At 37.6% G+C, this 140976-nt stretch overlaps 15 protein-coding genes, 1 long non-coding RNA gene and 1 pseudogene across 32 annotated transcripts in view; 9 read left to right on the top strand and 8 right to left on the bottom strand.

Moving 5' to 3' along the window:
- Positions 1 to 4178, bottom strand: part of LOC116209254 (glycolipid transfer protein 1) — a 5355-nt gene extending 1177 nt beyond the window's left edge. The window contains exons 1-7 of one of the 3 annotated variants that reach the window (XM_031542848.1): positions 4083 to 4178; positions 3864 to 3899; positions 3197 to 3333; positions 2415 to 2470; positions 1996 to 2126; positions 876 to 1011; positions 1 to 42 (exon numbers count right to left, since the gene is read on the bottom strand). The exon at positions 1 to 42 is cut by the window's left edge and continues 90 nt beyond it. In XM_031542848.1, the coding sequence (XP_031398708.1) occupies positions 1 to 42; positions 876 to 1011; positions 1996 to 2126; positions 2415 to 2470; positions 3197 to 3314 (483 nt within the window). In that variant the 5' untranslated portion in view covers positions 3315 to 3333; positions 3864 to 3899; positions 4083 to 4178. Of the gene's footprint in view, positions 43 to 875; positions 1012 to 1995; positions 2127 to 2414; positions 2471 to 3196; positions 3334 to 3863 lie in introns of all 3 variants that reach the window. The other 2 variants (XM_031542847.1, XM_031542849.1) reach the window with 2 other exon arrangements.
- Positions 4179 to 8263: 4085 nt separating this feature from the next.
- On the bottom strand, positions 8264 to 13879 carry LOC116208045 (vacuolar fusion protein CCZ1 homolog B-like). 3 transcript variants are annotated; one of them, XM_031541245.1, is made up of 10 exons: positions 13376 to 13876; positions 13160 to 13253; positions 12684 to 12867; positions 12524 to 12562; positions 12311 to 12423; positions 12021 to 12116; positions 11239 to 11685; positions 10685 to 10840; positions 8962 to 9191; positions 8264 to 8556 (listed from the first exon to the last, which is right to left on the bottom strand). In XM_031541245.1, exons 1-10 carry the CDS (start codon positions 13558 to 13560, stop codon positions 8526 to 8528), a joined length of 1575 nt encoding a protein of 524 aa, XP_031397105.1. In that variant the 5' UTR covers positions 13561 to 13876; the 3' UTR covers positions 8264 to 8525. The 3 variants fall into 3 exon arrangements, with proteins under 3 accessions (XP_031397105.1, XP_031397108.1, XP_031397106.1); XM_031541248.1 differs by lacking the exon at positions 8962 to 9191 and having other exon boundaries at positions 13376 to 13879; XM_031541246.1 differs by lacking the exon at positions 12524 to 12562 and having other exon boundaries at positions 13376 to 13874.
- Positions 13880 to 15085: 1206 nt separating this feature from the next.
- Positions 15086 to 17129, top strand: LOC116209280 (THO complex subunit 7B-like). The gene is made up of 2 exons (XM_031542875.1): positions 15086 to 15368; positions 16144 to 17129. Exon 2 carries the CDS (start codon positions 16172 to 16174, stop codon positions 16925 to 16927), a length of 756 nt encoding a protein of 251 aa, XP_031398735.1. The 5' UTR covers positions 15086 to 15368; positions 16144 to 16171; the 3' UTR covers positions 16928 to 17129.
- Positions 17130 to 20039: 2910 nt separating this feature from the next.
- LOC116207278 (cyclin-SDS) lies at positions 20040 to 24480 on the top strand. Of its 2 annotated transcripts, none has more exons than XM_031540181.1 (7): positions 20040 to 21462; positions 21555 to 21707; positions 22676 to 22842; positions 23245 to 23373; positions 23489 to 23663; positions 23901 to 23945; positions 24134 to 24480. In XM_031540181.1, exons 1-7 carry the CDS (start codon positions 20491 to 20493, stop codon positions 24164 to 24166), a joined length of 1674 nt encoding a protein of 557 aa, XP_031396041.1. In that variant the 5' UTR covers positions 20040 to 20490; the 3' UTR covers positions 24167 to 24480. The 2 variants fall into 2 exon arrangements, with proteins under 2 accessions (XP_031396041.1, XP_031396043.1); XM_031540183.1 differs by having other exon boundaries at positions 23901 to 23974.
- Positions 24481 to 30757: 6277 nt separating this feature from the next.
- Positions 30758 to 31805, top strand: LOC116208801 (dirigent protein 18-like). The gene has a single exon (XM_031542363.1). It carries the CDS (start codon positions 30815 to 30817, stop codon positions 31571 to 31573), a length of 759 nt encoding a protein of 252 aa, XP_031398223.1. The 5' UTR covers positions 30758 to 30814; the 3' UTR covers positions 31574 to 31805.
- Positions 31806 to 33281: 1476 nt separating this feature from the next.
- Positions 33282 to 39416, top strand: LOC116209256 (exosome complex component RRP41 homolog). 3 transcript variants are annotated; one of them, XM_031542851.1, is made up of 13 exons: positions 33282 to 33536; positions 34104 to 34240; positions 34781 to 34884; positions 34982 to 35028; positions 35142 to 35202; positions 35704 to 35742; positions 35843 to 35910; positions 37005 to 37083; positions 37166 to 37202; positions 37798 to 37914; positions 38006 to 38091; positions 38804 to 38893; positions 39025 to 39416. In XM_031542851.1, exons 3-13 carry the CDS (start codon positions 34831 to 34833, stop codon positions 39070 to 39072), a joined length of 726 nt encoding a protein of 241 aa, XP_031398711.1. In that variant the 5' UTR covers positions 33282 to 33536; positions 34104 to 34240; positions 34781 to 34830; the 3' UTR covers positions 39073 to 39416. The 3 variants fall into 3 exon arrangements, with proteins under 3 accessions (XP_031398711.1, XP_031398713.1, XP_031398710.1); XM_031542853.1 differs by lacking the exon at positions 34104 to 34240 and having other exon boundaries at positions 33282 to 33514; XM_031542850.1 differs by lacking the exon at positions 34104 to 34240 and having other exon boundaries at positions 33283 to 33536.
- A 716-nt stretch (positions 39417 to 40132) lies between these two features.
- LOC116209036 (zinc finger A20 and AN1 domain-containing stress-associated protein 7-like) lies at positions 40133 to 40591 on the bottom strand. The gene has a single exon (XM_031542601.1). The coding sequence runs from the start codon at positions 40589 to 40591 to the stop codon at positions 40133 to 40135; it is 459 nt and encodes a 152-aa protein (XP_031398461.1).
- Positions 40592 to 43743: 3152 nt separating this feature from the next.
- On the top strand, positions 43744 to 46948 carry LOC116207304. Of its 6 annotated transcripts, none has more exons than XR_004156901.1 (6): positions 43744 to 44506; positions 44990 to 45366; positions 45459 to 45585; positions 45711 to 45977; positions 46095 to 46193; positions 46268 to 46948. XR_004156901.1 is itself a non-coding variant. In XM_031540212.1 (6 exons), exons 2-5 carry the CDS (start codon positions 44990 to 44992, stop codon positions 45813 to 45815), a joined length of 510 nt encoding a protein of 169 aa, XP_031396072.1. In that variant the 5' UTR covers positions 43744 to 44506; the 3' UTR covers positions 45816 to 46193; positions 46268 to 46948. The 6 variants fall into 6 exon arrangements, 5 of the variants coding, with proteins under 5 accessions (XP_031396072.1, XP_031396070.1, XP_031396071.1 ...); XM_031540212.1 differs by having other exon boundaries at positions 44990 to 45071; positions 45171 to 45366; positions 45711 to 46193; XM_031540210.1 differs by having other exon boundaries at positions 46095 to 46948.
- Positions 46949 to 49452: 2504 nt separating this feature from the next.
- LOC116209035 (zinc finger A20 and AN1 domain-containing stress-associated protein 9-like) lies at positions 49453 to 49851 on the bottom strand. Its single transcript, XM_031542600.1, has one exon. It carries the CDS (start codon positions 49849 to 49851, stop codon positions 49453 to 49455), a length of 399 nt encoding a protein of 132 aa, XP_031398460.1.
- Positions 49852 to 51126: 1275 nt separating this feature from the next.
- On the bottom strand, positions 51127 to 55036 carry LOC116206712 (probable inactive histone-lysine N-methyltransferase SUVR2). 2 transcript variants are annotated; one of them, XM_031539507.1, is made up of 5 exons: positions 54852 to 55036; positions 53806 to 54029; positions 53670 to 53702; positions 53144 to 53573; positions 51127 to 51956 (listed from the first exon to the last, which is right to left on the bottom strand). In XM_031539507.1, exons 2-5 carry the CDS (start codon positions 53989 to 53991, stop codon positions 51475 to 51477), a joined length of 1131 nt encoding a protein of 376 aa, XP_031395367.1. In that variant the 5' UTR covers positions 53992 to 54029; positions 54852 to 55036; the 3' UTR covers positions 51127 to 51474. The 2 variants fall into 2 exon arrangements, with proteins under 2 accessions (XP_031395367.1, XP_031395366.1); XM_031539506.1 differs by having other exon boundaries at positions 54848 to 55035.
- Positions 55037 to 59552: 4516 nt separating this feature from the next.
- Positions 59553 to 60537, top strand: LOC116208909 (zinc finger A20 and AN1 domain-containing stress-associated protein 1-like). Its single transcript, XM_031542482.1, has one exon. The coding sequence runs from the start codon at positions 59677 to 59679 to the stop codon at positions 60199 to 60201; it is 525 nt and encodes a 174-aa protein (XP_031398342.1). The 5' UTR covers positions 59553 to 59676; the 3' UTR covers positions 60202 to 60537.
- Positions 60538 to 61062: 525 nt separating this feature from the next.
- Positions 61063 to 65374, bottom strand: LOC116208355. 4 transcript variants are annotated; one of them, XR_004157037.1, is made up of 5 exons: positions 65222 to 65374; positions 64218 to 65048; positions 63982 to 64128; positions 62822 to 63848; positions 61063 to 62561 (listed from the first exon to the last, which is right to left on the bottom strand). It is a non-coding gene; the product is annotated as an uncharacterized LOC116208355 (long non-coding RNA). The 4 variants fall into 4 exon arrangements; XR_004157038.1 differs by having other exon boundaries at positions 64218 to 64756; positions 64862 to 65372; XR_004157039.1 differs by having other exon boundaries at positions 64218 to 64750; positions 64862 to 65372.
- A 2097-nt stretch (positions 65375 to 67471) lies between these two features.
- Positions 67472 to 69764, top strand: LOC116208737 (protein DJ-1 homolog D-like). The gene is made up of 4 exons (XM_031542287.1): positions 67472 to 67741; positions 67847 to 68290; positions 68894 to 69256; positions 69369 to 69764. The coding sequence occupies exons 1-4, from the start codon at positions 67550 to 67552 to the stop codon at positions 69555 to 69557; spliced, it is 1188 nt and encodes a 395-aa protein (XP_031398147.1). The 5' UTR covers positions 67472 to 67549; the 3' UTR covers positions 69558 to 69764.
- A 1437-nt stretch (positions 69765 to 71201) lies between these two features.
- Positions 71202 to 73552, top strand: LOC116209034 (annotated as a pseudogene).
- Positions 73553 to 79321: 5769 nt separating this feature from the next.
- On the top strand, positions 79322 to 92496 carry LOC116208229 (exosome complex exonuclease RRP44 homolog A). Its single transcript, XM_031541568.1, has 24 exons — positions 79322 to 79539; positions 79630 to 79767; positions 79861 to 80018; positions 81016 to 81071; positions 81219 to 81341; positions 81481 to 81611; positions 81716 to 81956; positions 82180 to 82333; positions 83347 to 83587; positions 84153 to 84309; positions 84463 to 84531; positions 85497 to 85622; positions 85741 to 85793; positions 86159 to 86265; positions 88672 to 88726; positions 88807 to 88906; positions 89208 to 89319; positions 89864 to 89984; positions 90650 to 90709; positions 90826 to 90931; positions 91023 to 91118; positions 91611 to 91692; positions 91770 to 91835; positions 91920 to 92496. Exons 1-24 carry the CDS (start codon positions 79486 to 79488, stop codon positions 92116 to 92118), a joined length of 2805 nt encoding a protein of 934 aa, XP_031397428.1. The 5' UTR covers positions 79322 to 79485; the 3' UTR covers positions 92119 to 92496.
- Positions 92497 to 109705: 17209 nt separating this feature from the next.
- LOC116207472 (COP1-interacting protein 7) lies at positions 109706 to 119746 on the bottom strand. The gene is made up of 13 exons (XM_031540428.1): positions 119491 to 119746; positions 117650 to 117829; positions 116775 to 116895; positions 116652 to 116691; positions 116282 to 116334; positions 116123 to 116178; positions 115546 to 115698; positions 115209 to 115438; positions 112704 to 114289; positions 111661 to 112593; positions 110924 to 111314; positions 110223 to 110288; positions 109706 to 110117 (listed from the first exon to the last, which is right to left on the bottom strand). Exons 1-13 carry the CDS (start codon positions 119547 to 119549, stop codon positions 110050 to 110052), a joined length of 3936 nt encoding a protein of 1311 aa, XP_031396288.1. The 5' UTR covers positions 119550 to 119746; the 3' UTR covers positions 109706 to 110049.
- Positions 119747 to 137228: 17482 nt separating this feature from the next.
- The window catches only part of LOC116208130 (casein kinase 1-like protein 10), a 5954-nt gene continuing 2206 nt past the window's right edge, over positions 137229 to 140976 (bottom strand). The window contains exons 6-14 of the mRNA XM_031541385.1: positions 140334 to 140404; positions 139760 to 139821; positions 139596 to 139659; positions 139408 to 139492; positions 139163 to 139289; positions 138912 to 138985; positions 138765 to 138825; positions 138065 to 138198; positions 137229 to 137884 (exon numbers count right to left, since the gene is read on the bottom strand). Of these exons, the coding sequence (XP_031397245.1) occupies positions 137591 to 137884; positions 138065 to 138198; positions 138765 to 138825; positions 138912 to 138985; positions 139163 to 139289; positions 139408 to 139492; positions 139596 to 139659; positions 139760 to 139821; positions 140334 to 140404 (972 nt within the window). The 3' untranslated portion in view covers positions 137229 to 137590. The remainder of the gene's footprint in view (positions 137885 to 138064; positions 138199 to 138764; positions 138826 to 138911; positions 138986 to 139162; positions 139290 to 139407; positions 139493 to 139595; positions 139660 to 139759; positions 139822 to 140333; positions 140405 to 140976) is intronic.

Genomic DNA, 140976 nt, shown 5'->3' with positions numbered 1-140976 from the left:
TTCCATGAACTTCTCCCTGTTGGGTGCAAGCTTCATAGCAACCTGTGACCAGCAAACAATAAGTTCATCTAAGTAAAAACAGACACAGCAAAGATGATTATATGAGAAATCACTTGCACAATGAGAGAATGCAGGGCCTCCATGGTCGAGAGTATTGAGAAGCACCTCATTTGTAGAGGTCCATGAGAATGAGTGCGCCTTAATAACTATTCAGATACTCTTAACAACCTATGGCTGCCCTATTTTGGGCAAGCTCTCAAAATCAGTTGCAAAATCAGTTTTTATAATTATTGGATAAGACTTGCATATATAATATTAAGCAAATTCATAACAAGGAAAACGCGTCTTGTGAGTAGAAATCATATAAGAAACATAGAAAATAACCACAAAACAAACAAATAGTTCATTATGGAGTTTATCCACCAAATATTCTAAGGGAAGTAAAACAATAAGAAAAAGTATGAAAAAGTAATGAATAGTTGTGAGAAAGTAATGATTGTGTTGTTGAATTATGAAAAAAGTAATGGATAGTTGAGAGAACTTAATATTAAAAATTGAATTGAAAATGTTAAAAAAATTGAAGAAAAAGGAAAAAGTAATAATTGTGTTGTTGAATTTTGTTGTGTACTGAGTAGAGTTAAGTTAGAGTTAAAGTTAGAGTTAAAGTTAGAGTTAAAATTTTAAAAACTTAATTGCAAAACCAAACGGAGCATAAAATATCGAGTACATAACTTTAGCACCTCATATTCCATGAGCCGGTCTTGTACTTGATTTCAAGGCAATGACAAACATATTTTTCATAATCAAGAGATTAGAAGTGGATATTTCTTTTCTCGCTTGGACGAATAAGAGAAGATTAGAACCAAAGCACTTACAGAGAAACTTGAACTGGCAAGCCAACCATGCCATTTCTTCAGGGTCTTCCCATACGAATCTGAACAAGCTTGGGACATTGTCCATTCTGGATGAGATAGTAAGTTGCGGAACAGTTCCACCAGAAAATCCATGGCTCTGAATAATAATAATAATAATGAAAAGACAATACTCAATTTGTCTATATGATCAAGCATTCATAGTAGATGTAAACATAAAACGGTACAATATTTAATTCTCTCAGGTTCGCCTATAAGACCCAAGGTTGTCAAAAGCGTCAGGCACACTCAAGGCGCAAAGGGTCCCTATCGCCTGAGGCGCAAGGCGCAAGAAAAAGCGCGCGCCTAACTAAACTAAGGCGCACCCTACTAAATACATTACCTGTGCATTTTAGCTGTCATTCTCAATCTAAAACAATAAAAATCATGAATAAGCAATATAGCATGTACCACAATAAGGAGATCAATACTATAGCAAATCAAAGTCTTGCATATCATGACAGGATACTGAAGAGGAGAGACGAGGACTGAGCTGAGGACGATGAGCCCTAAAATTTCCAAATTTTTGCTCTAACATTTTCTTTTTAAAAAAGTTCTTTTTAATTTTATAAACCAATAATATGTGGGCCGGCCCACTAATAAAGAAAGGAAGCCCAAAAAGGTGGTCTGGTACAAAAGTTTAATCAGGCGCAAAAAGCACAAGCCTGGGCCTCGACAAAAAAGCACACAGGCAGGTCCAAGGTGCACGCCTCACCAAAGGCAGTGCGCCCTGGACCAACCAAGGCGCTGGGACCTTGGTGTACCTTGCCTGATGAACCTAAGCGCCGAGGTGAGCACTTTTGATAACGCTAATAAGACCATACAACATAAAAGGATACAATATCTAATTCTCCTCATACTAGTAGATAAACATAAATGCTAATGAAGGCAATTAACCACTGCTCAGCACGTTTATTTATTTCACTTTCTTTGACAAGAAATGAGCAATCTCAACATTTAAAATGATCCGCGACAGCAACAACTAGAACAATATTTATAATTTCAAAACTTAGAGACGAATGTTTTGAGAAAGATTTTTGCAACAAATCCAGATACTGATTTTAGTCCATTTGGCGCATTCTACCTCGTTAGCCAAAGAAGTCCATTTGTACAACTGGAGGATCCTTTTGCAGTTTTAGCTTCAACCTCAACTCGCACCATGCTGTACAATAGATTGAAATCAGTTGGGTTTGAATTATACTTGGCCTCCAGTCTCTACAAAAGAAACATAACCTCAGAACTTAACAAAATAAGCGTCAGATCAGGTTTTATAGTCTACAAGTTTGTTACATTAGAAAGAACTGCAGAGTACAGAAACGGTGCACCAGAAATTTACTGCAAAACACAGGAAATTCTACTAGATATCGCTACTACACATTGATTTGTTTACAATGGGCACCCCCATTGGGGATTTCCAGCAAGAAAATGCACAAGGAAAATTGATATTATCGCACAATGACGTATACTATGAAATATAACGCTGCTATTTTAAAATGGTCTTACCGAAATATTTCCACCAACATCAGTCTTTACAAGGGCCATAGCTGTTCCAAATTTATCTGAGAGAAGACAAAATTGGAAAAACTTAGAGGCTCACAGCGGGGATGGGCATCTTCTATATTCAATACTTCTAGCAACAGTGAATCCTATTACGCTCTCAAACATTTAGCGTAGCAATTCAACCAAATCAACTAGATCAGCCAAACATTTGCTCTAGTTGCATAATCCAACATTACGTTTCCAGCAATTTCTACACATATTTTGTCTTTCCATCAGCAGAGAAAGAATCATATTTAGTCTGAACAAGCCATGTCCTGTTAGTCCTCATCAAAAGAACATGAGATATTTAAACCAACCTGGCAAAAATATCTTCTGCTCATCTTTACAATTTTTTATTTTTTATTTTATATAGAAGAGAGAGGTTATATACAATTAAATATTTTCTTTGTGCTCTTGGACAACATCTTTTGGTATGAAAAAGAGATAACTGAAAAGATAAAAGATACAGACAATTTTTTTTGTCCTCCCTTTAAATTCACTTCAGAGAAAAGTTATAAAAAGACCCACAGTCAAAGCGAAGCATTCTTGCAACAGGGTTCGAGTAACATCAACCATATGTGCTGCTTAAGAAAAGAAATGCCTTCTTGCATACAGGAGAAAATAACCAATGGTATTCACAAAACAAATAAACATGTTCCAGAAAATTTGTTAACGATTAAGGACAATTGATTTAACCCCCTCTAAATTTTTCCCGGGATAATGTTACCTCTAAGAAATGAGCATACCTAGAACAGGCAATATCAATTTGCACACATCCAGGAAAGGCTTGGTAAGCATTTCCCCTTCTTCTGACTTGACATGCTTCATGCCTTCCAAAGAAGGAGTGAATATAGTTCCCTCCATGATGGTTTTAGGTTTTTAGCTGCATAATCGGAAAAAGGAGGCATCCATAAGCAAAAGTCACAAAGCTTCTTAATCAATAAATTGTTAAGCTAGATCCACATGGTTTAAGCAAGTCAGTGTAATTTCTCTCATATGGGTCTGTTCATCATTATCAGCTCAACCACACTGCTGTGTTGAACAATCTTGAATTTGGTATGACTATTCGAGAATGAACCCATGTACCAACCGGAGAATCAAAATTCGTGCCGAAAACAGATCAAATGGATCTATCAGATGAGTCAGAATCTACCACACAGCTATAACCATCTCATGACAATGCTATGTTCCATCAGTAACTCCAAGAGCAGAACTGAAATTCGAGTACGGGAATTGGACAAAGCAGCTTGATGACTAAAATGCTACGAATTTCGCGCAGTATAAGATGTTCAAACGCACGAAACATAAGCAGCCACTTAAGGCAAACATCAAATGGAAACGCTAATCAGTAGCGATCACAGACACGAAGCGGAAAACAAAACAAGATCAGAGTTCGACGGAGGCGGATCGTACGTGTCGGCAGCTTCTACGGGTCCCCAACTGGGTGATCTGAGAGAGCGGATGGGAAGGGATCAGATCAGAGATTGGAGCGAGATCAGTATATATGACATATATATATATATATATATATACACACACACACACACACTGGCTGAGAGGACGATAATGGGAAGGCGGATGGGGGGAATCAATCAATGCAAGGTATCAACTGAGAGAGAGAGAGGAACTGACGACTGTGATGGAGAAGACGTGCCGGAGAATGAGAATCTGATTCCGGTTCTCTGTTTCAATCAAGACAAGATGGGAAAATTCAAACATGACTTCAAGCGACGCTCACAAAAGCAAAAGCCGACCGTTAGATCCCGCGTGAGGATATCCAACGGCCCAGATATGAGACCGGCTATGCAGTTCCCGGTCTGTGGTCACACTAACTACATATCGAACAAGGATAATCAGTCGACATAAGTCGGAACCAACTCACTCATCATCATCACCATCATCCTCATCCTCGTGCACCGTATCCTGGCTACGGTTAGTGCGATGCTGCTTCTCCCAAGCGAGGTTCGGCAGAATGGGTACTCCTATCAGCTTATGTAAGGCCTCTCTGATATATTGCATCCACGAATCGTGATTATCCAATAGGAAGTGCACAATGCCTAGCGACTCCCTGATGTCATCATTGCGTGGATCGACCATCCCCGCCGTGCCGGATGGTCCACATCCAAGAGAATTGGATGAAGAGCTACCGGTGCTCAAGAAATTCATCCCATGTACACGGCCCTTCTTACTTCTACCAATCGCATCAGTTGAAATCTTGGCTTGAATCTCAAGCAAAATGGTCGTCGGAGCCATGAGAATGGGAAGCCTGAGTGTACTTCTCATGTAAAAGAATGGAAACAAACAAAAAACACATAAAGAAGACGTACATAAGTCGATGACATTCGAAAATAAAAAATCTAGAGTAATCAAGCATTAATTAAAAACAAACAAGTCCTTTCAATTAATCTTAATTACAAATTACCATATTTCTTGTGTATACGGGCTAACCCAAGCATCATCCGCTTTTTTTTATTGGTTTCCTCGTACATTTTCACGTGATTGACGGGTCGGCATGTTATCTTCTCCTGCAAATTAAAGAAAAAACGACCAATTGGGTATTAACATAATAAACACATTAATATAAGACGCGTTGTGGCTTACTTGTCGATATGCTTTTGTAGCAAAAGACTACGATCCTCTGGAGGGGATGGATGCTCCAACATTGGAATTTCAATTCGCTTTAGCTGCCTTTGAAATTTCCTTATGAGATTTTTCTTGCCAATGCTGCTCCAGCGCCACCATATGAGCCTTCCCAATCCAATCAATCCACTGTGATCATGTTCGGTGCTTGTGGCACACATCCAATAATCGCTTACTCGCCTTTTTATTGAAGGGGGATCGATCCATATGTTTCTCGTAAATCAGATTCTAATAACACAACTTTTGCATTTTTAATGGTCGCAAATTAATGAAGATACTTCTCAATAAAATACATACGATATATATATTTAAAGTCATCACTATCACCTTCCACTCTTGAAACATCAGCTCCTTTGTTTGGTGAGGAGTAAGATGCCATCTATGAAGGACCACATTGGGATTAACCCAAGCATTGTTAAATTTTTTTTTTAATAACATTCACAATTGTGGTCGTTCCCTCGTGACTAGGGATAAAATTGCCACAAATGAAATCAAATATTAGTTAATCTCCCTTATAATAGCCAACGTATGTAATAAGCTCGTAAATTTAATAAACACATAAATATAATAACAAATGCGTAACACATTATCACCATGGGGTATGAGATAATATCTCCCATTATACAGCCTAGGCTCATCAAGTCACTGCTGGCCGCTCAAGCAGGCATTCTTTGACTCACGGTACCTCTACCTTCTTCCCCTCCGTATGCGTATGTCCCTGCTGTGAATATTGCTACATGGGTGCATCCGAGTGTTGAATAAATTGGCCTAATGAGGAAAACGTGTAACGATATAGCGGGTCATCATACGGCATCTGAGAATGGAAACCTCCCTAACGTGGGATGGAATCAGGGGGCACCGCGTAGCGGGTGTACAATCCCGTTAACCATGGGTCCGCCTCAGTGTGTTGAATCGGGCTGCCCGATGGTGTATCTACATGTTTGTAATGCTCCGGCTGTGACTGCAAGTCCCGCTGGATGCCAAACATGTCTGGCCCATAGAACAGATGATCTTGCTTCGGTACTTGCATCAGGATTTCCTTCTGATGGGACCCCAACGTAGCTCTAGTTGTGCCTTTCTTCTTCTCCCCTCCTGTCCGACATCTGCATTGTAACAAATTGACATAATATATTAATCACAAACAATGACAACCCACATACAATATTGTATTGCATAAATTAAAAAACGACAAACCAGCTTTTAAATTACCAAATAAATATGAGCAAAAAAACCAATAACGATATTTCTCTTTGTCCGAAAACGTGTTCATTGGTCATTAAGGCCACCACCACTAGCGTCATCATCGTGACCCTATCATCATCATCGTGCCCACGCATCCATCTTCATCTTCCTAATCGGTCGAAAGATACTCAACATGATTATTTCTATCTACCAATGCAAGTTCACGGTCATCTTCAGTTACTAGATGAATGTGGGAATGGTTTTCATTTTGTAAGTGACCTCCAACGCCTTGGATACTTCTACTTTGCCAGTTGGTTTCGTTTTAATACAACTAGCCATTGGGATCTATTTCTGTCTCGAGTCTGGTATGGCACATAATAAACTTGTCTTACTTACTTGGCAATAACGAATGGATCGTTTTCCCCCATCTTAGCACCACGCATTACCTCGACAATGCCAGTGTCATCATCTTGACGAGATGATGTCAGGTTCAACCATTGGTCTCGGAAAAGGACAACCATCTTGCTTGGTAGTCTAACATAGTCTAATTATACGATCTCCTTTAGGATGTCGTAATAATCAATCTTAACACCATCACCATAATCCCCTGTAACCCATATACCATTGTTACAGGTCGTGTTTCCCCGACAGTAATCATCTACTTGGATCTTGTATCCATTCACAAAATGGTATATTTTCTTACGCACACAGCATGGCCCCAAGTGAGATCCAATAACACTTGATCCTTAATCTCTTCATTGGGATTATGTACCTACGAGTATAGGCTTATCGTAAGTCGCGATGCCCATAACCATGCATATAACATTGGGATTATAGTAAGTTGTACTTACAAATATCTTGTACCACTCCGAAAAGACATTTTGATTCTGAGCAACATTCGTACTATTAACCAAGCAACTACATTTTCAATACCAACATGCAAGTGATTAGCCATGATCATCAAATATTAAACTCACTCTATGTGGTGCGAATAATTCTTTAGATGTTCTTACTTAATGAAGGGCTTGACTTCAGGGTAATTTATCTGCACGGTATATTGGCTTGACTTCGGAGGAGTCCTCGTTGAAACGTACAACCTCTTCAATCTCGGAATCAAAGGCATGTAGTGCATTTTTTCCTTGTCGCTAACTTCAGATTACCGTACCTGTCGTACCCTTTCTTGTATCTGAACTCGCTGCAAAATTTGCAACATGTTAAATCAAAATCATCATTGTAGTACAACATGCAACCCTTTGGACAACAAACAATTTTTACCAAGCTCAGACCAAGAGATGACAACAACTGTTTCACCTCATAAAAATTCTTCGAGACACTATTGATCTCCAGGGAGATCTCACTTGAAAGTATACCGAGAAGGCAATCAATGCTGGACTGCGAGATATTAGAGTCATATCTCACGCTTAGATATCTGGCGGCAATTGAAAGGGCGAAATACCATTCCTGACCAACCCACATAGGCTTGTTATAATTTCCAAAAGACTATAAAATTTCATCGCCTCTAGATTTGGCCCTTCAACACGCATATCATGCCCATAATCATGTCCAATCGCATCATTTACCATGTCCCAATACCTATTTAATGTATTGTTAAAGTCCTCCAATGTTGGAGAATCTGGTACAAATGCATCTAAAAGATGACTCCCCGGCAATAGGATCCTTCTCTCCATGATCAATACAATACCAATAATTAAGCTTGAAACCATCCGTATGCAGATGAATGTGAACTTCTTCTGCAGTTAAGAAACGCACTCTAAATTGGCACTTTATACATGGGCATGAGATTTGCCTTAGCCCGTTCTCCGCTGCAAACTGCTCGGCTTGCTTAATAAGTTCTTTACCACCAGCAACAGTCACTGGACTTGTGGCCTTGGAAACGAGTAATCCGCTAAGATTGCATCAAATTCGTTGGGTCATATACATGCAATATGCTCATGAATGTAGCCACGCCATAATGAGATAAAACCAAGCTCTTGGGAAAATAAGATCCCTTAAACTGCACAAGGATGTAGAAATTATCGGAGGCTGTATTTATCAGAAAGGGCAACTAACAAGAATATCGTTTCTGTGAGGCATTATACAACAATGGGTTGGCAATGTACGTTCAACTCAGAGGGGATCCACATTGCAGCAACGATGACACGGAAGTTGAACAGTTAAATCTGATTACATTGATCATCCTATGCTATAACTCGTAAGGTAGCTGCACAAACACGAAAAAAGTGTCCTGTAGTTTCAATCCAAAGAAAAGGCTCCATTACAGTACCTGTACGATCAATGAAACCATCAGTACAAACAACACTTCTCAATAATAAGGTCAGTTCACCATATTCCTTCTCTCGAAAAACACTAGAATCGGGCCATAAACATTTGTAAGACCAATCCCTACCCCTCCCCTCCCCCTCCTTTCCTTAACCGAAGTACCAGATTTAAAAAGGAATATTGGAAATGCCCTGTGGAACCAAATCTAGCTGCTTACATAAATCTAGATTTTTACTTAGAAAAGCTGTAATAGAGTAGAAATTTCGCTTATGAAGTTTGCCAGATCATGAACACAAACAGAAAATGGCAGTGCAAGAATATATCTTATTTCTTGGAAAATTAAATAAAGCTGTACATACTATTTTCATAATCAAGCAAATGCAGGAAAGAGGTACATGAGGAACAGGACCTGTTGCTGAATTTCTCGACAGCATCAGAAGCATATAGAAGGGTTTCGTTGGCATTTTCAAGAACCATGTAAAGCTCTTTTCCCCGAGTAGTTCGGGCAATGACCCAAGCATTGTTCTTGGCTCGAATGCATATTTCCAGGTCTTTGTCATGATTAGAGCTGTCCCATTTTGCCCTACTCTTTTCAATGTCAACCTCTTCTCTTAGTTTGTTCAAGGAAAGTAGAGAATCCTGCAGAAAATTTATTTGCTTAACACATCCCCCCTCCCAAAAAACACTGATAAAAGAACACATCCCCAAAACTAATATATTAAAATTAAACAAGCAGTTTGAACAATGTTTTTCATCTCCATTAGAAATTCCAAAATTTCTTCATCAGTTGAAACTTTATAGTTTTCAAAATATTAATTATGTCACTTCAATGACCAATAATAACATACCGTCTTAGGACATTCTTGAATTCTCATAAGGCACCAAATAAACCAGTAACTAATTTTTTTTTAAGGCTCTCATTAGTGTCCCAAACATCTCTCTGTAAGATTTCCATCTCTCCTCATGTCCGGAGAAGTTTTCTAGTCTTCATTCTGCTGCTTCAACTTGTGTAATATTTGATAACTTCAATATATAGGCCTTCAATTCATTTTTCTAATATGAAGAATGCATATGTTGTGGGCAGCATCTAATATTTTTCTAGAATGAGAAGCAATATTAGCTGCTCTATTGTAGCAAAAGTTAATGAGCATTAGAAAAAAAATGAAATCATGCCTTAATATTGTCTGCACCTGTTTCTGGATAATTCGTTTAGAACCTCATTACATTTATAAGAATATTCAAAAGCTTGATATTACTTAAAATTAAAGTGATTTTTCAAATGATGAAATAAGTAGAGATCTACTATAACCAGCAGTCACCTTTCATTATACTGAAAAGAAACACAGAAAAATCTTAAAATAGCATTTCTTTTTGCTCCCTGTAGAATTAATTTTCGAAACAAACTTCAGTAAATTGTCTTCAGATCAGAAGAGCAATCCTAAAACAGCCCCCTTAATAAGCATATACAGTTTTATGTTACCCAAGAAAAAAAAATTAATTAATAAAAAATAAATAAGTAATGGAAATCAATTTTAACCAAGGGTCATCAGAACCCTGAAAAAGTTATCAGCTTATCCATGAAAAGCTTAACTAAATGAAAACATGTATCAGTGCACAAAAATGCCATGAGCCGAAATCTAGTTAGCCTGACATTTGCCCAATCACCAAGGGAAAGAAGAAGCCAGATCTCTGAACCCTTATGTAAGAAACTTGCTATGACATACTTCATTACATTTTACATCAACAACCATTCTTCACATCAGAAGGTAATGCTAATAACTTTCTCAAAGGGCAAAAGTGTTCATTAACAGCACAGGTCCACCCACCAAAGAAAAAGCACTTGAACTCGAGTTTTACAGAAGAATCATCATAACATAATCCTTGCATTGCTTCTAAAGAAGAGGATCGCTTGTGCTATGAGGATCCATACTAAGGAAAATGGTAAAATTGAGCCTCAAAGAAGTCAATTCTCGATTACTCAAAGTATTAAAGGTTGAAATCTTTGCAATCAGTTTTCACTAACAATCCTAACCAAACGGAGTTCGCTCACAGTAAGACACATCCAGTTAACACTATTTTTCACATTATATCAATAAAATCTTCCAAAGAAACTGAGCACTGAAACACCTCACCTTCGTTAGAGTGGCAACTTTGGCAGGTGGAGAGGCCCTTGATATGTTGCGGTCCCCGTCAATGAGCAAATATCGATACCCACTGACATGATAGGCGTTCTCGCCTCCCCAGCCCTTAGAAAGTTTCTCTTCAACTTTCAACATCTTTAATGATGCCTGATATTCAGCACAAAAGGAAATAACATGATTCATGCTCTAAAGTTCATATGCCTCTTTTGCATATAATCAAGAATATCAACAAGAAACAGAAGACAAGTTAACATGATTTGTTTTCTGAAGCGCTAAAATCAACGTTCGAGGAGGACCAATTAAGTGCCCTCTCATTCGGTAGTATGTAATTGAGCAAACTTTTTGCAAAACTGAAATTCTCTGCGATTTCAACCAAACTTCTAGGCTATAAATCTTTCCTTGTACAACTTCTACGGCTTTTTTCACGCCAATGGTTTTCAGTGGGAAAAAACATTAAAATTAGAATAGTTGGATCGATTAGGATCGACTTTTCTCCTGATAAATGTGGACAGATAGAACCAGAAATATCAGACTAGAGAACCAACATTATCAAGAATTAGTTGCTTCACTGCTGAAATTCCTTGCTCCCCATTAATAATAGAAGATACGGGAATGACAAGTATCAGGGTAAGGCTTCGATGCTGATAAGCGCAGAGATACATTCTCTCTTCTGTTTGCTGAAGATATATTATTGGGGTTGTGGAAACCAAGCTTCCAGTATCAGCATGCCAAATATCAGTTATGAGGAAACCGTCATTTCCTTTCGACCATTTGTCATGTTGTAAGGGCCTTAGAGTGGATCTCTGGTCTCCACTCCAAGAGTTATCATGAAGTTGTTCAGAGAAAGATGCAGTTGCTCCCACAGAAGACCTGGTTACACTATTAGATCCTGAACTTCCCTTGCGAAGATAGGACCAAGAACTTTGCCCGGGAGATAGAGCATGAGGCGTCAACCGCAGGACAGCATAGGTGAATAAATTTATCGTGTCATCCTGACCAAGATATAATCATGATAGTCAGGTAACAATTGCAGTCCCTTATCTAGAAAAATCTTGAAATGATAAAGCCAGTCGAATATATTTTGTATTACTGATGAGGCTTTTCACATAAGGTTATTATACTATAATAGAATCATCTTCACCTTGACAATTTGTCCTTAATCCTCTAAACAAAATGTTGGGTTATAAATCCATTAAAATTTGAGATTTATCCACTACGACTACCTGATAGTGTCCAGTTCTAAATGACTGCAGCCTCAGAGAGATTAAATGAAGAGAATGTAGATAAGAGAGAGAGAGCCAATAAGAAACAATTAACCAAACCATACAGGAGAGAGTGTCGTAGAAACAAGTAAGTCCTGGAACAAGAGCACTGAGTAGCATTGCGCATTCCCAACACAGGATTCTAGCATCCTGACAAGTGACTGCAAAGATCACACTGAGAATTAGGTTACACCAAACATGACTTCAGCCACGCAAAATCAAGATAGAACTAAGCATGAACACCACTAAAAAACGCCCTGAGTAGATTGAGTAAAATCGAACATGGGAAAACTTGGAGTGCTATCTTGACTGACTATATTGAATGACTGCCATTGGGATATGATGAAAAACGAACCTGAACTTCTATGGCTGCTTCGCGCCCTACAGTGAGCATTTCCACTGTTCTACGTTCCTTTAGAGAGTCACGGAAAGATGGTAAGTGGAGCTTCTGCTTCCCAGCAAGAAAATCTGCCTCAAAGAGAAAATTCACGTGTGAGGTGCGCGAAATGCCGCAACTTCAGCACAGTTGAGCAGAAGGAATCCATTGATACAGCAACTTCGGCATTACCCCAGCAGCAATAATCCAATGGAGACCGCTTTTGAAATGCTGACAATTAGTGACTTACAATGAAATAGATTGAAGTGGCCAGGCACAATAGGAAATGATTCTACGAAACATACATGAAACTACTCAAACTCTGCAATGATCATGGTAGAGAAAGACTTACCACTTAGATAATCCATGATGAAGGTGTACAAATGGGGCCGAACTATCCCTCCAGTGGGATCTTTCAGGAGCAAAGTTCTTATAGAGCCATGGAACACCACGAAAAGTGAGTGAACTTCCTTCAGAACCTTCCGCAATGCATCAATTCTCCACATCGCTTCCGCTTCCTTGCTTTTCTCAACAACCTAAAGCAGGAGTTAGATAAAAACACATCAACCTATCCAATATATGCTATGCAATTGCGAAAGTTCATAAATGGAACTAGCACAACAGAAAAACGAGATGCTCTTGATATCACTTTCCATTTCTTCACATGAATTTCTTTCCCACACAAGAGAAATGAGTAACTATACGAATGCCCATAAGCAAACCGACAGCAACATTATCCAAAACACTGACACCCAATTCACAGGGTAGTCCTGCTGAGATTGAAAACGCTGAAATGAGTGCGAAAACGACATGAAAGCACATACACACCATGACCATCCAGACATCTGGTTCTGCTTGATAGAACACGTGGGAGTGCCTTTCTGCTTCTATGACCTCACAAGGAGCCTCCGGGGAGAAAATGCTTCCAACGAGTAAAGAAAGGCAAAGCAAAGCAAAGACCCAAAGTCAGAATATTACTCGTCAACAAGAAGAACCCAGTAAGGAAGCATTAGATGAAAGGAGGAGTAAGCACTGTTCAGATACCTTGTGAAGGTAATGAGGCCTTCACTGAGGCCTATAACAGAGAGCTGAGCGGGAAAGGGCAAATCGGCCGGATAGAAGAACAGAATCTTGTCCAGCTCCTGCCCCTCATGCTGCCCTCTTCTCAGATCGAATATGCAGAACCGCAAGCCCTCACTGTTGCTGCTAGCCACCGATGACAAGCCCATGACAGCATCCAGCAACTGCGGCGCAAACTCTCACAACCCCAAGAACCTGGGTTACCCGGACTCGTCGGGCTACCCTGCCACACCGAGTCGACCCGACACGAAACGAGCGACCCCGCGTGCGGTGCGGTTGCGCGTGTGAGATCTGCGTCGGAACCTCGAAGAAACCAACAGGATCCGGCAGCCCAGCACAGCTCTCGGAAGGAGAAATCTTGATGTCCAGCGAGCTTCAGCTGAGGAGAAGAGGCGAATTTCGATTACTTCCGGTTAGTTTAGACTCGATCACGGAATTGAAAGAACAAAATTAAATCCCCAGCTTTGCCCGTACTTTTCTGGGCCCTATTCCAATTGCAAATTTTGGAGAAGTGACGTGATTATTTGACTTGCTCAATGAAAAAATATGGGATAAATGTAAAAAAAAAACCGCAAACTTTACCGATACGTTTGATTTCGGAGTTAAAAGTAATTTTGATTTTGATTGTGAAAAATGATAAATAAGATGAGAGTATAAATTTGACTTGGGAAACGTATATTTTTGTTGTGCAGTGTGTTGAGTTAAAGTTAAAGTTAAAAATTTTGACTTAAAAAATGTGTGTTTTATTATGTAGTGTGTTGAGTTAAAGTTAAACTTACAATTCAAACAAGACCTACAATTTTTTACATTTTATCATAATATTTTTCCATAAAAAATACATGAACTTTATATTTTTTTGCTACTAAATGCACGAACGTTCAAATTTTTTGTCTCAATTAACATCCGTCTAAATTTTCAGTTTTGTTGATAGGACCGTTAATAGATGATATGTGATAAACGGTCACTAACTGTGATTAATGTGACGAGTCACATAACAAAAAATATTAACAAAATTTTCAAACTTGGGCAGTCGGAGATAGGGAGAAAGGTGGTGGCTCCTATAGCTGCCATCTATGAAACTTTATCGAAGAAACCATCAAACCATCTGTATATTTCGATCAAATCACAAAGGTCTTAATTGGGTGCTCTAGAATTGAATTGAAATATATTTCAAAAAATAGGACTGAAATTATGCACAAATGTCGGACGCTACCTTTCGTAGCCCAATTTGGGTGTGTTTGTTTTATAAACAATGTTCAACTCAACTCAACTCAACTCCACTTATCTTCAATTCAACATCACAATCATTACTTTTTTATTTTTAAAATATTTTTAACCATTCAATTTAATTTTTAATATTAAATTCTCTTAATTATTCATTACTTTTTCACAATTCAACAACACAATCATTACTTAATAATTATTTTCTCTCAATTATTTATTACATTTTTATATTTTTTCTCATAATTCAACAATACAATCATTACAAACCAATTAAAATCAAAACTCAACTCAAATCTCAATCTAAACGCACTCCTAGAGGTGGGCACTCCCTTCTTATTTAGGCCCATCTATGGCTTGAAATTTTAGTCCATTTTGGGCCCAAGTCTTCAATAAAAAAAATAAATAATAAATTCCTGAAAAGAAAAAGAAAATAAAATAAAAAGGGTAAAGGTCGGGGTTGAAAGTGGACACAGTGATTCGTAGTCCTGTCGAGGCCACAAATCGGAGCTTCCCGGCGGCGGTCAGTGAAGGAGGAGACTTGCAGGGCTGAGGGAGGGAGCAAGCGAAGCAGTTCACTCAGAGACTCGATTGAAGCTCGAAGAAATCTCATTGAAGCTCTGGCTCTGCACGATTTCGGCCATTTTCAGGTGTCATCCAGAAGATTAGAGAGCCGAGGAAGTCGAAGGAGTGAGCGATAGAGCTCCGGGAGGAGAGAAATCCACAGTCGGTTAAGGTATTGTCTCTGTTTCTCACTTGATTCCATTCCGTGGCTGGCGTTTCATACTACGAAGTTTAACTGTGGCCTCTGTTCGATGACGAGATGCGAATGACTTGAGAGTTGATGCGAGTGTGAAACGATTCTGTGTATGCTTGACCCTGCTGATCGAAACAACCGAGCTTGATGAGGATAGATGCGTTCGAGCTGATCAGACAGTGATTGTTTCTGCGAATGATTGTACTGGCCTAGCTGAAAGAACGCGTAGCTCTGTTTACTTGAAATTGAGATCAAAGGTGTTTGCATTTTGCTAATGATGTTTTCAAGTGTTAGTGGCTTGGCTTAGGACGACTTTGGTAATCTGTTTTTGCTGTTCGAACTCGGTGGATTCGTATGCTTGATATCAGTGTTTTAAGAAGTACTTCACGGTTTATCTTTCTCTTGCCTGCTTATATTTGCGTGACGGAGCCACGGACATAGACGCAGGCTCCAGATAAGTTCCTGGAAAAATGACAGATTTTGGTTCCCAACTCTTGTAATGGGTCCTCCACAAGGTAGGCGTTTTTAGGGTATTATGAATATACAAGGTACTTAAACCCGTGCACCGCCATAATGTGTCCTACATACTTGAATTTGTGGAGCATGAGGTAATGTATGTTACCCAACCTCGTTTGTCGCTTTAATGGTATTTCTTCTTTGGATGTTACAATTTTTCCATCAACTTTCTCTCTGTTACTTTCGAAGTTGTTCTCTTTGTATTGTATAATAAACTTTGGTAGCTTATTCATTGCAGCTGCGGGGATTAGTAGGTAATTGTTCAAATGTCAGTAAAGGGGAGGAGAGTTTCTGGTAGAGGAGGAGGAGAAGCGGTATCAGCAGCAAATTATGTGTTTGGGCCCCATGAAGATGACATAATTATAAAGCACAGGCTCTTGACTAGAACAACAACTACGAGAGGAGAACCTCCATTGAAGAAACTCCAAAAGAAGTTTACGGCATTTGTCCTCGAAGTTGAGAAGGACGTAGATGATAACCTGGCTGATTGTGAGAAGCTTTCCCGAACCTTCTTACAAGAGCTGTCCACTTTTGAGATCCCTCTCCTCAAAAGCAAGGCTGTTGTCGATGCCAACGTAAGAGAGAAAGAGAATTTCAACGAGTTGAAAGATGAGATCAACAAGGAAATCTTGCAGGCACAGTCCGATATAGAAGATTTGAAGAAACAGCTTGAGGACAGTAAAATCGAGAGGAAGCACAAAGAGGAGTGTGAGGCTATCAGAAAGCTGATTGCAATGCAACCGCCTAGATCGGAGACTCAGAAGCTCATCACGGAGCTTGAAAGAGAAATCGGATTACTTGAGGCCGAGGACTTAGCCACTTCTAGAATGCTTGAGCTTCGAAAGAAACAGTTTGCTCTCTTATTGCATGTGGTGGATGAGTTGCAGAATACAATCGAGGAAGATCAGAAGGCTCTGATGGAGGAGATGAGAATGGTGGCAGAGGAGCCCAAGAACGGGCTGCCGGAGGATTCTGCTGTGGCTAGTAGTAGTGGGGGCGCAGAAGCCATGATCATAGATTGACTGGCTGGCTACTTGGTGCTGCCAACACGGTCATCTTTATGCAGAATTGAATCACTTTTATCGGTTAAATGTTGTGAACGCTAACTGTTGCGATCAGCTTTTGTCATTGTATGCGACCGTGTAATCAGTATGATGTGTTATATTTGATTTGCTACATTGCTGCTTCGGGATTTTCCTGGAAAATATAGTTTACCAACTGAAACAACCAGATTGTTACAAGTTGTTTCGATAATATCCTACTAGCGGCTGTGATGGTGAATCTGCTAGAGTTCTGCAGCAGAAAGAGAATCTCAGTACTTGATCTTACAGTCACCTTCACGCTCCGAAGCTGAGTCCCTTCAGGTCGATAACCACGATGAGAGTGCAAAACCTGGAGATTTGATGGATCTGCAACTTTCCATCGAAGATTGCCAATGAATATGTAAGTCCAAACACGCTCGTCTTCTGAATAACATTTGATCCTCCGGCATTCCTCAAATAGGTTTGATTATGGGACAGATCTGAGACGGTTGGATCTTCCTCATGCCCAAATTACTTTAGAAAAAGTCAATTCACAAATCCTTACCAAATCCACTCAATTTGGGACTTTTACCCGTTAATGAATTCTTAACAATAAAAAATAAAAAAAGAAAATGGAAAAGCAGCAATAAGAAAATGGGTATTTCATCACTTAATTGAATTAATAATTCAATTTTTAAGTGTAAATCGGTTAAAAACTGATAATTATGCATATTGACACATGTGATGAGGAATGAGGCTAATTAACCAATTAGATACGATTGGGGTGTCTTAGACTCTTAGGAAGGTCTTTGTGACGGCGGGTCATTAGAACTCAGGGTTTCCTAAACCAAATTAATGTCAACCGTTTGATTTAATTGAATTAATAATTCAATTTTCAAGTGTAAATCGGTTAAAAATTGATAATGATGTATATTGACACATGTCATGGGGATTGAGGGTAATTAAGGTTGCGTTTGGTTTCATAGTAGAATTTTAAAATCAAATTTTGATTTTAATTTTGAGTGGTATAAATAGGGTCCACCTTTGACTTTGTATGTGTTATGTTATTTTGTTGTGGAAAAAAATGGTATAAATGGAGCCCACTCTTTGACTTTGTATGAGTTATTTTGTTTTGTAGTGGGTAGAGTTAAGTTAGAATTGTGATTTTAAAATACTATCTTGAAACCAAACAGGCCTTAACCCACTAATTGAGTCTTATGATCCAAATTAAAGGTCAAATTGACCTTGAGGTATTAGAATAATTTTTGTAGAATGTTGGGACCAATCAATTAATTCATGTAAATGTAGCATTGATAACAAATTGAAAAAAATTAGAAAACTGTGAATAAAAGAACATGTAGAAATAAAAATTAACTTAGAATTTTTCTAAATTAAGGCTATAAGCCCATTTTTCCTCTTCGAGCCTTAGGCCCATTTATAGACTCACTCGGCCCGTTGTGTGAATGATTGACCTGAATGTATGGCCCATGCATGTATGTTAGTTTGAATGTATAGCGCATTTATCTGTCTCGGCCTAGATGTGTTGCCCATTATTCAAGAGTCAGGCTATATAACTGTATAAACACGTGTATCGTGCGAAGTCTGTAAATCATTCTTTAATTTTCTTGCATATTCGCGAATATGGATTCGACCCTAGGATTAAATAACTCGACTTTAACAAATAAAAAGTGTTAGAACTATTAGGAGCACAAGGGGGTGCCGAAAGGACGAGTTATTAATTTAGGGCCTTTAGTCTTTTAACAAAGCTCCCAAACTCATTTCTCTAGTTAGAAAGACCTAATCAAACTTAAATCCTTAGGCGGTTAATATCCTAACCCCTAGGTGAGTTAGGTGGCTTACCAACCAAATAAAAATGGTATAATGACGACTACAATCCCGATTGGATGCCAGGTCATGCGACACACTCAGAGCCTTCCACCCGCCTCTCAGTCACGTCACTCACACTCATTGGTTTCTCTACGAGCCTTCCTCAACAACTCGACCTATGCCCGCACTAACGTCTAGGATTGTTAGAAAAAATTCTAAAAAAAAAATGTGACATAGAGTGAAAGGTGTGTTTAGTTTTAGAGTTGAGTTGAGTTTTGATTTTGATTGGGTTGTAATGATTATTTTGTTGAATTATGAGAAAAAATGTGAAAAATAATATATAGTTGAGAGAATTTATTATTAAAAATTGAATTGAGTATAATGGAGGTGTATATGGATTTATATATGGGCCCCACCTTTTTGACTTTGAAGAGTTGATTTTTGTTGTACAGTGAGTAGAGTTAAAATTAGAGTTAAAATTTTAAAATCTGATTGCGAAACCAAACAGAGTATAATAGTGTGTTTGGTTTTAGAGTTGAATTGAGTTGAGTTTTTATTTTAATTGGTTTGTAATGATTGTAATGTTGAATTATGAGAAAAAATGTGAAAAAGTAATAAATGGTTGAAAAAAATAATAATTATATCTTTGAATTGTGAAAAAAGTAATAAATAGTTGAGAGAATTTATTATTAAAAATTGAATTGAATGATTAAAAAATTGAAAAAAATTGAAAAAATAATAATTGTGTTGTTAACTTTTGTTGTGTAGTGAGTAGAGTTAAAGTTAGAGTTACAATTTTAAAATCAGATTGCGAAATCAAACGGCCGTAAGTATTTGAGATGTGAGTGAAAAAAAAAATTTAAGTTATTTTATTATTTTAACTTTAAAACAATAGTTCTTATTAATTTGAATAATCTAGCGTGGCTAAAATATAAAAGTAAAAGTTAGCCAAAACTTTCCTTATCATTTTGTAGTATTACAGATGCAGCAGTAGTGTTTGGGAAGCAAATGGAGTAAAATAAAGTTATGTTTTACTCCAAAACCAAATGAAGCGTAAGGTTGTGTTTGGTTTTAGAGTTAAGAAGAGTTGAGTTTTAATTTTAATTGAGTTGTAATAATTATATTGTTAAATTATGAGAAAAAATATGAAAAAGTAATGAATAATTGAGAGAAAATAATGATTAATTAAGAGAAAATAATGATTGTGTTGTTGAATTAAAGATAAGTGAAATAGAGATAAAATTAAAATTAAAACTAAAACAAGCTTGGGCCCAATCCCGAATAGTGTTCCCATCTTATCTGCCCAACCAAACTTAGCGCTAGTGTAGTAATTAAACACGTAAGAGCAGTCACACACTGAAACATTATTCAAAGTCATGAGAAAGTATTGTGTTTCCAAAGCTAATAGCTATGCTATTGCTACCAGTTCCAAACCGGAACGCCCCCACACCGTTGTGCTGCTAACGGCGTACACGCCAGGTGCATGCGCAACGTACTCCGTGTGGGCCATCCCACTCGTCATTGCCGTCGTCGTGGTTCATAAACCCATGCTAAAACCCCCCACGTCCACACACAACGAACGCCCTTCCACTTCCTCCATAACTGTTCACTCTCCCTCTCTCCCCCCACCCCCCCCCTCTCTCTCTCTCTAAAACACCGAGCTCTCGTTCATGCGGTGAAGGCGGAGCTCGAATACGAAACCAGCTCCGGCAAGCGAATTCCGGTGGCGGCAGACAATGAGCTCTCTGTCCGATCAAAGCCAGCAGCTCTTCGACTACAGGAGGAAGCTCCGTTCGAAGCTCCCCCAGCGGAAGCGATGCCGTTGGCAGCTCTCTCCTCCGCTTCCTTCCCTCTCGCTCGACTCCACTGTTTCTCGGGAGATGAATGATGATGTGAAGAAGCTCAGAAGAAGCACGCAATTGTGGAACCGACCGCACGATGAGGCTGGCGCCTCTGAGGTTACAGAGGTCTCCTCGTCGTCCTCGTCGTGGTGTGGATCCTCGTCTAGTGCCTTGAAGTGGCCGGAGAAGAGGATTTCCGAACATAAGCATCCGAAGGTGAGTGGAGAGACCGAGGCTTCGGAGTCAGTTGCACGATCGGAGGTCTCTTCCGTTCACCAGCAGCACTCGCCGACGAAGTCCGGTGAGTTCTCCAGCAAATTGTGTCAGAAAATTCCGGAGAATGTCGAGGAGAACAGGAGAATTTCCGTTGAATTCAAAGAGAACGACGTCGTTTCGATCACGTCCGCCGTTGGATTCTGCCACGAGACAGGTGCTGCTTCCTCATTTGCAGAGCTTCAGGAGGAAAGGACAAAACGGGAGGAGGACAGAGCATCGGAAACCGAATCGAGCTTCAGAGCTTCGACTGTCGATCAGAAGCCGAAGAGCGTCAGCTTAAAGTATGACTCTGACCTCACATGCACGGAGCAGTTGACGTACGATGACGTGCCGGACTACTCTTCCAGTTACGTCGAGTCATTCTCCGATCTCCAATCGGAGATATTCCTGGACACTAGTGACTACGAGTTTTCGGGCTCTCCGTCTCTCTCGTTCGACTCGGGATCTCAATTCTCTGAGAAGTCAACTGAAGATTCAACTCCATCTTATACCTTTGCTCTGCTGCTCCAATACAGAGAGCAATTCTCGAGGTCAAGCGCCGGAGCCCTTCCGGTCGGAAAAGCAACCTCCGCTATCATCAGCGAAGACAAGGTAGGTCTCATAGATTACCTTCTTCTTCTACTTTCCTACTGACAATTCGAGAAGCTTTGCTTATTAGTTACTGGTGAATTCGATGAATGTAGGTGATGAGTTTTGGATTTGATGATGAAGACGCAGTGAGCTATCTGATGTTAAGAAACAGAGAGAGGAGGCAGGTGATCCTGTGGAATTATGATGACGAGTACAGCGAGTGCGTCATCGACCAACGGTCACGAATGGTCCACTGGATGATTGAGGTCACTCATTTCTTATAATTTCAAATTGAATACTTATAATTTCTCTTTTGGATAATGTGGTCGATTTTCAGAGCTGTTCGATGATGAGTTCTTCAATGATGACCCACTAGCTAGTTGATTAGTTGAAGCTGCAACCGATATTATACTTCACTGCTCACTGAGATGCTTCGCTGATCGTTCTGTTTCAATTTTTACTGATCATGTCACGTGGGGGGATGAGAGTGAGGTGATAATAACTAATTCCTAATTTGGACATATTTCCTTCAGTTTAACTGAAGAATTGCACGGTAGAGAGCACTAATCCTCCCTGAGAAAAATCTATGCTGAGCATGAAATGTTCCTCCTCCCAAGTGCCACTTAGATTAAAAAAATATAGTAATTCCTGCTAAATGTTGACCGCAATTCAGGACAAGCAGTGCTATTAATGTTCAATCGTGACCCAATTTACCATAGATGAGATGGGTAGAGAGAATGATCCAGTAAAGGCTAATAATATCGACTGAGTTCTTGCGAATTGTGATGTGATTGGTCATTTTCTCTTTTTGCTGCTTGGTACTATTTACTACAAGTACAATTTGAGTAATCATTAATCCAACTGACCGGGTCACGTGATACTTTGAGTCAATATCCTTGCCAAACTGACAATAGGATCCTTGGGTATTTGCTTGACGACAAGGACTTTACTCTTTACAGTATATGTATGCTGTCAACTAACAGACTGGATGTGAGTGAGACTTCAGTCGTGTTTTCTGATAGTGAGCGGTTTCAGGAGGAGATAATTTTCAAATTTGGGTGACTCTACATGAATTAGCATGTGTCTGTGGACATGATTCATTTATTTTCCAATAGAAATGTAATCATTTGCTACTGTGCAAGTATAGGTATTTTTGCTCTTGTTGAATTATTTTATTCTCAGTATCTGATTATAGCATGTAATTGTTGACATTCATATTCTTCTATGGAAACAGAAATCCAGATTAGCAAAACTTCACAAAGAAACTCTGTTTCTAGCAGTTAGCATCTTTGACAGATTCCTCAGGGTGGGATGTTTCAAAAGTCAGAGAAACTTTCAAATTGCTGGAATAGCCTCTCTCACACTCGCCACAAGGATCGAAGAAAATCAACCTTACAACAGGTATTAGCTTCTCATATCATGTTTCTTTCCATTCCCAGATACAGAAACTAGATCAAGTAGACCGCTTGCTGTGAGCACCATTAACTGTTTTTTCTTGCGATCATGAAATTTTTATCTCACAGAGATGGAATAGCGACTGTTAATGCACATCCCTCAAATTAACTTGTCATGGATTACTGCTGAAACCATTAGTTAGAGAATTGCTGATGCTTCTAGTTCCTCGTACTAGTTCCAACAAATCCAACCTCAGGAGATTTATACTTTAAACAGTTATTACCTTCATAGAGCTATTTTAGATCACCATTTCAGTGACATGATCTCTACAATTAATGACATAATGAGTTGACTTGTTCCTTCGCACTGCACGTCAATCGGTAAAATGTGAAGCATATTTTATTTCAGTGTGCGACAAATGGTTTTCTCTGTGGGGAGCAATGTATACGGAAGATGTGAAGTTGTGGCCATGGAATGGCTGATTCAGGAGGCTCTGAGCTTCCAATGTTCTTCGCCCACTGTACACAATTTCTTGTGGTAATCCAAGTTTTGGTCACTCGATGATTCTGTCCCATTATTTTCTCTTTCCTGTGTCAAATACACACGTCTTTAAGCGAAATATCACTGATATCCTGAAGTAACAAACTCATAGGTTCTACCTAAAAGCTGAAAGAGCTGATCATCAGTTGAACAAGAGGGTCAAGGATCTAGGGGAAGTCGCTCTACTGGACCATGAGCTCCTCTGCTTCTGGCCTTCCACAATTGCAGCCTCTCTTGTGATCTTGGCATGCTGTGAAGATGCTGCTGCTGCTCAACGAGTCATTTCGGTAAATATCAACATAATATCTTCCAAATAGACTTGGTTTGTTGCCTTCATTTTATGAACTTTCAGCTCCTTAACTCCATAACAAAGACACCGAATTCCAAGGACATGGTTTTTTTTTTTTTGGTAGAAGTTCATTTTTTCTCTATCGACAAGTGAAGAATTTTGGAAAATCCGGAATCAGTTCTTCTGGCTGGGAAAGTTCCACATTTAAGTTTTCATTCCTATTTTTGTTTTGCAGACTCACGTTAGAACACAGGATGATGATTTAACAAAATGCATAGAGGTACAGTAGCTAGACTACAGCTTCATACGGTAACAATGCCCGATATTTGTTGTTCTGCAAAAGCCCTTATATCTTGTTCCTGCTTTGATTTTTCAGTCTTGAATTTTTATCCCTGCTGCATGCTATTTTCATATCGCAAATTCTCTGTTGATTTGAGCAACTGAATAGTGGCTTCTTAATCATGACAGAGTTTGCGGTGGCTGATAAAGTATATCTGCTAGCACTGGATTAGTAGCTGAATAATTTCGGACCACGGTAAAGTTACAGCTCAATGCTCTGATCGTCTTTTATTTCCATGCGATCAATTCTTTCATTCCCTTCATTCCCCTTAAGGATAGGGATCCTAAAGCCTTATAGGTTATAGATATATACACAGATACGATTCCTTTGTTTCGCCATAGATCTTGGCTCTCCGTGTAACACCATAAATCGGTTCCATTCTTTTGACCCTTTTACCAGCAAGAAGTTGCAAGGCTACTCTGCAAATTATTAAAAGGTTGAAAGACATCCTATAAGTACAATATGGAAGTTTTGTTCTTTACAAACAGTTATTTGCTGTCATCGCCATCAAATGAGATATGGAATACGGCCCAGCAGCCATAGAACGAATTTGGTCAAGATATAAAAAAGTCCAGGGTTCAAGCTCATGTGTTTAGTAAATTTGATCCATCAGCCAAGGGAGAGAGAGCGATTCTATGATATGGAAGAGCAATCAAATGCAAAACCAAATCGAGAGCTACAAAATCGAAGCATCGAGCTATAACTAGTAGCCTCACAAAGTGATGTCGGTCTAACCGTCTAAGTTTGCTGGTGAATCAAAAAGCTAGAGAACTGATGAATTCATTTTTGAGAAGAGTATAATCCTAAAATATAGTATTTGGATTTGGGGCTAAGAAAGTGCCAACACGCTGATCTATATAGTATGTAAGCTGGTTGCCAATGAAAACAATCATCTATAAATATTATATTCTCTCAAGTCTCAAATACCTGTTCCTCTTTCAGACTTCTTAAAAACATATCTATATATAATTATAAGAGCCGAATCAACTCACCGGACGATGCCACGTAGGATGTAGGTGATCCGAGGTTAAATGACTTTTAAAGTTCCCATTAATCATAACATGGCAAGTGGCTTGTTATTATTAGGCAACGTCACTCTGAATTCTAAATTCTGAATTACAAAGGTTTCTTCGGTTATAAAAGTTATATATATTGTTATAAAAAAAGAAAAATTAACCTGTTGTGGTATTATATGCCCTTAGAATGAATAAGAAAAAGGTTTATCCCATGAATTACTGGAAACTCACTTTTCTTTTTTTAAACATATCAATTTCATGAGAAAAATAAAAACTTGAATGAAGTAATATTGAAATTTAATCAAATTTGTGGTTGCAAATGACAAAAAAAAAATTAAAATCTAATCCTCGTGGACAAACTTTAGTCACGGCTAGAATTTTATGTTACTTATATGTCTGATCCAGTAGTGGTCGCGTCTAATTTATTAGGATGTTTATCGAATCTATGCCTTGCATCTAGTATTCTTTCACTTTAGACGGAAGAAGAGTAGTGAAGCATTGGAATCTTCGGACTAGAAGTCATAATCGGAACCTTTTGGTACAAAAGTATATATATTAATAATGTTCTTTGGTATGAAGTAGAATTCTTTATTTAGTTTCAATCAATATCAACAAAAATATTTAATTTCGAATTACCTTTCAAGAAAAGAAAACGAAAATATTTAATTTCACCAGGATGCTCCTTACCTGGAAAACTTTCCAGAGGTCAATGCAAGAGGCGCTGCATCACAATCACAGTGTGTAAAATGACTGTTGATAAGGCTTTGTTTAGTTTACAGATCATAATTTACTCTACTATACTCTATTCTTCCCTTAATTTAACAACACAATCATTATTTTTTCAACTTTTTCTTCAATTTAATAGTAAATTTTCTCATAAACTTTTTCTTAATCATTATTATAACTAATTTTAATATTAAATTCTCTCAATTATTCATTATTATTTTTTTTATCATTTTCTCCATTTTATACTAATTTCTCTCACGTACTTTTTTTAACAATTATTACAAGAAATTTTTTAATAATAAAAATTTTCAACTAATTTGTCTTCATCCCGTGGAATAGTGTAGAGTAATAATTCTACTCCGAAACCAAAAGCATACTAAGATTCCCGATTAAGTAATAAGAGTTTTGTTATCTATATAAAAAATAATGAAATTATTTCTTAATATAAACAAATACTATCTATATAATTTGAGTTAGAAAGAATTCTCGGTCTCACTTTACTTTTCCAAAAAGCCCTTAATATAATAGTTATAACTAATATTCTATCCCTTGGATTGCTGGAGACATTATTATATACATATTATCATTTTTTATGAGAATTATTTACATTTTTAAGAACAACTTTTTGTATCAGTAAATATAGACTGTTAATTTGAACTCGAGACAATAATCTTCAAAAACATTAGACTAAAATAATTCAATAATAATTTTGCAACTAATTGTCTTATTCAATATGAAAATTATATATTGATTTAATGATTAATATATTAATTTATTACGAATATTCATTTCATACTCTTACTAATTAATAAATTGATTTTGCTTTTAAAATATTGTTTATGAGATTCTAACTTGCAAATTTTGAATTTTCCTTATGAATCATAAGTTCAGAAAATTAGTGTTTTGTGATAAATTTTAAATTTTCGAATGACCCGAATCTCATTAAATTAGTGGCTTGCAATAATCATTTTTTTAATTAATTGTTCTATTGATAATTTGAAGAATTCTAATTTAAAATTGTCATATTTATGAAATTGTGCAATTATCATCATTTATATAAAGCAATTTCTAACACGATTATATATATACATATATGTAATAATCTACATATTATATTCTATCTAGAAACCAATTTCTACATTTATTATAACTTCTCATAAAATAATTTCTATAAATTGTACTAGTTCGGAGGAGCTTGCTTTTATGTATACTAAATAGTGTATTTTATGATACATATATATATAGAGAGAGAGAAGGATATATGGATATCATAACTAAAATATATATCTAAAATTATATAAATAATTTCTTATTATAGCACGTCTTGGACTTCTATTGGAAAGAATATTACATATAATAGCTAAAGTATTAGACATTAGATTTTTATAAGAAAATAAGAAATTTTTATGGAAATTAATTAATTGATAAAGCAAATTGACGATTCTAATCTTATTAAATATAACTCTATTAATTGCTTGCAGGAGTCAATTGTACTTATATATAGTGTTCTAACCCATGCATTATTCACAATTTTAAAATTTTTAATGGTAACTAAAAAATTCCAAATAAAAATCCTAATATATTCAAGATTTATTTTAAATAGTTTAGTGATGTTATACTACTACTTCTCTTATTTAAATTGCATTGAATATTTAATTTGTTTTATAGAAAATAATATTTTATCATACCATTACTTTATCTTTTTTACTTTTTATGTTATCCTAATTTCATAAAATCAATGTCTTATATTGTTTCTGTTGGAAATCCTGCATATATGTAACTAATTATTTTATTTAATAAAATTTTTAGATTTTGATCAAACTATCAAGATAATACAAATATATATTAAAATATTCCCTTTGAATGTACAGACTTCGTTTTGTACATTTTTTGAAATAATATTATTCAAAGTCATTATTTTTACACGTTAAATTTTACTTTTGATATGCTAGCAATATGATATAATTATCGTGGTATGGTAAAGTATAATATTATTCAAAATCATTGTTTTTACACGTTAAATTTTACTATGTTCTTGTAATGCTACATTTAATGTCCATATATATATATATATTAAGTAATTTTTAAATTTTAAAAATTTAAATTAATTTATTTTGGCTATTTCAAGTGAATAAAAGCAATTTATTCAATAAAGTAGAGTAATTTTCTGTGTAAAATTCAGAGTAATTTTCAATTATAGTTAGAATAACTTTACTATTCAATTATAATTCTGCAATTATTTTCCCATGCATTACGTAGACTTACTTTTAATTATATATATGTATTTATTATTGTATTTAAGCTTTTATAATGTTAAATGTAACAATTTATAAATATTATTAATTTTAATATTCTGATATGATCATTAATTTTGTATATAAATGCAAATCTTATTCTAATAAAATTGAAAATGCCCAATAAAATTTTATTCATAATTTTTTTAATATTGTATGATTTTTGCTAAAATTTTTAAATTTTCATTAACTTTAATGATTCATTTTTGCTTACTTTCGATAAAAAAATATATTGTATTTTATGTTATTATTTCAATGTTTTGAAATTATGTTATTTTAAAGTAGTATTTATCTTTTTTAAACTGTTTGAAATACATTAATTGAAGTGCATTTATTGCGTTTCAAGTTAATTTTACTAATATATAATATAGATAGATAGATAGATAATTATATGGATTGATAATAACCATTAGATCAAGGATATAAATATAATTAATGGAAAAATGAAAAAGACATTTTCTTTATAGTCTTGAAGAAGACACTTTTGGTACTTCAACTTTTAATATTTTTACCATTTTCATTATAATTTTTATTTATTTATCATTCTCGTCCTCAACCTTCCACTTTTCTGATTAGTCCATCCATCCATCTTTCTATCAATTACATTACATTGAGTATTTTAGACTTCTTTTAAAGCATGCCCCCCCAACTTCCTCAAAAAGAAAAAGAAAAAGAAAAAAGTAAAAAGGTCTATGACTACACATATAATCATTTACAAAAGCGCCCGTTCTTTCCATTTATTTCAATCTTATTTTCCAATTATTATTGTCTTCCATCTGTTTTCCTTTGAAGTTTACCCAAGTATCCAATTGATTACTATAAGATTTTAGGGTCATGTTGCTATACTTATCTACATTGTATGCGTATATTTATTTACCCTTACCCTTAGCGTAAAATATTCCTAGACCAATGGTTATATAATTTCATTATTAGCTCCCCGTCGTGATTAATTGAACAATATATTAGGAGACATTAAACTATATGCATTCATTTTAATTATAAGAAAATTAAAATTGTATATCCCAATGTAACAGAAAAGAAAATGCTATATCCACAGACACACTCATTATTTAAATGTGTGAAAAAATATGTTTGAGCTATACCAAAATGATAAGACATAAATATAACAAGCTAAAACCATTATTTAACTTGTACAAAAGCCCAATTAGATCACGGCTGAAAGTATCTATTATATATGTAAAAGCCGAAAAGTCCTTATGAGACATCATCTTTTTTAAACCTTCAGCTCGTGATTAATTGCCTCCCGACCTACTTGGAACATTAAATTTCTAATAAAATGAGACATGTGTTCATCTATTTCCGTAAGGACATAATAAATGCAGGAAAAGATTCACGTCTCTATTAATTTAAGTTAAATGAATTTTTGCAAGAAATTGTATATTTCAGTTCAACGAATTTTTGTATTAGCTTACATTATTTGTACATGGGGTATAATTGAATAAATTTTTTGAAAAACTAAAAATTCTCTTGATGATTGAAAAGTTTTTCTTGAAATATAAAAGGTATATATAAAGCCGATGCACTATAAGTTCTATAAATAGAGTAGGGAAAAATTCTTTTTATTCACTATCTTCTTTCTACTCTTATTAGTCTTTACACCTTACCTCGAGTTGTTTCTCATGATCAGAATGCCCTTGCATATTTTAGATTTAAGTTCAAATGATAACTATTTCTATTATATTTTTATATTCACATCATGTGTATAATATACTTTTTTCTATAATATAAGTTTCTCGTAATGTTTTATTAACAATAATAATATTAGACAAATCAAATTACTTCTTATCATTGCATTTTTATTTTCTTAATTTTAATAGATAAATTTTTCTTTCATAATAAAATAATATTATGCATATTTTACAATACTATTTTTTGTCTGATACGCTGGAGCTCCATTTTTATAATTCTCAATTATAGTTATATTACTTTAAAAAAAATTATATGACTTAACATTGTATTAAAAATCACTACTAAACGTTAAGATTTTAAAATGAAACGTGAAATCAATTCATGGGTGTATTAAAATATCTCTTTAAAATAAATAAAAAATACCGTAAATTAAATAATTTCTCAAATCCATGCAACACAAGGGCCTATACCTAGGATATTAATTGCTTGTGCTCAACAACACTCCGGTTCTTGAGTCCATCTAGCCAGCTCAATCAGCTGGGGATGATCATCATTTCTGATTGGACTTTTTATTTGATACGACCAACTATCAGCTCAATATGATGAACAATTGGATGGAATTAGTGTTTATGTTCATAGGCAAGTGATGTCCTCCACTATGTAATTATGTTTCTAAAATCACAGTCGAGTGGAGTGCCTAACAATTTTTGATCAACTTTGGATTGGTTGTACTTGCCGCAAATTGATATTGATATTTGGCCCGTAAGCCCAATGCCCTTCCTTTATATTAAACTATTCTAAAATATATATATATTATATTCTTCCTTTTGAAAAGTGACAACTTTTTGGTCAAAATTGTGATAATATCCTCCAATTAGTAGCAATGACGGAAGCCTAAAATGGAATGGGTAGACAATACAATCTTAAAATTTAAATAAGAAAGTCAACGAACATCAAGAACGACAACTACTCCAACACAGTATCTTCATGGATGTATCATATCATCTTACATATAAGTAGGATCAGATCATAGCACCAATCATCCATCCAACACAAAATCCTTTGAAGTTAAATCAACCAAACACATCACCTTAATCGTCACATCATATTCAAGCTTTTGAAGATGCACAAATTAGGAAAAGTACAGTCCGCTCTCATTGCAACCCTAGTTGTTTCTCTAGTGCATCTGCTGAAGCCCATACTCGCAGCTCAGACCACCGTTCCCGGAAGCGAGCTGGTTCTCGAGCTGTTTATGCATGACATTCTGGGGGGCAGCAGCCCGACGGCTAGGCCTGTCACTGGCCTGCTGGGGAACATATACAGTGGCCAGGTGCCTTTCGCAAAGCCTATTGGCTTCTTGCCACCTGAAAACGCCGTGGCCATTCCCAACGCGAACGGTGCGATTCCGACCGTCAATAGTAATGGCATTCCCTTGGGGACTGGCCTAGTCGGAACGCAGTTTGCGCCCGGCGCCCAGAACCCAAATGGGGTCCAGACCCAGCTGGGCCCCGATGGCCTAGGCTTAGGGTTCGGGACGATAACAGTGATCGATGACATCCTCACCTCCAGCCCCGAGCTGGGCTCACAGTCCATCGGTAAGGCCCAGGGCGTGTACGTTGCCAGCTCAGCCGACGGATCGACGCAGATGATGGCGTTCACGGCCATGATGGAAGGTGGAGAGTACGGGGACACCCTTAACTTCTTTGGGACGTACAAGATTGGGAGTACTATGTCGCGCCTGTCAGTAACCGGTGGCACTGGGAAATTCAAGAACGCGTGCGGGTTTGCTGAGGTGAGGTCACTCGTCCCACCAGGGCAAGTTTTCGCCGGGGGCGTCGAGACATTGCTGAGGATAATAGTGCATCTAAAGTATACCAAATAACTGAGAGCAAAGTCTTTCCTTCCTTGTCGTGAATTTGATGTTATTTCTGTCGACCATTTTCTTCGCTTGTATTGGAACCATTAAAACAAGTTGGTTTCTTCTTGCTTGAAACTGCAATGTCCTTATTAATTGGTATATTCCTTACCGTGGACATGCATTATGATATCATGCGAGATTTTATATTTTTGGGTTAATTACGTGAAAAGGCCACGCATAATTAAAGAGCTATCATAATTAACGTCTCAATCGTTGCATACAGAGGCCCCTGGTTTATAATCTTTGGAAAAATAAGCCTACGTTATTTTTCCGTCCATTCCATCCGCTTATGGTGAAGTAGCTAATGCCATGTTAGCTGAATACGTTTCGGATTAATTTTTTTCTGGTTTCCATATTTTCATTGATTTGTGATTAAGCAAAGATAGAATTGGTAGAGGAAAGTGGAACTTGAAACTTCTAAATTCACGTCTCCACAGCCTGGAATTGAAAGTGGCGACTGAGTATGGGTTTTGCTTGAAAGTGATTTTCATTTTCTCTGAAAAGATGAGTGGAGTAAATTTGTATAAGGATTAAAAAAAATATAAGGTGTAATTTAAAGATTTGAGAGATACATAACTTGTCACATCAGCATAAACGGTAAGGATTAAGGGAGAAATATCGGAGGCTCGTATTAGTAAAGATTTAACCACGAGCCTTTCTTTTGTTGGGATCGATTAAGTTTGAACTAAACCTCATGCCTTTTTACGCAATTAATCATTTATTTTTCTCAACTTTTTTTCAATATGCACCCTCTAATGTTCATAAGTCTAACTACTATAGACTAATTTAAGTTCAAGTTAAATCGGTCCGCCGAGAGCTGAAAATTTCTACCTGCCTTCCTAGATCCATGCTTGGTTCTATATATTGGGATTAAAAAAAATAGAAGAGTAGATGACATCATGACATAGAAAACTTCGACTGAAGGTCAAACCGAAAACCTCTACATATTCTAGATTAAAGACGTATACAATTCTATTATATAGATCGACCTCCATTGATGTCTGCCTTTATAATCGGTGACTGATCGAGTCACTTATAGTACTACATATGAGTATGAGTTCAAGCTCGGCAACGTCCGGAGCTAGTAATTAACATGATACATAGGACTCAAAAGAAGTCTAAAGGTGCGAGAACATATTCCGACAAGCGGTCATTCACCGCCACAGCAACAATTAGTTCTCGACGCAGCGAACATGGAGGCCCATTTCACGACCATCAAAGAGTGGTCGCCTACGGGATTGAGGATGGGGAGCTTGCCAGGCCATCTCAATGACCATATGGAATGGAGAAACACCCCCCCCCCCCCCCCCCCCCCCCCCCCCCCCCCCCCCCCCCCCCCCCCCCCCATGACCCCCCTGGACACAAGTGTTCGTTGTTCCAAGTAGCACCAGAACTTTGCAAAGGAAGCATCACCCGTAACTTTTATTTTTTTTCCATCGTTCTATTGTCTTTTGTTTACCTTACTTTGAAAACTCGTAGAGAAATTATTAGTTAGTTGTAAACCACGACGAGGCTACGTAAATCTTACCCATTATTAGTTGGGCTAAGAATTGGAGGCCCGTAGCCACGGTTTATCAAAATAGAGAAGCCCATGTAGAATTTTGTGATGGGCTGGGCTGGGCTGGGGCCTCAATTCTTCTCCTCACTCTCTCTCCCCTTTTACTCTCCGCCCGTCCGACTCCACTGGCTGCTTTCAACCTCCTCCATCCTTACCCTCCCACCAGACCTTCCGTCACCGGAGCGCCGACCGTTGCTGCTCTCTCTGGCTCCACCGGTGACGTTCTGTTTCTTTTCGTTCCACCGCGACCGCCGACCAGCTGCTGCTGCTCCACTGAGAATTGAGTAATTCCGCCCAGTTCCTGAATTTCGCCAGAAACTCTAGGCTGGAGTTTCCGCTCAATTTGGGTACTTCTCTCACTCCTATCAGGTATCTCCTTTGGCTTGGCCCTCTCGGGTTCTTGTGTCAATTTTGACTGATGTTTGGGGATTTTTTGGTTGTTTGGAGCTGTGTCAGTGAGTTCTTTGTGGAAGAGACGATTGTCTCTTCAGAATCAGAATGTATGAGCTGAAGGTCAAATATTTGATGTTTCATTGTCTATTTTTCTTGGCTAAGCAGAGAGAGAGATATTACCAGTAACAAAAAAGAAAACACTTTTTTTTTTTTTGTAGTGGAATGTTTGGTCATCAGTACTGCTGACCAGATTGGGTTTGGTTTTTCAGTTATCATCTGTGTTCATTTGTGGCTCACTCATCAGTTGCACTCAGTGATTGTTGTGTGAAATTGGAGTGGCTCTTCATGTTCTGATATTCGCTGGGAAACGGACCCATCTCCATCGACTTGTGCAATTCAGTTGCCTATAAATGTGATTCATTATTGTTAGTTTGAGGAAATTTGGGAAACTTTTACCGGAGAAGTGCAATTTATCCCCACTGCATGATCCAGAGGTTCCAAAGGGATACCCGGGTCCTGAAGTATAATCCAGCTTCTTGGTAGGATCTGGTTGTAGGTCTGAAGAGGTTAGGCACTGGCTCCAAAACATAGGAACAGGCCTAGGATCCAAGTACCATGAAAATTGCAGCGTGCCTGGAACCGCACACTCCTCTATAGCAACATAGTTTGAGTAACCTCAGGTGCTTCCATATTGTTTCACCAAGCTCGTTTTATTATGTATTTTGGACCCTCAGAGTAGGGGGTTCAGTTGAATTGGATTGAAAAGATGAGGCACAATTCATGCATACCTATTGCAATAATGATAAGACAATATTAACTATTTCTTCTGTTATATTTTCGTATTTTTTATTATTGACAGTGCCAACAAATAGTACAAAATAAAATTATGATTAAATGAAGTAATGGAGCACAGCGGCTGTCATCAGTGAATTTGAAGTGCTTCACCCTTTCTAAGAACTTTGCTAAAGTTCGTCTTGGGTGGCAGTTTTCTGTTTCGTGGGTAGAGTGGCTTCTTTTTCACTTTTAAATTTAAAGTTGCCCTTAATTGAGTTTCTTGATCAATGTGTTGTCACTAATCACTATTAGAATTAGTAACCAGCTTGGTCTAGCTATCTCAAGATTATGATATGTAAAATTGGGTCATCACGAGGATCTGTAGTAAATTGAGGTTTGGTGATGCTGAAATGGTGCACCTTCTGACTGCTTCCATTATGTTGCAGGTCTGCTTGACTCATTTTCTTAAGTGGTCACTCTCTCTCTGCTTTTGACGATGGAATATGTTAGCCCTGAAGGTCTCCGGATAGATGGCCGACGTCCCATGGAAGTAAGTTTTCTCCTTCGTGCAACTGATATTTTATATAATATATTAGTAAAAGATTGACATGATTTTCATACTCCTGCTTTGCTTGGCACATGCACAGATGAGGAAGTTGCATGCAGAGATGGGAGTTGTAGCAAAGGCGGACGGGTAACTGAAACACTTTTATATTATTATTATTATTATTTTACTTTAGCTTTGCATAATTAGATTTTAATAATACTCATTTGGCTTCGGTTTGTTTGGATTATTTTTAATTACAGCTCTGCTGTCTTTGTGATGGGTAACACGAAAGTAATTGCTGCAGTTTATGGCCCTAGAGAGGTAAAGTCGACCTGGCCTTACTTTTGAACTTGCTTGATGTACCTGCCACTGGTTGAGTGGACACTATGTCATGTGCTTTAGAGATTAGATTCAAGAAGTTTTGAGTTGGTCCTGCAATTGTATGAATACGTATTTGTGAACAATATTCATACACATGCTTACATGCATACGTTTCACATTTATATTGTTTCATCTTCTTGATATGAGGAATATTTTTACTGTATTGGCCAAAAAGAAAAAGAGCCTTTGAACTTTGTGTATGGGGTGAAGATGTTTCTGAATTTCTTCTGAACCTTTTTCCCCCCTTAGTTTTTCTTTGTTAAATCAGATAGGTTGGTATATTGATAGTGAATCTCATCATTGGCTGTGTCACTAGAAATTGGATTTGCAGACATGAAGATAGAGTCCAATGCCATTATTTAATTCTGTTAGTGCTTTTATATGCTACTGATGGTATCGATGATAGAAAGACTAAACTAAACATTTGCTCTTGATCTTCAGGTTCAAAACAGGAGCCAACAAATGAGCGATCAGGCTTTGGTAATATGTAATATTATGTCATTTGTGTTCAGATAATTGGGCTTACATTATTTTCATACCAAAAATGCCTTTTATTTTATTTTTTTTCTATGTCCATTAGGTACGTTGTGAATACAGCATGGCTAATTTTAGTACTGGCGATCGCATGAGAAAAGGAAAAGGAGATAGGTTTGTTTTCCTCACATGCTTTTTCCTTCTTTCCTTTGCTTTTATTTTGAATTATGCAGTAATGCGTTGTTAATTCTTTCAATTTCACACTTCAGACTCTTTTATCTATGTGAATCCTCCAATTATTTGACTTTTATCAATGTCATTAGGGAAGTCATATCTGCAATGCATATTAATCAGGAGTGCTGCGAAGAAAGTTGGCCACTAGAAATTGAACTAGATTACAATATTAGGATTCTGCAAGAACATAACAATTGCTTAGATTCTACTCAAATTTTTGGGATTGAGCTTTTGTCTGTTTGTTTTCCAAAACTGTGTTTTGTATTCTCTTAATGTCCCATTTTGTACGCCGGAATGTAATGGACAGGAACGGAATGGAAATCCATCCTTCTACTCCATTTCCTTATATGGATATACTTGTATGGGTTAGAAAGAGCATTCCATTTGGAGGGAAATTTCGTTACAATATGATGGAATGGTCATTCCTTAAAAAAAATTAAGAAATGCTCATTCCATCATTTCTACTAAGTTTTACATTTATCTTATATTATCTTTTAGTTTTATATATCTAAACATATGATATGTAGAATGATATCATGAAAATTAAGTTCATCTAATTAAATTTAATCTTTCATATCTCTGGTTCAATCTAAAAATTATTATTTTTCTCCCAATATAATTACATTCACTATACAAAAATCCATTCCATTCCATTCCAGCGTACCAAACCAGGCCTTATTCCTTGCTGCTGCAATCCTCTTTTACTTGAAAACATAACTTTTATGAAATTTTTTCAGTTTTCGTTCTGTTTCAATTCTTGAAAAAAGGAGAAGCCTTTGTTGTCTTGTAAAATTGCTTATAATTAGAACTCTTCGAAGATTTGTAAACAATGTAGCTGCTGAGCATATTCTTCGATGCGATTATTTGTCTTTGAAGAAAATATGCAGCCTCTCATTGTTTTCATGCATTTCTTTTTATCATTTAGTGACTACATCTTTATTGTTTGTCATGTTTCTGATGGCATATTCAATTGCATTGCTGTAGTTAGAGAAACTGCTATGTTCCCAGAATGATTTAGATTTTGGTGTATTCAGACGATCAACAGAGATATCTCTTGTAGTTCGCCAGACGATGGAAGCATGCATACTGACCCATCTAATGCCTCGTTCTCAGGTTCGGTGATTCTCTCTATGATCAGATAGTAATAATATGCACAGAGTAGTAAGAGTTAATCTTTCAAACCAATTTTTTGCAGATTGATATATATGTTCAAGTTCTTCAAGCAGATGGAGGTGAGTAAAGACTGTCTTCTATTCACTGATTTATAGAATTTGCGAATCCACTGTTTTGGGGACATTCAGGAGAGGTAAAAATTGCTCTCAAATGTGTCCCTCTGAATTCCAAACTTGTTCCACTGAAGGAGCTGTTATGGATATGTGCCAGCTGATCTTTAACCTTTTGGAGATCTTTAGAAGTAATTAGATCAGCCTCTTGTAGCCTGGTGTAGCCTGTTAAGGCAAGATAGCCTTGATTGGCGCTTCATGCAGCCTGTCAATGCTAAAGGCCAAGATGGCCTCGACATCAGGCTCGTCTTGGTCTCATCGAAGATCACAACATTGGCCTGTCAAAGCCTAGAAGTTTGCTTCAGCATCTTATGGTTATGCAACCCACTCCTTTAGTTTGGAATATTTTCTTTTCCAAGTGAAATCCCCTTTAGACAAAAGGGTGACTTACGATATTTAATTTTTTTCTTCTAGATGGAAGATACCACTGTAATAGCTGACCTTTATACATTAGTCTCTTATCTCCTCTTGGGGATCCATTTTATTAATGACTTGTTTTACAAGATACAGCTCTTCATTTCTCATTTTGTGAACCATTTTGCAGGAACTCGATGTGCTTGCATCAATGCTGCAACATTGGCCCTCGCAGATGCAGCAATACCGATGCGGGATCTGGTCACATCCTGTAGTGCAGGATACCTTAATAGCACTCCTTTGCTTGGTTAGATTCTGTTTGCTTAGCTCTAGTTGTTTTTAATTTGTCCTTATATGTTACTATATGAGCTCACGTGTGTTATTTTCTAATTAGACAGATCTTAATTATGTTGAAGATAGTGCTGGAGGTCCAGATGTCACGGTGGGGATTCTACCTAAGATGGACAAAGTGACTCTTCTTCAGGTTTTCTTCTTTACTCAAGTTCTAAACAATCACAAGCTTGTTCAAGAGTTTTTAATATCCTAGGAATTATCTGCGGAGTTTACTTGCCCTGGAAAGATGTTTCTATCACTTATTCTGGTTAAAAACCCTGTTTGTGGCAAATAGTTATCATAACCTGGGCAATTGCAGTCCCTCTTGAATGGTTCATCTGTCATTTCATCATGGTTCCCATTGGTTCAATTCTTGTGCATATGGGTCTAAAAATGAGTAGCAGACCAAAGACATGACCTTTCCGTCAAAAGGCCAATCCAGTGCAGAGTGCACTATCTACTGTCATGATTATTGCACAATGTAACTTTTGACTACTACACAACTGTATGCTGTTTATCTGTTCCCTTTTCCCCCCTTCCCCTCGTCACAATTTGACTGGAAAAAGGAAGAGCTGTATGTTTTTGTGCAACTTGGAGTAAATTTTCCGGACTCCAGAATGCTGGTAGAGTGGTACTGCACTGCTTGCAAATCGAATGAGAGTATGCAGATGACTTGTGTTACTTGGGAATAGTTTACCTTCATTTTGGGGAGAGAAATGAATAAAACAAACGAAATAAGTTTTTGCCAGTTTCTGGGACCAGATGGAGCCTGATCTTTGTTGTATGACAAGTTTTTATCCTGTTGTATGAGTAGTCAAGTTCTTGCTCTTTACCACTAAATTTCCTGATGTTTTCCGGCGCAGATGGATTCTAAGTTGCCAATAGATACCTTCGATAATGTTATGCAGCTTGCTATAGAAGGTTGTAAAGCAGTGGCAACTTACATTCGGGAGGTATGACCTTTTCCATTCCGAAGCTCTCATTTCCTTTGTATTGGCAGTTTTTTATTGTTGGAGTTTGAGCAGAGTTTTCTTTTCATCTAATGGACCAATTATTGGTGCTTATTATCGGGATTATCTGACAGGTCTTACTGGAGAATACTAAGCAATTAGAGTATCACCGAGGTGTATGACTAGAATGCAGATTATACTTGGGTTGGGTCTGTATCAGAGCAAATATCGTCCTGATAGTTGCTGGAAGAAGTAAATGATGATGGTCTAACTATAGCATGTAGGAATTGGATTCCTTTTAGAATTTGCTCGTGGTTCCCTCCTTAAGGCATAGGAAGAGGCCTACAATTTTGAAGCTCATACAAAGATTATTTCAGTTCTTTCGGCCATAAATGTAACAGAACTTATAGATTTGTGTTGTTGCTCGTGATATCTTTGTTCAGTTCTGGCAATGGTTTCGGTAATTTAAGATGCTGGGATTCTAACTATAATTTGTGAAAAGAACTGGTTCCTGGAATTTGTTCCAGTAGGGTGGTCTTGTGAGAAGTTCGACTGCTATCCGACTCGCAGTAGGTGAAAATTCAATCTGATTATGCTTGCAAAGAGAAACTGGACCATCAATCATTGTGGCCATTGCTATATGATCAACTCCTGCACTGCATTCGATTCACAGATAGTGATTTTGCTCGGCCAGGAAAGGGTTTTGTGAGCTTGAAATTAATTTTAACACCATCTTCCAAGTAACTGGGTTGTTCGCGACAGAGGCACTATGCTGGCATGACCATATGGGGTTAGGTGCTTTGCAAAAACAATAATATATGCTTCAGCGATTTCTAACAATACTTTGTGTTTTGGTGAAACGGGCCCCCCTCACTGTTGGATGCAATAATGCCTGCGGGGTTCATACGCACCCGACACGGGTCGGGAGCGCGTCCCGGTGACATGGAGCCACCAAAAGCCAGTATAATAAAAAAGGAATGTGTTCTAAATTGCAGTTTGAACATACACAGTGTTGTCTTGTTTCACCAAAAACCTCTGACAAAATGTCAACCCAAAAAAAATAAAAAATAAAAAGTAGAACGAATGAATCAATGACATAGATCAATTGATACCTAGCAAAAGAAAAGAAAAGAAAAAAAGAATCTATCAGGGAAAAAAAAAAAAGAATGTACTTTGATCAATAGGCCTAGAGAACTGCAGACATGAATTGGTTGATTAGTATTGTCCGTGGTATCAATTAGATCAAACCCTATACTGCATTCGATCAGCAGTGCAAGCGGGATTTTGCTCGGCCAGAGTTTTGCGACCGCTTGTCTTGAAATCCACCTTGCACAGATGTTCTTCCGGGTACCTGTGCATCCCGCAGAAGAGGTCTCCGCACCGGCACCGGAACCCCAAAATTCCAAGCCGCTTACCGCAAGTTCTGCACTTGTTCTTGATCGGTTTCTCAGGTTTGCATTCAGAAGCCATATTGTCGAGCAGGTCATGCGGAGTCTTAGTTACCCTTATTGTAGATAGCTTAGCCATGCAGTCCGTCAGGTCATCAACTGGGGCGACAGTGACAGATGAATCCGATGTTGGCACGGAGGACTTGGCGATCTTTTCCCTAAGGAAATCCTTGTAACAGCTGGAGCACATGCCCTGCTGTTCGGGCGATCCGTAAAAGCCGCAACCCTTAACGCAGAGTGCCGGCGCATCCATCCTCACGAAGTCTCTACGAACTGCAATCTTTCTGAACGAACGATTACTTTCTCCAACTCCTTATTGGTTGCTCCTCGTCTTGGTCTCTCCCTTCTCGCTCTTGCCAGGAAACTTTGCCGTCCGGAAGATATGCACGCTGTGAAAGGATGAGTTTCAAGCTGTTCGTTGTATGGATATATATAGGAGGACGAGGGGTAACTTCTAGATTACTTGTGCAGTAATCTTCTCGCTCTCGTACTGTAATTTTGAATTCATACTGAAATAGGATTTGCATTGAGTAAGCTAATCTGTATCTATAATTTTCAATATCTATTGTCTGATCTAACGCTGTGTCTATGTATGTATCAAATATATGTACCGTTGAAGAAAGATTTAAAGAGATGCAATTTCTGTTACTGGAGATATTTTTTCCCTTTTAAAAAGATTTTTCATTTTTTTTGCATAAATTTTGGAGAAAAAGAGATAGTGATTTGGAGGAAGGATATGGACTTATGGAGGACCAGTGCAATCAAATTATCATCTTTTAATTTACAGACATGCATTCAAATATTGTCAAATTGAATGACATAATCTAATTTAATTTTCTCCGGGCGATAGTCTAGCTCGCTTAATTAACTCCAAACAAATTAAAATAAAATAAAATAAAGAGAAAATTACACGAAAAAACTAATATTTTCATATTTGTCTTAGGCTTTAACCAAATTGGAATTTCGCCACACAAAAATACCATTGTTTTCTATTTTGTCTTGGATACTGTCAGCCGTCCAACTCCATTAACATCCTCTATCCATTTGCTGACAAGAACTTAACATATATTAAACTGGACTCATAGCTGCACATGTGGAACCATTCATCGCGCCCCACCTTACAAATTATTGGAAAATTAGAAAAAAAAAATCAAAGAAAATTTTTAAAAATATTCATACAAATTACAAAAAGTTATAAAAATTTTAAAATTTAAAAACATAAAAAAAAACTCAGAAAATTTGTAAAAATAAGAGAAATATAAAAATTTTGTGGAATTTAAAAAGCAAAGAAAATGAAAAATTCCAAAAAATTCATAAAAATTCAGAAACAAATAAAAATAAAAAATTTATGAAAATTTAGAAAAAAAAAAGTTAGAACTGAAGGAAATTCAGAAAAATTATAAAAGTCCAAAACAAATTCCATTCTATTATGAAAATTGAGAAAATAAAAACTAAAGAAAGTTCATAAATAATAGAAAATTCAGAAACAAATATAAAAATTAAATAATTTATAAAAATTCAAAAAAATTTAAAACCAAATACAATTAAGTAAAAATAAAGAAAATTAAAAAAGAATAAATTGAAATAAAAAACTAGATAAATTCTTAGCCGTCACAATTATAGCATTGGAGGAGAAATCTCGCATGCAATTGGAGGATTCATAAAGCTGATGAACCTCGAGCTCTCCGAAAATAACATAACTGATAAAATTTTACTCGAAATCGAAAACTTAATAATCCTATAGCAGCTTGAGTTCTATAATATATCATGACTTCTTCTAATTTCCCTACGAAATCCCACAAAGTTGGAGTTCTTTTTTACCACAATGAACTACTTGATTTGTCTGATTGAGACATTATGTTTTCAAAATTTTTGGAATTTTATTTATTTTTTTCTATAAATTTTCCTTGAACTTTAATTTTTTTTTAATTTCTAGTAATCTTTCTGAATTGTCTTTGATTTAAATTTTTTTTCTGAATTTTTCTATTTTTTCCGTTTATTTCCAAATGTTCTGATTTTTATGAGTTTTCTTTGATATATATATATATATATATATCTAATTTTCTATGATTTTTCAGAAGTTTCTTTTATTTTTATTTTTTGAATTTTCATAATTTTTAAACTTTTTCTATTTGTTTAAACTTTCATTATTTGTTTTCTATCCTTTGCCCTAAGGGCATAACTTAATCAATCATTGATTACCAAATTTGATCAATTGTTCATCCATTGACTTATATTTGAAGTTTTGAATGGGTAATTTAGTCCTTCCTTTAATCTTGGAATAATTAAACTCTAATCAATTATTACTATATACAATAGAAATTATTATGGACATCCATAATTGTGACAAATGATCCAATGCCGAAATTACTTTAATGTTACAAATCTTAAACAGGAAAAATTCGAAACATAATTGTAAAATCCTTATAGATCTGAAATCACGTAAAATAACCCAATTATTTTAGCGTCTTGAGTGTTTTTTTTTTTTAAGTTTAGCATTTTAGGTTTTAGGAATATAGGATTTTATTTTTTAGGGTTAGATTTTAAAATTAGCGTTTCAGCTTCATGGTTTGGTTTTCGGGATTTCATGGTTTGGTTTCGGGGTTTAGAGAGGATTTTTAGGGTTTACTTAACTCCAAAAGTATATCTATCAAATTTAATAATTAAAAAAAATTACTTTTTGGATAGAGGAGATGATTAATTAGAAGAGAGAATCAATTAGGGTGAATTATTTGCCAAAATTGCAATAAGGGTCACTTTGGGCATTGAAAAATTCGGATCTGTTAGTTTAATGATCAAGTTGATCCGATGTGGTAAGTAATTATTGGTTAACCTACGCCCTTAGGGCATAGAATAAAAAAAACCCTTCATCCTATTAAAGATGAATCCAATGTAGTCTACCCAAAAAACAAAAAAACAAAAAAGATCCAATGGAAACGAAGTTGAAAGTCTGAGCAGTAACTAGGAACTTTTAAGTTGCATTTGTATTCCCTGCTTGCTTATATTTTATTGACATGGAATACTTTTCATTCAGTAGGTTAGAGTGGTTTTCTGTTTTTGTCCGCTTTCTATTTTTCTTCTATTTTTATCACCCCCCACATAGCATCTCTCTATTTGGGGATAGAGAGATGCTAGATCTTGCAATTCCTTTTTATTTTCTTGCAGAAAACATATTTTTGTTTGAAAAAAAATCAAGTCAACACTGTTAAACGATAGGATTAAAGGGGATCAAACATTTGACTCTGAATCGGGAAAAACTAAATAGAGAGGACTAAAAGTTGGACCTTTTCTTAATAGGAAATTAACGAAAATGACGAAAACAGAAAACCAATTAGAGGTATAGGACGAAAACAAATAAAGAGAAAAAGAAAGGGTACTAAGGATAGAAGATCGTACTAAGGATAGAAGATCATGCGATGTCAATGGATCGCAGCAAATAAATCAAAAGCAGAGGGTAGTTTCGGCTGAGCTGTGAGCTGAATTGAGCTCAGCTGAGCGCCGCTTTATTATTTTTCCTCTTGCATTTGATGTAATGGCTGCTCTGTTGAATCCTCGGACGGTTGTTTGTGTCGGGGCTTTTCTTGTTAATTGTCAAATTTAATGATCACTTAGCTTTGGGATGGATGAGAAATTGCTCAAGCCGCGCGTGTTGTGTCTTCTGGTTAAACTCGCTTGGTGGATGAAGAAGAAGAAAATGTTCTTTATTCATTTGATGCGAATCCGTAAGGATTACTGATTTTGTTCTCTGAATGATTCGGAACCTCAATAAATGGTCTGGAAGGGCAGTGCTTGATTGTCATTTTCTTTGATCTTTGTTCTCTGGCTCGGTATGCACCACACTACCTATGTTAATTTTCTTGGTCGTACAGAATAATATTCAGTTGGAATATTTTCGCCTTCTCGAAACCTTGGCCTGTTTTCTTGCATGGTAATCTATTGAATTTTCGAACTTTCTATGTCATTTTCATCATGTACGAATATGTTATTTGCAATTATTTGTAACTAAGATATTTATGTATGGACCGTGGAGGTAACAAGCCAATTACGCTCCTCTCGACACCTAGCTGGATATGCTTCTGCAGCTGAGCAAAAAGAATTCGAACACTCTATCCCTCTCGTATCTCCTTCCTGCTATTGCTTCTGCTGAACTCTCCTCCATTTCTCCTCTGTAAGTTCTTCATGAATACTACATCAGAGCAATATTAGGTTACATTTGTTATTATTACGATTTAATACATATGAAAGTTAATTGTTTAATTTTCTGAATGAAATTTTGTACGTGTTATTTTATCCTGGTTCAGGTTCCTTCGTGTTGGATCGCGAGTTCTTTGTATTGTTGGTAGATAATTATAAATTAATCATGCAGTACGTCGTATGAACTTATAGTGTATTTGACACTAGGTTAGTCGCCCTGTTGTCATTATGCAGAAGGAGGATGGGACTCAATGGGAGTGTGGAGCCTCCCACCGATTAGTGTTGTATGATTGCGTGCTGTGGTTTAATAAAGGGAATCTTGTATATGAATCTGTTACTTTCGATTGAAGCAGCTAGTATGTTCGAATTAATCTCTGCCAAAATTTTCTCAATTATGCTCTGAGTATAATGTTCGAAAAAGTTCCAACCCTTATTGCAATTTTATGGTTACAAGCAGATGTCTGATTTAGCTCGCAAGGGTAACTTACATCCAGACTGGGAAAAATCGCCACCGACCTATCTCCCTATCTACTGCTCCAGTATGCCTTCGTCCTCCCATTCACAGCACGGTAGTAGCCCACGCCCTTCCCCTTCCATTGGGGAGACTAACCCCAATCGTCCTTTTATCGCTACTGCAGTGGGCGTTCCTGACATGGCCCCTTTCTCGGCATTTCAACCATATGTTGCAACAAGTCGTCCGCGAACAACATATCCTCCGCAAGCATCACCATTCCCTCCACAAACACCAACATCCTCAAGAGGGTCATGTATGCCACCTACACCTCCCAATGGTGGCATTGGCAAGGACTACTTGATGCGGGAAAGAAAGGATGGGTGAGTTGTGTAATTACTTATATTGTTGATTCATTAAAAATGCGTTGGAATTTTGTGATGATACATTTATGAATCTTGGATGCTGAGCGCAGATTATACCCGTCGAATTGCCGAATCAAGTACATTGTCAGAATCATGCACAAAAACTATACTGACCCTTGGCCTTTGTGGTCAGAAATTCCAAAACTGATCCGTGAGTTGTGGTTTAAAATGTGGAAGGTATAATAAGTGATCAACTTTTAAGTCTTTATTGGCTGTTTAATTGGTATATGCAAATGTAAATTTATTTCTTTGAAATATATTGATTTACTCGTATATTTTTGTTACAATTTTTGTTTTGACAGAATTATGTCTGCTGGGATCCATGGTACGAGGAGCAGATGTGGAGGGCTTTCAACGCCAGAGGAGGCAAGCGCTTGAGGCAAATTTTCTATGAGGCACTCTGGTGAAGTGGATCTCTGAACATGTATGGGACCAACTTCTGGTGAAGTGGAGTGATCCCACGTACAAGATGACTGGGGGAGCTAAATAAGAACAATCGGGCTTCCGGGAATGGAGGATCACTCTATATTGGAGGATCCATTTCTCCCGGTACAACTGCCATGAAGATGGTAAAATCGTACCAACTTAAGTAATTATACAGCTCATTTTATGTGGTAGTTGCATATATATAACAATTGAAAAAAAACTGGGCACTTGCTTTTTGGTTTTCCTCACTACATGTGAAGGAATTGGGACGGTGGCCAACAACGTCAGAGGTCTTTGCTTGGACCCACCGGAGGAACGTTGATTCTAGCTTGGCAGAGGAACCGTCACGGAAGACTCATGTAAGGTTAAATTTAGTTGGGGAGTTGTTGAATTTCATAGGTTGTCATCTAGATTGCATGCTCTCATTTTGTAGAAGGATTTTGAGCAAGAGTAAGCTAGCCAACAGGTAGTGGGGGAGGACGGCCTTTCGAATCCTGCTGCCCAGGAGTCCGAGACCGAGATGTGGTCGAGGGTAGTCGGGGACCAAAACAAGAGTTGTATCTACGTGTTGAGCCGCATGACTAGCTCAACCAGCTTCAATGTCCGTAATGATGTGCCCGATTCCTTGAGTGGCTTTCAGGAGCAGATAGGTCAGAAGAGGAAGCGCATGGAACAGTTGGATGCAGAAACGAGAGCGCAAGCTGAAAATGATAGGAATGTGCGGGTGCAACAGGAGGAAAGAATTAAGCAAAAGATTCCCGAACAGGTCGTGCAACAACACTTCATGATGGAGCCACGTCTATTGCAATGCGATCGGAGATGCAGCAGGACGAGCAACTATTACAACAGAACACGGGGTTACTGGCCAGCAACACAAAGTTAATGGCCAGAATCAATCGAAACCTTGAGATGCTGATGCAGCGACAGTTCTCAAAGTCTCATGGTCATGCACGTGCACAGCTTCCGGTTACTCCCAGCCGAATGGGGAAGAAGAAGACGAGGAAGAGGGATGACGCACGTGATGATGGATCGTAGAGTTGGGATTTAATTTGTGCGCTTGGATTACTCTGTATAAGATATTACAGACTGCATTGCGTAAAATTTGGGTTTATATTAGCACATCTTAGTTTTCTTAAATTATGATAACTCTGTTTAGTTGAATTTTAAAATCTTACTTTAACTTAATTCTACCAACAACAAAACAAAATAACTCATACAAAATCAAAGGGTGAGCCCCATTTTATATCACTTTTTTTCAAAATCAAAATCACATAACTCATGCAAAGTCAAAGAGTGGACCCCATACATAACCATTTATACCACTCTTTTTCAAAATCAAAATCTGATTTTAAAATGTTACTTACAAACCAAACGCAACATAACTATTTGGAACAAACCTCTTTTTGAGACCGTCCCTATTTTCCAGATAGGGATGGATTTTTAGCTTCCTAACGGGCAATTTTCTTGTAGACTTGTAGCCTCTTATCCAAAAAAGGGGAGGAAAAAAAAAATTCTTGTAGTCGAGTTAAGTCTTTCACCATTCCAAGACTCATTTTCGTACATGTTCGTGAAATCTCAGTTTTCTTTTTATTTCAATTCACAAGCCCTGCCCATAATTGCAATTCCTTGGAAGAGTTTCCAGAGAACAAAGTAGCTGTGGCTATTCAACATGTTCCTGGAAATTCTTTCTTTCGTTGGACCATTTGTAGATTATATGTCCCTGAATAATTACGTTTTTGGTGTATATATTCAAACAATCAACAGCCCGTAGTACGACGGACAATGGAAGCATGCATAGTAATGCATCTAATGCCGAGGTCTCAGGTTCGGCGATTCCCTATGATCACAGATTATTACTATGTAAAGAGTCGGAACAGTGACGAATTTTCAGTGTTCTTTGTCGATTCATATATATGTTCAAGTTCTTCAAATTCAAGCATATGGAGGAGAATAAAGACTGTATTACATGGAATTGGAGCTTAAGGAATAGTCACCGGCGGATGGTCTACATACCATTGGAGATGTGTGGAGCAATTCATTTCATCCTCCCTCAACAAGGTCTAGCCTGTCAAGGCTATGCTTGGCCTTGATAGGGACAAGGTGGCCTCGACATCAGATCAGACCTATCTCGGTCTCTCATTGATGATCACAGCATTGGCATGTTAAAGCCTAGAATCTTGCTTTGGCAGTCCATGGTCATGCAGCCCTATTATCTCCTATTGAGGATGCGTTCTGTAAGTGTACACCACAATCTTGCGCTGGAAAGATGTTTCTGTCACTTATTCTGGTCTTGGAACCCTGGTTGGGCAAATAGTTATCATAACGAGGGTGACTCCTCATTCCTGTCCTGTTCGATGGTTCAACTTTCATTTCATTATGGTTCGTATTGGTTCAATTTTTTGTGCATATGGGTTTTGAAAGTGAGTAGCAGACTATATACATGGCCTTTCCTGGTTAAAAGGCCAGTCGGTTGCAGTTTTCATAAATACACTTTCTACAGTCATGATTTTTGCACAATATGGCTCTCTACTACTAAAAAATCGGTATGCTAATTATTTGTTCTACTCTTTCTTTCGCCCCCTTGGTTAATTTGTATGAGTACTTGAATTCATGCTCTTTACCACTGATCTCTCAATGTTTGCCGGTGCCAGATAGATTCTGAGTCACTGACAGATAACTTCAAGAATATGTTATATGCAGCCGGTTATAGAAGGTTGTAAAGCAGTGGCAACTTAACATTCGTGAGCGACGTCCTTTTCCATTCCAGGGTCCTCATATACCATGGACTACCGATGATCTTTTGCAATTGGAGCTTGAAACAGTGTTTTCTTTCATCTAATAGACCAATAAAAAGGGTGCTTGTATTCAGGATTGTCTCGCAGGTCTTGGTGGAGAATACCGAACGATTAGAGTATCACCGAGGTCTGTGACTTGGATGGAAATTAATCAGTTCGAGCTGGGTCTGTGTCAGAGCAAATATCATCCTAATACTTGGTAAAAGAGGTAAATGATGATGATTTAAAATTCGGATTTGCTTTTAAAATTTGCGTGGGGTGCTTCCCTCGTAAAGGCTTAGGAAAGGGTCTAAGCTGTTGAAGTATATATAAAAATTATACCAGTTCTTTCAGACATGTATGTAACCCATTGATAACTTATCGATTTGCTTCTACAGTCACGTTCTGTACGCATCACCTTTCGGTGGTTGAGCAACTTAAGATACTGGTATTTGAGCAACGATTTGTGGCAAAGTATTGGTTTCTGGAATATGAGAGAAGTTCACCTGCTATCCGACTTGTACTGCAAAAAATTTCAATCCAATGATGCTTGCAAAGACAGAAATTATACCGTGTGGGCATTGCTCTGATCAAATTCTGTATTGCATTGATCGACAAAACGTAGTTGAAAGTAATATATTTTAGTGAAATACGTCCTTAAATTAAAAAAAGAAATACATCTTTAATTGCAGTTAGTACATAGAAAAGGTTGTCTTTTTTCACCTGCACAACGAGTTGTAATCAATGTAATTTTCGCCTCTTTCCTCTCAGACATAGATCACTATTGTTCACAAGGTTGCCCAAAAGAACTGGTTGATCACTGTTGTCCACAGTATTATTTTGATCAGACCCTATACTGCATTCGGTCAGCGATGCATGCGGGATTTTGCTTGGCTAGAGTTTTGCGGGCGCTGGTCTTAAAATCAACCTTGCACGCATGTTCTTCAGGATACCAGTGCATCCTGCAGAAGAGGTCCCCACACCGGCACTGGAACCCCAAAAGTCCGACTCGCTTACTGCAAGTTCTGCACTTGTTCTTGATCGGTTTTTGAGTGTTGCATTCAGAAGCCAAATCTTCATGCAGACTATGCGGGGTTGTAGTTCCTTCCATCATTGACAGTTTATTCGGGCATGCTTTCAGATCATCATCTGAAGCAGCAACAGCAGCGGATGAATCCGATATTTGCACGGAAGACTTGGCAATCTTTCCACGGAGGAAATCATTGTAACAACTGGAACACATATCATGCTGTTCAGGTGATCCGTAAAAGCCACAATCCCTAACACAACGTGCTGGTGCATCCACACTCGCAAAGTCTCTACGTACTGCTATCTTTCTCAATGAACGATTACTTTTCTCCAGCTCCTTAATGTCGCTCCTTGTCTCGGTCTCTCTCTGCTTCTAAGTACTTTTGCTCGGGAAAATTTGCGATCCCAAGGATTATATGATGCAACAGGATGAGTTTCAAGTTGGTCGTGGTATCGATATATATAAGTGGAGTAACATCTAGATGACTTACAAGGTTCAGTCTGAATACTATAATTTGAATTCTTACGGAAATAGGATGCAAATCGATTAAGATTAAGCTAATCTATATCTATCATCTAATTTAAGGCAGTCCATTTCTATGTACTTATGTATGTGTCTTTGAAGAAAGATTTAAAGAGATGCGATTTCTATATTTGAAGATCTATCACTCTTTAAAATAGATTCTGCAAATTTTTAATATATTTTAGGAATAATACCGATTCCTTTTTTGCCGTTTGATTTACAGATAGGATTTACCTTATCTATATATTACATAAACTTGACTATGCCATAGGCATAATAAAAGAGGATAGATTAATATATTATATACAAATTAAATAATAACACTTATTATTGTGATTAATAATAAAAAATATGAAAATAAAGAAACTATAGTTTCAATCACTTAATTACGAAAATTACAGATATTTATATAATTATATAAATAAAAATTTAATAATAACACATATCGCTATAATTAGTATCAATATGAAAATGAAGGAAATATATAAGAATTGAAATCGCATATTATCATCTTAATAGCAAATAAATATTCATAATTTTATAATTATATAAATTTAAGCTTATATTTTTAAAATTATAGCTATTATTGTTATTTTAATAGTAAATAAATATTCATAATTTTAGAAATATTAGTAATATTTATTATTATATACATTAAAACTTATTGAATAAATTTTTAAAATTGTAGCCAAACTTATAATAGTTCAATTCACTGCTAAACAGAAGTAATTGAGTCATTTAACTAAAATTATTCAAATTCACAAAACTTATATATGAGATTGGAGTAAGACTAGCACAATAAATAGTGAAGTTATCTGCATATGTATACCTATTTATATATTTGACTCGATCTTACTAATTAGTGGTAGAAATGTAAAATTAAATAAATAAAATATAATCTAATGTCTATATGCAATTGACAGATAATGGAGAGGATACATGTAATGGACAGAAATTGGAATGACATATGTAATGGACAGGACTTCGTTTACTGATAAAAGTAACAGCTCTACAGAAGCCGAAGTAAGTGATAATGTCATTACATAAAGTACTCTGCATAAGGCCAAATCTATCCTATCCACCAATAATCTGTACCATCAATCATGACTAAATACATGCAGAAATCCATCCTATATTCCAATCATCTGTACGTATCCATCCTCCACCAAAAGACTGATACGCACAAAAGATTACTACACCAATAAACTACACGAATCCATTCTATCCTATCGGTTATGCCCAAGTAACATCACAACCCAGGCAGTAATCACAGCACCAAAAACTAATCCCATTCAACAACTGTCCACATCCCCATCAATGCTGCTGCCATTCCTGTCTAAGTTCGGGGCGTCTAATCGGAGTTGTTCTGTCTCCTGAGTCATTGCCGTGCTTTCCTAATTCCACAAAGCACTGGCACATATCTCTCATCAGTTTCATGACAGAAAAATCAGGGTCAAGGATTTCATATGATTGGAGACATTTATCTTCCACCATCTTCAGGACTTTGTCTCGACTAGGCATACGAAACTCTGATCGTCCAAGGGTAGAGTTGCAGCTTAGATTTAACTTCACCTCTCCCAAGGATGACGAGGCAATCTCTAAGATGGTCGGAGATTTTATTGGAACATCCGCACCCTCGCAGCTGTTGTGTGCAGCCTTGCAGTTGTTTTTGTCAGTTTCTGATGCTTGAGGACCTCCAACGCCATTTTCTCCATCTACATTTAAGGAAGTCTGTGCATCGCCATTCGCTTCACCAATTTTTTGCTTACCAGTTGAAGTTTTATTCAGTGATGGCTCTGTAAGATTTTAAAATGTCAAATAACATTACTAGCGGATCTACAGAGAATTTATGTAGAAGCAAAGCATCGAAGACATTATTTTAATCAGATACATCATATTCAGGATATGTTAATAAATTTTTCTAGTGTACGAGGGGGGGAAAAAAGAAACAAATAACATATCAAGATATAACTAGTGACAAAGATGTCTCCTTAAATGCTAAGCAATTATAGAGTTCCATTCAATCATATACCATCCAGAAAATTTTCCTTGAATTGTTAATATTTCTTCCGTATCATGATGGCCCGAAAGAGATGGTAAAAGATATCCATGATACATATTCTGGTCAAAGTATCAAAGCGACAAAATGAACTGCAAAAATTAAGTGTCATATATTATGAGAAGTTACAAAAGATATTTATTTAGAGATTTTAAGTCAAAAGAAATCACAACCCAGTGAAAACGTTCATCTGGCTAGCGTTCTATGGCTAGGGACGCAAGAAAATAATACAATAGCACCAAGGTTCTCATGGTTCCTATTCGCCCACCAACCACATACTAAAATTGGCGTGACACTCATAGCAAAGGTATAAAAACTGGTTTGTAAGGGAAATGATAATAAAAGAAGACGAAATCGAAAAGAATAGGAAACGTCAGAGAATGTGCGCCGATGTAGACAAGAGCAACAACGAAATTTCTGGAAACAAAACGGCAAAAGAAAGAATATTAGTGTAAAGAGGCAGAGGATATCAGCAAGAATGTAAAATTAAGGGTTTATTTGTTTCATCTCATCTAAACTCTTTTCAGCTAGATAATTTTTTCTTATTAATCGAAAGAGATCTCAATTGAAATCGACTGCAGATGTCTTTACACACTTTTTAATAGTTTCATGTGCATAAAAGATGATCTTGGAAAGAAAATCAAGTCCATCTTTGGTTATAGACCAGTTATACGCTAAGAGTAATGGTGGATAATAATACACAATTACCAGGTAACAAAAGAAGCAACAGTGCCACTGACATGGCCATGCAAGACAGCTGTCATCCCCATCCAAAAGATTGTATAATTTTAATATTAACAGTTTGGTAAATGGTAATGAATAACATATTGGGATAACGCAGAGAATCCTATCATAACCCAATATGAGAGAAAGCCAATCAAGAATGCATATAATAATAATTTAACTGGGAGGATATAAAGTTACCAGGAAGGATCATGGCAAGAGGAGATTCATTTATGTGTCTGTCATCGGTGAATGGCTCATCCTTGGGTTTCATCAGCGCTAAATGATTGCTAACAGGAATTTTCTGTTTGGGCAGAACTGTGCCTGAATCAACATTAGCCTCCCTGATACGAATTTCATGAGATGGTCTCCCTGATGTAGCCATTGGCTGAGACTGTTTTCCTCTTTCATTCAGATCATTCGAGATAGGTCGTTTCCCTCTGCTTCGCTCATTTAGAGCAGCCTCAGGAGGGCAAAATTCCTCCTCCTGTTTAGGCTGTACTAGAGCAGCTCCACTTATTCGAAGATTTGAATTGCTGGGAGAATCAATGGACTGATTTTCTTGGTTCCTGTGCCTGAGCCTTTTCAAGGGGCGTCGAAGCTCCTCTGCTGGGGCTTCTTCCTCTTCCTCCTGAGAAATAAAAAAGAAGTCAAAAGCCAGAGGAAACTGAAACAGTGGATAATAAGGTCAAGGAGGGCTAGAGCAAAAGCAAGCTGAATCAAGTACCTCGGAATGGCTATTTCTCTTTTGATCTGCAACCTGATGGATGACACAGGATAGAAACTTTAGTAAAGAATTGTCAGCCAAGACAAAACTCTAGAAAAGCTCAAAAGATATCACCAATCAAAGCAGAATGCAGCACCTTATTGTCATCCTCTTCAAATATCGCATCGATGAGAGTCCTATAATTTTCCTCCTCAATCAGTTCCCAGTTCTTATCGTACAGCTTTAAGAGCTTCTTTAACACTGGTTTCACTTTATCTTCCTTGATCCCTAGAGTCCTCATTGCTGAAAAGGCTGCTTTCACTTTGGGATTTGGCGGCGCCATTTACGCACGTAGGAGTGAAAAGCCAATTCTCAATGTGCCTACAATGTCCAAAAATGATGAGTAAAGGTCGTGGGAGAGTCACCTAGAGAGAAAATATCATTTGAATGATAAACAGTCCATTCTCACTCACTGTTAAAAAGGAAAATGAAAGAGATACTAGGCCCGGCAAGATTGTTACACATTTGGAGCATTTTAAATAAATAATCGCAGCCATTGTGAATCTTACCAGACAAGTCCTTGGAATTGAATTTTGACCCAATAACAAACCCGAAAATTTTACCCAAAAAGATAAAACAAACACTACAACAGGTGCAGCCACTCAGCTCGGTCGCAAGATAGGGGAGAGAACAGTAACTTTTTGGTAGATTACATTACAGATGAGCAAGGTTAAGGCTGGGGGGCCACCGTCCAAGAATCTCTCAAGAACGAAATCAAGAAGCAGGACCAAATAAATGGTTTACAGCCTGTTGGGCAGCAATTGGCAAATGTGACTGCCGGGACAGTGTCTAAACGGGTCATAGAGACGAGTGGAACACCAATCTCCCCAAATGTTTCATCCATGAACAAGGCGCCCAGAGAGGAGCTCTAGTAAAACCCTACGTAATGGACAAGCCTGAGGACACGGCAGCAAACCCAGGTAACAGGATGGCTTCAGAGACAAATGCAGGCTCCAAACGGAGCAAAAATGGACACCCCACACACACACACCCACGCACGCACAGAGCAAACTAATGGCTAGACCTCGGAGAGGTTTCAGAAACCCAAAAATGAGAGCCATTGTGGGAACAACGAGAACGAAACTGAAAGGAAGGATGGAAGGAAAAGGGAGGGACGAAACGCTCCGAGAAGAACTCACCGACCGGAAGAAGAAGATCGGTGCGCGCCGCAATGGGTGAGCCGAGTAGGAGCTTAAGTTGTAGGAAGCAACAATTTTCAAATGTCCCCCCAGCCAACACTTTTCCCTGTGGAATTAAAGGTCGGGTCTCTCTCAGTTAAGGAGGAAAAAAAAAAAAAAGAAGTAGAGGATGAGGGGAGGAAGGATCGATGAGAATGAGGAGATATATTTGTAGAATTTGAGGCTTTATTTGGAAGGAGAGTTAAGTCTCCATTTCATCTATGTATATATATATATTTATTTATTTATTTGGTTGTATAATAATGTGAAAGGAAAAAATTTAAAAAATAATGATTGTGTGATTGAAATATGGAAGGAAGTAAAAAAAAAAGTAATAAATAGTTAAAAGGAAGTAATAATTATACTATTGAATTGTGAAAAAAAATAATTAAATTAAATTATAATTAAAATTTAAAAATTTAAAAGAAAAAAATAATATTTCATTAAATTAAAAATAAATAGAGTAAAATTTAAAAAAGTACTTCAAATAAAGCCTAAGAATATTAATAAATAAATAAAAAGATGAAAAAAGGAAAAAGCAATTTGCGTTTGACTTTGAGGGGTAAGCAATATTTGGTTCCTGTCCTATAAAGAGCGGTTTAATAAATCAAAATTTTTTAACTCTATTTTAATTATTTTCAATTCAATAATATAATTATTATTATTTTTTCTTTCAAATTTTTTAACATTCAATTCAATTTTTAATACTAAATTCTCTCAACTATTCATTATTTTTTTCGTAATATAATAATATAATAATTACTTTCTCTCAACTATTCATTACTTTTTCCACAATTCAATAATACAATCATTACGTTCTCTCAACTATTCATTACTTTACAATTTTTCTCATAATTCAATAATACAATCATTACAAATTAATTAGAATAAAAATTCAACTTTACTCAATTCTAAAATCAAATACAACCTAAAACGTTACACCTTACCCTCGATGTTCAAGGCAAACAGGCGCTTAGCACCATTCCATCAAGATTCTAGCCAAAATTGGTCATGTGACATGCACATGACACTTATTAGGGAGAAAAATGTTATTTGGAAAATTAAAATATTAAATAATAATAATAATAATTAACAAATTAAAAAAATAAAGAAGTTGAATGGAGAAGGGGTGGAGAACCTGTCGGCAAACTCGATCAGGGGTTGGGTTGTACCGGTAGGGGCTCCCCACCCTCGATTTCACATCTCGATTGAAAACTCTGAAATCGAGGGTGGGGGAGCCCTCGCCAACACACCCCACCCTACCCAACTGAGGTTGACGGTGGGTTTTGAGCCCGCCAGCTACATTGATCGAGGGTAGGGCGTCCGATGAGGGCTCCCCAACCCTTCTCCGTTCAACAGGCTTTCGATTTTTGGAGATCTCTAATGGGTTCTTTTGTTTTTCTTATTTTTATTATTATTATTCATTATAATAAAATGACCTTTTTGCCCTTTGGAAATGTCACATGCATGGGAATTTTGGCTGGACTAAAGAGAGATGACTCCTTTAATGTAACTTGCTTTTCATATTACCAATACTTGATTTACTCTTCTTTTTTAATATAAGTAAACTGAAATTCATTAGGAAAAGTTCATAGACCGTAAGGAGTTCGAAATACATGGGTAACCTTAACCATCGCACAAGCAATAAATTAAGCAAAATGCGACATAAAGCCGTAGTGATTTAAGTTGTTGGCAAGATGGTACTTCTCCTTAAGAATCTGACAACAACGCCAATCCGAAATACGAGTGAACTAATAGGAAATGTCCGAATAAATAGGAGATCTAAGTTGAGTTTTGGTTTTAATTAGTTTGTAATAATTGTATAGTTGAATTATGAGAAAAAGTGTTAAAAAATAATGAATAGTTGAGATAAAGTAATAATTAAGTAATAATTATGTTGTTGAATTATGAGAAAAAATGTGAAAAAGTAATGAATAATTAAGATAAAGTAATGATTAAGTAATAATTGTATTGTTGAATTGAAGATAAGTGAAGTTAAGTTAAGTTGAGTTGAGTTAAAAAAAATTTAAAATCCAAACACACCCTTAACTTTCACTTCCCATATTTGCCCATGTTATGATAATTCTATTAATTAAGAGTCATTTGATTATGACCTATATGGATTGGTTCAAGCGGTTCGGCGCTTATTCCCCTTAAATAAGGTATCGGGTTCAAGTACTATGAATATAGAAAATTCACGCTGTCAGAATTTTATCCCTTAGTGGGCCGACTCGGCTCAACTTGATGAGTCGATACCCAATTAGACTTCCGAATACCATGGTGCACACCGAAAAAAAAGGGTCATATGATTGTAGGTAATTTCAAATATTAACTACTCTCTTCCACTCTCTACTTTTTTTCTCCATCTCTCTCCCCACTCTCTCCTTTCTACCATCCACTATAAAAAATCATCCCCTATTTCGAGGAAGAAACTGCTAATTACAAAAACTAACCTCCGCTCCCACTTTGCATTTGCACTATTAAATAAAAAATAAAATAAAATAGAAAAGCACACATTTCATTAAAAGTTTTTTAAAAATACTTTTATTGGATTTCACAATTCTATGATCACTTCGCTTACTTTAAAGTATTTTACGTGAGAGCAATAAAATATGTGCTTAAACACTATCGGCATTTTTCAATTTTTCGATTCTCTTTTTCAATTAAAGAAAACTCATAAAAAATTAAATAAATTAAATAACATTCATAAAAATTTTCAAAAATTTTGAGCACACAATTCACCTCCTCAAAAAAATAATAATTTACATAGTTCATTGAGGCATTGAAGGACTCCAACTTCGGGAGATTCTGCAGCTCGATCGAAAGCTTCTCGGTCAAGCTATTATTATAGAGCTCGAGCTGCCATAGGTTTGTTAAGTTCCCGATTTCTTGTGGAATTTTATTGGGACCTTATTACCAGAGAGATCGAGGTTGATGAGTTTTGTGAGTCCTCCAATCACAAGCGAGATTTCTCCTCCAATGCTACAATTGTGAAGGCCGATAATTTTCTTTTATTTCTGTTTGCTTTTTCCTATTTTTCTATAATTTTTTTATTTTTATTTTTATTTTTTAATTTTTCTGTAATTTTTAATTGTCTTTGGTTGTTAGATTCTTTTGAACTGGCTTTAGTTTTAATTTTCCTGTTTGCAAGAACTTTCTATAAATTTTAAGATAAGTTTAGAATTTTCTGTATTTACATTTTTAAAATTTTTCATAATTTTTTATAAATTTTCTAAAATTTTTCATTTATAAATTTTTGATAATTTTCATAAAATTTTTTAATTGTTTCTATTGGTTTCTTAATTTTCATTTTTAAAATTTTTCAGTAATATTTGTGATTTTTCTTTGGTTTTTAATTTTTTTAAATTTCATGAACTTTTAAATTTTAAATTTTTCTGAATTTGTAATGGGACTTTTTAAATTACTTTGAATTTTGTCTATTTTAAATTTTTGTAAATTTTATTTTTGTAATTTATCTTGAATTTATTGAGATGGCGGGCAATAAGTGGTGCCACATATGGGTCCACTTTAACTTCAGTTAAGCATGTCAACAAATGGGCGGAAAACATTAATGTAATTGAAAGACCGGTAACCGAGATATTTCATATTCGATATTTGATAACACTGTCCGTGTTCATCTATTAGTTATTATGATTTCTATTTTTTTGGTATTAGATTCATGTGCCGTCCTTATAATAAAAAGATTGGACGGCTAGTCACTGGTATTTTTATGAGACAAAACTTAAATTTGACTAAATTTATGACAAACGTGAAAATTCTTAATATTTTTGCGTAATTTTCCCCTAATCTATTATAGGAACCTGTAAATTAAACTTTTGAAACCCAAATAGTTTACATACATTTGCGTGCGTAGTAGTCCAATATATCATTGGATTGGCTATGGTTATGATTTACCGGGGAAAGAATAAGAGGAAGTAGAAGTGATAGTCACAATGGATAATGTAGATGTAGATGATAGTTTCTTCTGATCGAGCATAAAAAAAAAAACTTTTGGGTTAAAATTGTAGATAGTATAATAATTCAAAAAGATGAGATCTCCGAAAATATAAATTAATGTCTTTAATTCTTTCTTCGACGACATATATAACGACGTGGATTTCATGGCACGTGGAAATCGAATTTTCACATGCTGACTTAAAATCGCCAAATATCCTTTTCCAATTCCAAAAAAATTAACTCTTTTTTTTTTTTGCCATGACCAAACCGCTGGTCATTACAAAATGTGATTTTTAAAAAAATTTGGGAGGACACGTGTTGTGACTTTAGGAGCCCCGTTGATTTTCACAGGCAGTAGATAGTATAAATATCCTAAAGACATGTAAGTACACATTGATATATAGATTCGATGCGGGATATAGATATTGGCATATCTTACTCAAAAAAGATAAAAATCTTATATCTTCCATATCCTTTTGAAATTTGAAAGCTAAATCCAAACGCGAATAAGGAAACTAGGATTGTGATATCATATATTTCCTTTTTCTCGGTAATCGTCATAATATTTTGTTTCCTCCAATAATGAATCTAGGATTGTGATATCATATATTTTGTTTCCTCCTATAGCAATAGTGTGTATATATATCTTAATGCCAGAGCCAACTTCTGCCACATGAAACTCATCAGTTGCATCACATAAAGGAGGATTGCAATTTTTTTCGGCCAAGACCCAGAACAGATATCGGAGTCGGACCAACAAGAGCGGCGACAATAAGCAGTTTGAGAAAGGTATATTCTTTCGTGAAGAAAGATCGCAAGAAATATTCGGGGAGATGGATGCACCAACCGTGCCCTGCGCTAGGGGTTGTGGCTTATATGGATTGCCCGACCAGCATGGTTTGTGCTGCAATTGCTACAATGATTTTCTCTGGGAAAAGATTGCCAAGTCCCTGGCGAGACTGCCGGATTCATCTCTGGTTGCCACTTCAGTTGATGATCTAACAGCACACATGGGTAAACTATTTGTGTCGGATTCATCCGTTATCGCCACTTCAGTTAACGATCTGACAGCATGCATGCGTAAACTATCAGTGTCAAGAATAGAGAGAAGTACAGCTACTGATAGTCACCCGTATGACAATAATGCGGCTTCTAAATGCAAACGTCAAAAAAGGACCAAGAACAAGTGCAGAACTTGCAGCAAGCGGCTTGGACTTTTGGGGTTTCAGTGTCGATGTGGAGACCTCTTCTGCGGGAGACATAGGTACCCGGAAGAACATGCCTGCAAGGTGGATTTGAAGACGAGCGCACGCAAACTTCTGGCCAAGCAAATATTCCAATCCGCGATTCGTGCCTGATCGGATGATGCAGCGGAACCATGGCAATTAGGATCTCAGGACGCAGACGACAGGACGTGCTGCAACCTAGGGAATGCAATGCTTACAGAGTTTGACCTTATTGATACTGCGCAACAGTGGCAATCAATAGTATGCAACTCTTTTCTACAGATGTGCTGATTGAATCACTTCGTTACTGGGTTTGGCGGTCCATATACTGGACAACATATTATAAATTGCTATACGATTCGTACAACTTAATTGTTATTCAAGCATGTGTTATCTTTGACTACTTATTATTCTTAATAGAAGTTTCCATTTTGCCACTATATCTGGTTCCCCTCTTGATGGCTTCTTGGTCTCCTCCATCACCGATAATTAGGAAGCCCATAATTAATCGCTTCTGCCGCCAGAATCTCTCCACTTCTTGCTTCCACCTATGAGAACCAAATCCCCGTCTAGCGCTTTGGGACATTTCAGAAGTTCATCTCAGCTCTCTGACTGCTGATATATGGTTTCTTGTTAGCTTGTGATCTTTCTCAATGGTCGGGCAAGGATTTGGTTAAAGGTGAAGCACATATTCATATTATGGTGTGTATATATGTTCACATATACTAATGGAAGTCTATACCTGTCGGAAATTCCCGATCGACTTGGGGTTAGATTAGTCCGAATTGCTTGGGACTGGGTTGGAATAGCCACTAACCGTTTTAGTAGGCTGGTTAAGCTACTTATTTAATCCACTATGAAGTCAAATACTAACCGCCTATGGATTTATTTGTTGGTCTTTGAACTAGTGATCCGAATTCGGGGGCTCTATTATGATTCTATCGCTCGCAAGCAATAGTCTCGCCTGAATCAGTACCCAATCCTCCATTTCCATTTTTTCGTAACAAAAGATGAAACTTCATTCAACCATTAAGAACATCAGTGTGAGATACTGTACAGGGCTCCAACACCCCCAAAACATCCTTAAGAAGGATCATACTTAAACTAGGAGGAACATAATGATAGATATCTAAATGCTAGAGCAGTTCAACACCCTTCTTGGCTAGAAGCTCTGCACATGCGTTAGCTTCACGGTAGATATGTGCAGGTCTAACCTCCTCGAACCTGGTACACAACGTCCTGCAGTCCTCAATTAATGATTTTAGTAATCTATTGGAAGCTTCCTCTCCCCATATCCATTGTAACGGCAGAATGGCATCGAACTCGAAACAGTCTAGCTATTCCCAACTCTAAGGCAATCAAAAGGCCCTGTCACAGTGCACTCAATTCAGCTGCCACACTTGTCGCCACTCCTAAGTTCACTGAGAAACCTTGAGCCCAACAACCATTGGCATCCCTAATTACGCCCCCCGCGCCTGCAGCTCCCGGATTTCCTTTACCATCTGTGTTAAGTTTATAGAAACCTTGAGGAGGTGGACACCAACCGATGACTATCTGCGTGGAAGCTCTAGTCAGAGATGTTTGTAAGGATGCTTGGACCTCAGCGGCAAGCTGCAGAACAAGCTCTGGGAGATTGACGGGAAGATTTCTCTTGGAAAAGACCAGACTATTCCGGTTTTTCCAATAGGACTGGTGGAGGAGCAGTTGCTTTGAATCCAAACAGCCAAGGGTGCCAAGGAGAATTCATTTTACTCATCTGGGGGAAGAAGTGATTCCCAAAAAGAAGGAGCAATACCATCCCTGAGAATACGAAGGACAGATTCGTTTTGGGACAAGCAGAATGGACATGAAGGATTGATTTGGATTCCTCTTTGAGCAAGAAGGGAGGTAGAAGCGAGTCTATCCCTTAAACACAACCAAGTGAAGAATCGATTGCGAGGCAGCATCTCAGTCTTCCATATCCAGTCACTTCTCACACTTGGGAGGGGGGCATATTGCTTCAAAAGTAATCGACAAGCTGATCTGGTACTGTAATGTCCATCATGAGTAACACCCTAGTAGCGTACCATGTATAACCCTAATAATATTCTCTAGCAAGGTAAATGGAATAGCTTCAAGATTCCAGGTCCTGGAAAGTAGTATAATCAAGGAGACCATATGATCAACTTCCCCTCGAGGTAGAGGTCCCTCAATGAGGCTTCTCATAGGTTTATCCCCTATCCAAGTATCCTCCCAGAATTTAACTCTATTTCCATTCCCTATGCGGCACTTAGCACCGAGGTCCCAGACCTCCACGCCCATTTTAAGAGCACTGTAGTTTAGTGAACCCTTCCAAATTGTGCTTGGGGCATACTTGTGTCTTTAACCATATCTTGACGATCCTTGTGTCTGGCACTGTGCATTGAGTCCAGATGCAGACATTTCCGGCTTTCAAAATCAATGACACCCGATGTCCAATGATTTGCATCCCAGTGGAATATAGGAAAGTAGATCTACACGAAACAAACACAACAATTACAAGTCATAGTACCAATACAGGAAATCAAATGTAAATGAAACTTTTGTTTACCTCGCGACATCTTGAAACATCCTTTGGTAAAAACGGCTCTATGCCCTTAGTGAAAATATTTTGATGTTGAGCAGGAGGTATTCCCGACATTATAAGATGTTTTAAGGAAAACATATCATACAATCAAATAACTTATAAAAATATGGAATCTCAAGTAACAAGATTGAATAGGCGACAACTTACAGCATGCCCAGAGCGTTGCACCCTTGTTGTAAAGAAAATATGGGCATCATCCTCCAAGTGCTTCTCTATCAGGTCAGCAATAACGCTATCGATAACGACATCTGATATTTCCTTTAGACAATAAAGCATGCTAGCATCCCTTCTATCCATAGAAATGCCCCAGTTTCGGTACAGTTCATGTGTCTGATTCTCCGGAGTTTGAGTAAAAGACACTACAATCTCTTATCCGACTCATCAAACTTCTCAAGGATGTGCGTGATTTTAGAGAGCGGTGTCTCGGGGAGTACTGCTGTTTTCACATTCTCCAGGCTTGGTTCCCTAGTCAAGTCAATGGGAGATTCCATGTCATCAAGCTGTTCATCATTCCATTAGTGCTCTGTCGGATGCTCATCTTCCTCTATTTCATCTCTAGGATGTTCATCTTCAGTCTTATCTTCTGCCATCATGAGCTCTGTCGCCTGCTCTTTTGCAGACTCACGCTCTGTCGCCATGTCTTCTTTCAACTCCCCCTCCATCAGCTGCTCTTCTTTCGAGTCATGCTCTGTCTTATGCTCTGATAATGGATGTTCCTCTTTCAATTTTTCATTTGAAGCCTGTTCATCTTCATTTTGCTCATCTATCGGTTCTAGCTCTGTTGCCTGCTCTTCTGTATAGGCACGCACTGTCGTTGTCCCTTCTTTCGACTCGCCCTCTGTCAGTTGCTCCACTATATGTTGCATAGTCGACCACACCGTGTCTTCTTTATCTTTTGGCCATTGCTCAGAAACTTCCATATCTAGCACCTTATTTGCTTCAGGTCCCATTTTTTACGTGTATTCTGACGAGAATACATGGCGAGGGACAATGTATGGAGCTCCTTTTTAATGCCTTCCAGAGCATAAATTATTATCTTGCTTTCTGCACGCAGGGCTTCAATAGCAGCTTCCTGTTGATTTATATGTTCCTCCATCTTCAACAGCCAATTATGTGCCGGTACGATTTCAATGACTGGCGCTTTCAACATCTCACTCTTTAGCTTTGCCATTACCTGACATCATAAACCAAATGAACATCAAGCCAATGCCATATATTCAAATAATCCCCACCAGATAGTATTCAGTATCTAGACAACCAAACGAACATGACATATGACAAGCTAATCACAACAAAGTGCCACTTACATTATCTATGTGGTAGCCACCAAGCTTATCCATTATTAACCTATGCAGCTTCAACATCCTTTGACCATCCCAATGGGAAATTAGGGGCAGGTCCTTGCTTCTGAACTCAACACCTTCAGTCCAAGTTGACTACTCGCAAAAAAGTAACTGCATGAACCAGTGTCACCATTATAGTAAGCAACAAATGGGTGAAAAACCTTCAGAAACATTTACACCACCAGTTTAAGAAAAATTACCGACAAGACAGCTGCAAGTCCCTTAAAGGCTTTAGACTTTCCTTCCTTCACCTCATGGCACTACATATGATCCTGTCAAATGCAAACTTGACGTAGTTCATCCGTGGGATGAGACTCATGTCCTGAATGACTCTAAGCCATGACCTCTCTGGTTTACTGTTGTCATTAGGGGCAAGCAAAACTGTAATCACAAACAGGACAAACAGCTCACTGAATCATGCATCATCATGCTTCAACGGCATCAGCCTTCTTTCTATCCGAATGTAAGTCATCTCACAGAGGAATTCAACCGCTCATCTACTGTAACATCTTCCTCTAGGTCTTCATTGTCCACTTCTCTGTCCCTAAAACCAATGAGGCTCTCCACCATTTTAGGATTAAACTTCACCTTCACACCATCTATAATAAATGCACGCTTATGGATACCAAACTCGTCGATCATCCAGGAGGCCATACCAATCGTGATCTTCTCTATTTATATTTGAGGAGGCAGCCAAATCCAAGTTCTTCCACCATTTTCTTCTTCTCTTTATCTAATCCTTTCATGAGGTGGAACACAATCTCCATATCACGCAGTACATATAATTCATCCTACTTAATGAAAATCAATACGAAGCAGAGATCCATGGATTGGTTATACTTACGAATTCTAAAACAACATTAGATAGCACCTCAGTAGTGGATTGCTCCTGTTTCTTCCTGGGACTGTGTCTGAACTATTTGGGGGATTTTTCTTCTTGTGAGCCATGTGAACCTAATGCCTCCGATGTCAGAAACATTACCAAAGGAACTCGTGAAACGTTTAACCGTTTCATCGAACACCTCAAGGGTCTACAAAAAATTGAATCAATCATGACTGTCGCTGACTCAATTTGGGAATAAACCAATTTAGGGTTACGATGGGAAAAACACTTATTGGAAGCCCTGGGAAATCGATTGCGGGAGACAAGATGAAGTCGGGTAGGGTGGTTGGGAGATCGTCGAAGGATTGAGTGGAATCTCACCGTGGGACAATAGCTTCGGTACCGACGACCAAGGAATTAAAACAATGGTAATTGGTAGTATATTTTTATGCGGGAGAACCAAATCTATAATATTTTTCAAAATCTAAAATCTAGACCCATTTAACTCTGTCCAACATGAATGTTGGGTCAAACAAATTAATAAAATGAGAGATTATCTCTATACATTATATTACTTTGAACCAATATATATTCTAAGTCGAATCAGAACATATAAATGTCTACCATGTTACATACCCATTTCAATCTTGTAATGGTTTAAATATTTAAAAGATGTTCATTTTAGATATTTAATATGTCCCATTGCAGTATCTATCAATCACCTTTAACTTTATAATTGCAATGTAAAATAATAATATAGCATTTCATGACCATAATGTCGATTTGCATGTGATAATTCACCCTTAAAACCATTTTTATTGGTCACAAGTTAATACTCTGTTTCGTGGTTGGTTCGATCTAACTCACTAATTGTGTCAAGCCAAAGTGTGAATCTAGAAAATAATCTGCACTTTATGGGTTGGTCTGAACTTGTTCATCGATGAGATTGAACCAACATCATCATCTTAAATATTATGGTTAATTTTTCATAAACGGAAATAATGATAATTGCTTGCATGTATCCCATAATTATAAGGAGATTGGTTTTTAGTTTAATTATGGGAAGTTAAAATCACTTACTTTACTAAAATTTATCGTGAAAAGTTATCATCCGACCCAAAAAAAAATCACAGTTTACTTATGGAAAGTTAAAATCCTTTAACTTACGGAAATTTATTACAGAAGTTAAGATCCGATAGGAAAAGAAAATCATAGGCACTAAGAGAGATGGAAGGATGATTCAGGTAGCGGGCGAACTCAGGTTGTTGTCACCTATGTCAGAGAACTTCAACAAAAGTCAGTGGCGGATGATGGCCTTGAGGGTGGTCTTACATTGAAAACGATTAAACCAATTATATGAACCCATCTATTAATGCGTAAATCAAAATGAAAACCGAATGTCGCAAAAGTTTGTCGAAAAATCTATGGCAAAAACAGATAGAGTGGTTGCACTGCCGTTGCTAATCTTGGCAACGGACTTACCTTAAAAACGTTTAAACTAGTCAAATGAACCAATCGATTCAATCGTAAATCGAGATGAATGATGCAAAATTAAACCGAACAATCTATGGACGAAAGCCAGTGGGCGTCGCTGCTGCTCGCCTTGCCGACGGTCCTTGAAAACGATTGAACCGGTTCTATGAACCTTTTCTATTAAATTATAAATTGGTTATATTAAACCGAATGTTGGAAAAGTAAATCGACCCGTATAGATCGATTTTTTCATCTAAACCGGTCGACAATAATTCAACCATATCACCGACACCGTCATCCACATGTCCACGTCATCGACATTTCTTTTAATCCCAAAGCGAACCTTCAATTTATTTTACTATATATGTGTTCCAATAAATTTGAAACGAAATTAAAATTTATATGGATGAAATTATTACTTTACAAAATAAATGAATTTAAAAAAATAGCATTTCATCATACAACACGAATCATCATTTCATCCTAGAATGTGTCAGAGAAATGTGCCTTTTTTTTTAATGGGGACTCGGTGTGCATTTTCGCTGCACTATCAATCATCTCGCGACGTGTTTTTTTGTTAGTTGTTGTTCGATGGCATGCCCGTCTTTCATCAAGAAACTAAATATACAAACTAATCACTGCGACACGTTCTCAATCCACAACTTGACACGATGGTGTATATTCACAACTGTTGGCCCACCGTAGCTGCCAGCTGGTCAACCTGTACTCCCATAATTTCTAGAGGACACTACTACCAATATGGACCCTGAGATTATGCATCGGTCACCACTTTGGTTCTTGATGGGCTTCCATTAGTCCACGTAAAATGCCATATAGATTAATGTCATTCTAATTTAACATCAGACTATTTTGATAGACGAAATGAAAGTTCAGTAATGATTTTGGGGACTAAAAAGTGGTGGCCGATCCAAACTTCAGGAATCATATTCATAGTTTTCTCCTATTTTCATCTATGTGCAACTCCTGTCCGACCAAATGAAAATAAAATAAACTCTGCCAGTTGTATGGCTGATTTTTTATAGTCACCCTTTTCCTTTATAGAGGAGTTATTTATTTATTTTTATTTTTTTCGGTGGAGTATTTTTGTTCCTTTCTTCTGGTGGCTTCGAGTGGATAATATACATCATATGCTTAGACAACATAGTATTTGGCCATTGTCCCCATAGATAGAACTTAACGCACAGTGAGTGTTGTGCAGAGGAGGAGGCGGCAGCGATGGCGGATTCCAAATCCCAGGGAAGGAGGGTGAGCGTTCTGCTGCTCTGCGGGGACTACATGGAAGACTACGAGGCGATGGTTCCATTTCAAGCGTTGCAGGCCTACGACGTATCAGTCGATGCTGTTTGCCCCGGCAGAAAGGCCGGCGATGTTTGTCGCACCGCGGTCCACGAGCCTTTCGGTCACCAGGTCCTTCGCGCCGCCCCCACTTGAGTTCCCTTTACTTGAGTGGTCCATCTATCTTTGCTTCCTTCTTGCAGACCCTACCCTTGAGCCTGTTTTCGTATGCTGCAGACCTATTCGGAGTCTCGGGGTCACAACTTCTCATTGAACGCAACGTTCAGTGAAGTCGACCTCGACAAATACGACGGCCTGGTGATCCCCGGGGGACGGGCTCCGGAGTACCTTGCTATGGATCCATCTGTTTTAGATTTGGTTCGCAAGTTTTCCACTGCTGGAAAGCCGATAGCCTCAGTATGCCACGGTCAACTAATTTTGGCGGCTGCGGGCATTGTCGGTGGCCGGAGCTTAACGGCATATCTTCCAGTGAGGCCTGTACTGATCGCTGCAGGTGCTCATTGGGTGGAACCCCAGGGCATGTCAGCCTGCATCACAGATGGTAATCTTATAACTGCAGCTACCTATGAGGGGCATCCCGAATTCATTCAATCTTTTGTCAAGGCTCTAGGAGGTACCATTACCGGTGGGTCAGGCAAGAGGATCCTATTTCTTTGTGGGGTAAGTAAATAGAAGTTCCAAGAAAGATATCAAGCCTAGCAATTCTTGTATGCTTGCATAGTTGATTCCCCTTCTCTTCTTGTTTATTCACTGGGAAGCTCTATGCTCCAATCCCCTTTTAGTACAGTCATTGTTTTTGTTCTTTTTCCTTTGATCATCGGATTGCAATCATTAATGGATAAATAAAGAACTAATTGGTCATCCAACGTTCTTAGAAGCTCGATGTTTGTGTTTTTACTTAATCCTGAGGTATTATTGAATAACTCAAATATGATTATGATATTGGACATTGAGAGAAACAAAATATGCTAATCGGCTAGCATCTATGCAATTCATAGACAAGTCTCTCACTCAAATTTGGGATTTTCTTGGCCTGCGGTACCAATAATCTGTTTTTCATGGTTATCAATTCGTGCAGTTACTACCATAGAAATTCCCATCGATGTTAATCTAGCATCCTCGATTTGTTTTTGGTAGACTGGTAATGTATGGAATGAACTACTGAAAACTGTGACTGCAAAGCTGTTTGTTGTTTAAAGGACATTGCCCGTCTCTAGTTCGAACTGGCAAGAGTAGCTGCTCATCTACTTGCAATTTGTACAGGATTACATGGAAGACTATGAAGTAAAAGTGCCGTTTCAGTCTCTTCAAGCCCTCGGATGCCATGTCGATGCAGTCTGCCCCAAGAAGAAGAGTGGTGAAACTTGCCCAACAGCCATTCATGATTTCGAAGGCGACCAGACTTACAGCGAGAAGCCTGGCCATCAGTTTACCCTGAATGCTAGCTTTGAAGATGTAAACTCCTCTGGTTATGATGCTCTTGTAATTCCAGGAGGCCGTGCACCTGAATATTTGGCATTGGATGAGGCGGTAATTGCTTTAGTCCGGGGATTCATGGACGCAGGGAAGCCGGTTGCGTCCATTTGCCACGGCCAGCAGATTCTGTCAGCTGCTGGTGTTCTCAAGGTTACCCCTTTGACACTGTTAATATATGATTGGTATATTGCGGTTGTTTGGCTTTCATTGCTGTTTGCTTCCTGCATTGGACTCATTCTGTCTCTATGCATATGTGCCTTAGGGAAAGAAATGCACTGCATACCCTGCTGTGAAGCTCAACGTGGTACTGGGTGGGGCAACATGGTTAGATCCTGTGCCTATAGGCCGCTGCTTCACCGATGGAAACTTGGTCACTGGAGCAGCTTGGCCCGGCCATCCAGAGTTTGTTTCTCAGCTTATGGCATTGCTTGGCCTCAGAGTGTGCTTCTAGATTTGCTGTTTGATACCATCCGGAGTTTGTTTCTCAGCTTATGGCTTTGCTTGGCATCAGAGTGTGCTTCTAGATCTGCTGTTTGATACCATCAGTGTATACATATTGACTTCCTTTCCGAGGGTGACTTGTAATTACCTCAATGTGAGACTGTGGGCGACAGTTACTATGATAATATCTTTTAAAGATGGAGTTGCGTTGCTCAAATAGGGAGCTATCCTTCCGCTGGTTTAAAATTCTGTTGAACTGTTATATGTGGATGATCTGTACAATTTGACGGCACGACGTTTTGATTTTGGCTATACCATATGATTTGCAATCTACCCGCCCCATCCACGCAGAGTAGTTGTCTTTCATTAAGAATACCCCGAGGCTAGATACTGAGATCGAAGAGTTAAAATCTCGTTTGGATTCAGAGTTCGTTGATTTTAATTTTAACTTTAACTTGATCTCAACACACTACACAATAAAAATACACATTTTCCAATTTAAAAATTTTAACTTTAATTCAACACACTACACAATAAAAATATACGTTTCCCAAGTCAAATTTATAATTACATCTCATTTATCCTTTTCCACAATCAAAATTAAAATCAAAATAACTTTAATTCTGAATCCAAACGGCCTGTGCATAGATGGCAGATGGACAAATTATATCTGTGCAAAAGCCCAGACCATGTAATATAAGGAGTCGCTGGGATTCACTGATGTGCCCGACGGATAAGATGGCGATTCCCACTGCTTCTTGAGCGTAATTTTAGAAGGACCGGAGTTAGATGAGTTGGTTTTTCCATTTGGTAGTTGTAACATACTACAGTTCGCATATGGATCAGCTTTGCTAGTGTTATTTTTTTCTTCAATCTGAACTGAAATTTTCATTGAATTAGTGGGAAATCCTTCGAATAAAAAATTTAGAGGCAACATAACTCAAGTATCTGGTCATGGTCGCGAGGCTGGGGATGATGGTGATGGTGGTCGGGAATATGCATGAGGTGGGGCAAAAGCCCTTAACAGGAACTTCTGGATTTTGCCGGTGGAAGTCTCGGGTTGCTAGGCCGTGAACTCCCCCTCCCTAGTGACCATGGAGTGGGGAAGATCCTTCTGGCAGGAGGAGTTGATCTCGGTTTCATTTACAGCCCAGCCACGGGCCGCCTGAGTATACTCGGTGTAGGTTTGAGAGCGAGGAAAGCGCAGGGTCTTTCCGCCCCAGTGCGATGAGGCATTGCCACCACAGCTGCTTCCAGGACTCTCGGGTGCTTGAACAGCACACCCTCCACTTCCACGCCCACGCCGCTGATGATCTCCCCACCTGATATGCTGACATCCTTGGACCTGTACTTGATCTACAGGTAGCTGTCCGGGTGTATGACCCTGATGTCCCCAGCGTGAAACCACCCAACCTCGCATGCTTTCAAGATTGCTTGCTCATCGTTATAGTTAGTAACCTTGATTCCACTTTCCACACATGGCAATCTCTCCCATGATCCGACCACGACCACTCTCCTCACGGTGGCCGTATCCTTCACGTCCATGGCTCCAAGCTGCTGCCTCAGTAGGCCTTGTGCCTGGCCGGTCACGGGCATTAACATTCCACCACCCGCACAAGTGGACCGGACTTGTGGTGTCAATGAGGCCATAGGCATGAGTAATATGGACCCAGTTTTGCTGCAAGCGTTGGAAATTAGACCAGGTCCTTCCATGAAGGTCGAAACTTGCCTTCTTTCTTTGTTCCTAGCAAAATTCAAAAGTTATTTCGAGTTTAAGCATGTTTTAAATTTATATTGTTTATAGCTTAAAAGTAACTTCCACTAAGACCAAGTCCAACTAGGGTGCGGTCGCTTGCCACGTGGCGGCAAGTGGCTCCTGCAGTGGCACTACCCCCGCTCGCCCCCAGGCCCACGCGGCCTTGCCCTCTAAACTTCAAAACCCCTTCCCCTCCTCCCCCCCCCCCCCCCCCCCCCCCCCCCCCCTTTAACGGTCAAAGAGCCCAACAGCTCTTTGGCCTTTTTTTTTTTTTAATATTTAAAAAAAAAGAAAAAAATAATTTAATGAAAAATTACTGATGTAATTAATTTAAAAAGAACATAAAAAATAATGTAATTGATTAAAAAAAAGAAAAACGAACTCTTTTTCTTTAAAAAACTTAATTAATTAAGTAATTATTATTATATTAAATTATTTATATTATATAAATACATATTTATTCACATATATATAATTTAAATAATGTGTGGTCCCATGGAGACCATTGGAGTGACATATTTGAGTAAATGCCTTTATGGAATAGATGCCTTACTTTTTGACGTGGCGCCGATGTGACATCGACTGGGCCCAAGAGGCACCCAAAAGAGGCATTCCTTTTGGCAATCCTCTAAGGTGGTTTTATTTTATTTGCCTTTTTAAATTTAGTTTCATAGCTAATTATCCAGGGACAATTTGCAGTTACTTGGGAGCTCAACGTGGATATGTGCCAAATTCCGTCAGTGATGCATGGTGCTTAATTCCTAGATGTAGACATAGTACTTGGTCGTGTAAAACGTCTTCTCAGTTTCCTCTCGGTTCTCATCGATTTCAAAAATCTAGTTCGGTTCTTGCGCAGCGCCAATATGCTTCTCAAGCATCCTCCCAAGAACAGAAATCTCGAAGGATGCTAATGTACCTACAGCTTTAGCTTTTGCCATGGTGGGGGGCAGTTATGCTGCTGTCCCATTGTATTGGAGATTCTGTCAAGCTACTGGCTATGGTGGTACCATTCAACGCCGAGAGGTAAGACCGAAGTTTTCCTCTGCAGTAGTTGGTGTTTCTAAAATTGTCACTTATATGTTCGTACTCTGGTTAATTATGATAAGACTTTATTGTCTTTAGAGCGTTGAAGAGAAAATTGCTCACCATGCTAAAGACGAGACAGTTACCAAAAGGTTTGTGCCTGTCTCTAGCTGATATTTTATCATGATGCACTTTTTCATCCACATATTTTCTCCTCGATGTTGGCGGGCAGAAAAATGTGTTACATCTGGTACATACTGGAGTCAAATGTTGATGTAGTTCTGTGATAGTATAATTCCACACATGTGGCATTCTAGTTGTTATTATATAGTACCAAACTGTTCTACAACAAATAGTTCGAACTGATCTTGTGGAGTTAAGGATTCTTTTCCTTTTTTTGAGTTTGTTTACCTTTAAAAGACAGACGAATGATTCTGAAGAATTACGGTATTTGCTGCAGGGAGATTGCAGTGCAGTTTAATGCTGACGTGGCTGATGGGATGCAATGGAAATTTACTCCGACCCAAAGAGAGGTCCTTTCCTTTGCAACTGTTCATACGAGCAAGATATTGTTTTCTAACCACTTCATAGATGCCAAGTACCCATTTCAATATTTATGTACCATTAGATAATGTGAATATGCTGGTAAGAGTTAAGCCTAGACTTGGATTTTCACTATATAAATATGAATCTGCAGGTTAGAGTTAATCCAGGGCAAAGTGCTTTTGCATTTTACACTGCTGAAAATCGAAGTTCAACACCAATAACTGGTGTTTCTACCTATAATGTAACTCCCATGAAGGTTGGTGCACTAACAAAATTTTCATTCAAAGAATGGTTGTCGATTGAATATTTGTTCGGCCAATAGTTAGTGCAATATCTTTGGCTTTGTCATTGGCTTTTTATAGAGGTTATTCTTTTATATTTTGGAGGACCCAATCCGATTATTGATCTATTTGCTGGCAGCAGTTTATTTCAATAAGATAGTGTTTCTGCTTCGAGGAGCAACGCCTTCTTCCCGGAGAACAAATTGACATGCCTGTCAATACCTATTGTAGTTGTTGCAAAAATCATTTCACCATTATTTGTAACCTTCTGCTATTGCTGTAACCTTTCCTTCATCAGCACTTTGCAGGTGTTCTTCTATATTGATCCCGGATCTGAGGATGGGTGCTATCAACAACATTGTATTATCCTACACATTTTTCAAGGTCTCCAAGGATTGACTTGAGGCGTTTCGCAGACATTATTACCTTCCGGGATCAAATCATTTGTACAAGGGAGAATGAGATAGTTTTGGGAGCCAAAGGCAGCTAGATAGTTTTGATGGCGGTGTTCATTTCCCTGCTAATTCTGCTGTTCATCGCCATCGGAACTACGTGTCCATCAATGTTGGTATCAGCATTCTCCAGTGCTGTGATGGATTCAAGTAATTACCGTGATGAACCAACGATGTAACCGTGTTGCATCATAAGGAATGGACATGTCGTTCCTATATGCGACTGCAGGTGCTCTGTCCCGATCGCAGCAATGTACTCAACCAGTTAATCTGTTCGGAACGAAGTGGCTCAACGCGCTGGGGAGTCGTATTTTCAATTAATGAAGGGCAACTCTTCAATCTCGTCATAAAAGGAGAATAAAACTACTCGAGAAAAGTCTTTTCTGTAATCTTCCCAGGCTGGAAATCTTTTCTCTAATCTTCCCGGGCTGGAAATTGAGGATGTGGGACGGGTAGCCTCGAGAGTCCGAGCATGCAAACACCATAAACTGGCAATATTTCGAAAGCCTCCCATAAATGAATGCTACTAATAGGCTTTCGCTCAGTCCGGTTAACTCATAATTTATTTAATTTTTTGATTTCTTTTTTTTTTCCCCTTTCAAATTTCTAAGGATAACTTGAAAAATAAAGGGAAAATAGATGGAAAATAAATAGAAAATGAAAAACTTAACAAAAAGAGAACCTAAAAATGGTTATAAACTAAATAAATTATAAAATACATTTCTAACATTGAACATCATTCGTTATTTAAAATATGGGATAGATTTGAGAAAAGCAAAATAAGGGCCTTTTGAGGAGAGGGGTGATGATATTCACCAGCTTGAGGACCCTATAAGGATCCCGGGATGATGGAGTCGAGCATATGAAGGTGAGCTTAGTGATATGCAGGTGCCAGCTAGAACAATTACAAGAGCACGAGCCAAATGAATCCAACAAGCCATGTAACAACTGATATTGCGCATTCTTGGAGAGAAAGGTAAGTCTTCATTTTGACCCTTTTTGATAGATTTGCCACATTTTCAAGGAGAAAATTTTATTGAGAAATATTTTCTTAGTAGGGAAAAATCTGAAAAAGTTACTAAATTTATAGTAATTGCATTCAGTATAAGTTCAAGACACGTAAGGGCCCTAACCAAGGTGATGCGATTCCCGCAAAAAATGATGAGATCCGACAACAAAAAGGATCCCAAGATTGTTCTATAATCAGAATTGATTGACAAACTTTTGACCCGTTGTTTATGATATAAACAAGAACTTTGGTATAATTGACCTAAACCCGTTGTTTATTGCTAAACAAGAACCTCGGTATAGGAAGACAACATATGAAGGTGAGCTTAGTGATATGCAGGTGCCAGCTGGAACAATTACAAGAGCACGAGCCAAATGAATCCAACAAGCCATGTAACAACTGATATTGCGCATTCTTGGAGAGAAAGGTAAGTCTTCATTTTGACCCTTTTTGATAGATTTGCCACATTTTCAAGGAGAAAATTTTATTGAGAAATATTTTCTTAGTAGGGAAAAATCCGAAAATGTTACTAAATTTATAGTAATTGCATTCGGTATAAGTTCAAGACACGTAAGGGCCCTAACCAAGGTGATGCGATTCCCGCCAAGAATGATGAGATCAAACAACATAAAGGACCCCAAGATCATTTTATAATCAGAATTGATTTACAAATTTTCGACCCGTTGTTTACGATATAAACAAGAACTTTGGTATAACTGACCTCAACTCGTTGTTTATTGCTAAACAAGAACCTCGGTATAGGAAGACAACACAAACGGTGGTGGAAAACCGTTTGATAAGTCCATGATGAAAGCCACAGAAATTTTCGATAAGTTCGAATTAGTTCTTCAAGAACCAAAGAGAATACTCTCACAATTTTCTAAATGTTCATTCTATTAAAAATTCACTAAGATGAGTATATATAGACATAAACTAATCATAATCTAACATATCTCCTCATAAAATAAGGAAAATAAAATCTAAAGTATCTATAGAGATGTGACTTAATCTATAACGATATGAAATCTAAATATTCATAGAATATCTCAATGAGATTTAAACATTAAACAAATCTGATGATATCTTCTCTTGATCCTCAACAAATATTTTAGAAGCTTTTAGAAAATGGCATTATCATGGGATTAATCCTTTGCATTATGGACTTAGCTGGAATCTTCTAGAACTTGAATAATATTGATGCATCTTTGTTAATCACGTGGTTTATATCCAACGAGCCTCCACGAATTTGCTTGAGCCCAAACCTTTTGAATCTGGTCGTTGAGTTCATCTTTAAACTTCTTTACTCGTGCTCGCGTAATCGGTCCAATTAAAACTTGAACTAAATCTTTTGAAGTCGTGCTACGATTTGCATCACAAGGCAACCATATGCTTGGACCAAAGTTAAATGCTGGCTATTCATTGAAGATAAAAAGTACATCAAACCCATATGAGGTTTTACCATGAATGACTCTTTACTGGTATGACTTAGATGTCTCATATTTTTTGAAAAAGTGATTGGATGGATGGGATTTGGTATGATACTAATGAGATTGATTGTCCTTTTTTTTTAATCCTATTCTCTTAAAAAAACCAACGAGTCACACACTAAGCATAGCAATTAGATAAACTGATCAATCAAATTTTTATTCATCAAATCCCCATTTGGAAATGAGAAAATATATTAAATATTTAAAAAGGGGTACCATACCCGGTTCCGTTGCTACTGCGGGCTTTACACAATCGATCGGATAATATAAATATCCCTTCAACACAATATAGGTCATCGAAAGGATCTCGTTCATTTTCGGCTCAAGATGATAGCGAATTACAAATTCTATTTTAGTAGGACATGTGTCTCTATCATTATGAAATTCATAAATGAAGTAGTTAATGGTGGGGTTATCATTATCCTTTTTGTAGTTACGAATATCGTATGTGTTCCTAAGAAAAGGAATTTGTCCATTTTTCAAGATCTCAAAGGTGTGCGGAAGCTCATAAGAATTCTTAAATGGAAATGAAAAAGAAATGTAACACCAGTTTTGGCCCATTAGAAGTAGAAGGCGCTCTGATGAGATTCTCGCAGGATGCTACAATTTAATTTGGCTTAGAAAAAGCAAAAAGTTATCTTGCCATTTCTTTTTTTTTTTGGTCCCTTCTTGAAGTAGAAAGCGTTCCTTCTGTTCTTGAACAACATCTTTCAAAAGGGCTTCTGCTTCCTCGGTAAATGTTTTAGCTTCCAGCTATTTTATCACGTATTTTGATTTCACGTTTTTGTAAGTACTTCAAGATCCATTACGTGTCCAAGGCCTGTTGTTCTTCTAGGCATCCTGGCCCTTTGTTAATTGGGGCTAAAACTTCGAAAATTAGAAATGCCAAAATAGGAATACCACTTTTTTTTTGGATGAATATAGGAATAACACTTGATATTGATGTTAATGGGTAAAAGAATGGGAGTTGGTTGCATGTATTTATTGAAATAACTTAATCCTTTTTTGCTAAGACTTAATACCCTATCCTATCCATTTTGAAATATTGGTTCAAACCCTTTGCTACTAGGTGAATGATGCCTCGTGTGCATCACAACTATTAATTATTACAATTCTATTTTTTTCATTGCTTGCAATGTACTATTTGGTCTTTCTTATTTTCCTTATTTTCCTAATCATTTCTCTGTTTTTTTTTCCTTGTGTGTAGCTCAGGTGCATTGCCTAGTCTTAGTATATGTGTGTATATAATATTATTAGATTAGATTAGTTTTTTTTGTTTGTGCGATGCACATGTTATTGGTCAGACTGGTTATTATTAGATGGATTTTTAAAAAATTTTACATCACAATTGAAATGTTCATTGACTTATAAATATTCTTAAATTGAAACCATTCAAATATTAGTTCATAATACAATAACAAATTAAGAATATTTACAAATGAATTTGTAACACTAAATATGGATGAAGAAAATGACATTGTTTAGAAAAAAATATTACATTTTCTTAAATATCAAATTTTAAAAATTGTAATAGATGACTTCCATGTATTTTGCAAAAAAGGAAAGGCAAATCATCAATTGTCATAAATTCTTCTTGCAAATTCTTACTTTAAAAATTTTTTAAATAGATTTATCTTTCACTTTTCAAAAGTGTTCAATATTTAAATTTGCTTATTCTTACTTGCAAAAAAGAAATGACAAATCATCAATGGACATAAATTCCTTCTTGCAAATTCTTACTTAAAATTTTTTTTAATAGATTTAGGGTTAATTACTTAAACAAGCACAAACTTCTTACATTTTATCAATTCTAACACGAGTTTTTTTTCTTAACCTAAAAATACATAAACTATCAATTTGATATTAGTATTAGCACGCACCAACTTTTCGTTAATTTAAACAGGAATTGTTGGCCACCATCCCTGATCAGGGTTGCCTGCGACCTTTGTAATCATCAACAACTCTACAGGGGTGTTGATGGCCCCTGGTGAAACCCTTACTGCTCGAATTAAAAAAAAAAGAAAGCAAATTCGAGAAAGAAAGGAAGAGGAGTTGGCGGCGGGAGCCTCATCAATGGACATCATACCACAATTGGGTTGGTGGGGACATGTCATCACAGGCTACCTCGATTGAGGGGCGGTGACCGTTGTTGAGGTCTCATCGATCAAAAAAGATGACGTCGTGCCAAATTAGTATCAATTTGATAGTTTGTATATTTTTAGGTAGAAAAAAATTGTGCTAGAATTGATAAAATTTGAAAAGTTTATACTTTTTTAGGTAATTAATTCATAGATTTATCTTTCACTTTTTCAAAAGTGTTCAATATTTAAATATGCTTATTACATGTAGTAGAATTTTCTTTATGTTACTAATTATGTTCGGAAGTTTTTTATAGATATGTTATTTTTGTATTTTTTATAAAGTTGTATCCCCATAATAAATAGGGTTAGAAAGGTAATTTTGTATTTAGTATAAGATCATAAAAGTAAATATCTTAATAAATAATTTTAAATATATATACAGTTATGATTAAACTAGTAAATGTATGTAAATCATTTTATACTTGATAATTTTATTATACAAGCACATTCTTGATTTCAAATATATAATCTCAAAATTTATTTATAAAAAAATGCAATTTCTTAAAATAAATATCTATTGAAAGCTTTTTGACATAATTAGTAACTAAAAGAATAATCTACTATATGCAATAAGTATGTTTTAATATTGAACACTTTTAAAATAATAATAGATAAATCTATTTAAAAATTATTAAAAGTAGATGATTTGCACCTCTTTATTTTTTACAAGATATATGGAAGTAATCTATTATAATTTTTTTAAAATTTGATAATTAAGAAAATGTAATATATTTTTTAAGTAATATCATTTCATTCATATTTCGTATTATAATTCATTTCTAATTATCCACAATTTGTTATTGTATTCATTAATATTGAATGGTTTCAATTTAAAAATATATACAACTTAATGAAAACTTTAATTGTGGTGTCAAAATTTTTAAAAATTCAAACCAATAATCCGCGCATCGCATGGGTAGAAAAACTAGTGAGCATATATATATATATATATATATATAAATGGTACACGCGAATGAGCCCGGTTAAATCAAACCGCTCCGGTTTTTGACCGGTTTACAGAACCACCCTCCTCCCCCCACCCAACCGCCGCTTTCCTCCCTCGTCAAGTTATTCCCCGTCTCCTCCTCCTCCTCCTCTTCTTCTTCTTCTTCTTCTGTTGGTGCTCTTTACTCTGCTCCAAAACCTCCTCCGCTTGTGCTCGACAAGCCTCACGCAGACCGCCATCATCATCGTCATCACCATCACCATCTTCTTCCGAGCTCCACTGCTCTGTAGCAGAGGCATGTTGCACAACAAGTCCTTCGTCAGGAAGACCAAGTCCGGCAAAATCACAAAGGTCCGTCCACATCCCCTCCACCTTCCTTCTCCCCCTTCCTCCGCATTTCCACTTCGGTCCTCCATCTAATTAGTGTGTCTCCCTTCTCAGAACGTGAGAGAACACTACCTTAGGGATGACATCTACTGCGGAGTTCCCGCTTGCAAGTCCTGCGACTCTTCCGCTGCTCGGCTGAGCGCCTGTCCCTCCACCATACTCATCTTGGACACCAATGTCGTCCTCAACCAGGTAAAACTGAGCTAACATCCGGGTGCTGCTGCAATTCTGTTTTGAGGGGACCGGAGTTCGACGCCCATAGGTTGTTTTGGTTGTGTTGTTTAGATTGATTTGATTGAGAATCCGGCGATAGATGATGTGGTCGTGCTGTCGATTGTGCTCCAAGAGGTTAGGAACAAAAACATGGCTGTTTACAATAGAGTCAGGGCACTCTGCAGCAACTCGGCGAGGAAGTTCTTTGTTTTCTCCAATGAACACCACAAGTAAGTGCTTACTCTATTGTGAAGTCTTTGTTTCTGGTCATTTTTGTATTTGGTCGCTGCATTTGTTTGAAAGAATTGTTGCCTCAGCTAAAGCTAGAAACTGAAGTCTCTTTTTACTTTATATAAGAATATGTCTCTTGTTTTTTGTGCTGTTAAGTGAACCTAGGAGGAAGTCACTATTATGCAGTTCCTCTATTGTATAACTGTCATGTTAATGGATTACATTGAGCTTTAATGAGGAGACCGCTGCTGTGCTGTCTTATATTGGAAGGATGAGCTGATGGGAAGAGCTTACACCGAGGTTGGGTGTTAAGGTTAGAGGAACGGTGCAAAAGGCCATTCCAAAGGGGTTTTCATTCCCACAGGATAAGCAGGAGAACTAATAACACAGAATCTGTAATTTTCAGTTCAGTTGATGAATTTGGCAAGTCCGCTGGGTCTTCTGAGATTGAGTTGCCTATGTAATAGTAGAGAGTTGGATAGAGACAAATGTTTAGTAAAGCAGAAGAGGAGCTATTGGCAAAGAAACCTTCAAGAGATAGAGTTTGGCTAGAATGGTCAAGGACCTTGTATGAGAATTGACGTACTAGACTCTATTGTGCTCCATTGTCTTCAAAATAATATGCAGTGTTTTACCTTTTCTTTTCTATTGCAATTGCATACTGCTTAACGTACAGAAATCTTACACTGCCCATTGCAGGAAATAAATAACTGACCCACTGTCCTCAACATGAGCCCTGTATCCGGGCAACAGTTCCTCCATTTTGTACTTAATTCCATATATCTGGGAAGACATAGTTCATCCATTTTGTACTTAATTTCTTTAATTGGTCAATCATGAACATCAATTTGGAAGTTGTGATTCGTGGTTTATTTCAGTGCTGCAACATGCTTAGGGCCATTGCTTTCTGGGTGGTGCTCAATTATAACAGTGGTTAAAGTGTGGTTTCTTAAATTTTTTCCATCAGCATATCTGATAATTTTGCATGCTTTGCAGGGATACATTTGTCCAGGATATGGCCGGTGAAAGTAAAAATGATAGAAATGACAGAGGTACGCTCTTCTTTTTTTGTTGAAAAATATAGTGGTGACCTGTATCACCTGTTTATCATGTCATAGCATATGATATGTATTTGTTAATGCTATTTAGGGACCCATATTTCTGCATTATTCCAATTTAACCTTGAACTGATTGTGCAGCGATACGAGTGGCAGCTCAATGGTATCAGAATCATCTCGGTGGTGTGGCAAAGGTTTTGCTTATAACCAATGATAGAGAGAATAAAAGGAAGGCAATGGAAATGGGCATTTCTGCAGAAACCAGTATGCATGGAATTCTTTCCTCCACCATTGCTTCTTTAATGTGCAAAAATTCAGTGTCTTCGTATATATGCTTGCTAGAGTAGATTCTTGGACAGTATTGTGGATTTGTTATAATCTATGGTTCATAATAATTTTGCAGTTGAGACATATGTAAAAACGTTGGGTCAACAGGATTTGCTTGACTTGCTTGTGCGCCCTCCATCAGAAGATGTAGTCATGGAAGAAGTTGAAGATTTAAGGCCATCGAAAAGGAAGGTCATTTATGCTGAGGTATGCTGCAGACTCACCTATCCTTTTTAGTTTCAATGTAGCCTTATTAGAGTTCTCCGTCAAAGAAAAATGACAATCTGGATTTCTTTTTGATCTTTATTCAGCACAAGCCCATGTCTGAAATTACTTCTGGATTGCATCGTGGGATATATCATCAAGGGAAACTTCGTGTTAACCGATACAATCCATTTGAAGCATATGTGGGAAGTGAAAGTATAGGTGATGAAATAATTATATATGACCGGACAAACATGAATAGAGCTTTTGATGGCGATATAGTGGCAGTGGAACTTCTGCCCCAAGAGCAGTGGCAAGAGGAGAACTCCTTATCTTTAGCTGATGAAGGTAATGCTGATCATTATATTCATTGCCAATATATATTCAGATTAGAGATGTGTTGTAGAAATAGCCACTGCTGTTACTCTGCCTACAGAGTAGTTCTAGGTCTAAAAATATTACATTTTGTGGTAGTAGTTGAATTTTTTTCTTCTATGAGCAAATGCATATGCTTTGGACCACTCTTTATGTTGCATGATCTGATTTTGTTCCATTTTGTTACTCTTTCCAGAGCATGAGGAAGAAGATGTTCATTTAGTTCCTGGCAGTGCGGATGATGCGCCTAGGACAGCAAATCCAGGACAAGGATCTGGTGCCAATGCTGATTTACCTTCCTCTCGTCCATCTGGCCGAGTAGTTGGTATCATAAAGAGAAATTGGCATTCGTAAGTTGACTCTCTTCAGGAAATACTGTTGTATCTGTTTTACTCAAAAGTCTAACCCTGGCTAAGTGATCTTGCTATAACCTGCATCCTTGTGGTACCTGGTTACAGTCAAAATATAACTCGCATTTAAATGTGTAACAGCATTGTATATGTGGAAATTTTTACTTTTCTGCTTCTCATTTTGGCTGTATGTTTTTCTACAATACCATGTCATTACCTGCTGACTTTTAAATTACATGCTATCAAGTATTTTAGACTCAAGAATGTTAGATTATGTGCTTCATATAAACGAATACCTTGCATTTAAAAGTATACCCCCTCTTTAGACATGCAAGGCTGTTGTTGAATTTATCTTCGAGAACAAAAATATAACCTGGTCTTATCGTGCTATTTGTTTTTGATAAAAGAGTGCCATAGCCAATACATTATTTGCTGTTTTATATTTTTATTGGTCTGCCTCACAATTTCCGGTCTTCATCCTTTAGTTAACTTAAATATGTCTTGATGAGAACCAGTATGATCAACTGATCAATAAATTTTGATCAAAACGGTGAATGTCGATCCTCAATTCTAAGTTGGCATTTGTAGTGTTCTGATGAAAGTGATCCTTAGCATGATGATTTATATCTTGTCTGCAGTATTAGGTACGGTTTGGTTTTGAAATTAAATCCCACTCCACTCCACTCCACTTCATTCCATTCTTCCCTCAATTCAACAACATACTAATTACTTTATTTTGTCTTTTTCTTCCATTTAATAATAAATTCTCACACATACTTTTTCCTAACCATTATGCAACCAACTTTTTAATAATAAATTCTCTATCTACTTTCACATCCATTTACATATATATACTCTTTTTTTCCTCCCATTTAATAATAATGCTCACATCTACTTTTTCATAACCGTTATTATAACCAGTTTTTTAATAATAAAATCCCCATATATTATATACATATGATATCTAGTTTTGTCTTCTTTGATGCCAATTACTTGGTGCTCTTTCTATGCAGTTATTGTGGATCTTTGGAGCCCATGCCAATGCCAGCAGGTGATGGGGGTGTTGCTCATGCGCTATTTGTCTCCAAAGACCGCAGAATTCCAAAAATTCGTATTCAAACACGGCAGCTCGGGAATCTTGTGAGTAAGAGAATCGTTGTGACTGTTGATTCTTGGGACCGTATGTCCCGGTATCCTTCTGGGCATTATGTACGGACGATAGGAGAAATAGGCGATAGAGATACTGAAAGTGAGGTAGGTCATTTTGATTCTTATAACTTATTTGATGGATTGGTTTCTTGCTGAGTCCCAATGTTGTGCTTGGATAACATGGTTTCTAGTACCCAGATGATTCTGAAGTATGAGTCTTTTGTTACTTATTTGATGGTTTTTTTTTTTTTTGCATATCTATACTGCCATTTGGAATCTTAGTACAGGAATTTGGATTAATATGGTGTCAATCCAGCACGTTCTGTCATCCAAATTTTCACTTCAGATTGCTCTTGCAGATACTCTGAAGTATAAGCATTCACTTCTTTTTTGGCACCAAACGAAATGATTGTGTCTAAAGTTTGTAGTTTGGCTTCGGAATTTCATGTGCTATGCGGTTAAATATCTATTGCCTATTCTAGCCTTATAGTTTGCTAGATCGTTTGCTGGATGGAAACTTCGTGCATCTTGGATAAAATATACTTCATGTGGAGTTTGGTCTTTGAAATCTCATTGATCGCTATGTATCATGTTGTTATCTTCGATATATTATGGGAATTATAATCACCAGACTGGGACCAGAGACTGATCTTGTGTTTGATCCGTGCAGGTGGTCTTAATAGAGAATGATATAGATGCAAGACCTTTTTCTTCTCAAGTTCTGGCTTGCTTACCTCCATTACCATGGTCAGTCTCCTCGGAAGACTTGGCTAATCCTATCAGACAGGATTTGCGGCACATACGTGCATTTAGCGTGGATCCTCCAGGTCTGTGCAACTACATGCTGTCATTGTTATTAATTTGTGCTGGTTTAGAATGTCAATTTCATGTATGTCATCTAAGTCTGAATTGCTAAAAGATAGACCATTGCTTTTCTACAATGTTAAAGGATGTGAAATGTTTAATTTTCGCTTTGACAGGATGCAAAGACATCGATGATGCATTACATTGTACTGCTCTTCCAAATGGAAATTTTGAAGTTGGAGTGCGTATCCTTTGTCTTCCCTGTTTTTGTAGTTCTGTAAACATTTGTATGTTCATGCTCAAATTTGAATCTGCATCCTGAGTACTACTCATATCTTAGGTTACAATGATATCTAAATATACTGGCAGCCTGGTTTACTTGGTCCCGCCAATCATTCCCTTGAAAGCTCATTCATTTTTCTTTGTTTTTCTCACCAACTTCTATTTTCTTAATTTATGTGTATACTGCCTTGCAAATTCAGATGGCAACATAAACTATTTTAGTACTCAGTAGACTTATCATTTTTCTCTAGCTTTATCTATCATTTGGGCAAAAATTGCATACAAAAGTTTGCCCTTTCTTCATTGCTTTATCTTTTGGTTTTTGATCAACCATTTGTTATATGTTTATTTTATTTCTTCTGCTAAGTATTGAAAGTTTACAGAAAATTGTGCACATATCATTTCTTATGTGGAGTGTTGAAATTAGGTTTAATTTCATATATCTACCTTCCGTTTTAGGTCTCTCTTTCTCATGTGGTCAACCTTTTAAGCTGTCTAACGGGGTATTTTATATCTTTCGGTTTGCTTCATAGTGGCGTTTCTGGTTTTTTCCTCGATGATAGCCCTTTCTAATTAGTTGACAGTAGCTTAAGTCTTTCAGCAATTTATCAAGTATTCCATGGCAAGGACTTTTGCACTAGCTTTGGGAGTTAACAGACTGGTGACAGCCCTAGCTTAAGACCAAAACAGTCTTGGATTCACTCTCTCCCCTTTGCCTTTTTATCAAATTGACCCAAAAAAGGGGGAAAAAAATTCTGTGCTTCATGCAATCCCATCTTGTCTGCTTCTGAATGGGAACATGAGGGATTCTGCAAAAATTAAAATTGAGCTTTTTGTATAAACTATAGGGGCAGCGTCAATTTAATGAGTGTTTGGCTGATTCGTCCTTGGTTGGGAACTGTGTTTCTCTATAACAAGAGTTACCTAGATATTGCTGATGTGACGAATTTTGTGCACCCGGGGACTCCCCTTGATGACGAGGCTTCACAGAGAGGCACATCAGTTTACCTTGTTGAGCGCCGGATAGACATGCTCCCAAAACCTTTGACAGAAGGTTATTTTGTTTTCTTTGGATACTCACTTTAATGTGATCATATGCAATGCCTCTTAATTGGGTTTCTTATTCAATATACTTGCCCTGAAATAATCTAATGTTGGAAGCTTTTCTGCAGACATATGTTCACTTAGAGCTGATGTGGAGAGGCTAGCTTTTTCGGTTATCTGGGTGCGCTTTCAATCTGTACTCATATTTGATGTGATAAGCTTGCCATTCTCCATTGTTGCCTTCTGGTGAGAGAGGAGAGTGAATTTCCGTTTGTCTCCAGAAGTTGCTAATCTGTAACTCATGTTACGATACGGTCCTTTTGTTGCCCGAAAAATAAAAATGATATGCTCCATGTAGCTACATATATGGATCTAGTTGCATATATTTGCATCCCATACTTTGGTGAGGCAATAAGCCTGAATGCCTAGGTCCCTTTTTAACCTCTTAAGAAATCCTCAGGTTCCAAATAGGAGTACATCTTGGTTGTTTCTATAATCATGAAGTAGGATTTAGTCTTTTCATTTCAGTTGATTACCTAATTCCAGGAGATGACACCTGAAGCTGAGATAATCTCTACAAGATACACAAAAAGCATCATCAAATCATGCGCAGCATTGTCTTACATTGAAGCTCAAGCTAGGATGGATGACAGGTATTCAGCTTTGTTTAAGTTGCATGTCTTAGGATTTCCTTTGCAATGGGCCTTGTATATTGTAGCTGGTACTTTGCGGTTCAGTTAATGCTCATGCTTTCTACCACTTATGATATTATTCTATCACTTGTATAATATACTATAAATTATCATGAATATTATTCCCTAGCTCTTTATGTTTCACAAGGGGCGGGATTGTTCTTTTACTCATAATGCAGGGTGTAAATTCAGGATACAACATCTTTCCTGTTTTAGTATTTGTTTGTTCACATCTCTTTGAAAAATTTATTCAGTTCCACTCTTTTTCCTGTTTATAATTTTCACCTAAAGTAGCCTAAATTTATTTTCCCTATTTCGACACTTTTTATGCTGCTTTTAATTTTTTAAAAATTGCACTTTTCAAAATGATTACAAAAAGCTTTGCTATGTTGAAAGAAAGCAAACAAATTTAGATAAGCCAGAAATAAAAAATATAATGGTGTGTTTGGTTTTAGAGTTAAGTAGAGTTGAGTTCTGATTTTAATTGGGTTATAATGATTGTGTTGTTGAATTATGAGAAAAAGTGTGAAAAAGTAATGAATAGTTCAGAGAAAGTAATGATTGTGTTGTTGAATTGTGGAAAAAGTAATGGATAGTTGAGAGAATTTAGTATTAAAAATTGAATTGAATGGTTAAAAAAATTGAAGAAAAAAGGAAAAGTAATAATTGCGTTGTTGATTTTTGTTGTGTAGTGAGTAGAGTTAGAGTTAAAATTTTAAAAACTTGATTGCAAAACCAAACGGGCCGGACTTTGGAATGTGTTGGCATTTGAAATTTTATGTACAGAAATCTGTATATACATGTTATGAAAGCGGAAGTCGAGGTGCCATATAAGCTATTGGAAAACCCTTAACTCGATAAATCAACTATTCATTTCTCGCTTGAAGCTTGCTTATACTTACAGAATTCTACATGATTTTGTCATTACGTCAAATGTACATGATGCAGCTGTCAATATTATTTGTATACTGAAATTTTTATATATATATATATATATATAAATATAAATGAGTTTTCTTCTTATGCATGATTCGCTCCCCAATATCTCTCCTTTTTCATTTCCTATTCGTCTATTCCAATCCTTGATCCCCTCTCTTTGCCTCCTCCCTCATTCCTCCTTCTTTCTACTATATACGTAGTATATAAAACTTCATTTGTTCACTAAGACAGTTATGTCTGATGGTTTTAAGGAGACTTATTCGAAAGTCGTTAGATACTTATCACACAATTTGGCAATGTTGCCGTGCAATGAGCAGGTATATAATTGGTTGTTCATTAATGGTATGCATGGGCCTCTTAAACTATGTAAAATAAGAATGCGTAAAAACATGTTTGGAGCTACAGCCTGTTCTTTCAGGAGCTTGTTGCCTTAGTTACTAGGTTATTCCCCTTGTATTTAGCTTTGAACTCTTCTTGGATGGTAGGTCTTATTATCAGGTCTAATGTGCTGAGCTACATGGTCGTAAAATGTTGGCCTGCCTTGCTGTTAGCTTTTTCTGCAGGGGTAGACGCTTGAGAGTCTCAGGTTGTGTTTGATAAATTAAGTGCTTAATAATTAAGCACTTAATTAGTTAAGAAAAGATATATATAGGAAGAGGGGAAGAATGATAAGGATGAGAAGATGTTTTGGAGGGATGAAGAGCACCAATAGGTGAAAAATGACTTATTTCATTAAGTCAAGTTTTTTTACTTACTCATTAAGTGGTTTTTGGCTTAATGATTAAGTAATTTAGACCCTCATCTGTCATATTTCTCTCTTTTCCCATTTGTTCTCCCTTGTAACTAACTTTTAAGTAATTATTTGATTAAGTTGAAACAAACACATGTTTAGAGAGTTGTTGAATTTTCATATCTTTTAAGGGAAGTTCGAAATCTACGCCATATATCTTCAAAATCTTGAGCATTAAGAGCAATGTCTTTGGACATTTTTGGTCCTTATTGTGATGAATCATCCTTTCTTGTTTTGCTCAAATGCTTTCAGGGTTAGAGTCCTGAAATCTGTATTTGTGAGCTCAAAATGTCCTTTCATTTACTTTTCTCTCTTTATTATTTTTTTTTATAGAATTCATTTATGAGTGAAAGAAAAAAGTATATGGGGAGGGTATACAGACCACACCACCATAAATGAGATGAAAGAAAGAAGAGAACAAAGAACTAAAAGGAAAAAGGAGCTGATTAAGGAAACAAATTGGATAAAGAAGGGAAAACTCCGTGAGTAGCAAAAGCCCACTGAGTCCCAGCCGAATACTAAAATGTCCTTCCATTTCAGAAATTGTTCATAATTATCTTTCCTTCTTAGTTTGTAGTTTAGTGTCATGATAGTTTTGAGCTTGATTGTCTCATTAACTCTCTTTCCTTCTTGAGCAGTCGATTAGTGGATCCTTTAACAACAGACCTGAGAAATATGAATGCATTGGCAAAGGTGAATCTCTTATTATCCTGATCATCTTTTAAAAATATCCAGTTTATCTTAATGGTTGTCTTTCAATCCATTTCCTGCAGATAATGAGACAGAGGCGTATTGAAAGAGGAGCCTTAACCCTTGCTTCTGCTGAAGTAAAATTTCAAATCGATACTGAGACTCATGATCCTCTAGATATAGGTATATATTTCAAGAATATAGTAATTTATTTCTCAAGAGGCTAAGTGGCACGTATGATTATCGACTAGAATTGGTCTTGTCCTGTTTCACTTTGCATACAATTTAAAGCCAAAGTGGCTGAAGGTTTCTATTGGGTAAATTTGAATGCAAAATATGTACATATAAATGAAACTCCTCTGACTCTTGATCAGTTCTAACATACCAGCAGTTCTTTTTGGTGAAGAATATCTGTATGTTAATAATTGGTATTTGTTTCCTGCTTCCTTTTTAGAGTTCTTATCTTTTATTGTAATATTTGCAGGAATGTACCAAATTCGCGAAGCAAACCAAATGGTGGAGGAGTTTATGCTTGCTGCTAATGTCTCTGTTGCAGAAAAGATCCTTAAACATTTTCCTGTGTGCTCTCTGTTAAGGTAAGCTGGTGATTTTCTCTTAGCGTATGATTGAAGTTCTTTGTATTTTTCTCATTGTACCTATTATCAGGTCGGAAAACACCCCGGCTTTTTGTACATGCAGTATTTGAGTGTCTATTTCAAAATTTATTTTACGAAATTTAGTTGATGTATCAACATACAACTGAATAAATGATATATCATGAAATTTCTACAACGTCACAAAAAACAACAAAGAGAATTCAGGAGATGATATTTTTATTCTCTTTTACAGTATATGTTCCGTTTAGATGAATTAAAGCACCGGTTACTCTCTGAGGCTGACCATAAATAGGGAAGGATTCTCAAAATGTAGAAGAGGAAATGAGAAAGAGAGAGAGGGAGGGAGTTGCCACATCAACAAATTAGGCCATGAAAAAGTTTGTGTTTTTTCCTAGGCTTCCAGTGAAATTAGTAGTGCTCATATAAAGATACCTTTTGGTTAATCTCGAGGGTGCGACAGAAGAATGTTGATCTACTTCCATATCATTGAAAATATGTGTGATGTTCTTAATTGCTTCTTCAGGCGCCATCCTACACCTACAAAAGAGATGCTTGAACCTTTACTGCGCACAGCAGCTGCTGTTGGTGTCAACTTGGACGTTTCAACATCTAGGGCACTGGCTGATTCTCTTGATCGTGCAGTGGTGAGAATTTTGAATCTATGTGTTGAGACCATGTTGTGCCTAGCTTCTTATTCTTTCTCTAGGGGTAAAGCCTCTCATGCCATTCTCTTTTCTGAGGAAACTGATGGGAAACTTTTTACTTTATATCTGAAAGAAAAGAAACATGTTCTGTAAATCAAAATAAAATAACTTCTCAGAGAATTGAAGTATCCACCTTTCTGAATTCTTTAGCAGGATTTTGGTAGCTAATTTTTATGGTTTCCTCCACTTTCCTTTTCTTTCAACTAGTAATTGGTAGGAAATCATTAAAAGAAATTAAATTAACTTGTAAAACATTCTAATTCAAGCTATAAAGTTATCCTAAGAATTCACAATGTACCCAAGCGTTCTTGATTTCCTTATAGCGAAATAAATTAGGGAGAGATGAAAAATAATAAAAGAAAAGTGACACTTCAACAAAGTGTTTGCTCCTTGAACTATCAGATTATCCAAATATCTATCTTTTTGGCCACTGAGTGTGAGTCTTTTATGCACAACAGTTTGGGTTGAGTTCTTGAATTAGTTTGTTCATTCCATCTAATATTGGTTTGTCTACTCCTTTTTTTTAAATTTTTCCCTGAGTTTGGTGCAGCTTTTAGCCAATAACCTCTTGCACTAATTACTCCTCTTGTTTCTGGAAATTCCAGGGAGATGATCCATATTTCAACAAACTGATACGGATATTGGCAACCAGATGCATGACACAAGTGAGTTTTCATTTTGCCATGACTTAGTAAATCGAGCTGTCTGCACCTTTGTTTGCTTTCCTAGAACACCTTGATTGAATGTAGTGCTTTCTCTTTGCTTGTTTTATAATTTTCAGGCAGTATACTTTTGTAGTGGTGACTTAAGCCCTCCAGAATATCATCATTATGGTCTTGCAGCCCCTCTATATACTCATTTCACCTCACCCATTAGAAGATATGCAGGTAAGAAAAGAAGCTGAGTCATTATTATTTGGTGTTTAAAATTTAAAAAACAACAGTTTCAATTAACGGAAATTGCCTTGTTCGTTTTCAGATGTTATTGTACATAGGTTGCTTGCTGCATCATTAGGAATATACAAGCTTCCCACAGTGTTCCAAGACGCAGCTCAGCTCACTAGCATCGCTGACAGTAAGAAAAACAGCACTATGCAAAATTTTTGCCATCAACTCTTCTGGATAAGCACAGTTTAGTAACCGGACTAGCTTGGGTGGCTGGGTTTGGAAATGGATCTCTGATCTGTCTAATAATCAATAAGATTGGATATACAAGTGAATTGGCGAAACCCGATAGTTCTTGCTTGGAGCCGACTTTTTCTTTCTGAAAATTTGTTAAATTCATATTTCTGATTCCAAGCATTTTACATATTAATCCCAAGAGCCCCGTTGAACTCTCAGATAAGCGTGCAAGCCCTTTACACAACTCAGTCGCGTGGAAAGCTTGATTCAGTTCTAAAAAGTTGTGGTTATAGACTTGTTTCATTCTTCTAAGCAACACTAAGGATTTATAGTTAAGTTTGAAATATAATGTCTCTTGATGATGGATATTCTTCCAAATTAGTATGACAATATGACCCGGCTGATAACTGAGCAATTATTTTCACTTTCTGTGTATATTCTTCAGACTTGAATTATCGACATAGGAATGCCCAGATGGCTAGTAGGTCCTCAGTGGAGCTCCATACTCTCGTCTACTTCAGAAAACGGTAACTTTTTTCATCATATTCCCTTTCTCTATGCTCGTTTCATCGTTGTCTCTGATGCCATTTGTCTTCTGTTACAGGCCTACGGATACAGAAGCAAGAATAGTGAAGATAAGATCCAATGGTTTCATCGTCTTTGTTCCCAAGTAAGTACTCTCTCTTTCTGCCTTGCTCATGCTAGGTTGCTATTGATGTGCATATGAATATGGCAATGTTTTGTTTTTGGGCAGGTACGGCATAGAAGGGCCGGTTTACTTGACGGAACGAAGCGAGAAAGGAGAAGGAGAGTGGTTCATGGATGAGCAGCAGCAGCAGATTCGGAAGATGGATGGCAGTGTTACGTATGGTGTCCTGCAGAAGGTTCAGATTCATTTGGAGGTTGTGGAGCCCCAGCCTAATCGCCCGAAACTCCAACTCACCCTTATTTAATCCGTTTTCTTATTCGGAAAAACGAAAAAGGAAAAGGGCCAAGAAGAGTAGATTCAAATGATTGCACCCTCAAGTTATTTAAAGTTGTAGTTTGTACAGCCACACTAATTACTTGTGACCCGAGGTTTTTTCTTTTTAATATTTTAAATGTAGTTTCTTGCTGACCATTTCGGCGAGTTTGCATGAGATTTCGGCGGGAAATGTAGTTGCACTGTAACGGAGATATACAAAATGCATGCACCAGATGTGGAGAAGTTTTGTTTCTTTTAATTTCAATTGTGTTGTTACGCTTAAACATTAAGGCTACCTTGATTGACATTGGCATTACATGATGTAACAGTTTCCTGCATTTTTCCTTATTTGATTATTACATATATACTTTGGGAAGGTGACTTTCAGCATGGAATTGGAGCCATGCTTGATCTCTAAAGTCAGGATTCTGTCCTGGAATCTACATTTTTTGTTTGTTTGTTTTGGCTCCGATGTTCTTGAGTTGTTCGATTTCTTTAGAATCGGGAAATCCGCGGAGAACTTCTTTGGTCATTGCCCTCTTATCATTTCACTTCCAAATCATTTTCATTTTGTTTCTTCTGTTGCATCGGAAGCTTCACTGTGCCGAGCAGAGCACATGTATAGGAGCGAAGGCGCTATGCATATGTCGTCTCGTCTGTAACTGTAATGTCATGTGACAGCAGCACGTGATGCCACCGATCAATGGATCATTCTTCATTGATAATTCAAGATTTTAAGATGAGAATATATTTTGATGCATATATAATAATAGGGACACCTTTCTTCTTTAGCAGACTCTTGCCTAGGAAACTCATTCACTAAGGTGCGCCATTTTTTTTTTAAGTTAACTACCAATTTAGTTCTCAAATGATTCTTCCACACCACTGTATGAATTTATGAGTTTCCTTTTTCCATATTATAGCACAGCACAACGTCATGTTTTCAAAAAAAGAAAAGAAAAAAGCAACCAAAAAGCTGAGACCACACTATTCTTTGGGAGAAAATTTTAGATGATTCTATATCAAATGACTTGATGAGGAAGAATCAATAAGAATTCTTTAATGAAGAATAATTATGGCAATTATTCGAGTAATTAGCACAAAATCTGCAGTTTAACGCAATTCGATTGGTGCTTCTCACGCCACGTGTCGAGATAGGATCAAGCAATAACTATCCTTGCAAATTTGTAAGGGAAAGTTCATGCTAGATTTGGCACATAAAAAAGTTTGTATTAAGTGATATTTTTTCGATTATAAAATTATGAGAGACATTACTCTTATAATTTTGAAGGATCATATATGTACTAAATGAGATTAATTTTTTAAAAATTGTGCTAGAATATGCTAAAAGTCTTGCTTGGTGTAATTTTTTATATTTATGTGGTATTGTTGGTCGCCACCTACATAAATGAGGTACGGTACCATATCAATTTTTCATTGCTTTTTTTTTTTATGAAAAGATGATGCTATGCTAGATCTTGGACTTTGCTAGTTGATGATGTCAAACCAAATTATTCTGCATCATGCAAATAAGGTGAAATTGCGCTATATTATGATGTAATATTATTTTTTCCTTTTTTGAGTTGAATCATATCATCAGCTTTTATAATTTGATATGGTAATTTCTTAATGAAAAATGCTGACATATAACTTTTTAAAAATAAAGAAATAACTTTAATAAAATAGAAAAATAAAGTTTTTGTATGAAAAAAAAATAAAATCTAAAGGATTGGAAATGGAAGCAGAGTGGTAGGGGTAGGCACGGTCGATGCCTCGTTGGAAGCTACCACCACCGCTTCAACGTCGTCAAAGATCACAGAGCTTATTCTTGACCTCAGAGGTAGAGAGTTGGCTGATAGTGGATCCCCTCTCCAATTTCTCTAGGGATCTCAGTTCGACCGATGTCCCCTTACGAGGTTGTTGGCAGCTTAAGAGGCTGTCGCCGCCGCCTCGCAAAGGCGGTGCCTATGATGAGGCCCCTAGCACCCCCGCCCCCTCTCCTTCTCACTTTCGATTGTTCAATTGTTTGTTTCTTTTACAATTCTTAGAATTTTCTTTTATTTTGTAAAAATTACTTTTGATTCAAATAAAATGCTACATCATTATTTCTTATTTAAAAAAAAAGAGTTTTCACGCCATATATCTCATGGTTTTACCATTTTCTCAAATCTATCACATGCTTTAAAAATTACTTGAAAATATCTACTGTTTACATGTTGTTTCAAATCTATCATGTCGTCAATTTGTTCGTCAATGAAACTTAATTGTGCCCCAAACCTATCCTATGATTTTAATTTTTTTTCAAATCTATCATATAGTTTTATTTTTTTCCTCAAATTTATCCCTGATAAATGGCCACATTGGCAAAGATGGGCCCGTTTATGTTTCACGTCAGTAGCACTGTTAAATGATGACGGAGATATTAATGCCATGATAGATTTAGAATCAAATGTAAATCATGGACCTTTCTGGATAATTTTAAACCATGAGATAGATTTGAGAAACGAGTAAAATCATGAAATATTTGATGTACAAACCCCTAAATAAAAAAGATTACAAGATCAAAAGTGAACCAAATGGAAAAAAATTGAAAACAAGTCTAATTCATAAAAAGATTTATGATGAAAACAGAAAATGAGATAAAAATTGAGGACCAAAACTAGCCTTTTCTAAAGATTTTTGCCAATAAAAAGATTTTACAAAATAGTTTAATGTTGAACAGCCATTATGTAATGCTTATTTGGGCATAAAGCCATTAACTTAACTAGCTTTTTACCCATGCAATGCACGGATTTCATTATATCATTTATCAATTATCTTTATATGCAACATAAGCATTACAAAAAAGCATGTATATATGAAATAGATTGCATTTGAATATTTATTAATTTAATCATAAAATAATTTATTAATTATTCTATTCTAAATAAATAGTAATGTAATGAAAATTTTTAAAATTAAAATTTGAATTTATACTATTTATAAAATTATTTTTCTAACCCTATTTATTATGTGAAATTCAATTATATATATATATATATATATCTTTAGCCGTTACTTAGTATTTATGTATGATTGCAACTAATTTTGAGAAGGAAGTCGGCAGAAAATTTATTCGGAAATTGGTCCGGTTCTGAGGGAAGTAATCAAGAAAAAAGTATCCGATAATCTTCCTTTTATTTATTTTAAAGAAAAACTTGATGATTTGTTAATCAAATTTCTATAGACACTGCTATTGATGACACTTTTGGCCTTACAATCTATATATATTGATATATTTTATTCATCTTATTTGTCCATATGTATCCAAAATTGAATCATCATATGTATTGTTTATAAATATGTTGATATATTTATTTATATTTGTTCATTCTTCGAATTATATATAATGAGTTAATTATACAAATATTTACAGTTATATCCATATTTATTGCAAGGGATATAACTTTATATATATATAGATTAGATCTTTGATGGGTAACGTAAGGATACGGCACGCCTTTCATTGAAGTAATGAGCTGTGTCGGCTTAAGGTTTCACAATTCGGCCCTTGTCCTTGCAGCGGGCCTTATGCGATGCTCTGAATGCCCCGTGGGCTGAAAAGCCCACACTCATTAGGTCGGTCGACCCCAAAGCTCTCGAGTAACATAGCTGATGATCAATAAAAAAAGGGAAGTTTTGATCCTTAATCTTTAGCATTTTTATGATTTTGGTCCTAAACTTTTATTTTTTATCATTCCTATCCTCGATCTTCCCCTTTTTGCCACTGTGGTACTACTATAATTTTTTCTGTTAACTAAAATTGACATGAATTTTTATTTTGATTTAATATTTTTAAATAAAAATTACTTTTAAAATTTTTTAAAAATAAAACAATAAAAAACGGGAAGGGGACGTTGCTCTGGCTAAGAGGAATAGCCGGTGAGAGCTGAGGGGGAATTGGTTGACATTGAGATTTGAGTCGGCAAACTCGGAGATGCGGTTGGGGCCGATGGCCAATTCCAGCTATAGGGCTGTCGGCCTGTGCCCTGCCCCTCCCTCCCTCATGGGTACTTCCCCTTTCGTTTTTAATTTTCGAAAAATATAAATTTTATTATGAAAAATATTAAATAATTTTTTAAATCAATTTTTGAAAGTGACGTGATAAGGCTATTGGTTTGAAAATCGGCATCATCATCACTTAACTGAAAATGTGACACTAGGACCAAAATGGCAAAAAGGGGAAAGATTGAGGATATGAATGAAAAAATATAAAGATTTAGGATCAAAATGATAAAAATTTAAAGGTTGAGGACCAAAATTGACTTTTTCCCATGCAAAATATTGACAATGGCAAGCACTAAAAAATGTTTGAAATTGAGATTAAAAACTCAGAAAAAGTTTAATCTTAGTTAAAAAAGTTAGGAATCCTAAACCTTAAAACCCTACAAATCCTAAAACTTAGAAAAAGATTAGCCACGTAAAGCCGAAGTGGAGTTGATCATCACATGAAGAGTTTTGTTCGTTTAGGAATCCGGAAATGGGTTTTTATTCTTTTCTTTTTGAAATAGTTTTTTATTTAAGTATTAATATCCTTTTTTCTATATACGGAGTACTTGAATTTTATATAAGTATAAATCGTAAAATGATTCTATATACAATTTTCTTCATATTTTCTTGATAAAATTTCTATGGTATAACAAAGTTGGCTCAAGTTATTTTATAAGAAAATCACGTAATACTATCATGACTTTTTTCTTTTTTTATTTTCAAAATTATATAAATGTTGACATGGCGCATTTTTGTCAAATGGATGCATCACATTACATGATACCAGGCCCTTCATTCAATTTACGAGAGTCTTCCACATAGGATTTTTGAACATTCTCATTGTCTGACTCTTCGAATCTTTGTTATTTAATATGGATGAATTTTCATGATTAAATTAGTTTTGCATTTTTCTTTCAAAATCCGATAAAAAATAATTATAGAAAGTAAATTTACATTTTTTTTAGTTCATGACCACATAGACGGTTAATCACCCATAACCAATTCTTAGTTCATGTTTTGTATGATTTGAACATTCTTTAATAAGTCTATAAAGCTATTCTTATCTGAATTATGATGTAGCAGATCGTTCAAAATTTCAACAACCATGCGAGCTTCAAGACTAGTATTGAATAAATACAACATATCCTAAGACTAAACTACCAACGAGAATATAAGCAATTCGGCGCATATTTTCTTAAATAAGGTCTCATCGAGTAATGTGAAGGAGAAAATTCTTAATCGGGAGAGTCTTATCCTTAGATCAACCTAACTCGAACTAGATTAGCCAAAATCCGTTGAATTTCTAGATAACATGGTACACACTAAAAAAAAATTGAAACGGAAAGTAATCCTGCAACTTGCGATACTCGACCGAATATATTTCTACAACAGATTATATACATCCCACATAATGTTATTTGTTCAATTATTTGCTGATAATAAAACGTATCTACTACATAACTTTGACTTGTAAGAGACAACCTTGATTTTTAAATCACAACTATTGAGAAGTAAAATTGGATAAATCCCACATAAGAAAAGAAAAAGGAAAATTCATGGGTTAATATATGACTTGGGTACCACCACTTATCAGCTTGTGCTTTTAAGTGGATATGAGTTTGAGCCCGTATAAGCCCAATGGAAATTCAATAACGATGAATTTGATTTTTAAAGACAATCCCAAAGTAATTTCCTTTGAACGGGCTTGCTAGGTCGTTTTTGAGGTGTGACTTTGCTCCTAATTGGATCTGTTGATCATTACACTTGAATCTTTCGAAACAAAACTCGAACTAAACTGTTCTTGATTGGAATCGAACAAAATCATCAAACCATGGCCAAATTTTCTGATCATCTCTTTGAGAAAAAAAAATTGGATCGTTATCAATGTGTACTTCTAACTATATCTTATAAGCTTCCAAAAATCTAGCATTGAAATTTAACGAATATTGCTTTTGTTTTCCATAGCAGATTTGTGATATTATTGTCTTATCGATAAATAATATATCTTCTATAAATCCGCTTTTGATAATTCCAAAGGGATACTGATGGCCTCCTTCATCGAAAACATTAACAATTCCGAAGTTCATAGAAGCTCTCGACCATGGAGTCTTCCAAGTCTAAGGTGTTCATGATCGTGATCTGTCTTGCTCTCCTCTTCTCCTCCTCACCTTCCAGACCACTCTCGACTGGCAGATCGCACCACCACAGGCATGGCCACGGCCACGGGCACGGGCACGGGCATGGGCACAATCACTCGCACGTGCCTGCCCTCTGTGTGTTTGGCGATGCCAGTGTCGACACTGGCAACAACTACCTTCAGACGCCGTACAAGAGTGACCATGCGCCATACGGCCGGGATTTCCCGTATGGTGCCACGACCGGCAGGTTCAGCAATGGGAAGCTGATGGTGGATATCCTCACCTCCTTACTGTGATGCCAGTGTCGACACTGGCAACAACTACCTTCAGACGCCGTACAAGAGCAACCATGCGCCATACGGCCGGGATTTCCCGTATGGTGCCACGACCGGCAGGTTCAGCAATGGGAAGCTGATGGTGGATATCCTCACCTCCTTACTGTGATGCCAGTGTCGACACTGGCAACAACTACCTTCAGACGCCGTACAAGAGCAACCATGCGCCATACGGCCGGGATTTCCCATATGGTGCCACGACCGGCAGGTTCAGCAATGGGAAGCTGATGGTGGATATCCTCACCTCCTTACTGGGCCTCAAGGAAACTATACCAGCCTACACCTATGAGCGCCAGAGTGGCAGTGACCTCCAGACCGGTGTCAGCTTCGGGAATGCGGGCGCTGGCCTGATCGACTCGACATCTTTGACAAAGAACATCCCTGTGATGAATTGGCAGATTGATAGCCTTGACCAGGCCGTACAAACCATGGAGGGTGTAAAATTTCACTGGACCTATAAGGGTTCATCTTCAATCCAAAAGCTTAAGCTGGTAGATTTTAGTATCCAATCTCTTATAAAACCGTGAGTTTTTCTTTTAATTTTTCAGCGTGGGGCTGATGTGGACCGGAGAAGAGGGAGCTGTGACCACCCAACAGACTGTTCGTGCGGGTCGAAGAGGGGATGCGGCCCAAACTGCCTGCATGGGTCGGACTCAATGGGCTGTCGATTGGGCCGACCAGATTACCATTTCTTCGTGCTGAGCTCGAGTTTGGCCGTTCAGAGGACTTCCCCTGTCTTCTTCTCATTTGATCAGAGGACTCCCCCTCTTCTATATGTATTAATCTGATCTTCGGAGTGCATCCCATCCAAATAGAGTGGGGTCCTTTCATCCTCTCTATGAAAACTTGGAATGGAAATGTATCCTCATAAAAGACATCCCAGAAGACGAAGAACTCCCGAGTCTTGAGGTCATACACACGCCACCCTTTCTTGCCATAAGGGTAGCCTACGAAGATGCATCGCCATGCTCGTTCCTTAAACTTATCCTTTGGTGGTGATCTTATTTATGCATAGCAAAGAGAACCAAACACCCTCAAGTGCGAGTACTTAGGGGACTTACCGAACGATATTTCGTATGAACTCTTTCCGGATAGAATTGGTGTGGGTGAGATGTTAATGAGATAGGTCGCCGTCAATATGCATTCACTCCAAAACTTAACCGAAAGGGATGCTTGAATTTTTAAGGCTCGTGCAACATTTAAGAGATGTTAGTGCTTCCACTTGACACGCCCGTTTTGTTGAGGTCTATCGACGCATGAAGTTTGATGAATTATTCCTTGCAGCGAGAAATATTCCTCCATGTCTCGAGACAAGAACCCCGACATATTGTCACTCCGAATGATTTTTACCGGTCTATCAAATTGGTTATGCACGAGATTGCAGAAATTCATTGAGTGACGTTGTGCTTCCGACTTATCTTGCAACAAGTAAATCCACAAGCCCTACTAAAATCATCGACTATCATCAAAAAGTAATATGCCCTGGAATGAGATCGAACTTTGTATGCACCCCATATATCAACATGTACCAACTGAAATAAAAAGCTCTCTTTATACAAACTGTTTGGAAAAGTAGATCGAGTCTGCTTGGCCTTGTGATCTTTATTGACATTACTTTATGATAAACCAGGAATGGACATATGAGCAAATGGATGCCCAAGCCTTCTGTGCCATGTATCAACCACCTTGACCGCTGCCGCCTTATTAGATTTGAGAGCTGAAGCAATACACCTAAGATGATAACAAACCACCCCCCCCCCCCCCCCCCCAAAGAAAAAAAAAAGGAAAAAAACAAATTGAGCCCACCGATTCCAATCATCCTCATCCTCCACATAATCTTTATTGACATTACTTTCTAATGATAAACCAGGAATGGAAATACGAGGAGATGAATGCCCCAGCCTTCTGTGCCACATATAATCCACCTTGACCGATGTCGCCTAACTAGATTTGAAAGCTGAAGCAACACACCTAAGTTGTTAAAGCCCCCACTCAGCTCACCAATTCCAATCATCTTCCTCGACACACGGTCCTGTATGAGACACAAATCAGAAGAAAATTTACTCGGTAATTTATTTCCTCAGACAACTTAGCAACAGAAATTAGATTACCAGTCATGTATCTAGAAGCCCTGGTATCTATGATCCAAATATCATGGCAAGGAATAAAATCGAAGTAGGACCACAACCAGTCAATATTCTAGAAGCCCCGATATCTATGATCCAAATATCACGGCAAGGGATAAAATCGAAATGGTTACTGTTATGAGTTTTAGCTTCTTCATCGGGTCCTACCATGGAGAGAAGATGTTGAATTTGTCCTTCGGAGAAAGGCAATGCCGGGTAAGTCGAGCCACCGCTAGAGCTCGAAGTTTGAGCTGCATTAGCCCGATTGAAGGCACCCGCATGTCCCTTTGGATAGGAGCCATTTTACTTCTTTCCATACAACCCCTTGGAACCCTTTGAGCTCGCAGCCTAGGATTGAGTGCCCAGTTACTTCGTTGCTTCCAGCCACAAGAACGTTACTAGCCATATGAGGTAGTCGAAAGCCCGTGGAGCTTGTAATAGGTGCTCTTCGTGTGCCCGATATGATTGCAATAGTCGCAGTGAGGCCTACTTCCTCTCTGGTAGTCGCAGTGAGGCCTACGATTCTCCATCACTCGTTATTACAATTGTATCTCACGTATCTTCTTGAGATACTCCAATATCATGTAACTTTTTAAAGTTTTTGTTTTTGTTTTAGGTTAGACGTTATAAGTTTCCCGACTAGGTTCCATATTTCCAGGGATTTACCTCGATGTACATATTCATATAAGCTCGACTCCTCTGAGGAATGAACACACTATAGATTCTATTATGCAACATTGATTCCATTATTATGCAACATTGATTCCATACCGCTTTCATCACTGGTTTCACTCCGATTTCTTCATAGTATCTGAGCAGGCTGTCTAGAGACTGTGTCGAGTCTTAATCGCATTCTTTTTCTGGGAAAATTGACCGGCTAATTCTCTGACCAATCATGTTAGGAGGGAATACAAATCAAGTCGTTTTTCATACTGGACGAAACGTCCAGGATAACGCAGCCTTGCTGCCAGGAGCCACCGCAACAGGTCTTGCTTCCCCACTTACTATAACACCATCTAATGGCTCAGTCTTACAACTCATAGAATGCAAGCTGAATGGAGAGAATTATCTCACTTGGTCTCGACTAATGCGGATGGCCTTCCGTGCAAAGAATAAGGTCGGTTTCATTGATGCGACCCTATCTGAACCGCCAGATGATGATCCCAGCAAACCATTGTGGGTGGTGGTAACCACTCTGGTAGTCACATGGATAGTGAACTCATTAGAGAAGGATTTACAGCCCAGCATAGTGTGTATTGAGAATGCGTGAATTCTTTAAGAGGACCTGAGTTAACGATTTGCTCAAGGAAACGAGACGCGAATTTATCAGCTCAAGAGCGAGATATACAGGTCTCGACAAGAAAGAAGACTTGCTGCAGACTATTATGGATCACTCAAAGGACTTTGGGATGAGTTAGATTATATCCTGGAGTCTGTAGCTTGTTCCTGTGCATGCACTTGTGGAGCAGCTGCTGGTCGACAGGGCCAGAGAGAATGGGAAAAAGCTCATCAATCCTCATGGGATTGAATCCCGAATTTGCAACAATCGTTCATATATACTCAGTATGGATCCCTTTCCTAGTCATAACCATGTTTATCGGATGATTTGTCAGGACGAGAGACAAAAGTGCATAGCACGTTCTCAGGAATCACAAGGATTGGAGACTGTTGCTTTTGTAGCAAAGGCTTCAAAGCAAGCTTGTAGTCCAGCAAAGGAGTAGCCAATGTGACTTTTGTAGCCAAGTCTGACACAGAAGGAGCACCTGCTACAAGTTCCATGGATGCCCGACAAATCTAGACGTGCAGCGAGGTCCTGGTGGCTAGGAGGCTAGGATAATCAGTCCAGGACAGGGAGTTCGAAGGGATTGAAAGGTTCGACTAGAAAGCGACAATATGGTTCTTATGGGAAGTGACTTGCAGGCGGCTTCCACCAAGTCAATGCAGTATAGACGGCATAGGCTTCGAATTAGTCCCTCTCGGTACTGCCGTTCTCTGAAGGACAAATCCAACGCCTTCTTTCTTTGGCTAGACCTGATGAAGAGGGTAAAACACAGATCGATAATCATTTCGTTTTCATTCCCTGCAATGAAACATGGATTATTGACACTGGGGCTTCAAGGCATATTGACTGGTTATTCTCATTTCTTATTTGATTCATCTCCTTTATGAGGTGATTCACCAGTTTTTATTCCTAATGGAAAGTCTGCTCAAGCAACACACATTGGTAGTGCACAGCTTGGTGGCGATTTCATACTATCTAAAGTTTTGTTAGTCCCAGATTTTGATTGTAACTTGATATTGGTCACTCGGTTATCAGAACAAATGAAGTGCAAAATAAGTTTTTCTTCTGAACTGTGTCTTATTAAGGACCGCGTTTCGAAGAGGATGATTGGAATTGGTGAGCTCCATGGTGGGGTGGGGGGGAGGGGGGGAGGGCTTATCATCTTCGTTATGTTGCTCAAGCTCGCGAAGTAAATAAAGTGACGACTTTCAAGGAGAATGATGTATGGCATAGGAGGCTTGAACATCCATCTCCTCGCATTTCTATTCTTAGGCTGTTGTTAGAGAATAATATGAATAAGGATTGTGAAGTTTGCTAAAAAGCCAAGCAAACTCGATATAACTTCATGAATAGTTTGAATAAAGTGAGTTTTATGTTTCGATTGGTACATGTTGATATATGGGGTGCTTACAAAATTTGATCTCATTTGAGTGCATACTATTTCTTGACAATAGTTGATGACCTTAGTAGAGGATTATGGGTTTACTTATTGCGAGATAAATTGGAGGCAAAACGACACTTAATGAATCTCTGCAATCTCGTCCAAAATCAATTTGATACAACCGTGAAAGTAATTCGTACTTACAACGGATCGAAATTCTTATCTTGAGACATGCAGGAATTCTACTAGCATGAAGGAATCATTCACCAGACTTAATGTGTCGACACCCCTCAATAGAATGGGCGCGTTGAGCGAAAACGTCAAACATCTTCTCAATGTCACACGAGCCTTGCTTATTCAAGTATCTCTTCCAGCTAAATTTTGGGGTGAGTGTATTTTAACGGTGGCCTATCTAATTAACATCACACATACCTCGATATTATTCGGAAAAAGTCCGTACAAAGTGTTATTTGGTAAGCCCCCTGTCTACTCACACTTAAAAGGTGTTTGGTTCCCTTTGCTATGCACAAATAAAACCAACACCAAAAGATAAGTTCAAAGAATGAGCAATGAGATGTATTTATATGACAAGAAGGGGTGGCGTGTGTATGATTTGAAGACTTTGGATTTTTTTATCTGGTTGGATGTCAGTTTTTATGAAAATTCGTTTTCATTCCAAGTTTCGAGATTAAGCCAAGAGGATGATGGGTCGCCTTTACTCTTGAGCATGCTACACCCAGAAGATCAGATTGGTATGTATGAGGAAGAAAGGGGACATTCGGGCTATCAGGACAAAGGGCAATCCTTTTCCTTCGGATCAAAACACGGGCCAGCCCAGTACATGGGTAGCTTAAGTCACGGCCCAGCAAAGCCCGGCAACAGCCTAGAGAATTCGACCCGGAACGATAATTCAAGTCGCGACCCAGCAAGGCTAGGCAGCAGCCCCGAAAATTCAATCTGGAACAGTTTGGGTCGCGCCTCCCTTCAGACTCGACGGACTTAAGTAATTTGGATTTGCAGGAATTTGGGCCGAGTTCACCTAAAAGTCCAGCCCGTTCCTCTTCAAGTCTGCCTGGAGCTCCAGCCCATGCTTCTCCTTTGCTGGGTTTTACAAACCAGCCCGGTCCAGTCAACAACAGCCTAGCAAGTCGATTTCACTTGATTCTCCGATATTGCATTGATCAGAGCGAATACGTGGGCCAACTTTATTTCTGAAGGACTCCGTATGCCATACGGCAATGGTCAAGTCACCCCCCCCCCCCCTTACTTGTTCGATTCTTCAATCTCCTCAGGTACACCATATCCTTTCCAAGATTATGAGTGTGTTTGTTTTCGGAACAATATTCAATTCAACTCAACTCAATTCCACTTATCTTCAATTCAACATCACAATCATTACTTTTTTACAATTCAACAACACAATCATTACTTAATCATTATTTTCTCTCAATTATTTATTACTTTTTCACTCTTTTTCTCATAATTCAACAATACAATCATTACAAACTAATTAAAACCAAAACTCAACTCAACTCAACTCTCAATCCAAACACACTCTATTTATCTTACAGGTGCTACTGATAAGTATGTTTCATTTCTTGCTGCTTTAGATTCTGATGAAGAGCTTCAATCATACAAAGAGGCTGCTTGTGACCCTCGATGGCAAGCGGCTATGGCTGAGGAACTTCGGGCGCTTGAGCTAAATGGTACCTGGACCTTTAGCACCTTACCCCTGGGAAAGAAACCTGTTGATTGTAAATGGATTTACAAGATTATGCGATACGCTGACGGACCTGTTGAAAGATATAAAGCCCGTCTCGTGGCTAAAGGCTTCACACAGGTAGAAGGGATCGACTTTAATGAAACTTTTGCTCCAGTTGCCAAACTTGTAACTGTCAGATGCTTCCTTGCTGTCTCTATTGTCAAGAAATGGGAGATTCATCAGATGGATGTGCATAATGCTTTTCTCCAAAGTGATTTGCATGAGGAAGTTTACATGTCACTACTGCCTGGACTTTCTTGTACTCGTCCGGGACAAGTTTGCCACCTACACAAATCTCTTTATGGACTACGACAGGCCTCTAGGATTGGTTCTCCAAAATTGGCAGACGCTTTATATGCGTATGGTTTCAAGCAATGTGGGGCCGATCATTCTCTTTTCACTTACTCCAGAGACACTACCTTCATTGCCGTACTTGTTTATGTGGATGACTTGTTGGTCGCTAGCAATTCATCAAGTCATTGTACCTCATTCAAGAGGTACCTTGATTCTTGTTTTCGCATTAAAGACTTGGGTGCCTTGCGGTATTTTCTCGGCATAGAAGTGTCTCGCATGAATTTGAGATTATTCCTCTGCCATAGGAAGTATGCCATTGATATTTTATTTGAATGTGGAATGTTGGCCTTTCGTCCTTCAGAGTTTCCCGTGGAACGGAATCATCGACTCTCTTCCGATTCCGGTACTCTGCTTCCTGATCCGGGACAATATCGTCGGCTTATTGGGCTACTTCTTTATCTCACCACTACAAGACCAGAACTCACTTATTATGTTCAGATTTTGTCGTAGTTCATGCAAGTAACTTGTCCAGATCATTGGGATGAAACTGTTCGTGTGCTTCGTTATATCAAGCAATCGCTGGGAAATTGAATTTTCATTCATCCGCAATCATTATAGCTCACTGCATTTTGTGATTCTGATTAGGCAAGTTGTTCAATGACATAGCGTTCCATCACCGACTACTTTATAACTATCAAGGGTAGTCCCATTCCCTAGTAGACAAAGAAACAAACTACTGTTTCACGTTCTTCAGCTGAAGCCGAGTACAGGGCTATGGCTTCTACAGTTAGTGAGATTATCTGGTTACACAACTTATTGTCTTCCCTTGGTGTTTCCTTATCTCAGCCCACTCAACTGTTTTGTGATAATCAGGCAGCACTTCGTATGGCTGCTAATCCAGTCTTTCACGAGCGTACAAAACATATTAAGATTGACTACCATTTCATTCGTGATCATGGGATATTGCCATTTCAAGAACAATGTCATAGCTACTGCACATATCTCCACGAAACATCAATTGACGGACCTTTTCACTAAGGCATCGGACGAGATCGGTTTCAGTTTCTTCTCAGCAAGTTGGGTGTTGGGAATCCTCACGCACCAACTTGAGGGGGGAGTATTATAGTTGTATCTCGAGTATCTTCTCGACATATTCCAATATCATGTAACTTTGTAAAGTTTTTTTTGCTTTAGGTTAGACTTTAAAGGTTTCCCGACTAGGTTCCATATTTCCAGGGATTTACCTCGATGTACATATTCATGTAAGCTCGACTCTTCTGAGGAATGAAAACACTGCAGATTCTATTCTGCAACATTGATTCCATACCGATTTCGTCATCGGTTTCACTCTGATTTCTTCACTCATCTTGAGTAATCATCTGATAAACACGATTGAGATTAGGGAAAGGCTCCATATTGAGTATATTTGAACGAACCGTCACGAATTCGGGATTCAATCCCATGAGAAACTAATGCACTTTCTCCTGTTCCCTTTGCCCAGGTCGGTTGGCAGCCGCTTCTCAAGTACATGAACTGGTACAGGTCTCAGTCTCTAGAAGATTGTCTAGCTCGTCCCAAAATCCTTTGAGCAGCCCATAATACTTGGAGACTGGTCTCCCTTCCTATCGTAGCAGACATATCTCGCACTTCAGCTGATATATGCGAGTCTCGTTTCCTTGTTCAAACTGCTGCCTCAGGTATTCCCAAAGTACCCGTGCATCTTCAATACAAGCAATACTTGGCTGAAGTTCTTTCTCCAGCGAATTTGCCATCCAAGTAACCACTATAGAGCAATTCCCCGCATCAAGTTGTTCGGATCACCATCTGCTGGCTCCCTCAGAGTGCCATCAACAAAACCCCACTTGTTATTGGCACGAAGTGCCATTCGCATCAGCTTGGAAAGTCAGATAGTTAACGCCATTTAATTTGGGGGAGATTAATTTAATGCCCAATCCATCAGAAGATATGAAACAAGGAGACACCGGAGTAATAGGATTACCGTTACCCAAAGTCTGATTGCTGAGTACAATCGAGGCCAGGACTTGTTCACTGCTGGTGGACATAGCTGAAGCCGAGATTCACTGGTCTGCTCGGCAGAGAGAAAAACGGCAGTATGCTCTGATACACCCAAAAGTAAAAGGACACAAAATTACAAGATACACCCGCTTTGGTACCATGTAAAATTTTACTGGGCCTATAAAGTTGTGGCCCATCTTCAACTCAAAAGCTCGAGCTGATAGGTTGTCGTACCCGATCTCTTATAAACCCGTAAATTTCTCTTTAATTTTTCCGCGTGAAATAATCTCTCTCAACATAGGAGGCCATCGGAAAGAAGCGGGCAAGGCAAATAGTCAAGGATGTGCTGTACTTTATCAGTGTGGGATGGTCGATGGTTATTACAGCTTGGCATAAACAAGGCGCTTCTAGGTCCCGGTCCAAGCATACCACAATGATATGCTTCAGAGGCTTGAGCATCTAATCATCAAGGTAATCATATTCAATTCCTAAACCATACATCTGTTATATGATGTTGGTAATTAATAATTCAATCCATAATCTGCAAAAGTATACTGTGGTGGTTGATGCAGATGTTGCACAGGAAAGGAGCACGAAAGTTTGCAGTGGTCAGGTTGCCTCCTATCGGGTGCTTGCCGGTGGAAGTCACAACGCACAGCATCAGCAACATAGTGAGGAGCGTATTCCATAACCAACGGCTAGGCATTGAAAAGGAGAACATCGACAGTCAAGGCTACAACTCGAAGCTTCAAGACCTCATCTCGAGGTTGAATTCCCAGCATTCTGGAATCCAGATCGAGCAGTGGACATCTATAAACCCATGGCAGAGTTAACAGATTTGGTAAGGTTATAGTTAAACTGCTGCAAGTGGCTCGGAGTAATTATTTATTTGGATGTGTTTGATTAACCAATACCCTTTGGTTTAATCGCGTGCGTACGGCAGGACTTGAAAGACTGACCAAGGGATGCTGTGGTTCGGTTTTATTGAGATGTGCAATTACTGCAACGGGCTTCTTCCGAGCTTCTTCCGACCTGGCCCCAACCTGGACAAGGACGTGTTTTTAGAAGCAATGAATCCAACCCAAGCTGTGAACCAGTACCTCGCACAGGGGATCCTAGAGAGAGTTCTCCCAAAGTTCACGTAAGGAGACTCTCGACGGATGGGAAGTTTTATGATTTTAGGTTCGTTTTATGTTCGTAAGTTTCTCTAGGGCAATGAGAAACTTAGAAATTTTGCATAGGATTTCTGCAGGTTTATTTTTGGTCTTAGATTTTCCAAGGAGTCATTTTCTAGGAACTACTCCCAAATCAGAGATTACTTATTTTCCTAGCTTTGAAAGATTTACATAATTTTTTTCTTTTTATATCTTTGTTGTCTCTTTCATGCATTTTTTAGTCTCTCGTACTATTTCCTATGGATTTGGATTCGAGATTTTATACGGTCATCTGACCGGATTCCACAAAATCCAACTGAATTTCGTCGTTGGAAATTCAAAAGATACACGAATCGATCTAAAAAATTCAAAATTTGCATTGAAATTTGGGAACGAACTTGTTCCATGGCTTTGTGTTCTATAAGTACTTTCACTAATTTTTAAGTAGTGTTTGATGAATTATTTCAAAATCACGATTTGATTAATTTTTACAATTAGAAATGTGATTTCCTCCAATAAATTAATAGGTGTTTTATAAGAACTTCTACTTATTCTTTATATCAAACATTAATTTTAATTTTAACAGTTTTTAAATTTTCAACTCTCAAACACTTTTAACATACTCTAAAATCAACACTTACATTTCAACAATTATTTTTTTTAATATCAGCAACATCACTCTCAAATCGAGCCTAAGTTCACGCACGCCTGTTTGTGTGTGTGTGTGTATATGTGTGTGTATATATATATATATATATATTATCAATATGTACTTGTAGAACTTTATATATAAGTGAAAGGAATATATACTTTGAGTATTATACATTTCCATTTCTAAATTTTCTATCATCTTAGGTTAAGATTTACATAGGAAATATAATAAATATAAAATTGCTATAGTTAAACCCTAGAGACTGTTGTGGTGGCCAAAAATAAAAAAAGAAATTTAAAAAAAAACACTCTACAGACTGTTGTGAGGTGGATGCATAAGAGACCAGCAAAAGAGTGAGTGCGAGTTATTACAACTTACAGATTTTCAGCTAATATAAATATCCCATATAACCATTAAAGTGAATGATAATAAGAAAATCAACCTCCTCAACATTCGACGTGGACTGAAAGGAGTCCATCACGTGCCAGATGTGAACTTATAATAAAAAAAGGGACCACTTAACAGTTTATCTCTTCACTATCAAATTTGAGAAAATGTACAGACATAAACTAAATTTACAACAGACCAACTGCCATTTCCAGATTATAAAACAATTCACAACAATTTCGACATTATAGCACAGCAGAACCGATAAAAACACTTGGATTCACGCTCTTTCAGAAAAAGGACCAGATAAAGAAAAGGCAGAATTTGCTGCTTCCTCACCTTAAAATTAGTCCGAGGTATGACCTCATGTTGCGTGCTTCTTTTCACTGTGCTTGCTTCGGAAAGGTGACAGTAATGAGAGAGCACGAGAACCTGTTCCCAAAGTTCAGGACATCTCAAATTCAGCACCATTAAATGTGATGATTGTCATTCAACGAAGAATCAAATTTATGGTTTGTGGAACTGAAAGGTTCTTACTCTTTTTAGGAGTTGTGACCGCAGTTGGAGTTTCATCCTGGGAGATGAGATTCTTCAACGTATGAACTGATGCAGACAGACCAAAAATTATATCAGTTAGCTTTAGCATCAGAGTAATGGCTAAGTCCCAATGCAAGATGTGTATGCTATATGGACCAGTTATGCTTTCACAAAAGGGTCACGACATTTTACAATTTCCAATATGATAGATACTGATATTCTTATTGGTAAAATGAAAAGTTCTATCTATCTTTTAAAGGAATATGATCAATGAAAATCGATAGTCTGTACAAAAACTCAAAAGACAGACTAGAGGACCGCTCATTCCTCTTTTGCTCTTCAACCCACCATCTTGAAAACACGAAAGAGACTGTAAACAAACATTGAGTATGTCCAAGATGAAACTCAAAGCACCATATAATCTATATGTAGATCAATATTTTGCTGGTCTGCAGCAAAGATTTTGGTCAACCCCCCCATTTTAATTCAAAGCAAGTTCAATCTCAGTAGAGAAACTCTCTTTTCTTTCTAACCTCATAGAATACCTACGTAACTAATGAAGAGTCTACCACAGCCCAGATTCCAGAATTTGAAGCCCAAGAAACAGATTGCTATCCCAATATGCACTAATAACCCAAAGTTTTGGTTACCATCAGAGACTGGTTTAGAAATACCGTCTCAGGTTGAGTTGCGTTACATACCTTCAGTGGACGGAGCCGGTTTTGAAGCATTATCATCAATATCAGATCCGCCAATGCTGGCAGTATCAGAATCCCTCTCAGACGAGGTGTTATTTTTCTTTCCAAACTTCAAAAGCCGTTTAAACCCTTTTGCAGATTCCTTTGATGGCTTATCTGCTGGATCAGTGATCTTTTCTATTTCAGTTTTGCTGGTAACGGCGACCTGAGCTTTGAAAGACTGGGCTCCGGTGGCCCTTAGATCAGAGCATGCCGTGGGCAATGCCTTCGCATATTCGGATCCGATAGTACATGGATCTTCCAAAGAAGAGACACGAGCATATGGAGCTTGATACGGTTTTTCAACATGGCTGACACTCGAAACTTTTGATGATGCTTCCTCGTGAGTTGCCAGCTGAGAGCATAAATAAGATGATATATTTAGACAAGTCTAGAAATATTTCTAAATTGACAAATGAACCTCAAAAGGTCCAGCATTGCATACTACTGGCCCTAAGTCCATGTCAGGTCTGGTCATAAGGGAAGTCAGTTACTTGGATACTAATATTCCTAACAAGAAAATTATAACTGCGGGAAACAAAGCAAAGTAAGCATATTCCGAAGCAGAAGATAAAATCCAACTGAAAACAGCAAAGTGGATCTAAAAACTGCAACTTCCCAAAATTTTATTTTCTGCCACTCATCACGAATAATGGAAGTATGTGGAGACAATTTTCCCTCATTAAAATTTTGTAACATACCTCATATGTACTAATCTGCTCCTTCATTTTGTTCTCCTGGGGCTTACCATCACTTCCACTTCCACCGACTGTGGCTGGAGAAACTACAGCACAAGAAGAAGACTGTTTGGGAAATGCATTGGTTATTTCTCCATCTATCTGATCATTGTGGTCTCCACTTGATAATGGCTGAAGTTTTTCATCTATAACATGAGACACTGGGACAGCAGGCTTCTCATTTTCAAGCACCACAACTGACTTCTCAACAATGGGGTTGTCGTCATCTTCAATTTGCTGAGAATTTTGTTCATCATTTGCCTTGAGTACGGTATCACGTGAAGACATACCTGGCTTGCTCACAGTCCCATTGACCTTTAGTGGCATTTCCTTCATATTCATGCTCTTAGCAGATTCAGGGGCTTTAGTTGCTCTGATCTTTAGTTCCGGAAGAGTGGCGGCCTTGCTTCTGTCAAGATTAATGATAGCAGATATTTTCTTCTTGTCAGCGTCGTCAGACACCTTAGATTTTGTTGATTCAGCTCGAGGTTTCACTGTGGATGCACAATTGTTGGCAGTCATTTTAGGTTCTGATAATCTTCTTATTCTTGTCATTGATGCCTTCTTTTCAGGTACAACACTGTTTTCTTTCTTGGTTTCGGGCAAGGAAGAAGCAGAGCGGGTAAGCCTATTCTCAGCAGAACTACTTCCAGCAGTCAAACGATTGGGTTTAGAAGCACTCCTGACAGAGAATCTTTGAAGAGGTGATGACGACCCAGGCTCCATATCGCTGAATTTTGATCCTTTGTGTGAACTCGGCGAAAGTTTTGTCGGCAATGATTTCCTGCTTGGCTGAGAGGTCTGTGGTGAATGAGCAGGAATCGAACTGCTCCTTGCAGCAATCCTCTTCTGCCTCTCAAGTTTCAGAGCTTCAATGCGTTTAATCTGCTCCTCCTCCTGAAAGGCAAGACAGAACAAAGATATTTAGTGCTGTAGCATAAGCTAGATGGTATAGCAGTTATTCCCTGGAAAAGAACATGATTTGGTGCAGGCTGATAGTGAAGCACCTTTTCTTTTTTCAATTTCTGCAGATCAGCTTTATACGATCTGAGCCTTTCTGCACGAGCCTTCGCTTCATCTAGAGGGCTCAATTTAGTAGGTTTTCCTTTCCTTACAGGCCCCACATTCTTCTTCTTAGCAAGAACATCTGGAGTTTGACTACGTTTTGAATCCTTTGATCTTTGCTTGGAATTACTTCCTGCTTCTTTTCCACTCTTGTTAAGTGAAGCACATGCCTGATTTTCAACTTGCATCTCATAATCCAGGGCCGGGTCATACCCATTTGATTCTCTTTCCACTCCTCTTTCGGGCATCATGCTCAACTCATCCGGTTCATAACTAACTTGGACCTTTCTAGATGAGCTCTTCTTCCTCTGTTCAGCTGATGGGAACTCGGAATCAATATCAATTCCTTTTTGACTGCCATCTCCAAAATCAGCTGAGGCAGACCTGTAGGAAACTATGTAGGAATCATCATCAATATCTTGGGATGACCTAATATCTGGAAACTTGGCTCCACCCTCGTATCTATTCATAGCCAATCGATCGGAGGCAGAGACACTCAATGAGTTTTCTTGTTTATTGATTATAAAATCATCAGTTTCTGTCCACCTATATCCACCCCTACCTCGTATTTCAGTAGAATGCACATCCAGATGACCATCGAGGAAGCTTCTGCTGTCACCATCTTTCCGAGAAATCAATAATCCATCATTCGATGCCCTCCGTATGAAGGCTCCACTTCCACTCAACCTCTGCACATCTGTCGAGAGACCTTCAGTAGGTTCATCAATATTTCGTCCATCAGAAGCTAGCGGATCATTGTTCAGTACATTTTTTCTTCGTTTCAACCAAACCTCCTTTTCCATAGAAAACATGCCTTGATCACCTTCCTGTTTGCCTTCATCGGCTTCCTTGAGAAGATAACTCTGAAATGCTTGCCAATGTTCCCCATCTGCTTCATTCCCATAGGACGGCTCTTCCTTATCAGATGAAGTCAATTTGTTTATAGAATTCCTACCACTTTGCCTTCTTTCTTGTGATCTCGTAGAGTGCTTATGCTTCATTTCTAGAGTTGCAGCCCCCTCAAGAGGTTCATATTCCCCATCTGATTTGGGCTCAGAAGCTGAATCTGATTCACTGTGTGAAGGGTCCTGCTGCTTCCTAGTAATGTAATTGATATTTCGAATCACGACCATGCCCTGCTTCTTTTTGGAGCGCCTGCCCTTCTTTTGTGATTCTGATGGTGATGAAACGTCCTCCTGCTCATGCTCATCTGAAGATCTTCCATTGAAACCATCTACGTCTGAAGAGATTAATCCAGTATTACTGTTCCTCCTCTCATGAGAATGACGTTTTTGACATACTTTCTGACCAGAATGGAGTCTAGGATCCTCAACAGGTGGAGAGGCTTGCTGGAAATATGGGTTACTTCCAGGATAGTTTTGGAAATAAGGCATGGGATAAGCTTGAAATCCCAGCGGTGCACCAGGCGGGGAATGCATTGGCCAGGGAGGGAACATATGAGGAAATTGACCTGGGAAATACTCGGGGTAGCCCAAAGGTACATGCTGATTCATGGGAGGCTTGTCGTCTGCAACAGGAAAAATGAACTTTGTTAATATACCAATGCATAAGAAAATAGAAAGTCAGCTATAAGAGATATCAAATTTACCATGAGGCTTACCCTTAATTTCCGGAAAATTACTTTGACAATCTTGTTAAAATACTAGGTTCCAGTTTGACAAAAACCATCTCAGCCACAAGATAATTCAGTGGTGACTATTCTAAAATAAATTACCATCTGTGGCATACGTTTCAGAATACCAGCATCATACTCAGACTACATGCAGTGCCATGCCCCCATTTTTTTTCCTTCCTAATTTTTATTCTAAAACATCAGCTACCTAGTAGTTTTCTATTTTCACTTTGCAGAGCAAAATATAGGTGAGAGGAGGAGCGATAGTCGATGCCCAAAATTTTGCTGAATATATCCACCTCCAACAATATAAGAGAAATAGTGATTTAGCATGTATAATGTAACGTTTTTATGCATGGTTTGAAAGGTAGGCAACAAAACTAAGAGTAGTGGAGATCATTCTGAGGGGGTAAGTAAGGGGATAGGCAGAATATTTAGAGTATTGCAATATTTCTGACAATATAAGAGCACCTCGTGAATCTAAACAGATATCCACTGACTGATCGATATCAATGCTTAAATATCTTCATTCATGTGAAAGCAGAGTATGAATGCATAAGTGAATAAATAAATAAACAATGAGCAGTCACGTCTATCGGTGTGCAAATATGCACATCTTCATTATTCTTGTAGATAAAGATTAAAATCATAGTTTAGGCATATCGGATAAAAAAAAATGTCAAATCTCCCCCTTTTCTTCAAAGCCTGTTATCATTGCCTTAGTGAGAACATGTGAACTGCTTCTTATCGTGCAAAGCAAACCCCTAGAAAAAATAAGAAAATTTCACTAATCTTGAGAAATGACAGCCAATACCTGCATTCACAGTAGTACTTGCTTTTCCATTTTCTTCTGAGGCCATGTCATTAGAAGATTCTGGCAAACTCACTTTTAGCTTGTTGACCATGTCAGATATTACAATTCCTGACGCATTCATGTTAGCATAGTCCAAGTGGCCCGAAAGTGCTTCTGCTTCTTCAATTTCAACCCACTGACCATTCTCATGCTTCCTCTTCCACAAATCTATGAACTTTGTACATGCATCCCTGTTGTACATAAACAATTCATTGGAGATAAGAATTGATGCTCAGTAAAAATGCACATCATTGCTCGACAGGACCGCAAATAGGTCAAGGTAAGAGTATGCACTTACATCAGTCTCGAAGCACCAAAGGACTCAGCAAATGACATCAATGGCGTCAACAGATCAATATCAAAACCAGCAGCTACAGCACGTGCGAATGCCATTCCTTGCTCTTTCTGGAGAACCGTTTTACGTGTCTCCAGGACTTTCAAGAGCTGAACTCTGGACATACAATATCAGCCACAATATAAGAGTTTTCTATTAAAACGTGCCCCCAATTGAGTGTGGTATTAGCAGAAAAGGCCGATAATCATTTTGCTAATGCCCAAGACATTTTTGTTTTTAACTTGGACTAACACAGAAATGGTCCAAGTGATATCTGACAATGACAGGTGCAAAGAAATTGCTGCAGGAATATATAAATCAGCTGCAATATCCTTAGATTCCAAATGAAACCACAAATTCCCCATTAGCAACTTAATGGCGAGTTCATTTTGTACCAAAAAAAATTATCATATATGATACAGGATAAGGCTGTGATCACAGATTTGAGCAATGACCATTATATTTTGACTAAAAATGCCAGGGGAAGATATCTATAATCAGCACGCATAATTTTAATCTGCAATTGAAATTTGGTACATACTTTGAATTCCCTTCCTGCCCAGCGGATCCATTTGCTTCAGGCAAATGTGAATCAGGCTGCCTCATGTCCAAATCAAGCAAATTGATTTAACATATGAAACTCACAGAGATAAGGAAACATTTAATCAATGTAAATAAATGGTTTTCATCTATCTCTCACCTTGTAAAGGACAATTGCTTTGTCTGCGTTATCATCAAGGACAGGCTTCACAGCTAGGATTGTTAATAAAGAAAAGGAAGATTAGTTCAATCAGGCAGCAATATTTAAAAATCTCAGTCAAAAAGCAACTGCTGAGTATCTTTCTTCGAGGAAAACTTTAGTACAGCAGTGAGCAGATCATTTCAGGGAAAAGAAAGAGATGAAAAACAAAACCGGCCCCAAGCGCACACACTATCACCTTCCCCACCCCCTCCCAGCCAGACCACACTAAGAAAAATGCCTATTTAGGCACTCTTCTCCAAGTATCAATTAACTCTTGGAAACCAGAAGATAAATCTCAGAACGAGCTTCTTTGTCCGTTTTTAATTACCTTCCGTGACCTCTGCAGATTTAGCTTGATGGCCTTCCCTCTATTACACCGACAAAATTATTTAATTATCAGTTTTTGGTTCTGATATAGTAAAACTATCAAACCATAATGAATAGAACTTACAGTTTGTAGCCCCACATCATTATTACTTTGAATTGCAATTGCCTCTTCAATTTGCATAATCTCAGATTCTAAAGTGTACACTCTTTCAAGCACTTCAGGAGTGCTTACAAAACGAACAAACCTGTTCAACTTGCAAATATTAGTATAATCATGAAATTCAAATTGAAATTTCAAGTAAAAGGGCTTTTTTCAGCATTAACAATACGCAGGGTGGTAGCATTATCAATAAGAATGCAGCAACAATGAATGAGAGAAACTTTTCAAGTCAATTGTCAAACTTGCATGTTTTATTGTTATTTTACAGCATCAGTAAGTTATAGAATGTCATGAGACTCCCAATGTGTCTATCCCACTCATTTGTTTATTAGGTCTTAAATTCTCATTTCATATTATTTCTATGTCTGCATCTATTTTGATATTACATGATCTCTGCATGATGCTCCAATTACTTAGAAGGCAAGACGAATTGCATTTGAAGTCCAAATTAGACCAGTACATATTTTAAATTTAGATATTCATTTTCTCATTAAGAATCTTCCAGGAGAATTCATCTCATCTTAGAGGAGAGAGAGAAGAATGGAAAAATATTGGCACTGTCTGTACCACTGATATTTACGGTAAGATCTTCTTGCCGATCTTCCCAGAGACAATAAGGTAGTGGGCTTTTCTCACATGATTATATTCATTGATAGTAGAGCAAGAAATATAAAATCTCTTTCAGTAAGTTTCAACTGAGAAGCATTTGGAATTGTACAAACATGCTTCATATCTAACTTGTATTTTCCAATCCTCAACTAACCAGCTAATATTCGAAAATATCAAAGGCCAAATTTGCTGAAAACACTTCCGCGGGTACATCATTCTGCAGCACATACCTTTCCACTGTTGCTTTAGTGAACCATGTCGCATTGCAGCCAGCCTCTGGTTCAAGAATAATGGAATAGCCTCCTTTAGCCATCTGGTCTCGTGCAGCCTTCAAATGGGCAAGGAATGGACTCAGCAAACCTGAGGCTATCTTCTCTGTCTTCCCATTCGCAAAAATAACCAAGTCACACCTGAAAATGACACAGAAGAGGCAAAATACATTTTAAAAAACAGCATTTTAAAAAAATCTGTTTAACTTAAAAGATTGGACTTTTAAAAGCCCAATGGGCTTTATCATACTTCAGGAAGATCAAGGATACAAACCAAATTAACTCCAAAATAGACATAACTATCTTGCAGAAAGCACAATTTCTAAATAGTAATCTAAAGTAGGTAAGTATCATCATGATTACCTTTTTGAGAACAAGAACGAGGAAAGCGAAATAAAGGGGCTCTAGTACAAGAACGAGGAAAGCGAAATAAAGGGGCATGAAAGTCCCACTAGCGACAATTAAACCCAGGACCTCTTGGTTCCGAGTTGGCAACTTCTGCCACTGCACCGAGCCCCTTTCCTCATAATCTTCTGCTTTTTATATAGAAGAATAGTGGAGCCTGTACCAACTCCAGCAGATGGCCACCAGCAAGGTCCAACAGAGTGGTTCGAATCCAGAAAGCACTTAAAGTTACTTTAGAATTGGATCATTGCCGTGGGATTAATTTGTTCGGAACCCAGCCAAAAATGAACAATATTTTTATTCATTTAATAACTACTTAGAAGCTTTGGAAAATTTATATAGTTAAACTTTAAAGAATAAGATTCACTTCATGATCTGCCGAATTTAAGTTCATTCAAAAGTTCTGCGTCAGTAGTAAATCACTCTTAATATTCTTTAGGAAATAAAACCCATCTTTTATAAAAGAAAGAAATCATGACAAATTCTTCTTAGTAAGGAAAGTTAGGTAATCTAATTACAGTGAGATTATGGAAAGTAACACCAGCCAATTAAAGAATAAGACCCAACATCCAAATACCAGCAATTTTGCCCACAACGTTAAGCAGGAATTCAGTCCCTTTCACGGGCAACTTTAGATTTCCAATTGGCACCAAGATACAAACCTATCAGATCCACCACTAATAAACTAAAACAACCTAATCGAGTCGTGATATCAAGATTCCCACCTCCCTCAACCAAGCAGAACTATTCACGAAAGAGTAAACAGGAGAGCAGACATAAACCCCTCTAGAGAAGGCTTATCGAAAAGATGAAAACCTATTCCATGCCACAATATGACACCTCAACGTGTAGTTGGGTGCTGCGAGAGTCGAATTTGTAGGAAACAGAGCAATAACAAATTCCAAGGTATCCGGTGCATGTTGCAGGAAAGAATGAAGTACGTCCTCTCATATTGAGTGAAAAAATCCCAAAAACACGGCTGCTAAAGAGATATTCAAAATCATTTGGGCTTTCACTGGATCAGACAACTTGCTGCTACTTCATGAAAGCAATGTTCTTAATCCTCAATCACACTGCTCGCCAACCAACAACAAATAGCGAACACCTTTATTCTAGGAGCTTGACCTATTAGCAAAGTAAAACGTCAATCAAAACGCCATATACTCCAGCCACGTCTTCATTCACAAAATGCAAACCGAGATAAGCACAGAACAGGACGAAATTCAACTCTGATGTCAACTACGCATGTCTCACATTCTCATGTTAAGCGGCTGCAACGCATGTCAAACGGACGTCTGACGCTCATAACGCATGACAATGAGCTACCTTCTACCATACGTAACGGCTGGAAGACAGAAAAGGTAAACGCGCGATTGGCATAGAAGAAATGGATGGACCTCGTTCGAGTCGGCGTGAGATGAAAAACAGCCGAATCTAGCCGAGTTGAAGACTTCATCGCTGATGCTGAAGGAGTTCCACCACCAACCGGAGAAGCTTTCAGCTGCTGCTGCAGCGCCGCCGCAACTCTCGCCTTCCCGTTCAAAAGGCAGCGATCAAAAGATGCTTTCAGGGCTCATCACGAGAGAGAGAGAGAGAGCGCTTAGGATACCAGTCAGATGGAGGGAGAGAGAGTAAAGTGGTGGGGGATAGTAAAGTGACAGGTCAAATTAATTAAAGACTATTTCATCGTTGAACCCGCCGAGTGGCAATAAGAGTAAATAAAGGGAGAAGAGGGGAAATCAGTAGTAAGCAAGCATGGACAAACGGAAACGGTCCTCCTGACTGTTGCAGAGAGTAGGCTGCAAGTTCGACAAGGACAGCCCCACACACACACACACACACACACACACACACACACACACACACACACACACACACACTAATGTATGGAGTCCGGGGATGGATTTAAAGGGGCACCCAGCTATTCGTTGTTTCACCTCCTTAATTTTACTACACAAAAGTCTTTTTAAATTGAAAAAATTTATACACTTCGTCCTTTAGATTTGGTTATTTTACTGTTTGAGTCCTTTTTATCATTTACATGACATTTTATACATTTGAATGCCTCGTGTTTTCCTTTTTCTTATTGCGATTTCGTCCAATACATTTGATTCTTTTCCGTTTAGATCATTTTATCAAAATAAGTATTAGGAAAAAAATTAATTTTGATCTTTAACATTTTTTTGCTATTCCTTTTGTCCTAATTCCCTTTTCTTGGTTAAAATTTCCCTCAACGTTAAATTTCTTAGGAAAAATATCATTTTGTTTCCGTACCTTTCATCACTTTTCTATTTTAGTCCTATTTGTTTCTATTTTAGTCATTTGCCTTTTATTACTTCTTTTGTTTTCATCATTTAGTTAATTAAACCGTTAATTTTGCTGACACGACACCCACATAAGATGCCAACATTTTTTATATAGGTATTAATCCGTGGCTATCCTAAATTAATGAATAAAATCAAGAAAAGAAAATTAGAAAGGAAGAAAAAAAATAAAAACAAAGACTAACTGAAACCACTAGGTCATCTACCCATCTTCTTTGACAGCAACAGTAGACCTCGAGCACAAAGCAACAACTGATGCAGCATTTTTCAACCCAAATCAAGGATCAGAGAGATTGCCCCTGCAGGCGTAACATGAATTCCGCGAACTTCTTCCCAGTTTCCGCCTATCTCGTCTCCCCTCATGCCAAATTTTTTATTCAAAATTTCAACTGACAGATTTGATTAATTTCTCGACAAGGAGTCTATTGGCTTCATGAACCATGTCACAACCGCTTTATTCTTCTTCCTAGATTGATTTGTTTGATTATTCAGTTTCCTTCATGAGTTTAATGAACTTAGGGTTTGGGATTGTATAATTGCCCTGAAATCCTTTGATTATGAGCTTCAATTTCGGAATTGAGTTTAAAACCACTGAGATTGTCAGGCAAAGTTTATAAAGTCAGGATGAAGATGATGATAATGGGATTGAGGTGTGTTTTCCTCTTTGAAGTCTCAATTCATGCTAACTTTTCAATAAGATTGGGAGGTATTCTGCAAAAATTTGTAGGTCAGGGGGCAAATCCAAACTCTCATCATAGGTCAGGGGAATAAAGTGCATTTAATTCTATATATAAATATGACAGCCATGTGTTGACATATATGTGATGCTGGCATTGCATTATGTGTCATGTCACCAAAATTAACAGTTTAATTAAAGGAAGGATAAAACAAGAAAAAACTAATAAAAGATACATGATGAAAATAAAAATAAGACTAAAATAGAAAAGTGACCAAATTTATAGAATCAAAACAATACTTTTTTTCAATTTCTTACCAAGATGACCTATCTTGATATTGGAGATCTTGGTGGTTTAGGAAAGATTTTAGCAATTTTATCTTTGGTAGTTTATTTTCATTTTGTTAAGTGATTTGCTCTTTTCTTTCTCTTGCACATTCATTCAGTTTGCATACTAGGGAAGAGTGTATATATGTAACACAAGGTTGTACAATACTTTACGAGGAATAACACTTAAGTATTCTCCATTCTCTTTTTGTCAATTGTGCCTATTGCCAGTTTTAAGATGCCATCAAAGCGTTGAGATCCAGAGAGTGAGAGTAATGGAATCATGGCAAAGTTCATCGATGTGACATTGTCATATTTTTTGACCACCTTGAATAATCCAAGCACAATCCTTGTCACTATCATTCTTAATGAAGAGAATTACCATATGTGGTTGAAGGCCTTGATCAGAGCACTCGAGGCCAAGAATAAAATTGGTTTCATTGATGCTTTGGTGAAAGAACCAGATCCGACGAGCCCTAACTATAGATTGTGGAAAATCAATAATTCCATGATCACCCGTGGGTGATCAACTCTCTCAACAAGAGTCTTCACCTTCAATTGTATTTGCCTGAACGCGCTTCGACACAACCATGCTCCTCCTCCTCTACTACAGTACCAAGGGATCCACCTCATTTGTCGTTGCCTGGGTCACGGCCATCGGGGCTTCTCCTCCTAGTGCTCCATCAAAGCCATGCTTCACCAGCAATATCGACCTGCACAATCTGCAACCGCTCAATCCATCAATATTCTCAACCTCAAATCTCGCAACTTACATCTTCATGATCCGATTCTAATACCTAGGCTCTGATACCAATTGTTATAACAAGATTGAGTGTAACACGAGATGAGATAACAAAGAAAATAAAGTCGGACATTGAATATACGTGGTAAAACCCCTCCCAATGAGAAAGGGAAAACATACACGGCACAGAGCAAGAGAATCCATTAGCTAATGAATCGGAGATTACAGGCTTGAGAGATATTTCTTATCCCAGCCCCATTACAAACCCCACACTGAGGAGTTTAGCTCGACCTCTCAATTCTCTTCAACTTTCTTACTCTAATATCCTATAGTTATAGAGAAATTTCCCCAAAAAAACTCCAAAAAAATCCACATCACTATCCCTGTGATACAAGACTATCTCAATCCGCCCCCCGAGAGGCTGAGATTTCACAACAATTGATGCTTATTTTACAAGCCAGACAAGACCTTATTTATAATATCCAAAAGATATATCATAAAGCTATCATAATATCTCTCCAATGATATTTTCCCCTTTGAATATATTCGGAGGTTGAAAGATATCCTGAAATATAAGAAATAATATTTTTCTTGATTTCTTCCTTGTTTACCGAGCCTTCAAGATTGTAGCTTAATGTAAGACACACTCGACACCTCGTTATCTGAAGCTCGACATTTTCTTACACTGGTGGACGACCATAGTCAATGCGTGTAGGTATATTTAATGAAAAGACCGAAACTCACAAGCTCGTGATTGGCTTCTATAATATGATAAAAACTCAATTTGGGAAATCCCTCAAAGTGCTCCGATCAGACAATGGTCGACAGTTTACATCCAAGGCCATGCGTGAATTTTATCATACAAACGGGGTGGTTCACCAAATCTCTTGTGTTGACACTCCACAACAAAATGGGCGTGTTGAGAGGAAACATCAACATTTGTTAGAGATCATCTTTCAAAAGCCTCTCTGACTTGATCATCTTCAAGTTTTTAGTTATTTGTGTTATGCTTCCAAAAGGCCCAAGCCAACTGACAAATTCAAGAGCCAGGCACGTTGATGTGTTTTGGTGGGTTATCCATATAGCAAGAAAGGATGGAAGTTTTATGATCTTGAATCCGAAGAAATTTTTGTTTCACGGGATGTTGTCTTTGGTAAGGATGTATTCCCTTTTTGCAATAATAAGAGTGCTTCAGAAAATTTCAGTGCCCACAATTCCTATTAGTTGGGATGATCCTTTGGGTGGCATTTAACAGGTCGATTTAAGTGAAACAAACCTAATACATCCTTTGTCCAGTCCGGTAAAAAGTGTGGACTCCACATCCCAAATTGGTGAAACCGACTTGGGTCTTGATTCAAGGGGAGATCCCGACCTGACTCCACCTGACAAAGAAGATTCAGATCATTCTCTAGCCTCAGCCACAGAGGGAGCTGACAATTCTGAAGTAGAGAGCTAACCCATCCTATCCAAAGGTGAAATGTATTCGTCGACCACCTGTTTGGCAGAAGGATTATGATCGTCGTGCTGTCGCAGCTAAACCCCCTCTACCATTGGCTCTCCTCGACTTGAGTCTTCCCCCGGGTTCGTCCTATGCTCTAGAGCAATTTCTTGATTATTCTCAATTATCGTATGATTATCATTGTTTCTTTATTGCCTTTGATCAAGATTTCAAGCCTAAGACTTACACAAAAGGCAGTGTGGCACCCTCACTGGTGGGAGGCCATGGCTGTCGAAATCTCTACCCTTGAGCATAATAGGAAATGGATAATCACGAACCACCGGCAAGAGAAGCAGGCAAGTGGGTGTAAATGGATTTACAAAGTCAAATGGAAAGCAAAGGGATCGATCGAGCGATACATAGCTCGGTTAGTCGCCAAGGGCTACATGCAAATTGAAGGGCTGGATTTTGATGAAACTTTTGCTCCCATCGTGAAATTAGTAAGTGTTCAGTACCCCTTACTATTGCCCTCTATTGGAATTAGGAGCTACACTAACTAGATGCCAATATGACCTCAATGAGGAGGTTTATATGAAGTTACCCCCAAGATTTTCATTTGCAAGTTCAAATAAAGTTTGCAGCCTTCAGAAATCCTTATATAGGTTCTGATAAGCATCCTACAACTAGTTCGTGAAATTCTCAATTGCTCTGAAATCGTATGGCTTTATCTAGTCTTCAACTGACTACACCCTTTTCACTTATAAAATAGCAATGCCATTCTTGTCTTATTTGTCTATGTTGACGACTTGATCCTAGCCGGTAATGATGCTACGCATTGTGCCAAGTTCAAGCAATATCTGGATGTTTGTTTAAGCATTAAAGATTGGGCAAGTTACAGTATTTTTTGGGGATCGTGGTAGCTCATTGATCTAACAATTTGTTCCTTTGCCAAAAAAATTATACCCTCGATATATTGCTGAAAGCTTGTATCCTTGGTGCATGGCCTTCCGCCTTTTCCAATGGAGCAACACCTTCAGCTGAACTCTGATTCGGGCGACGATTTCCCTGGTCCTTCATGTTATCGTCAGCTCGTAGAACAACTTATTTACCTCACCATTACCTAGCCTGAATTGAGCTATCCCGTCCACATTGTCCCAATTAATGCAAAGACCTAAACCTCATTGGGACGCAACCATCCATGTTCTTCAGTATCTTAAGCAAAGTCTGAGAAGGGGTATTTTGTTGCACCGACCATCCTCGTTATTAGGGGTGTAACCGAGTTGAGACAACTCACGAATTACTCGAGATCGACACAGTGGAAATTGAAAATCGACTCGAACTTGAGCTCGTGTCGAGCTTATTAGTCAATCGAGTCGAGCTCGAGCTCTCCATTGCTCAGCTCAAAAAGCTCGCGAGCTTAATCTAGTTTTCATGTACATCTACGTATATATTAGTAGTGTTTTTAAGTAAAACAAAGATAGGTGAACTTTACAAATTGTTATTTAGTATTATTTAGCGCAAAAGAATATTATTATTATTAGGGTAAATTGCACTGGTGGTTTAAAATGTTTTACAAATGTTTCATGATGGTCCAAAAATTTTTTTTCGCTACATGATGGTACAAAATGTTTTAAAGTTGTTTCATAATGGTACAAACCGTCAACTCAAGCTGACGCCGCTAACATTTTGCTGACGTGGCGCGTCCTATGTGTTACTTTTGTTACGTGAAACCAATCATAGTGCGCCACGTCATTTAAGACAAAATAAAATTTTAAAAAGTCTAAAAAAATACAAAAAATAATTAAAAAAATACAAAAAAAGAGTAAAAATTTTGAAAAAAATAAAAAATATTTTAAAAAATTTAAATTTTTTTAATTTTTTTCAAAAATATAAAAAATACAAAAAATAAAAAAAGAGCAAAAATTTAGAAAAAATAAAAAAATTATTTTAAAATTTTGAAAATTTTAAAATTATTTTTAAAAAATTTAATTTTTTTTTAATTTTTTTTTAATTTTTAAATAATTTTTTATTTTTAAAAATAATTTTAAATAATTTATAAAAATTTAAAAGTTAATATTAAAAATATTTTAAATTTAAATTTTAAATTAAAAGTTTAAAATTATTTTTAAAAGTTTCAAAATTTTATAATTTTTATAATTATTTAAAATTTTTCGGCTACGTCAGCAAGGAGGTGACACGTAGTAGCCACGTTAGCGTCGGCTTGACGGCGTCAAGCTCAAGTTGATGGTTTGTACCATCATGAAACAACTTTGAAACATTTTGTACCATCATATAGCGAAAAAAACTTTTTGGACAATCATGAAACTTTGTAAAACATTTTGGACCACCGGTGCAATTTACCCTTATTATTATTATAATAATATTAGAGGAATTTATCAATTTTTTCCTTCAAAGATTTTCGCCATCAATATAGTCCTTCGAAAATCATATTATCATCAATTTAATCCTCTGCTAAAAAGCCATTAGAATTGCTTAATTCTGTCAAATAATTTTTATTAAAAAAAAGCTTTTTAGATAGAAAAAAAATTGTTATCTTTCAATCTCTCTCATACTCTCATGGTAACACTAAGTCTATATATGTTCATGTTGGAAATCTACGTGTATCCTTGGTTTCTTTGTTCTCCTTCACAATATCAATGGGAAAAATGAAGATGAATGGAGATGAAGGTGGAGATGGAGACTATGAGGCACTCGATATTAATGGGAAAGATGAAGATGAATGGAGATGAAGGTGGAGATGGAGACTATCAGGCACTCAATATCAATGGGAAAGATGAAGATGAATGGAGATTGGGGTGGAGATGGAGACTATCAAGCAGTTGACAGAATCACAGCACATGTGTTGAAGTGAGGAATATTCCCGATTTTTTATTTCAACAAATATATTTATTCTATTTTTATTTTTATTTTTTTAGAAATTATTTGACGGAGTTAAGCAAAACTAACGGTGTTTTTTACAAAGGATTAATTTGATGGACATAATGAATTTTGAAGAACCATATTGATGGTAAAAATCTTTGAATGACCAAATTGATGGCAATATGATATTCGACCATATTGATAGGTTTCTCATTATATTATAGGGTTAATTGTACCGGTGGTCCAAAAAGTTTCATGAATATTTCAGGTTGGTTCAAAATGTGTTTTTGGTAACTTGTTGATACAAAAAGTTTCAAAATCGTTTCAATATAGTGCACTCCGTCAATTGCCCCTGACGCCGTTAATATTTTGCTGACGTGGCGCGTCCTATGTGTCACTTTTGTTACGTGGAACCAATCATAGTGCGCCACATTATTTAAGATAATATAAAATCTGAAAAAATCCAATAAAAATACAGAAAATTAAAAAAAAAAGTAAAAATTTAGAAAATTTAAAAAATATATTTTTAAAAATTTAAAACTTTAAAAAATAATTAAAAAATTTAAAACTTTAAAAAATAATTTAAAAAATTTAAAACTTTAAAAATAATTTTAAACTTTTAATATTAATTTAAATTTAAATTTTTTTTAAATTTTAAATAATTTTTATTATTTTAAATTTTAATTTTAAATAATTTTATTATTTTAAATTTTAAATTAAAAATAAATTTAATTTAATATTTAAAATACTTAAGAAAAATTTAAATATTTTTTTTTTTTCTATTTTTATATTTTTTTATTATTTTATGTATTTTTATTGAATTTTTTCATATTTTATATCCTCTTAAATGACGTGGCGCACTATGATTGGTTCCATGTAATAAAAATGACACATAGGATGTGCCATGTCAGCAAAATGTTGACGGCGTCGGGGGCAATTGACGGAATGCACTATATTGAAACGGTTTTGAAACTTTTTTGAGCCAACAAGTTACCAAAAAAACATTTTGAACCAACCTGAAACATTCATGAAAATTTTTGGACCACCGATGCAATTAACCCTGTATTATAATATAAGGGGTCATGCTCACTCAAGCATCTTTGACCTTTCATATTCGGCGTGGGATGCGAAAATGGCTTGCTTGGTGATATCACCAAGGTATCAACGTCGTCAAAACCTGTCCCACGTCGGCAGAAGTAAGGGAGCGAAGGACATGGAAAGACTTACATATCTTTTTCCATTTGCTTGTTGGGCCTTGTGCTGGTATATAATAAAAGCCGAGTCCAATAGAGTCGAGCTCAGTAACTCAACAAGCCAAGCTCGGGCATTAATATTAAGACTCGATCGAGTTTTGAGATCAAGTATTTTCAGTTGAGTTGAGCTCAAGTACCTCTGTGCTAGGGCTCGACTATACTCGATTGCATCCCTACTCATTATCTATTACTGCCTACTATGACTTTGATTAGGCAACTTGTCCCGTGACACGATGTTCTCTTACAGGTTACTTCATCATACTCGACTGTCCTGTTTCGTGGAATACTGAGAAGCAGACCTTTATGGCCCGATCTTCAGCAGAGGCAGAGAATCGCTTCATGGCATCTACCACTGCTAAGTTATTATGGTTACGATCTTTGCTATCATCACTTGGTGTGTCTATCTCTACTCTTATGACGTTATATTGCAACAATATGGCCGCTCAGCATATAGCTGCAAATCCCGTATTTCACTAACGGACAAAACACATTGGAATCGATTGCTATTTCATTGGACACACATTCAAGCTAAGTCGATCATCACACGTCATGTTCCTTCTAAGTTTCAACTTGTTGATATCTTCACCAAGGACCTTGGGAGAGATCAATTTCGCTTCTTACTTGACAAGTTGGGCATTACTAGTATCAATACTCCAACTTGTGGCGGAGTATTGGAGATCTTGGTAATTTAGGAAAGATCTTGGCAATTTTATCTTTTCAAATTATTCTCATTTTGTTCCATGATTTACTCTTTTCCTTTTCTTTTGCACATTCATTCCGTTTGTATACTAGGGAAGAGTATATATATGTAACACAAGGTTGTGTGATACATTATTATGAGGAATAACACAGAAGTATTCTCCATTCTCCTTTTTGTCAATTGTTTGGCCTACTGCCAAATTTAAGACTTGAAATAAAAAATTACTTTTTTATTCCTTTTAGTCCACCAAAAATTTACTTTTTTTAAATTATAAAATAGTAATAATAATTAAAAAATAATGTGAAGCATATGAATTTACTCGAAACTTGAGGCATGAGTAACATTTACTCAAGCGGCGCTAACTATTAATATGGATTTGTTTTTCTCCCATGAGATTCTTGGGCAGTTTGTCCACTTGTGTATGGTTCTTCATGTGGACATGAATTGGAAAATATACTGTATATATACTATATATATTTATTAGCATTTTTTAAATACTATAATATCATAATATTATGATTATATCAATATAAGACTATTATATTATTTACCGCATAAGCCATGTAAGGCCACTTCCGTCGTCTTGTCCAAAATATCTTCTCCAACCCATCATTTTAAATAGAGGAAAAAACAGTTTATCTCGGGAACTTAAGGTTAGATAATATTTGCCTATCCACCTTTCAGATTTTGCACAATGCCCCTCAATTTTTATGAAAATAGCCACTTTGCCCCCTTTGATCAATATTCTGGTAAAACGAATCATGTGCTGCTCACATGACATCTCTTAGGGGCAAAATAGTCATTCGACCTCATTAAATATAGTAATAAAATAATAACCAAATTAAAACAAAAAAGATGGAAATCAGAAAGGAGTGGTGGCGCTTTCGCCTGCCACCCCACTCCTTGATCGAAATCGTCGGAGGGCTCAAAACCTGTTGTTGACCTCGGTCGGGGTGCTGTAACAACTCGACCCAATCTACAAGACTAGCTCAGTAACTTGTTAAGCCCAACCATCAGCCCAAAATGCTTAAGTCCAAGTTGCTAGTAATCCCATAAGCGCGTCTTTATTAACCACTTTACTAACTCTTTGCCCATCAACGTGGGATTTTGGGGTATTATAATATCCCCCGTTCAAAGGCTTGACGTCCTCCTCAAGCTACTCAAACAAATCATAGCTAGACCTATGACACTTTATCGGGCATGCGGAATTCTAGAGGTGGCTGCTACGATTCAAGTTGTTACCCAGTCCGTCGGATGTAGCACTTTGTCCGCATAATACTTAGTTTTCACACTTCTGACTGGTGCACTATTCTGATACCATTTGTAATGACCCGACCCGACCCAATCTATGAGACTGACTGAGCAACTTATCAAGCCCAACCATCGGCCCAAATTGCTAGTAATCTCATAGGCAGTTCTTCATTAACTACTTTACTAATTCTTCTCCCATTAATATGAGATTTTGGGGTGTTACAGGTAGGGTGACTGACGGGGCACCCCCAGCCCCAATTTGCAGAGATCTTTGCAATAAGGGGTTAGAAGGCCCCTGCTGGCCACCCCACCTCCTGACCAATGTCACTGGCAGGTTCTAGACCGCTTGTGCGCACCCGAATTTCGTCTTGTTAGGGCATGTATGCGCGCTCCTATGCAACGCGACTTGGGAGTGTCCACCTTCGCGGGGACGAGCGACGGACGCACGTGAGAAGGAGTCGCTACTACCTGTTTACGACCCGAAGGTCGAGGGCCGATGAGTCGTTCGGGTCTAGGGGTATGGGATACACCTAGTATGTTAAGGCAATGGTTTGTACGGAATCGGAAATTTCGAATTCGGGGGTTCTATATGTGTGGGCCTATATCCCACACGCCCTTTCGGTACTTTAACTTGTTAGGCTTGCCATTTTATTTATTACCGCATGATTTAGGGTTGCACTTGATTCGCCCGTTTTGACACCGTAAATTCGAAAAAACACTCGAACCGTCCACTCTCCGACCAGGATTATTACATGAATAAATATACAATATAAATATTTACATTGTTCTCTCAAATAAATAAAAGACAAATTACAATGATTGAATCCCGGTCGGTTCGCGTTCGGCCATTATTCCACTAATGCTCACCGTATGATTTTGGAAAAGACCGAAAATTAAATTAAATGCGCACTCAGTGTATGGGGGCATGTGACCCCGTGATCAACGGTTAGGGGCATTGGACCCTGTGTGAATCGTGTCCTAAAGGATCGGGCTCGACCCGCATAACAAATAAGTGCAAAAATATAACAAGCAAGCTCAAATAAACAAACAATGAGTTTTTGTTATAGCCGAATTTATGTGAATTAACTGATTATTAACCTGGGTATCTTGGCATACAAATCCTACCTTAAAATAAATAAAAAGAGTGATAGAGAGGGCATGTAGCATTCGAAGTTATTTTAGTGGACTTGACAAACACGATGTCTGTAATCAAGTCTCGAATACGTGAGTTATTTTAAATTATTTTGTACCGTGACGATGTGGCTTTTACAGATTATGACAAAAATGTTTTCGCCTAAAAACCAAAATCTATCCCATTTTACCTATTTACCCATGTTTGATTATGCCGAATGCACAGTTAGTCAAATTCTGCATTTTATGATAGAAGAACTTGTTCTTAAATTATCGGCGCGGTTACCGATAATTTATCAATTTATGCATTTTGCTTAAAGCCGAGTGATTTATTTAGTCCAATTACACGTCCTTTTCCCCGTACGTGGAATTATTGAGTTCAATTAAAATATGCGGAATGTTTTAGTTTGCGAGTTTCGAGCCATCGAACCAGTCATTGGTGGACCGTCCGACAAAAGCTCTAATTCCCGACTGTCCTGAATTTAAATTCAATTTTTAAATTGAGTTTATATGATTAATTCAAATTCGTATGAGATTTTAATTAAATTATCAAGGAAACATCCAGACACACAAATCACGGGCACACAATCATGGCAAGCTCATCGAATTCACTCGTCGAACATCGCAAGACCCATCGCATGTTACTAAGATGGAGATTTATACCTAATCCCAAGAGATTCTCAGGATGAGCTAGTTCGGAAGATCCTTGACTACCACAGACTGGGACGGCCTTCAAGTCGGGACTCAACCTAAGCCTAGGTAAGTCTCCAGCATCGGCCTATTATCTTCCTGTCTCGCCAACCTTCTCCTCCCATGAGACATGCAAGAAAACGAAAAACGAAACAAGAAGAAGGGACAAGATAGGAATAGAGGATTTTAAAGTACTGGAACCAACACAGAGGCAATCAAGCACAAGATGAAGACTCATGTCGCCCTTGTCATTCATGATTCGATTAAGACCTCTCATGCCTTATTATGTATTTATCATTCTCATTTCGTAATTGACACGAGATGCAAGCAAGAGTAAATGAAGACGATCCGAGCACCAAGAGATGTTTCTTTCTCCATATTCACGATCGAGATAGGTCTCAAAATCCACACATCAGTTTAGATTTGATTTCAAAATCTTCTCAAAATCGACTTTAACGGAACCCAAGACAACATGAAAAGCTAAGTGAAGACGACCTTAGGGCATCTAAATATAAGGACAGTTCATTTCATAAAAAAAAATATGATTGAAGCAAATCTCTAAAGCCATAACTCAATGCTGTCCAGATTATAAATCACTCTTATAGTTGCCTTAAAACACTCGAAATAACGTGATACATAAAGGAAAATTATTCTAAGAGGCCTAGGTGTAAGAATGACTCATTGTACGACTTAAATATGATTGACATGAGTCTCTAAGGCTGTTATTCATTCATGACCAGCATGCGCAAGAACATTGAATCGAGCTTGACATGAGAGAATAAAAAGTGTCGGACCTCTAGAAAATCATAGAATCTACCACAGGACACGGTTGTACTCAAATAAGTCGTCAAGTCCTCGAAATCAAACTGAATAACTCAGTCCTATACCAATCATGACTGACGATTATTAAGATCAAGATTAACTATTCCAAATTGAAGGGGTATACCAAACAATTCAGTCGTCAGCAAAAACACGTCATTCTATCATCAAAGCCAAGACAAACACGCTCGAATCTATTTAAGGAACAACATGCGTCTCAGTTGGTGTCTCAATCTCGATCTCAAGCCACAAGAGTTGAGTGAAATGCGTCCGAACCATTTAAATACCCACACTAAAGCTCAGTCACCAGTAACTAGTGGTTTTCAAGATGAAAGAGGATTACCTGACCCCCTCTATTGAACGGTGTTGAGCTGCTGAATGGACGACACAAGAGGCTGTCTTGATAGCTTATCAACTAGGCTAGACCTGCAAACGTACAAAACAAAAAAATAAAAATAAAAATAAAAAAAATAAAACAAAAAAGGGGGAAGCATAATAGAAAAGTGAAACACACGCACATATAGAGAAAGAAAAAATAATAATAATTGCCCAGCAAGAGAACAAGAGTGGAAAGGGAAACAAGGACTTAGCTGATGAGAGCTCGAGAGGGGCTGCTGCCATGGAAGCCCGAGCTGGATGTGCATGTGTGCATGCTGGGGAAAGAGTGCGATCTTAGAGTGAAGGAGTTTGCGTTGTCGGAGCTGAGGGTGAGGACGGGAATGAGCTGAGGGCTCCGGATATGAGGGAAACCGAGCCCGGGTGAGCTGAGGGATGAGTCGGACGTGAGCTGAGGGGAAGTTTTTGAGTGAGATCGAGATTCCGGGGAGAATGGGGAACTGAGGGAGTGTCGTGGCGGCTAGGGTTTTTTTCGAGGGAGTCGGCATTTTTAGGAAAGGAGGCCGCTGGAGAAGAGAAGTTAGGGTGTTGTGCTAGCTGTCACCAACAGTCCATGAGCTGATCTGTATATTCCGAATTTTCCTGAATTTCCCATGAACCTTTCGGTCTATCTGATATTTTTCTTTGATCTCTACATGAGTTGGGAACATCCTCGTAAAATTTGAAGATCGTTTGACCTCGGGAAGTTCCCGAAACAATTTTTCTTTGACAGTTGGCCTGAACCGGGAGATTTGGTTCTGATCAGTGATAATATATTCGATTCTATACTAATCTAGCCAAAAAAATCTCCTATTTTTTTTATTTTCTGAATCTTAAGTGAATTAGGAATCCAATAACGTTGGCCATGCTTGAAAGTACGAAGAATTTAATTTTTTATGGATTTTCTCCCTTGACTGGCAGAGTCTGTCCCGGTTTAACAGTTTCGGGCATGGTGAGCTCAAAAATTCATAACTCTCTCTCCGTATTGAATCTTGGAATGAATGACCAGTCAAATTGAACCTAACTCTATTTCCTAGGTTACGCATATGGAATTCACCCTTTTAGGTTTAGGATTGAGCATGATATAATGCGTCGAATCCCATGCTCGAGCTGCTGTATTCACTATTTGGGCGCCTCAGCTCCCACGAATTTTATCTTGAAATGTCCCCGACTCACTAAACCTTGATCTAGAAATATCGAACTTGGTTCTAGGATCCACGAAGATAGTCGTTCTCACAGAAGAAAATGATACAGAGACACGATTTCCCTTTTGTCCACTGCCTTCGATTCGAATATTGATAATTCGTGCCTTACTCTTCGGGATCAATTGTGTGTGCTACAAAATTCCATATGTTGCCCTCGCCATTTTTTTGTTAGAATTGTGGAACTCTAGTTGGGAGCCTTGTTGATGTCATATCTTAGAGCCGATGGACCAAAATGGGGTGCTGACACCGCTGACGACCTCATCGGGTAATGGGGTGGCCGGCAAGGGCAACCCCTACTCCCGATTCCGATCAAGTCTCCCCTTTTTTCTTTTTTAATTTTTATTATTTTTATGGTGTCAACTGACTCTTTTACCATCTCAAATGTGGGGGCACGTGATTCAAGTTGGCCAGAAAATATGGACATAATTTCATCGAGGGGGTACTTTGCCTACTTTTCATTAAGCTTAGGGATAAAGTGCAAAAAATTAAAGGTTAGGGATACAACTAACTTATCCCTTAAGGTCATGGGGAAACTGTTTTATCCTCTTTTGAATATGTTATCCAAACAAGAGGTGAAATAGGATAGGGGTGTGCAGGTTCGAATATTATGAATTTTTCACAATATTTGGACCCTACCCTGTATACAGTTTGATTCCTAAATTTTGGACCAGACCCTACCCTATCAAAACCTAGAATCAGATTCTACTTGGAATTTATATTATACCACCGGTTCTGGGTATTCGATTGGAACCTATATAAGTTTTTCCTCTCTCTTCATAATCAATCAAAATAGTCGAGGTTGAGGGCTTAAGAGCAGCTGTGGCTCATGGGGAGAAGCATTGGCTCATTAAGGAGCATCCACCTTATTATAGCTCTCTTTTGCTTCTTGTTTCTTGCTATAGCAAGGTGAGCCCATCTTGGCCATGAGAAAAGTAGCAAACTCTTGCGTGGAGTTGGACCAAGAGTAATAGCCTCTCACGGCAGTCTGGAGCAAGATTAGCAATAGCCTGCAATGGCTCGTGGTGGTGCAGAATAGAGTAGCCGAGGATCATAGTGTTAGGGAGAAACGCAGCCTAGAGTTGCGCTCATGGTTTGTGGGATGAGAGGGAGTGGTTGTAACAAAGATGGTGGGGGAAGGGGGTTTGAATTTTTATTATTTTTAACAACTTAATTCAATATACTTATATATATATATACACATAAAGAACCGGTTCCAATTCTAGTTACCATGCGTGTAGGAATAGGAATCGAACCGGATTTCAACGGTTTCTCGATTTGTTACTTGCACCCTATCCTATTTCTAACGGACAAAACTCATAACTTACCGGTTAAGGTAGGTACCCACCGGTTCCCGGTTTACCCTCTACCCATTCACACCCCTAGTAGGGTGGTGCATCTTCGCCCATTCCACCCCTTATTAATGTTATCCAAATAAGGGTGGTGGATCCTTCCCCACCTTACCCCTTCAAATCCAACCCCACCAAATCCCACAATTCGAAAGTCTCGGTCCTAACATGATATTATTTTTCTCTACTCATTTAGAAAAAAAAAATAAAGAAGATATTTCACCTCTTCATCAAAAATATAAAATACAAGATATGCTAAAAAAACTTGAAAAAAATGTAATGTATTATATTTGTAAATTGATACAGTTATCAGTCCAAAAAAGTAACGAATTCACTTTCACGCCTATATCAATATTTTTTAATTTTGAGATTGTCATAAAGTCCTATTTATAATATGATGATAGATTCAGTTAATGGATCTCATAAAATATTACACAAAGATCATATCTTGTCATAATATATTAAAATCTAAAATTACAAGTTTGAAAATTGTACTTCTAAAAATTTTTTCAAATTTTACCTAACCTTATAAAACAATTGAAAATATCTAAATATTCTAAAAGGAATTTTTAGATAACCAAATTTTAATAAAAATGCTTATTTAAAATTTTAAATTAAAAAATCATTATTATTAAATAATATCATAAAATTTTAAAAGCTGTAAAATGCTAGATTTACTTATAGAAGAAAAATTCAAAATTTGAGAAAATTGTTGTAAACAATTAAAAGAATCAATATCAATATTATGTTGCCACATGTCCCCCATTTTAGTTTTTCAACTTCTTCCTAAAACCATCTTTATATTTTCAAAATTTTCCCTAATCATTTTTATACTTGTATTTACAATCCATCATGAGTTTTTTCCTTTTCTTCTTTCACATTCCTCAACTACTTTTTTCTCATCCTTCCATCTATAACTTTCAAAACAACTTTGAGAAAAGCATTCTATATTTTTTTCTATCCCAAAAAGCATATTGAATTTAACTTGTAAACAAATAAGTTAAGTTATAATTATTATAATTTATTCATTTTTTTACAAGTAAAAAGAGCCTCATATCATGACACTTAAGTCGAGATTTAGTACTTCTCCAGTGGTTCTTGGGGGTATATAGCGGATGATGACTTTGGAGGCTCATCCCGTGACTTCCCTAGAGCCTCGAGAAGCGTGCTCTTTTAGATCTTCTAGATACATTCTTTTAGATCTTCTAGATACTTCGATAATTAATGTCGATTAGTCGGTAATGTGTTAATTGTCCGTTATACATCTTCCCTTCATTTGCAACGCACACGAGAAGTTATACAAATAAGAGATTTTCTCTCTACTCTCTCTACGAGTGGTTAGACTGAAATAACACACAATACTAAGGCTACATGAGCAAGGGAACGCTAGATAAAATAGTAAACCCGTGACACTAGGCTTTGTGAATCTGACTTGACAAGGCAATATAATCCAACTTTCATCAACCAACTGAAGCAGAAACATAATAAGCCCATTGAAATTACGAAAGATTATCGTTGTGCAATCAGGGCGATGTGTTACTGTGTTGATATCTACCTATCACGCCAAAACTCTCTGCTCGAGCCATAACGGCCTACTAGCAGCACCATAATGTTTTTCTTTATGTGCTGGGTAGCCATTTGAGACCGCCCATTTAGTAAGTCCCGCTGTACTGATCCAACTCCAACTCTCACGCCCGCGAACTTATCACGCCATGTCGTGTGGCCCTGGCCTAACCCGATCGCCTTGGCACGCATGGCTGGCGCCATGGCTAATGGCACTCCCAAAACAAGCCAATTCACCGTAGATTTCAGCTCTTTCAACTCAAATATCTCCATTCCACTTTCCAAGTAACGTTTAAGCAAAACAAATGTAGACCATGTCAAGAATCACTAATTTTATCAGAGAAATATTGAACATAATATATTTAAGCTGTCAATTTTAATATTAATATATATAAAATAATATAAAATATAAAAAAAAGTGAGGAGTTTGAAGGGTGCCATTATCTTCTTTTGCAATGAGTCTACCAAATGCATCATTGGATTAGGTGAGAAATCCTTTCCAAAGAGAAAAAATAATGGTTGTTCACATTACATCTGAACAAGAAAAAACTACTTTCCTTTCTGCTTTCTTTTTTTCTTTGATTTTTTTTTTCGGGTTTTCTTATGAGAATATCAACCCAGTGACGGGTTTTACAGATGCATACGTACATAATAAAGATGGGAGATGGGAGAGGATTTCGCCTTGTTGCTGGATCCTGCAAGGTTTTTAAAAGCAGCCAGCAGCACGGCTGCAAGATGCACAAGCTGGGAGGCCTGGCCAGGCTGGGCAGGAGTTCTTTATTTCCTTTTTCCAGTGCCAATTGAGAGGAGCTCGAAGCTCCTGAGTGGTTCAGTGCTGCTGCCCCGAGTGGCCCCCGAGCGGGTGAAAGATGATGACTTGGACTCAAACCCGGGCTGGAGCCTCTGGACGGTTGATGAGAGGCGTCCACCGCCACTGCCAGAGATAAGACGGCTTGAGCGGCCATCACTTGGCTCACCAGAGGAGCTTGGACGGCTGTTGGTCAGGACAGCCCTCTTTGAGGTGCTGCCACTCCGAAGGGCATACGTGCGGCTTTTTTCAGAATCAACTTGCTGGAAAAAAAATTCATGATAATTAAAAGAGAAAACATTGTCAGCTGACGACATAAAGATGTCCGAAGCTTACTCTAAATGAAAATGAGTGCACTTAAACCTGATATTGTGGTAAAACTTTGTTCAGAATTAAATATTCTTTCGAGGAAACATGCTTCTATGGAGGATTATACTACTCACCACATCCTTGGAAGAGGGAACCTCGTCTGATGTTCGGTGCCTCGAATGATCACCATGAAGGCCGTGGACAGGTCCATTTCTTCGAGCAAATGCCTCAACTGCACCTGAAAGTCTCTCCCGAATCTCCTGCCCAACTGCATGAAAACATATATGGATTATACGTAATTCAACTCTATATGGATTATACGTAATTCAACTCTATAACAAACATTGGAAGAGGTCTGCACTCAATAACAAATATCTTTCCCGGAAATTTACTTTTGTTTGCAATTTCATGCATTGGATTAAAAACCCCATGCCATATTTCTCATGAACTGACATCAAAATAAAAGAGCATTGAGCAGAAGCCTTTGTTAGGTTAGTCTCTGTTTTAATATGATAGTGCAATATTCTTCATATCAGCATTTCCCGACATCACTAGAGGACTTGGAATTATGACTAGTAAAAGCTTCAAACTTCCAGGGAACAAGTAGAGATTTCTGCTAATGGACACGACAAACCATTAAATTCATCAAGATGGACAGTGTGTGCAATTGAGTACAAGGGAACCCCATTAAGACCAAATTGGTCTTCCCAAAAAGTCAAAGGCTAAATTAATATTTACCCCAAATTACTCTGGGCCCTTTTCCACAAAACACGAGACTAAATAAATGTCATATTTAATCTTCATAAAGCCAAAACTGTAAGTAGAAAGACAAACCTAAAGGCCTCTCAATTCTCTCTGCAGAAGGTCCTGCGTTTGGGGATGGTTTCCCACTTGGCTATCAGGAATAAACATAAAATTGAACATTCAGCTGGAATCAGATTACAACAAAAACGAAGTTAGAAAAGATTAAGAAACACTCACTCGAGATCTAGAACTGGATCCTATCTGGGGATACTTCAGAATAGTCCAATCAAAAACGTAGTCAAACTGATAGCCTGCAACCATATAGACAACGAAACATAAGATAATTTCCAAGTTAAGTTACTGACAAATATTAATAATGAAATTAATTGGCCATTTTGATATTCTCAATTTCAATGCTAAACGAGCAAGCTTCAAGGGAAGGAAAAAAAAGAAAGAAAAATGAGATAGCTTCAAAGCCTGAAAAGGACCTTCACGAATGAATAGATCACGGAAAAGCCTCTTCAAGTATGAATAATCGGGTTTGTCCTCAAATCGCAGTGATCGACAATAATGGAAGTATGATGTGAACTCTGATGGATAGGACTTGCAAAGAACCTGAAAGCAAATTATATTTGCAGCTTATTTTACTTGCATAAAATAATCAGATAAATACATTATAAGCAGTCCTCATGTGAAAAACGAAAAATGAAAAAAAAAAAAACTATATTAGTACCTCAATGGGAGTAAGCATCTTCTTTTCACTGATTTTATCGTACTTTTGCTTTTTAGTACCTGCTTTCAGGCCCTGCCATGGCAGGCTGAAAAAACAAATGAAAAATTAACAAGATGAAGAAGATAAATATTAGAGCATAGAGTGGATTCAATGAGAGATGTAACAGGAGATGCAGTTTAATTCCCAACCTTCCTCGAAGAAAATACATGAGCACATAGCCCAGAGATTCCAGATCATCTCTCCTACTTTGTTCTGAAATAGAAAGGAGAGAGATAGAATTAGAGAGACTAAGAGAATAAGACATTAAAGAAAGAGAACTAGCAATAACAAAAGCCTCAGTTCTTCCACTCACCAACTCCAAGGTGAGTATTCACACTTGCATAGCGAGCTGTTCCGGTAAGATTCTTGTTTTCCCTGTAAAAACCACGGGAATGTAAATTATAATAAACCACTGCAAATAATGTTCATGCCTTTGGTCTTGACAATATATTAAAAAATCCCGGTGGGGGGGGGGAAGAAGCCCATGCAATTAGAATGATTCCTACCAAAAATGGCAACTTGGTCTCATGTATTTATGCATGTAAAGTATCACTTTGAGAAAAAAAGGGGAAAACTCAATACTTTGGAAAATTTCCCATAGGATGTACGCATCCAATAAAGAAATCAATAGACAAAAAATAGTAAATGTATCTGCAAGAGCAAGCAGTGATCCCAAATTGCTGCTCTCATTAAGCAAGTACAGAGCTGATTCAGGAAACAAACTCGATATCCACATGAAGCAGCGCGATAAGGAAGACTGTTATCATCACTTGCTTTACATGTTTAGAAGGGCCAATAATCTCAAGTCTACCTCATAAAGTGAAATCAGGTAATAGCAAAAATAAAATATACAAAAATTACACAAGGACATCACATAGTATGTATACCTGTATGGTATGTGCTTGTGTGTTTGGAGATCCCTGTATTTTTTTGCTAGACCATAATCAATGATATACACCTGTGAGAAAAGCAATTAAATATCAGTATCTAATTCAACGAAAAGGATTTTATATCCAGCTACTGTATTCTAGGGAAAACAAACTAATCAGCAGAAAACACAAAAGCACATTGCACATGCAGAATAGAGCTCCATTAAGCATGAACAGAAAATCCAATCAAAAGACAACTGAAATAAACCAACTAGCAATACTAAGTTAACATCCTAATAACATCGTCTTCTCATTTTGTTCCTTCCTTTCTCAATATTTCAAATCAACCAGGCACTATATAATAATGACCTTTACACAGATTCTACGATCTAAGATAACGAAGCTAAGATACCAAAAGAGACTACTGAAATTATCCACAACCATAAAAATAAATTCATACAGTTGAACCAAATTACTGATAATACTAGTAGAGAGAAAAATGACATACTGCATTAACAATGTTAGATTAGAACATATACCACTGCCTTTTCCAACATGTATCTGGAGGTTAATCACACATTTGCTTAACCCTCACAAAATCATTTTCCAGAGATGCAAGTTAAGACTTCCAATGACTAGACACTGACTGACCAATAATTGA

Source organism: Punica granatum, chromosome 5 (assembly GCF_007655135.1).
Source record: "Punica granatum isolate Tunisia-2019 chromosome 5, ASM765513v2, whole genome shotgun sequence".
NCBI classification, from domain to species: Eukaryota; Viridiplantae; Streptophyta; class Magnoliopsida; order Myrtales; family Lythraceae; genus Punica; species Punica granatum.
Note: the sequence above shows the minus strand (reverse complement) of the source record. Positions and strands in the feature narration are given on the sequence as shown.

Coding starts and splice junctions, on each gene's coding strand:
- LOC116209256 (XM_031542853.1), top strand. CDS start 34,831: ATGGAATATGTTAGCCCTGAAGGTCTCCGGATAGATGGCCGACGTCCC. Junction 35,029..35,141: donor GTTGTAGCAAAGGCGGACGG/GTAACTGAAACA, acceptor TTTTAATTACAG/CTCTGCTGTCTTTGTGATGG. Junction 37,084..37,165: donor ATCTAATGCCTCGTTCTCAG/GTTCGGTGATTC, acceptor AATTTTTTGCAG/ATTGATATATATGTTCAAGT.
- LOC116209280 (XM_031542875.1), top strand. CDS start 16,172: ATGTCAGTAAAGGGGAGGAGAGTTTCTGGTAGAGGAGGAGGAGAAGCG.
- LOC116208045 (XM_031541245.1), bottom strand. CDS start 13,560: ATGGGCTTGTCATCGGTGGCTAGCAGCAACAGTGAGGGCTTGCGGTTC. Junction 12,868..13,159: donor CAGATGTCTGGATGGTCATG/GTGTGTATGTGC, acceptor CTCCTGCTTTAG/GTTGTTGAGAAAAGCAAGGA. Junction 12,563..12,683: donor CATCATGGATTATCTAAGTG/GTAAGTCTTTCT, acceptor ACTAATTGTCAG/CATTTCAAAAGCGGTCTCCA.
- LOC116207304 (XM_031540210.1), top strand. CDS start 44,990: ATGTCTGATTTAGCTCGCAAGGGTAACTTACATCCAGACTGGGAAAAA. Junction 45,367..45,458: donor ATGCGGGAAAGAAAGGATGG/GTGAGTTGTGTA, acceptor TGCTGAGCGCAG/ATTATACCCGTCGAATTGCC. Junction 45,586..45,710: donor TGTGGTTTAAAATGTGGAAG/GTATAATAAGTG, acceptor TTGTTTTGACAG/AATTATGTCTGCTGGGATCC.
- LOC116209036 (XM_031542601.1), bottom strand. CDS start 40,591: ATGGATGCGCCGGCACTCTGCGTTAAGGGTTGCGGCTTTTACGGATCG.
- LOC116207472 (XM_031540428.1), bottom strand. CDS start 119,549: ATGAAGTCTTCAACTCGGCTAGATTCGGCTGTTTTTCATCTCACGCCG. Junction 117,830..119,490: donor CTCACGCCGACTCGAACGAG/GTCCATCCATTT, acceptor TGTCATTTTCAG/GTGTGACTTGGTTATTTTTG. Junction 114,290..115,208: donor AAGTACTACTGTGAATGCAG/GTATTGGCTGTC, acceptor TTCCTGTTGCAG/ACGACAAGCCTCCCATGAAT.
- LOC116208801 (XM_031542363.1), top strand. CDS start 30,815: ATGCACAAATTAGGAAAAGTACAGTCCGCTCTCATTGCAACCCTAGTT.
- LOC116206712 (XM_031539507.1), bottom strand. CDS start 53,991: ATGGCGCCGCCAAATCCCAAAGTGAAAGCAGCCTTTTCAGCAATGAGG. Junction 53,703..53,805: donor TTGAAGAGGATGACAATAAG/GTGCTGCATTCT, acceptor GTCATCCATCAG/GTTGCAGATCAAAAGAGAAA. Junction 51,957..53,143: donor TCTTGCCATGATCCTTCCTG/GTAACTTTATAT, acceptor AAAATCTTACAG/AGCCATCACTGAATAAAACT.
- LOC116207278 (XM_031540181.1), top strand. CDS start 20,491: ATGAGCTCTCTGTCCGATCAAAGCCAGCAGCTCTTCGACTACAGGAGG. Junction 22,843..23,244: donor GAAAATCAACCTTACAACAG/GTATTAGCTTCT, acceptor ATTTTATTTCAG/TGTGCGACAAATGGTTTTCT. Junction 23,374..23,488: donor ACTGTACACAATTTCTTGTG/GTAATCCAAGTT, acceptor ACAAACTCATAG/GTTCTACCTAAAAGCTGAAA.
- LOC116208229 (XM_031541568.1), top strand. CDS start 79,486: ATGTTGCACAACAAGTCCTTCGTCAGGAAGACCAAGTCCGGCAAAATC. Junction 79,540..79,629: donor AGTCCGGCAAAATCACAAAG/GTCCGTCCACAT, acceptor CTCCCTTCTCAG/AACGTGAGAGAACACTACCT. Junction 91,836..91,919: donor TTCATCGTCTTTGTTCCCAA/GTAAGTACTCTC, acceptor GTTTTTGGGCAG/GTACGGCATAGAAGGGCCGG.
- LOC116208909 (XM_031542482.1), top strand. CDS start 59,677: ATGGATGCACCAACCGTGCCCTGCGCTAGGGGTTGTGGCTTATATGGA.
- LOC116209035 (XM_031542600.1), bottom strand. CDS start 49,851: ATGTGTTCCAGTTGTTACAATGATTTCCTCCGTGGAAAGATTGCCAAG.
- LOC116208737 (XM_031542287.1), top strand. CDS start 67,550: ATGGCGGATTCCAAATCCCAGGGAAGGAGGGTGAGCGTTCTGCTGCTC. Junction 67,742..67,846: donor ACGAGCCTTTCGGTCACCAG/GTCCTTCGCGCC, acceptor CGTATGCTGCAG/ACCTATTCGGAGTCTCGGGG. Junction 69,257..69,368: donor CAGCTGCTGGTGTTCTCAAG/GTTACCCCTTTG, acceptor TATGTGCCTTAG/GGAAAGAAATGCACTGCATA.